The sequence below is a fragment of the Puma concolor genome, chromosome B2 (genome assembly GCF_028749965.1).
Source record: "Puma concolor isolate L17-30 chromosome B2, mPumCon1.1.hap2, whole genome shotgun sequence".
NCBI lineage: Eukaryota > Metazoa > Chordata > Mammalia > Carnivora > Felidae > Puma > Puma concolor.
The window spans coordinates 83,742,347-83,886,525 of record NC_141671.1 but is presented as its reverse complement, the minus strand read 5'-3'; the positions used below and the strand labels follow the sequence as shown (position 1 = coordinate 83,886,525).

The following is a 144,179-nucleotide window of genomic DNA, read 5'->3' as shown; positions in this document are numbered from 1 at the left end:
TGACAGTAAATTATATAAAATAAATAAAATAAAATAAAATAAAATAAAATAAGTTAAATGAGTTTATGTGTGCATTTGGCACAATCAAAAGTTAAAACTCTACAGACAACTGGAACTCTAACCTGAGAGGAAACTCTTGACCATCACTGCCAATATAACCTGTAGAGAACAATAATATCTAAACACTGTATGTTCTTGAGATTGACTATACATATTTAATATTATAACTCATCTTATATATCTGTGAACACAGTGACCTTGTGTTAAAATTTATAATGGTTTCTGTAGATTTATGTGGTTTCTACAATGATAGAATAAAATAGACAAGGATTGTTGGAAGGATAAAGCCCCACTGACCTAAGCAACGCAAAATGGCACTTTATTTTATTTATTTATTTACTTATTTGCATTTTTTCTTAATTGATAGCAATGTTTGGTTTCTGGACACACGCAAAATTATTCTTATCAAAAAAAGCTACGGATAAAATGTAGAATTCAGACAATATAACTTTAAAATATTTCTTTTTTTAAAATATAATTTATTATCGTATTAGCTAACATACAGTGTACACAGTGTGCTCTTGACTTCGGGAGCAGATTCCCGAGATTCATCACTTACATACAATACCCAGCACTCATCCCAACAAGTGCCCTCCTCAATGCCCATCACCCATTTTCCCCTCTCCCCCACCCCCCCATCAACACTCAGTTTGTTCTCTGTATTTAAGAGTCTCTTACAGTTAGCCTCCCTCTCTGTTTGAATCTAATTTTTACACTTCCCTTCCCCCTTGGTCTTCTGTTACATTTCTCAAATTCCACATATGAGTGAAAACATATGATATTTGTCTTTCTCTGACTGAGTTATTTCACTCAGAATAATACCATCCAGTTCCATTCATGTTGTTGAAAATTGCAGGATTTCATTCTTTCTCATTGCCAGGTAGTATTCCATCGTATATATAAACCACATCTTTTTTTATCCATTCATCAGTTGATGGACATTTGAGCTCTTTCCATAATTTGACTATTGTTGATAGTGCTGCTATAAACATTGGGCTACATGTGCCCCTATGAATCAGCACTCTTGTATCCTTTGGATAAATTCCTAGTAGTGCTATTCCTGGGGCATAGGGTAATTTTATTTTTAATTTTTTGAGGAATCTCCACAGTATTTTCCAGATTGCTTGTACCAGTTTGCATTCCCACCAACAGTGCAAAAGGGTTCCCGTTTCTCCGTATCCTTGCCAACATCTGTTGTTTCCTGTTATTAATTTTAGCCACTCTGACCTGTGTGAGGTGGTATCTCCATGTGGCATGTGGTTTTGATTTGTATTTCCCAGATGATAGACAATGTTGAGCATCTTTTCGTGTGTCCGATGGCCATCTGGATGTCTTCTTTTGAGAAGTGTCTATTCATGTCTTCTGCCCATTTCTTCACTGGATTTTTTTTGGGTGTTGAATTTGGTAAATTCTTTATAGATTTTGGATACCAACCCTTTATCCTATATGTCGTTTGCAAATATCTTCTCCCATTCCGTCGGTTGCCTTTTAGTTTTGTTGATTGTTTCCTTTGCTGTGAAGAAGCTTTTTATTTTGATGAGGTTCATTTTTGCTTTTATTTTTCTTGCCTTCAGAGATGTGTTGAGTAAGAAGTTGCTGCGGCTGAGGTCAAAGAGGTTGTTGCCTGTTTTCTCCTCTAGGGTTTTGATCGCTTCCTGTCTCACATTTAGGTCTTTCATCCATTTTGTGTTTATTTTTGTGTATGGTATAACAGAATGGCACTTTAGGTTTACAAAGGGCCACTGTGACTAGTGATGGGGATGAGATAAAAAAAAACAGATATTGTATAGAAAAAGAGAGTAGTACCCAAATAAGGAAACTTACCAGGAAAAAGTCAAATTCCTTGAAGACCATGAACAAAGTGATAGAACTTGATATGTTTCTGTGAATGTTTCCTAAAAATAAAGTGGGTTGAGGAGGGAAGGACTGAGTTGAGAGAAAGAAATCTGAGACTTAGTTTGAGAATTAAGCTGTGAATTTTAGCTTTCAATTTAAGCCTTTAATTTTATGCCTTTTCAGGCTCTCAGTGACTGTGAACCTGAAGGTAGGGTGCTAATCATCCCAGGAGTCTCACTGACTCACTTATTCACACGCAAATAGAATTGCCATTCTAGTGGTGAGAACCCACCATTTGTAGCTGCTGTCTAAACATGAAATACTTCTTGAATAACATTTTTACTTGAAATTACTTACTGGATAAGTATGTTTCCTACATCATGACATTGCCCTTCTCACAATATATGTCATTTCATTACACAATATATTTCATTTTTCAACATAAAATTGAAATGTGTTTTCATTGAATTTAAATGTAAAAGGTAATTTTTCCGCTTTGATTGCGTCTATGGTATTATTCACAGAAAGAAACATTTGAAAAAATACCTGCAAAATAGTTTAATCCATGGGATGGGAGTTGGATAAGGATCTGATTATCTACAAATGGTATTTTCTTTAGTACTGTTTCACCTGTTCTTCATGGGTAGTGCCTTTTGCCACAGTGAGGAAAATCTGACAAGTTAACAGGTGATTAATCAAGTTTTAATCAGTGAAATAGCTTGGCAGGTCTAATTCCTGGTGAGAGGTCAATAGTAAAACCTCAGTATCTCAGTCCAGGGTGCGACTATATTAACCACTGTGGTCAAATTCCTATTTATTACGGTGTTTGAGACAGGAAAATATTGCACTGCCAAATGATTATTTTTTTAAGAGAGAAAATAGCCATGCAGCACAACTTTGGAATACTTCTCTTTACTTTGTGTCAAAAAGATGCTATTAAATCCTGTAATGGAAGCACCACTTCTTCCACCTTTCCTCAGCAGTCCAAAATGTCATGCGATGAGAATTTAATTGGACTAAAGTGACTATTTGACATGCAGAACTGAGCTGTGTCATCAAGACTCCGCAGGTAGTGAACGCTTGGTAACTGATGGGTGGAAGAGAATGTACATCCTAATAAGGGGTCAAAGGACTTCAGGAGTTCTTCTATGTAATTACCTGAAGCCTCAGGTGAGATGGTGCATGTCAAATAAGAAAATTACAATTCTATCGCTGAAGAACAGGGGCATCATATACAAAAAATAAAAACAAAGAGCTGAAGCCAAAGTTATCTAAAACTGGGTTATTTTGTGATAGGCTTTTAAAAGGTTATCTTCAACTGAAGCACAGAGTGAAAACTTTTTCTAATACTAATTTTGTACGCCTAGATGAGTCACCACTTCATTGGCTAAACTATTCATAGCAGGTTTTGTTCCATAATTGTTTGTAGGGAGGTAGGTTTTACTTTAATAAAATTGATCACGTGTAATAATAGGCCATACACTTTATGAGATTACCGATATAAACTTCCAAAAGCCTTTGCCTATTCTATAATAATAAATATGGTTAGAATTTATTTATTTGTTCCGGTTATACGAATAGGAAATGGAAACTTTAAATTAATTTGCATTTTCCAATAAACTGAGCACTAGCCCACGTAAGATAGTCAAATATTAATGTAACACTGGAGTGGCACAGACCAATACTTTGTGCCTTGAAAAAGTCCCCTTTCCAGAACATGTGATTGCATTTGCTCATCTCTTACTTGCATGCTATTATTTTTAGAAAAGCTTTCCTTTATTAACCTCAACACTTTATTTTAATAACCAGATAATTAACCACAGTAGTAATTGAATTGCTTAAAACTTATAAATTAATTAGGTTCTAATAGTTCCTTTAAAGCCGGTTTTTCAGAAAAGAATGTATTTTTAATATAATCAACATCAATAGGTGTTAAATTTGGAAGCTGGCTCACACAAGTCTAATTAAGGAAGGGAAAAGTCCTGGAAGAAAGAAGCACGTGCTAGATATATGAAGGGTATTTATACCATGACTTTTATATTTATCTGTGTCCCTGTGCACAACCCATTTAGAGATTTGGGTTGCAATACCAAGAAACTGTTCCTCCTGCTGAGTTCTTTAGTGGGATCAGGTGGATACCAAATTCAGCATCAGGATAGTTTAACCTTTTCAAAAGGAAGAACTTCTAACAGTTTTCCTTTATCAGAATTGGTGAAAAACAGGAGGTAGGAAGAGCAGAGAAGAGGATCAGAGGAGATTTCAGAAGAAAGGAAGTTAGAGCTGGAGGCAAGAGGCATGAGGGGTTAGTAAAGTTCCAGTTGGAACTGGTCCAGTGGTGCTCTCGGCAAAAGACAGATTGGAAAGTGGCCGACTCTAGAGAAAAAGGAAGGAAAGGTTGAGGGGCTGACAGGTGGAGCTGGCTATGTGAAGAAACTCAAAGGGCAGCATCTGAGGGAGGAAACAGTAGGTATATTTATGTAGAGGCAGTTCAAGAAAAAAATTTCTCCTGGGGAATTATCAAAAATAACAGTGATCACACATAGAGGAAAAGATTACACGCTCATGGGAGTGTGACCTCACACAATTTTGAAGAGTCTATTCAAGGGAGTATATACTTCTGCAGTAATGAAGTATTGGAGTTCAGTGTTTGAATATGAATACTGAACATGAATAAAGAGTAAGCCTAGTAATAAGGGAGACTCAGAGTGAGCGGAGGCCCAAGGTGAAGTTGAACAATACACTAAGTGCCTTCCTGGACCCCAGCAACGAAGAACACTGAACTATGTTTCCTAAAAGTGTGTTATGTTTTTAATATTTATTTATTTTTGAGAAAGACAGAGAAACAGAGAAACAGAGCAGCAAGGCAGACAGGGAATGAGACACAGAACCTGAAGCAGGCTCTAAGCTCTCAGCTGTCAGCACACAGCCCAACGCGGGGCTCAAACTCATGAACCGTTGAGATCATGACCTGAGCCGAAGTCAGACGCTTAACCGACTGAACCACCTAGGCACACCATGTGTTGAATTTTTAATATGAATTTATTAACTTCTTGCCTCTGCCTAAAAACTCTATGATTTTATAGTAATTTAGTAATAGAGATAAAATAAAGACACATGATAAAAAAAAGTTTTGGGGGAGCAGTGACAAGATGGAGAAATGACTTCTTGCTAGTCTTTGTAATCACAACAGATAAAATCCCTGAAATACATAAGAATATATAATATAATATAAATTATTATATAAATAACTAAATAAATAAATTATAAAAATATATAAATTATAAATATACACACACACTCTGAAAGGTGTTGAGAAGACGGAAGACTGCTTAGACTTCAGGACTCAGTAGTAAGTTCCCTGGGCTTTCTTTCAGCTCCATATGTCCCAGACTGACTATTGGAGAAGCCAACAACCTAGAAAATTACAACATTGTTTGATATGGTTCTCATTGTATTTTGAGCTAATACTGAAGATGGTTATATTATAATGGGGAAGAGTAGAGGGACTAAAAGGAAAGTGAGTTTTCTAGACTTCACCGGAATTAGTAACACGATACATTGGTAAACTGTGATCATTTATGTATGTATAATACCATGCCTAGGGCAATCACTAAATGTCTATATAAAGAGATACACTAAAAAAAAAAAAAAAAAAAGAAAGAAAAAAACCCACTATAGATAAATCAAAATAATTCATTCTATAGGGAAATGTTAAGGGAATGATCTGCTATTGCATGTTCAGTGTAATGGCTTCCTTCCCATTGCTAAGAGGAAAGGCCAGGAGGGGAATCCTGAGTTACGTCATCTGTCTTCACCTGACACTTTTCCTATGCATTATGTACTTTCTGTGAATTGCTGAAATGTTCAGTAAACAGGAGTACATTTACCATCAACTGACTTGCAGGGTTATTGCCACAACTTTTATAAAGAGTTATTTTTATCATCCTTAATCTGCTTATATATTATATTGATATAAACACAGTCAACCTTCCTCCATGAGGAGCGGAGACAAAAGAGATTTTTATGTTCAGATGGTCATTACCGCCTCAAAAGTATAAATCAAGCTCCTTCTTATGTGAGTAAATCAGTGTTTTGCCCACCCCCACCTTAACATCTTTTTGAGGTATAATTAATACACAATTTACTGCACATAATTAAAGTATAAAAGAGTTGTTTGATTTCATCTATATAACACTCTACACATGAATACAAGTCTACATATGTTATCTACCAGATGTGATAAAATTGCCTAGAATTATTCACACATTGTGTCCATGTATATATCTAATTTTGACATTATACTTCAGTTACATAAAATGTCACCTTTGAGGAAGATAGGGTTCTGGGGAAATAGGACCTCTGTGTGCCATTTTTGTAACTTCCCATGAATCTGTAGTTATCTCAAAACAAAAAGCAAAAAAAAAAAAAAAAAGATAAAAAAGAAAAAAAAGAAAACCTGCATTGACAGAAACAAATGACTATATATTTCATGGTTCCATTCATATAAAGTTTTAGAAAAGCAAATCTGTAGAGACAGAGAACAGATCAATGATTGACCAGAGCTGGGAGTACTAGAATAGTAGAAAAGATTGATCATAAATGGACATGAGGGAATTTTGATAGGCGATGGAAAAGTTCTACAACCGAATTGTGGTGATAGCTACACAAATCCATAAATTCACTAAAACTCATTGAATTGTATACTGTCAGTGGGTGCATTTTATGCTATGTAAAGTATACTCCAATATACTGTTAAAAAATGCACGATCATTGTGACAGCGGAAAAATAAGGTTATGCTGAACTTTTATTAACTTTTCTTTGAGAATTTAGTATTATTTACATTTTGAATTACATAGTGTCTGTATAGGAGCCGGGGGAAGATGTCAACAGCTTATCTGTGCCTTAGGCCTCTGGAGGTCTTTTCTAAGCACTGGTGTGCACATGTCAAGGCAGATGGCATTGGAAGGAAGCCATGTGGGATGCACTGAAGGGAATCTTTTATCCCTGTAGCTGCACTGGTTAAGAGTTATTATCTTATCCTATTGAGAGAGGAAAAGACACTGATATCAGAATCTATTATATATCCTTTACAGTTTGCTGTCTGTGGATATATATTTCATACATATAGGAGGCTATAAAATAGCTGTCATTGCATTGTGCGCGCTCATTCATTGTCAACAAATCATTTTGTCATCTTTACAAAGCCCTAAGGAAAAAGACAAACGTTCACGCAAACAAACAAAAACCCTCTAACCTCTATAATCAGAGCTGACTTTGTCTGACTACTTAGTATCAGGATTCTAGCGCCCAGCATGAGAAAATCAGGCCAGGGTCACACTTCGCAAACTCTGCCCCGAAGAGATTTATTTCTGCCCAGATGTGTTTCACTTAATATAGCAACATTTTTATACTTCTATCATTTATTTATTACCCTGAACTGTAATAGTCTGTTTATGTGCTCCACCAGACTGTTAGTTCGGGGTGTAGTGGGAAGTGGGGGAGGTGGGGTTATCTTCTGTATCCTTAGAACCTGTGAGAGGATGCAGCACATAAAAGTTGCTGACTACATATTTGTATAATTGATTAGCAGTTAATGGAGAGGCTGCTGTAAGGGAAAATAGATACCTGGATAAAATCAGGAGGTCAGGCCTTCCCTGCAGATTTCAAATCTACAACATATTATTCGTAAAACACAAAGTTAAAGTAAATCCTTAGGGGTTTTAACATCTTAGATGAAACAAAACTGTGTCATATCACAGAGGCAGGAATCCAAACTTATTTAAGAGTGTGTGAGCTGGAATAAGTATTTGAAACATAAAATCAGATATAAAAGGCAGTTAAACCAGAGATGGTCCTAAAAAACAAACAAACAAACAAAAAACAAAAACCAAAAAAAAGCAAGAAAACAAAAACCAGTGCAGCAAGTAAAAAGTCTACGATAATTAGGTAGAACGTGGCAGTGATGATAACACAATTCTGAAGTAGGTTGTGTATCTTTCACATAAATAAATTGCTAATAAAGAAATAAACCTAGATTAAAGCACAAATTATTTTCCCCACTCAGATCAAAACTACCTGCTATTATCTGTATGTCTGTCCCCAGACATACAGATTTATATATGTATACATACATACATAAATTTATTGTATGTATTAATTGTACAATACAATTTATTGTAACCTTAACACCCAAGGGTGATGGTATTTGGAGATGGGGTCTTTGGGAGATATTAAGTCATGAGGGTGGGGCCCTTATGAATAGGACTAATGCCCTTGTAAAAGAGGCTCCAGAGAGATCCCTAGCCTCATCTACCATGTGAGGACATCGCAACAAGTTGCCAACTGTTAACCAGAGTGACAGCAGTCACTAGAGCAGGGTCATGATGGTGTCTTGATCCTGGATTTCCCAGCCTCCAGAACTATGAGAAATAAATTGCTGTTGTTTAGAAGCTACCCAGTGTGTGGTACTTTGTTATAGCCTCCTGAACAGACTAAGAAACTACCACATTTTATATGTCATATGTAGAGATTTAAAAGAGGGATGTCTTAGTCTGTTTGGACTGTCATAACCAAATACTATAGACTGGGGGACTTAAACAACAGACATTCATTTTCTTCCAGTTCTGGAAGCTGGAAGTCCAACATCAAGTTTCCAGCTGATTTGGTTTCTGGTGATAACTCTTTTCCTGGTTGGTAGATGGCCCCCTTTTTGTCCGTGTCCTCATATGGCAGAAAGATAACTCTGGTGTCTTTTCATCTTCTTACAAAGACACAAGCCCGTTAGGTTGAGGCTCCACCCTATGACCTCATTGAACCTTTATCACCTCCTCAAGGACACATCTCCTCATACAGTCATATTGGGGGTTAAAGCTTTAATATATGAACTTTAGAGTGATACATATCAGTCCATAGCAACAGTTGAGACCGAAATCCAGATAGTACATATTAAATCTTTACTGCGGGCCAACACCTTGAGATGGGCACTTTTGTTGAATTCTCTCCATAAAGCTGCAGAATAGCTTTATATGGACCTACGTGATTCATTAAGAAACAATGGTGAAGATGTCAATTATGTTTACCAGGGTTTCACAGCAACTAATAAAGAGGGTTAGGACTTGTGCCCAGGTCTTCTGACTTAAAAGTTAATTTTCCTACTTTATAAACTTTTAGAGAAATGATAGGTAAGTAAAGTAAATATTCTAGCATGTGATTATTTCATTCCCATACTTTTCCCCCAATTTTTTATACATAGGATATTTGATCTCATGAGTTTTTCCTATTAATATGCTCTGTGCCTCCTCAACTAAACTTCAAGTTCAGACAGAGCCCAAGTGAACAGTTCCTATAACGCTGACAACCTCCCACTAAAAGCTCCTACATCTCTGTTTTTCTTCTTGGGGGCTTTAACCAGTACCATGGAAATTGCTGAGTCCAAGATTGCTGAGCTCAGCTATACCAGGGATTTAACACACTCAGGTGCAAACACACAGACATAAAAACTCATAAGAACCTTGAACAATATTTTCAATAAAGGACAGTTCTGAGGATGGTTCTACAAAATTCCTCCAAGAGTCCCCAGATGGATTGAACCCCAGTGGCCCGTAGTAGTTACATATTTATTATTCTTCCCCCTACTTCTAGCTCTTGCTTCCTGAGATTACCTCCCAGACATACTCCCTGCACTCAAGTCCTTATCTCTGGATCTGCCTCAGGAGCTCAGATACATTCCCTGAATGATGACCTCTTCATCATTTCACCTCCAATCTAAAAAACCTACATTAATTCTAATACCTAAATACTCTTAGAATTTATATTCTAGAGTTTATATATTATATATATTTTATATACTTTATATGTTATTTATATTATAGAGTTTATATATTATATATATTTAGTATAATACCTAAATACTCTTAGAAAATACATCAATTTGTTTATAGCAATTAATTAAAATGGCATTGCATTACAGTACAGATTTGGAAAAAAAGATATATTATTTTAAGCAGTTATAATGTTTACAGAAAAGCCATTTTCTTCATCTTTATCATCATGATCATCATCTTTATCATCATCATCCCAAAAACATTAATGTCCAATGATTCTACAACTATTGTTTTTCATCCCATGAGCGACATTTCCAACTTCATCCATGGCAAACAAAGTTGTAGTAATCTGCATCTTTGTAATACTAGTTACATCTGTAAAGGGTATTAATAGAGTTCCCCATCGCTGTCATATGCATTCTCTCATTTGTACCTCATAGCTATGAGTTAAATAGGATAGATATTATACTTTTATACATGAAGAGATAAAAATTTTGGAGAAACTAAGTCAAATGCAGTTACTCTACTATATTTTTTCATATAAACAAAAATATAATGATTTGTAATCCGTAATTCATTGTTGCACAGCACTGCGTTGTCTTATTTGTAATAATTACATCTTAAAAAGCTACATGGACTTTTAGACTAATTGTTTATTTCCTGGTTACTCTAATTCATATACCAACTCCTTACCACTCAGAATACTAAAACAAACCCAGTTTCTTCAGTCTGGATCTCTTGCTTTCTCTAAGATTAACGTCAATATTACTTTTAATAGCAAGCAATTTTTTCTGAGATATTCAATGTCATATCTACTCAATCTAGTTTGATATCCAATAGAAAATGTGTCAATACATCATGACTTAATATATATTATATATCATATATTAATGATATTATTAAAATTTTACATATTAATATAATTTGTTAAATGCATATTTAATAATAATATTTAACATATATAAAGACTCCTACATCCCAGGACCATCCTGACTTCCATCATGCCTTGTACCGCACCAACCTCTTGCTATCCAACAACATTATCGGGAGCAGTAGCTGCTAGCCATAGCAGGGCATGGCCCTCTTCTCAAAAGGACAGTTATACACTCCAAGCTTTTTGAAAATAGGTTAGTGTAGAACCAGACTGTTTGGGGAAAATCCATCTTTCCACTTGGGTTTCTCTCTCTTACTTTCATACTGTTCCCACACCTACATGTCTGGCACCAGAGGTATGTTTTTTGTTGTTGTTGTTTTTTTGTTATTTTGTTTGTTTGTTTTGTTTGTTTGGGGGTCTTTTGGCCTGCACCAAGCAACTCGGTGGCACAAGCTGGGTGTGTTTAATAATAATTTAACTAAATTGTGATAATATCTCCCTAGAGATGGCATCAGACCCACTGGTTAAGGGCTCAGTTCCACAAAACTGCCTTCTTCCAGATGGCAAGATGGTAATTACGAGTAGTAGGTCCTCAGATTACCCACAACTTCTGCCTGACTTGGCTATGAATCAGAGGTTCCCGTGACTCCCTCCTCAGGTACAATTAATTTGCTAGAGAAGCTCACACAATTTAGGGAAACACTTATGTTTACCAGTTTGTTAAAGGCTATGCCAATGGATATGGGTCAACAGTCAGATGAGATCCATGGGGCAAAGTCTGAGAAGGTCCTCAGCACAGGAGCTTCTGTCCTCGTGGAGTTGGGATATATCACCATCCCAGTATGTGAATGGGCTCACCAGTCTAGACACTCTCTGAACCCCAGGATTTTTATGGAGGCTTCATTATGTAGGCATGATTGATTGTGAACTCCATTTCCAGCCCTTCTTTCTTTTTAAGAAAATGGGAGCAGGGCTGAAAATTTCAAGCTTCTAATCATGGCTTGGTCTTTACAATGAACGGACTTCATTCAGAAGCCAGGAGACCACGTAGTGCTGACTCATTAGAATAAAAGATATGCTTATCACTTAGAAAATTACATAACTTTTAGGAGTTCTATGCCAGAAACCAGGGACAGAGACCAATATATATTTTCTATTATCTTATATAGACATAATTGTGTTCTTAGTAAATGGTATTTGTGGTCAAGTTGATGTTATAAACAGGGAGATATATTCAAAGAGAGGATTTATGGAACATATAGAAACAGGGTGCCATCCTAGGATTCTGACACAAGACCTTCTTGCAACAAATTTCTTTTCCTAATTCTACAACCATATTCTGATAAATGGGATGAGAGATGAAACTCCATCTTGTATAATCCATATTTTTATTAATTATGCTGAATAGTATAAACAAGGTATTCAGAGTGAAAATCATTGAGCAGAATTCAGATCCCTCAGGAGTTAAATCATGTCCCTAGGTCTGATCCACTTAACTGATAAATATCTTTTAATGGCATTTAATATGTTGCCTTTGTTTCTATTACATTTGATTTATTTAAACAATAGATTGACACAGCTGTATAATTTAGGAAGAAATTACTTCATATATATATATATATATATATATATATATATACACACACACAACAGAAAAACTCTTTACCAGAAAGAAAAACTTCGTATTAAATAAATCATTCTGTCACCAGTCTGCTTGATAATACCAATGACATTGAGACTGTTAACTAATGAACCGGCATAACCTCAAAATTAGTATGACACACTATAGTTTTAAATAAGACTTTAATTTAAATGGTATCAAGTCCTCAGAAGAATTATTTTTGGTAAAACTTTTCAATGCAGCACAATTTCTCTATTTTACTTTTTAAAAGTTTTAGAACTATTTTTTTTCCTTACCAATTTGATCACTAAGCTTTAGTATCAAAGGTATCTGACAAGAAACAAGTGGGGTTGAAATTTGGACTTATTATTCCCTCGGTTCTCCTTATATGTGTCATAAAGAACAAAGACTCAAGACTTATCCAGCATCAGAGCTTCATTCCTTCCTAATGTCACTTAGGCTGTTGGGTTTCACTGAGGAACCCACTGAAGTGGAGATCTGATAAAGAAATAATAAGGTTAAAACAAGACATTCATACACAATGAAACCTTAGTGAATAGTCAAGTGGTAAAAATGAAGTGCTTACCTACTTTACACAAAAAGACTGAAATAAAATGATTGCCTGACTTGTTAAATAAAAAAAACTTATAATGTCAATAAACATTCCTCAATATGTGTTAGCATCTTGCACTGAGCAAAACTCTTACGGAGCAGATGTGACTAGAATATTTGTCATTGAAATGTCTTCACTTTAGAAGATGACTTACAACCTGTAAACCCTCGTATAAGTTATTATCATGCCTGCCTTTCTTATATCTGATACTTCACGGGGAATAACAATTTCCTTTGTTTGGTTTTTATTGATTCAGTCAGTGTTGTATGTTTGTTTATTTTCTTTTCTTGTGATTCTGGCACCAGGACCATTCAAAGCAGAAGATACTGAGATAATAGGCCGATTAAATCACTGGGAGCATTTGATTAATTCTTATGGAAACTTCCAAAAAGAAAAATATTTACTCATTTAATTATTAAATTCCTAAAAAGTACATAAGAGAAAGCCTCTTTATGGTTTGTTAGACTATCATAATACTTGTCCTTAAGCAAGTAAAACTCAGGGTAATCTTTGCAGGTACATTTATTCACCTACCAATGAGATTAAAAATCCTCTGTTAACTTTTTTAGTGGCACAGAATTAACAACTAAAATATGTTCATGTTTTATGTCTTAACTATTGTGGATTTTTTTTCTAATTACAAGGTATGTATCAATGTAGGAACTGGCAAAAATTCAATATAGAAGAAAAAATAGAAAAGCACCTACTATCTCACCACTAAAGACATATTGTTTCCTGCTGACCAGACATGTAAATTCCTTAAAAACAGGGTAACTGTTGACATTTTATTACATTTACTTGCATATGCATATACATATACATACATACCAACCCATAGTTGAGATAATTTATAAATATTTTGGAGATACTATGTAACTAGCTTATAATATTTTTGTATTAGAATTCATTATGCAAATATGTCATAATTTATTCAAATATTCTATAATTAAAATTACCTCCCACTTCTGTTTTTATATATAATCCTATGATAATTATTTTTATACTTAAAATTTGGTTTATATTTCTGACATTTCATCAAGGTAAATTATAATAGAATTCTTAGGACAAAGTAAAGTTTCAACCCTTGGAATCTTTATTGCCAAATTATTTTTGTAATATTTCTTACATGGGCTTTGAAATATACTGACTTCTGCTAAATATTTCATTATAGCATGCTAACCTCAAACTGTTTTTGCCTTTGAATTTCTCTATTCTTCCTCTATGTTGCAATGGAATTATGAAAAGTATGAGGACAATTTGCTACCATTAAAAATGTGACAAAAGTCTGTGTGCCACCATTTATCTCTAAGTAAATAATGAGACACTTGATTCTACTTGTATATTGGCCAGGAATACAGAGCTATAGTATTAAAATGTTGTTCAGTTGAATGCATTCAATTAAAAACATAACTAATCTTCATAACATTTTTAAATCAACTCAAAATGTTCCTGTTTACTAGCCACAACATGACAGCACTCTGGAAATTCACTGCAGAAGACAACAATAGATCTTGAAACTTTACAGAGTTGTCACATCCTTACTGTTTGACAATCAGGTTGAATAAGATTAGAGTCATATGTCAATTTGAATCAAAGACTTCTAGATAAAGCCAAAACCATTGCTGGAAACAATGAACCATAACATCATCAGCTAAATTTTGCTGCCTCAGAAGTATCGTGTCAAATGATGCACAAATAGACAAGGGACTAGGAAGCATACCAAGATACCCTGACCATCTGCTGGTAGATTATCAGAGTTTGGTGCCAATAAGGCAGTAAATGTAACATCAAGGTCAGCATCTAAAAGGTTATGGCACTATATTTTCAAGAACCATTATGTAGATTCAGACCTAAACATCCTCCCTGAGCTAAAATCAAAATTTTTAGCTGCATTTTGCATATTACATTCAGTGTCAAGTATGTGAACAATCTTCTCTACTAGTATTGCTCAGTTTATCGTTGTTGCCTCCCATGGAGCAAGGTTATGTCTTCTTTCTGACTTCTTATCCTTCCCTGAGGTTATGGTAACAGAACAGGGTACAGTAAAATGTTGAGACCCTCTCTCTAACTTATTACTATACTCCATACTATGACCATAAGGTAATGCTTGGACCTAACTTCTAGATTAACTCCAAAATAAACTCTATCCCCTCTAAAGCTGGTAGGACAGGCCTGATTTAGATGTACATCCATTCTTCCTCCACCTCCTCTTCCTCCTCCTCCTCTGCCTCCTCCTCCTCCCCTTCTCCTCTCGTTGTCCTCCTCCCCCTCTTCCTGTCCTCCTTCTCTCCTCCCCCTTCCCCTCCTCCTCCTACTCCATCTGCTTTCCTTCATCCTCTTCTCCTTCTCTCCTCCTCTTCCCCCTCCCCCTCCCCCTCTTCCTCCTCTTCCTTTCCCCCTCCTCCTCCTCCTCCTCTCCCTCCTCCTCCTCCTCCTTCTTCTTCTTCCTACTTGCTGCTGCTTCTTTTATTGAGATATCATTGACATATATCATTGTATTAGTTACAGGCATGTAAAGTAATAACTCAATACTTCTATATATTGTGAAATGATCACCACAATGAGTCTTGTTAACATCTGTCACCATACACAGTTAAAATTTTTCCTTATGATGAAAACTTTTAAGATCAACATTATTAGCAACTTTCAAATATGCAATACTGTATAGTCACCAGGCTAAACATTACATCCTCTGGCTTATTTTACATCTGGAAACTTGAACCTTTTGACTTCCTTCACTCATTTTGTCCATCCCCAACCCTGAGCCTCTGGCAGCTACCAGTCTGTTTTCTGTGTCTATGACTTGCTGCTCCTTCTCCTTCTCCTTCTCCTTCTCCTTCTCCTTCTCCTGATTCCACATATAAGTGAGATCATATGGGATTTGTTTTTCTCTGCTTGATTTTTTTCACCTAACATAATTCCCTCAAGGTCTGTCCATATTGCCTCAAATGGCAAGGTTGGCAAGATTTCATTCTTTTTCATTGTTAAATTATATATATTTTTTATCCATTTATTTCTTGGTGGATGCTTAGCCTGTTTCTATGCCTTGACTATTGTAAATAAAGCTGCAATGAGGATGGGGGTCCTTATATTTTTTAAATTAGTGTTTTTGTTTTCTTCATATAAATACCCACAAGTGAAATTGCTACATCCATATGGTAATTCTGTTTTTATTTTTTTGAGAAGTTCCCATACTGTTTTCTATAGTGGCTACACCAATTTACATTCCTACCACCAATGCGCTAGGATTATCTTTCCTCCACACTATTGTCAATACTTGTTATTTCTTGTCTTTTTGATAACAACAATTCTAACAGGTATGAGTTGATATCTCATTGTGGTTTTGATTTGCAATTCCTTGATGATTAGTGATGTTAGTCATCTGTATGTCTTTTTGGAAAAAAATGTCTATTCAGGTTCTCTGCCCATTTAATCAGATTGTTTTTTTTGCTATTGAGTTATATGAATTCTTTATATATTTTGGATATTAACCTCTTATCAGATACATGATTTGTAAATATTTCTTCTATTCAGTGGTTGCCTTTACATTTCATTGATGGTTTCCTTGCTGACTGCACATTCAGTCTTAAAGCTAGACTAGACAAAGCTTGGTGTGATGATAATTTAATGCGTAGATATTTGGCCAAACATTACTCTGGGTATGTCTGTGAGAATATTTCTAAATGAGATTAACATTTGAATTGGCAGACTGAGTAAAGCAGATTGCCCTTCCTCCTTGGGCATCATCCAATCAGTTGAAGTTCTGAACAGAACAAAAAGGCTGAGGGAGAAAGAACTCATTTCATAGCGAGAGGAGTATGCTAATAAGCCCATGCTAATGGAATTCACTGGTCTTATCATATTCCCCACCATCCTGAAGCAGCTGGCTTAATAGAATTGTTGAATGACTTTTTAAAGTACAATGCCAGCTAGCGTTTGAGGCAAGATTCTTTCTGGATATATGGTATTGTTTCTCTCATGGCTAGTTTCACGGGCCCAGTAATCATAGGTAGAAATGCAAGTGGAATTACTCACTGTTACCATTAGTAATCCACCAACAAAAATGATTTTTCCTGTTTCCATGACCTTAAGCTTTGTCTTAGCTCCAATGGAAGGAACTTCCACCAGGAGACAAAACAATGATTCCATTTAATTGGAAATTAAGATTGCTGCCCAGCCATTTTGGCAACTTGTGCCTCTGAATTAACAGGCAAATAAGGAGTTACTATCCTTGCTGGAATAATTAATTCTGGCTACCAAAGGTAGACTACCTAGGTTCCCTAGGGTGTCTCTAGTATTACCATCCCCTGTGATTATGGACAATGGGAAACTCAACCCAGGCAGAACTACTGATGGCCCAGACTCTTCAGCAATGAAGGTTTGGGTCACCCCACCAGGAAAAGAAGCACAACTAGCTGAAGTGCTTGCTGAAAGTGAAGGTAATACAGAATGGGTACTGGAGATGGGTAGTTATAAATATCAGCCCTGACCACGCAACCAGTTATACAAATGAGGACTACAATTGCCATGAGTATTTCTGTATCTTGCCGTAAATATGTGTGTGTGTGTGTGTGTGCATGTAAGTAAATATCTTTGTTTTATCCCCTTTGTATACTTTGATCATGTAACATAAGATGTATTGACTTTATATCACAGTATCGTGATCACAGTATCACAGTATTTAAGTATTGTTAATTAGTTATGGAATATCAGAGAGAAGAGTAAACATCACTCAAGGACTTTATTTTCTCTTCTGGTAAAGGGTTAGTATACTTTCAGTTGTATACAAGATAGTTGTATCATGTTAAGTAGAATTATGACTGTTATTATTTTTATTTGGAGATTAAGTATGTTTTAAGAAGATGCATATGGGTGCCATGTTGATGACAGTTGGACTTGTGATGGTTAATTTTATATGTCAGTTTGATTGTGCCACAGGATGCCCAGACATCTGGCCAAACATTATTCTGAATGTGCCTGTGAAGGTATTTCTAGATGAGATTAACATTTGAAGAGGCAGACTGAGTAAAGCAGATTGCTTTCCTTAAGGTAGATGGGACTCATCCAATCATTTGAAGATCTGAATAGAACAAAAAGGCTGAGAGAAAACCCCTGCCTGACTGTGTGACTTGGAACATCGGTCTTTTATGGCCTTTGTACTGAGACTGAAACATCTTCTTGGGTCTTGAGGCCACAGGCTTTCACGCTGGCAGGACACATCGGATCTCCTGGGTATCTAGCTTACCACCTGCAGATCTTGGAATTTCTGGTTTAGGGAGCTAATACAGTTTTGGCCTAGGTCACCACATACTCTTCTCTGAATTAGGCTCCTGCCCCTTAACATGGAAACTTTTATAGTATATCCAGAGACTGACCACTTCTAACCTCCCACACTGCCACATTCTTTCTCCGAGTTTGGAGTTGCCCTCATTTCTTGCTTAGATAAGCGAAAATGCCCCCTAATTTTCTTCCTGCTTTCACTCTATCTCTCTTAGCCTTGTTCTTATATCTCTATTCTTTCTCTCTCATAGCCTTATATCACAGCAGCCAGAGTGATCTTCTTAAAACATAAGTCAGACCATACCATTTCTCTGATAAAAACCTTCCAATGGCTCCTGTCTCACTCAGAATAAAAGCCATTTTTTACCTTAACATGCCTGGACCTAGCTGATGGATCACACACTATCTCTCTGATCTCATATCCTACTTTTCTTCCTCTTATTCTTTCTACTCACACACCTTCTGCCCCCACTGTCCCTCAAACTCATTGGACACACTCCCATCTCAAGGTCGTTGCATGTGCTTCTCTCGCTACTTAGAAGGTCTTCCTTTAGATGTCTTTATTGCTTACTCATTAGCCTCTTTTGGATCTTTATCCAAATATCACCTTTTCAATGGGACCAGATATGGCCATTTTATCTAAAATTGTAGCCACCTGCTGAAACCTCCTGTCCCCTTTCTCGGCTTCATGTTTCCTTTAGCATTGACCACAAACTAACATAGGATTTATTTTCCTCATTTATCTTATTTATTATCTGTCCTTCCATGAATTTTTTTAACATTTATTTATTTTTGAGAGACAGAGCAAAAGTGGGGAGAGGCAAAGAGAGAAGGAGACAGGATCCAAAGAAGGCTCCAGGCTCTGAGGTGTCAGCACAGAGCCCAACGTAGGGCTCAAACTCACAAACCATGAGATCATGACCTGAGCCAAAGTCAGATGCTTAACCAACTGAGCCACCCAGGTGCCCCTGTCCTTCCCCTGAATTTTAAGCTCTATGATGTCAGAGACTTTTACCTGTTTTATTGGCGGCTGTATCCTTACCCCCTAGAACAAAGCCTAGCAGATTTTGTGTTCAGTAAATACTAATTCTGTGAATGATTACAACTTAGAAATTTTATATTAATATTATTCTATGCTGAGTTGAATTCACAAGCCATACAGAAGAATTAAAGATTTAACCTCACAACATACCTTTTGATTTCTCACTTCCAGTGTGACTATGGTATAGGACACAATCCTTACCCTAAAAAATCCAGCTGAGAAGAAAAATTACCTAAAATTGTAATATTTGTTTTTCCGGGACAACAAGTCCATGATTATTCTAAGAGTACACGTCTAGTTGAACACTGATGTAGACTTAGTCATTTTTATTTCTTCCTTCTGAGTCCAAAGGTTAGAGAAGGAAAGTGTGTTGGAAAAGTGCTATCTTTATCTTCCTCCTCTTTTTTCTGAGAAGCTGTAACTCCTCTTGGTTAACCTTCCAAGAATTCCCCTACATACATTAGCCATCACTACTTCCAATTCTTTAATTTCCCCACAATGAGGTATCTCCACTTGCAGACATTCTGTACTGTGGGTCAGGAGCTGGGAAATCCTTGTGTCCCCAAACTAAGGAGGTTTCACACTACTGCTCTTCCCAATCTGTTGCTTTTCTTCCCCTTCTCTCCCAGCCGAGTAGTGGGCAAGTCCCATCGCTGTTACTCTTAATTACGCTCAGCTGCATCACTTCCTGTTGACCCTCCCCCCCCCCCCCCCCCATAGCTTCTCTCTTCATCAGCACCATCATTTCTTATCTAAAGTATGGTGACTCTTCTTCTGGGCTCCTGGCTGGTTTGGCTTCTATCCTCTTTATATTTTATTTGCTGAAAGATGAATTAAAAATTCAAACCTCTAAAAACCCTAAAGAGCTAAACATAAAATGTCACTGCTTAGAACCTTTCCTGGCTCACCAATGCCTTCAGGATAAAATTCAAATTCCAAAGTATGGCCAAAAGCGTTCATGATATGCTATCTGTCAAAGTCTGCAGACTCAACTTTTCTGACTGCTGAAGTTTTTTTTTTTTTTTTAATTTTTTTTTCAACGTTTTTATTTATTTTTGGGACAGAGAGAGACAGAGCATGAATGGGGGAGGGGCAGAGAGAGAGGGAGACACAGAATCGGAAACAGGCTCCAGGCTCTGAGCCATCGGGCCAGAGCCTGACGCGGGGCTCGAACTCACGGACCGCGAGATCGTGACCTGGCTGAAGTCCGACGCTTAACCGACTGCGCCACCCAGGCGCCCCCTGACTGCTGAAGTTTTACTATGCGGCCGTGATTCCCCAATTAAGTATCCTTGAAAGTGCTACATTGGGCTTTTTGTGCATCTCCTCTTTCACCCAGACCCCTGGCTGGCAAATTCGTTCTCATTGTTCAAAACTGAACTGAGATGTCACATCCATTCAGAAGCCTTCTTGATCATGCTTTGCCTTCTTCTTCCTCCTCAGCCCTCTTTCCTCCACTCCGGCTAGAATAGCAGTTCTCTATACACCCTGTACTTATATTTGTAGCATAGATTTTGTCACTATGATGTAATTACACAAACTCTTCATACTTCATTTCCTATTTAAGTTGCAAAACCTTCAGGATTTAACAAACTGTAACTCCTCACCATCCATCTACATCTAAGTTTCCAAAGCTGATCCTGGATGTGACTGAATCTCTGTCCCCATGATAACCCTTATAGGTCTTAGAACGGCCATAACCTTGGGTAGAATAGCTTAAGATGTTTCCAGAATTTTTTTATCAGGAAGAAAGTTAACTATTTTCACGTCAAAACACAAAGCCTTTTCTCATTTATTTCATCATTTATAGAATGCGTATATGTGGATTGTAAAGGGACAAAACTTAAGTGCTGTCTGTTAAGTGCCTGAGAAATGTATCCAGAACTTTGCGTAATTTTGTAGAGAAGTACATTGACTTCATAATTATTGCACTATTCAATTTTCATTGTAACATAACTACAGCATATAAGTAGAGTCCTCATATTTATTTCTCTGATTTCCCACTAGACTAGAGAGTCTCTTGCTTTTATAGGGACTACACTGGTTCTGATACCACTTCAGATTCCTGACTCTGATGTGTTTTTCTTCCTGCTACACAGTGTGAAAGGCTGGAATAGAGCTGCTGTCAGCCTGTTTGCTTCTCTCCCACTCATGCTAAGATTCACCCTCAGGAATTCCTGCCTTCGTTTCTGGTTGGTTCTCATCACAAAAAATCAGTGGCTTTAAATTACCTTTTGGGCAAGCTCTCTGACCAGGAACTTTGAGATGGTCCAGCCTGTAGTCTCCTCTCCATCAGTAGGCTTGTTTCCTGAGGGACAGGGGTAGAGGGAAACTTTGGCTGTCTTTAAAGAGCTAAGTATATTAGACTGGATATAGGTATTAAATGCATGAATATTGTAAGCTATAGGAATTCAAAAACTACCATTTTAAAAATATAAGACTATGCAAGGTAACCAAAATTAATCTTGCCAAAAATAATATAAAAACACAGAGTTTAAATTAAATATAAATTCGACATGGGACACCTGGGTGGCTCAGTCGGTTAAGTGTCTAACTTTGGCTCAGGTCATGATCTCACAATTTGTGAGTTCTGTGCTGAAAGCTCACAGCCTGGAGCCTGCTTCAGATTTTGTGTCTCCCTTTCTCTCTGCCTCTCCCTCACTTGCACTCTGTTTCACTCTCTCTCTCTCTCTCAAAAAATAAACATTAAATTTTTAATATATATATATATATATATATACACACACACATATATAAACATATATATGTGTGTATATATATTTGTATATATAAACATATATATGTGTATGTATATATATATAAATTCAACATGAAGCAGGTGCATTTGTAATAGGAAAGATAGCACTTTTCAAAAAATTGAAATATAATTAGCATATGGTGTTATATTAGTTTCAGGTGTACAATAAAGTGATTCAATAATTCTATACATTACTCAGTGCTCATCATGATAAGTGTATTCTTAACCCTTTTTATCTATTTCACCTACTCCTCATGCACCTCCCCTCAGATGACCACCAGCTTGTTCCCTGCATTTAAGAATCTGTTTATTTTGTTTCTCTTTTTCTTTATTTATTTTGTTTCTTCATTCTACATATGCATGATATCATATGATATTTGTTGTTTTCAGTCTGACTTATTTGAGTTAGCATTATCCCCTCCACATCAATCCATGTTGTTGCAAATGGCAAGATCTCATTCTTTTTTACGGCTGAGTAATATTTTACATATATAAAATATAATATATATGTATTTGTGTGTGTGTGTGTGTGTATATATATATATATATCCATATATATATATATATATATATATATATATATATATATATCTTATCCATTCATTGATTGATGGACACTTGAGTTGCTTCCATACCTTGGCTATTGTAAATAATGCTGTAATAAAGAGGGGTACATAGGGGTGCCTGGATGGCTCAGTTGGTTAAGCATCTAACTTTGGTTCAGGTCATGATCTTGCAGTGTGTGACTTTGAGCCCCATGTTGGGCTCTGTGCTGACAGCTTGGAGCCTGAAGCCTGCATCACATTCTGTGTCTCCCTCTGTCTCTGCCCCTCCCTCACTCGCACTCTGTCTCTCTCTCAAAAAAAAAAAAATAAATAAAAATAAATAAATAAATAAACATTAACAAATTAAAAAAATAGTGCACATATTTTTTTGAATTAGTTTTCATTTTGGGGGGGAAAATTTCCAGTAGTGGAATTATTGCATCATATGGTAATTCTATTTTTAAATTAAAAAAAGATAACACAGTCAAAAAATATTTATGAAAGGATATCAAGAAATACACATCAATTTATATTTTTAGACACACTATTGGAACTTCTGGGAAGATCACAAAAATATTTGAAAAGTACTCAGTGGTTGAAAGCAGGGTTTGAAGTCATGCAGGGGTTCAAATTCTAGCCCTTCTTCCTCCTAAATTTGGGAAGTTAATAATCTCTTTGTGAATCTATTTGCTCAGCTATAAAAATAGGGATAACAATAGTATGAATTACAAGGCATCATCAAGGCAAGTGGCATGTTACAAATTATGTAAGAACTAGTAACTATTTCTAATTTTATCATTATTATTATTACTGTTAACTTTCTCCTCAAATGTCTACCTAAAGTGTTTAGATACCGGAAACTTACTGCTCTCTGAATAATAATAAAGTAGAGAATTTTGAAAATATCTCAAAGATTACACTGTTCTTTTAAGGATCTGAAAAGCTGTGGTGGCTCAAGGGTCTATTATTTATAGAACTCATTTGGAGCAGTCCAAATCTGTCCTACTTTATATGCTCATATATGGTAGTCTCCTAATTACATATGTTGTTAAGAAAAAAAAAAAAAGCAACTCATGTTTCTTTAGTGTCATTTAATAAAATTAAACCAATCAATCAATAAATCTCATCTTCAGTTGTGTATTACTCTGCCAGCCAGCAGATTGCCACGGTGAAGTGCATCCTGGGACTAGAATAAGTACATGCTCCCTTCAGGTTACATCATCCACATCTTAAGCTGTTTAATCCATAAAGCCTAGAACATGGTGAAAGACTTTTATTAGCCATACTTTTGGTCAGGGAGAGAGAGAATAAAAGCTTTTCCTTTGTGGGTATGACTTGAGCGTTTTTGAATTACTATCTTATGAACACTGATAATGCAGTGGCTCATAAGCTCATGTTATTTGGTCCCTTGTTTAGGTTGCAACTCTGAGCTATTTAGTTGCTATGGTGACAGTAAGGATAAAGGCTGACTGGAAGAAGATAACATCTTATTTGGGAGTGTTTTTTGTTGAAAGGGGAGAACACATTCCATGTTGCCCTATTAGACAAGATATTGGGTTACATCCATTTTGATTAGCAAGCCTCACATTTTTCAGCCCAGATTGTTTCAGTGTGGTGCTTTATGACTAAAGTCTCTAAGACTAGACATGGGAGTTAGCAAGCTTGAGATAACCGAATCTCCATCTACGGGGATTTTTCTGAAAGTGGATGCTCGCTATATGAATTATTATAAAAGAAGAAATACTAAACTTAGTATCAAAGAACCAACTTCAGAAGTTCAAGCAATGCACAATATTGCTTTTCCATTGATAGAATTATTTAATACAAATCTATGAACAATCAGGAAACTATGGGAACTCCAGAAGTAAGTAAATTTTGAGAGCTTATTTCCTTTTAATTCTCTGATCCCAGCTGGAACAAGGTGTGATTGGAGAATGGTTTAATTGTTCATGGACATCTGTCTTTGGAGTCAATTGAAAAATAATATCCTGGGCATAATTTGGCCTACAGAAATTGTGACGTTTTTATATCTTTCACAATCAAGGCTTTGTCACAAAATCAGGTAGTGAAACTTCTAAAAACTTATGGATACATTTAGACTACTAAAAACCTGGTAATATATCAATATGCACAGCTGGAAAGCAGATGTTCAATTGAATGATCTCAGTACTTAGAGAAAGCTATTAAACCTGTTACTTACTTAAATGAGAAATCCGCATAATTTATTGTCCTCATATTTGACTTACTTCTTTTTGCCCCTTTAAATTAACTCTGGAATTATTATTTCTATTATTATTATTGTTCTTGAAGCCAATTACCATGGAAGTTTGACTCCACGCAATACAGTACAGGAGTGCTAAGAAATGCCCAAGGCTGCTGTCAATCAAAGTAACTGGTGAGTTACGAGTTGTTTACTGTACTAGGAGATGAAGTGATAAATGCCAACCGGTAAAATGCGACATTTAGCGTTAGATATACCAACTTTAAATAGTTTTTATTTACCTATCAGAGTGCCAAACCAGGGTTTTAACTGAGCCTTCATTATCAAAAAAGACGTATAACATTCAACTATTTAAAGTATCCGTAACTGTGCAGTTCCAGCCTTTCAAAGCCTGTGCCTGTGGGAGGGGAGCTGACGTGCTTCCATGGAGGCCCGTTTTCATCCTTTTCAGGATTCCTGGCCAATCTTATAAGCTGCCATGAGCTCCTTTGATTCAACCAAATTATTTGGATGAATCATTGCTTGCTCATAATATTACCAGTTTAGTGACCCTGAAAAAGGATACTTCACAGTGGTTTTTATCGTTCTTTAAAAAGAATTAAAGACCAGGTCTTGATAGCATTATTTAACGTATAACGTACATAGTTACCCTAGGTTCACATTGCCTGACTTCTTCGCCTGTGATTTACTAACAGGATTTCTTTAAGGGTCATATCTGAGGGCAAAACTGCCCTGTAGTACTAGAAACACTTAATGAGATGCCCAGAGGAGCTGGCAAGGAAGTTCCAATTCTGAAAGTACCATTTAAGCATGACTACTGCGTCCCCCCTCCAGAGGGAAAAAGATCCCTTTTCTCATAGCCTCTTATTAAAAACAAAAATTAAATGCTTGTGAATTGGTGCACTATGAGTCTAGCTATGCCATCTCCCAGAACACATAATTAGATAATTACATTTTAGACAAAAGAGTACTATAGTAATTCACAGCACAAATTCCAGCTAGGGAATAGAAATTGATACATGAAATATGTATCAATACAAATATAAATACATGCATATGTGTTCTATGCAGGCTTGAGCTATTAAGAGCCATTAAAAACACTGGAGCAAATAGCTCCTGGGGATTAAGCTCTAACAACCCTCTTTATAATCAGAAGGCAGCTAATCCCTGCTCACCTATTTGAGTGCTCTTCCTCCCCAATATAACATTAAACCATTATTTTTTTATTTGTGATGCTGCATGAGCATGCAAATATTGGCAAAACTGCCATCCCCCAGAGATCCCAGGATAATTTCAGATTGAAAAAAAAACAAAAAACAAAAAAAAAAAACCCGGAGGTAAAAAATGCAGCTTGGATTAGAGAATTTTTAAAAAGGTTAACTCTAGGTTAAATTCATTAACTCATTTATTCCAGCTACCCTGCCATTTTCCATGCCCATCCCTCACTTAACTCCTCCCTCAAACTTCTTTTCCCTCTCGGAACTACATTACGAGGTTCAGAGAATAGCTGATTTTTCATGCTCCCTGCCTGTTAATGCCCCACCTAGAGCCTGCAGCCTTTAGCCTTCTTCCACAGCAGGATTTATGCATCTTATTTGTCAGCTAAAATGCAATGGTCTAGTGTTACTTCCACAAGGATGCCACCCTCTGTCTGCTGTCACCAGGACCATTGATGATAACGTAAGAAGAGAGAGACTTTCACGGTTCCGCGGAGATGGGAGCTGAGACATTCTTGAGTTTTTCTCTTCAAGTATTTGCTATACACATACCTATACTATTGGCATAAAAGCACATGTAATGAACACCAAAAACATTATGTACCTCTGTTTTCCTGGTGGATTTCAAAGACAAAGTCCATGACCACCTTCCCTGTTGCCAATCATAGCTACTTCTTGAGTAACAACAACTGAGGAGGAAAACACGTATGTACAAATCTGCTCAAGAGGCAGACAAAGGAATATAAATTTAGTACACATTTGTATATTAAACATATAAGTATGTTCATGCATACACAGATATATATTCATATATATTTGATATAATACACATGACATTGCTTCAGTACACTATGCTTTTGCCTTTGCCCTAAGAAGCCATTTCAACTGTCACAGAATTACATACTAATGTACTACGACAGAGGCAAGGGACTCCCTTGCCATCCTGTGATTTAGAGGGCCTCATGGATCACAAACCCACAGAAAATAAATGTATTAAAGACTATAGATTCCCTTTTTACTCAAGATCCAGCGGCCAGCACTGACATATAGCACAGCCTGGGATCTACATACCCCCTTAGGTGAGTAACAGTTTTCAAATTTTGAGGATACACTGCTCCACCTCTCTCCCCTATTTCCTCCACACAAAAGGTAACCATGTTTGCCTATAGTAAAGGGCTGTGGTTTATGTCCCTGCCCGATTTAGAGATGGACAATATTTCAGAGGGCAGGAGAATTGAACTGCAGAGATGCTTAGGTAAGAAAAATTCAAATTTTTTTTTTTTTTTTTTTTTTTTTTTTTTTTTTTTTTTTTTTTAAATTTTTTTTTTTCAACGTTTATTTATTTTTGGGACAGAGAGAGACAGAGCATGAACGGGGGAGGGGCAGAGAGAGAGGGAGACACAGAATCGGAAACAGGCTCCAGGCTCCGAGCCATCAGCCCAGAGCCTGACGTGGGGCTCGAACTCACGGACCGCGAGATCGTGACCTGGCTGAAGTCGGACGCCTAACCGACTGCGCCACCCAGGCGCCCCAGAAAAATTCAAATTAATTAACTTGTCAAATCCTTCTCTCAGGTATGATTGCAAGAGATTCTTGCATGACAAAGTATTGTTTCCCAGTAGTGCTGAGTATCCATTTTCTTGCTTCTGTTCACATTCCAATTCATGGTTCCAGAACACTAAAAACTTAGCGCATCATGCACATGGCAGCTGAAAACCTTTTGCAATGTTAAACAATTCTTATTCCTCCTGAATTTGTATGTATGTTGGTCTCAATTTAGCATGCATGAAATATGACACTAACTCCTGACAATGCCAACTAGAGAGACATGCGGGACTATGAATGGTTTTATTCGTGTAAACGTATTATATGCAACTTAGTTGATTTTATAAAAATTACAGTTCTACATGTGTTTGTGCAATTGTTATTTAATAATCATACATTATATTTGCATAGATTTGAATACTTAAGAGAAAGTTTACTTCTGAAAATGTGAAAAATCATTTTTGATTTCTTACATTTAATTTACATTCTCTTTCATTTACATCCTCTTTCATTTACAATCTCAGAAGATTAAGAAGAAAATTTAATTGTAATCACAATGACACTATCATATTACTATCAATAGAATAAATATTCAGCAAAGTCTTTATTTTACCAAGAAGATTATTTTCCCAAAATAAGGGCAAGAAGGATACATTTTATGGGATAATATATAATAATTTATGAGATTATCCACATCTTTAACCATTCCCTATCTGAATGCTACCAACCCATTAATGGTACTTAGTCATGAACAATAACTCAGTTCAACTGTCTTTGTATTTGCTGCCATTCTATTATATAAATAACATAGCTGAATCAATTTTCTTCTGATATTATCAGTAGGAAGGTGTATCATTCAAGGCAGAAGGATAAAACACTCTATTGTGATTCATAATTTTAAAATATTTAGACATAGGATGTGTATTCCTCTAATTGTTCTCTTTCCAAACTAATATTCTACATACAGTATGATACTTAAAAATGTTTTTAGAGCCATTTTGAAAACAAAGGCTCAACTTTATTTGAAAATTCTGATTTATTAGATGACATAAAACTATTCACCATACTTCTGGCAAGCTGCCATTTGGAGAGGCACGAAACAGTTCTATGACATCTGATGAGTGTTCCCAGTTAACCCACCCCAAACTCCTAAGCCTTTAGATTCTTTCAAAACACATAGATGAAACTGTAATTGATTTGAAGAAATCCTTAATTGCGGAAATCATCAAACTTCGATTCATTTCCAAGTGTTCGGAAACACTAGGCTGTGGAATCTGGTAGAGAATAGAGGGTGGAGTGGTTGGGAAAATGTGGGCAGGTAAGGAAGAAGAAAGCAAGGACGCCGGCTGTCCTTTACTCCAAACTGGTAGGGTTGTTTTTATGATCGTCTGCCAAGAGTAATTTCCTATTTCATCTGATTCTTTTATTTGTTTAATTTTGTGCTTTTGGCTGCTTTTATTGGTCTGTCTGCTGTCATATTGTTGGCAGACCTCCACAGGGTGGGAAGATCATGGGCCAGCAGGTGACTTGTTAGTACTGAAAGAAGAAAGACTCCTTGGAACTTTTGTCTAAATGTTGTGAGACAGAGACCCTGTAGACTATTGTTTTATTCCATTTTACCAAATGTTCAAGAGGCTATACTAAATGTCTTGAGGAATAGGCCTATTCAGTTAAATTTATGGTTATTTTATATTGACATAGTTAGTTTGAAAAAATTCTTTCTAATCTTTATTTATTGTTGAGAGAGAGAGACAGCGTGTGAGCAGGGGAGGAGCAGAGAGAGAGACACAGAATCTGAGGCAGGCTCCAGGCTCTGAGCTGTCAGCGCAAAGCCTGATGCAGGGCTCGAACTCACGAACTGTGAGATCATGACCTGAGCTGAAGCCAGACGCTCAACCGACTGAGCCACCCAGGCTCCCCTGGCATAGTTAGTTTGCTTTTGAGGTATTTCACATATTCATCAGTTCAACATCAAATCATGTTAGGTTGAAACATCTAATAATGATCAGGTAATAAGAATAGTCAAATACACTATGATTTGTGTTTATTTAATGGAATAAATAACCTGGGGCCTTGCAATTTGCTTAGATTTTATTTTTTTGTCTTTAATGTGGAGAGCCATGTTTGAATAACAGTAACAGTATCTATGTAAGAAATCAACTACACTTCTGTATTACCTACAAGGTTTACTTTGTTTTTAAAAAGATGTGTTTAAATATCAGATTTGGGTAACATTCTACGAAATCCTGAATATTTTTAGTACATAAATAAGAATGAATAAACTTGCATATTATTTTCCTGCAGAAAAACCTTAAAATTAAAGATATATTAAGGCATTGATCTTTATCTGATTGTATGCAATTAATTAGAGTCATAGACAAAAATTCAAGAGCTCTCAATAGTTATCTATATTTTGACTTTTTTCCTTTCCTATCACTACAGTCATCTCTTTCTCTAAGAATAAGAGAACCTTATTCTCTTGGTGAAGCAAATATTGTGGTGCTTTACAAGGTTATTCTCAGAAGTGCAGTTTTCATTTAATATGATGTAAATTTATCTTCAAATTTATTTCTTCAAATAAAAAAAGGAATTACATTATCTTCAAGGTTAAGGAACTTAATTAGCAAGATGGGTGTGGCACAGTGAGCAGCAGAAAAAAAATAGGCAGATTAGGCAGAACTGTGAATTATATGATTCAGTGCTACCTAATCTATACCCTCCATAAAGATATTGTTAGGGGTCATATTGAGTAAGGCATACAGAAATAGGTTTCTGACTTTTCCATCCCTGGATGAATTTCAGCAATTTTCAAAACAAAAACAAAAACAAAAACAAAAACAAAAACAACCAGCAACAACAACAACAACCCCGTGTATTCTTTTATTATGAAGTCTTTCTTCCTGTAGGTCAACATTTATACTCTCAGATTAATATATATATATATATATATATATATATATATATATCCACTTCAAATATTTAAATTCCTTTCTTCTTTATAAAGAAAACAATGTCTTGAAATAGGCTGAAATACCCACCTCATTATGGACATATTATTTAAATAATCCTGCTGTTGATTCTACTAAGTACGATTTTTTACTAGGCTACATCTTATTTTAAAGTATCATTATGTATTTGGTCTTGTTACAGCTAGTTGTGCATTGTTTCCATAATCAATGTTGGATTCTTCTACTGATACTTTAGCATTCCTTATAAATCCAAGAGTTGAAAGAAAGGAGGGAGGGAAGAAAGGAATACAGAAGGAAGGGAGGAAGGAAGGAAGGAAGGAAGGAAGGAAGGAAGGAAGGAAGGAAAGAAAGAAGAGAGGGAAGGAGAGAGAGAGGAAGAAAAAGAGAGGAAGGGAGACAGGAAGAAAGGCAAGAAGGGAGGAATGGAGAAAACCTGTAGATACTGTTATGTAAATGGATGTGAACCAGGAGGACCACAGTAGTATTTACAGTTGAGATTCTGATACTCAGAGTAGCAGATGTCGAAAATAATGTTGTACACAAAACACTTCCTGAACTGTGTTCACTTCACTGTCCTATTTCCACATGACCTATATATATACATCTGTTTGACTATTTGACATTGGTCTAATTAGCACAACTACATAGGGTGGTATCTTGCTCAGCTTAAAATCTATCATAGTCCTTGTTCTTGAAAGCCAAAACATTACCTATTTTTCCAATTACCCTTACTTAGAAACAAGAAAACAAAAGCATCTCAGTTTAAAAACTGCACTTCCTGTTCTACTGTACTTTATTACTGTTATGCCAAAGGATAATATAACCCTGTAATTGAATACAACTTTAGTGTTTGCAAAGTAATCTTTTTAAATGTTTGGAGCATCACTTGAAATTTTTAAAATAAATCCATTGCATTTTCTAAAGTGTATAAAAACCAAATTAAATGGGAATTCACGTATCAGTTTTTCTAGTTATGATTCTTTTCTTTTTAAAATTTTTTAACATTTATTCATTTTTGAGGGACAGAGAGAGACAACACGAGCAGGTGAGGGGCAGAAAGAGAGGGAGACACAGGATCTGAAGTAGGCTCCAGACTCTGAGCTGTCAGCACAGAGCCCTACGTGGGGCTCAAACCCATGAACCACAAAATCATGACCTGAGCCGAAGTTGGATGCTTAACCGACTGAGCCACTCAGGTGCCCCCATCATGATTCTTTTCAGTCAAGTACATTACATTGTTTTTTGGTAGTTCATTCAACAATCCCAAGAATACTCAAGTGATCCAGGTTGGTATTATTAGAAATTATTTTTTATTTTTTTTTAATTTTTTTTTTTCAACGTTTATTTATTTTTGGGTCAGAGAGAGACAGAGCATGAACAGGGGAGGGGCAGAGAGAGAGGGAGACACAGAATTGGAAACAGGCTCCAGGCTCTGAGCCATCAGCCCAGAGCCCGACGCGGGGCTCGAACTCACGGACCGCGAGATCGTGACCTGGCTGAAGTTGGACGCTTAACCGACTGCGCCACCCAGGCGCCCCTAGAAATTATTAATTTCTTAATAAAGAAAAGCATCCTGTCCAAGGTGATGCCATCAGTTTGTCAGTATTGGCATTAGAAACGGAGGGAAATCTGTTACTATAACTATAGCAATAGAAGAATTTGCACAATTATTCTAATCATAACTTTGGATCAAATATAACAATATAATTCCAGCCTCTGTCAATCTCTCAGATTGGTGGGTGTAGACAGATGGAGGATATTGGATTTATTGAAAAGTTGAGAATCAAAAGGCGTGGGATGGTTTCTAACAATACATATAGATGTAATTTATATTTGTTAAACCACCATGCTGCTGAAATTGAAATTCACTATGATAATAGCATTTTTCACATATCTGACAATATAAATTACATCTGAAATTCAGTAACGATGTGTACTAACATGTTTTTATTTGCATTCGCACAATACTCTAAAATATGTCTAACTGTAACTTCTGAACATGCAGGAGTAATAGTTTGTAGTTGTTTCTTAGAAGTCTATCTTTGTGCTTAGCATAACATACTTTCTTAAGATCAGTTAGAAGTGTCTCACAAAACATGAACCACTTCTAGAGGAACAGTATCATTTCAGCAAATTTAACAACCACTTCAAATGTCATTTAAATCACAGTGGAAATATACTGTAATGACAATCCTTAGCATTTTATATGGTTTACAAACCAGTGTTAAGATCTTTGCAAAATCTTTAGTAAAGGAAAGGAGGCAAGGCTTCTCAAAAATTAAAAGAAGATGCATTTCTCTAAGCAATTCAAAGTGAATTTGTGTTTAATATTTGTCAACCCATAAAGTTTCAGAATATATTGAGTCTGATATCTAGTATGTTTAATAACTGAACTTTTTCTATCATTTATTTTTCAAAAAACATCTTTAGTGGAACTATGTTACCATATACTATTAGAGTTACTATGGTCCAAACATGTAGGAGCCACTGTATTAAACCGTGGAAACTTTGAGACATTAATGAGAATTGAAGCCTCCCAAAGGTATTATGTTATGCAGCATATTCCAAACATTTTGATCTTGAAATGCTTTTTTCCATAAAAGCCATTTAGAAACACTTTTTCCACAGAATATTCTTAAGAGGATATGTAGAAATCAATCTCAAGGAGTAATTATTGCTCAATTATTTATACACTCCCGTAAGTTACATTGTTGGTATTATTACATTTTAAAGTCATAGATTTTTCATCTTGATTTTATAACATCCACTGAGTAGCTTTATATTTTCAATAGAATATTAATATTTTTGACATTTCAATTTCCACAACAAAATTACTCTTAAAAAAGGTCGCTCAAATAGTAAATATACAAATAATAAAATAAAATCATGATTCAAATATAAGACTACATAACCTTGCCCAAATTAATCTGATTGATTTCCTGGGTTATTATTTATTTATTTATTTATTTATTTGTGTTGATTTATTTTTAGAGACAGAACTCTTTCTCATGCACATGCACACATGAGCAGGGGAAAAGAGAGAGGGAGGGAGAGAATCGCAAGCAGGCTCCACATGCTGTCAGCACAGAGCCCGGTGTGGTGCTCCCCACAAACCGTGAGATCATGACCTAGGCTGAAATCAAGAGTAGGACTTGTAACTGACTGAGCCACCCAGGTGCTCCTCCTGGGTTATTTAAAATCTACCAGATCAGTATGTATTTTCCAAGGCAGATTGATCGATAAGAAATACATCTGATGTGTTCTTAAACATGAGAACATTTAATATAAAATAATTAGTTGATATGCATATATGATACTATTTGTAATAAATGTAGTTTAATGTTAACATTTTTTAAACATTTTTTAGCACTCGCATTTTTTTTCTTTGGAAAACATTTGTTGATTACCTATTATATGTCAGGAAATGACAATATAGCAAACCTGAAAGAACAGCTATTTTCATAGCTTTTTGGCATCTAGTAGTCAAGACAATTAAAACAATAAATTCTGAATTAGAATAATGCAGAGTTAGAAGAATTGTACATAAGAAAACAACTTTTATATAAATTTGTCTTCTACCTTTTTTCAACTTTACCAAGCAAACCAGTTAATTATCATAAGTGTTAAAGTTAATTGTTTTGCATGTAAACATTAAAGTTTAATTATCTAATTGAGTTAAATATGTACTTTTTAGTGATTTTTTTTTCTACTCTGTTGAAGATGCCATTTCTGTCTAGATTAGGAGAAAATGCTTCAGGGACAAGTTTAAGGGAAATTTTTAGGGGATGTTTTCTTAAAGGGTAGCAAAATTTTTGATAAGCATAGAGAAAGTCAGGTGAAATGGCATCCAACTATTTCATTAAGCTGTTTAATATCTTTAACAGTATTCCACTTATTACATGAGTTTTTATGGAAATTTACATGAGACATTTTGCAAAACAAAGATTATTATGAAAGTAGCAGCTATTTTTAATTTTAGAGTTTCAACATATAAACATCTTGTTTGCGGGCACCTGGGTGGCTCAGTCGGTTGAGCGTCTGGCTTTGACTCAGGTCATGATCTCACGGTCCATGAGTTCGAGCCCCGCGTCGGGCTCTGTGCTGACAGCTCAGAGCCTGGAGCCTGTGTCAGATTCTGTGTCCCCCTCTCTCTGCCCCACCCCTGCTTGTGCTCTGTCTCTCTCTGTCTTTCAAAAATGAATAAATATAAAAAAAAATTTAAACATCTTGTTTGCAGGAATAAAGATGATGAAAAGGGCACGGTAAGAAGTTAGATATTAAGAATCTAATTTATAAATATTCATATGGCGAACCTTTAAATTCCCACACTCTCTTAGGTATACGGTAGGCTGCCAAATGACGCAATTCTTTGTAATTTCCTCTTATCAAGAGGTAGAGCCGAATCTCCCCTCCTTGGATCTGAGGCAGACTTACTGTATATCATTTTGGTGAGAATGAGGTACAGGTTCTGAACCTGGTCACCAAGAGGCTAGTATTCTATTTCGACCTAACCCCTCCATGAGGACAAGCCCGAATTAGGCTGCTGGATGAAGGGAGGCCACGTGGAGGAGGACTGAGGCATCCCAGCCCGTTCAGCCAGATCTCTGCTAATAGGGCAGCTACCCCAATACACTGAGGTATATGCTTATCAAGATCACCAGAACCACCCAGTTGAGTACAGCTCAGATTGCTAATGTATACAACCATGAACTAAAAATTGTTGTTTTTAAGTCACTAAGTATCAGTGTGGTAGTTGCCATTCAGCAAGTGTCAGCTGATACAGACATGTGTGTGCGTGCGCGCGCGCGCACACACACACACACACACACAATGTATTCATTTTACAAAACCTAGATGTTTCTACCCATAGCTCACTAGGAACCATCCCACTGGGAAAAAAAAGGCCTATGTCTTTTTTTCTGCAAGATTTATGAAAGTAAATCATGTGTAATTGGAAAGTTTTTAAGAGTGTTTATAAATAACTTAGACACTAATGAAGCATGGAACATAATATGTGCTTTTAAGTTTCTGACCGGTTGGAAACATCATCGTTAACACTCCGTCCCTTGCCTTATGGCCTAATAATGTCAGCATCCACAGTATAAAGGAGACATAGGTGGCATAAAGTGTATCAACAAGGGAGTGCAGAGAGAAGGCTTTAAGTGATGAAAGCTTATGCTCAGTAAGCTAGTCTAAGGGAAATGTAAATAATAAACTACCCGATACTTTTATTCTACTCGCTGGTCATCTGTTTGCTAAACAACCTTACAAATTGCCTTAGACACCATTCGAGATTTGATTATTTAACTTCATTGCCAAATCTCAAATATTTTTTTTCTTCCGACTCCCCGCGTTTATCAAAAGACACAAAAAGAGATTAACAGCAAATGTAATTGGTAGTTAATTAACCTGTATTTCCTCTACGTCAGAGGTGAAGTTTCAGCCTCAGTAAAGTCCGTTGACTTGGAGCTAAATGTATTAGCATGTCTGGGCCGAAGCCTCAGAAAATTGCACGGAAATAACTGGGTGAAGCAATAAGTATTTATGGTCACAAAGGTCATAATAGCTAAAACAACAAGGAATGTTTTGAAGAGTAGCTGTCATGCCTACGGATAAAATATATCAAGCAAGAGCTCCTTATTACAATTGAAGAAATATATTCATGTCTTGCCAACCCTTATTCAAGTGTCAGGACAGCTCTAAAAAGCTACGTGTAGACAAGAGTGTGGAGAGTGACTTCCCACCCATATTTTCTTGCTTTACACATCATAAAATGTTCACCTTCAGGACGACAGACATAGGTGATAAAAAATTAATGCAAAGGCTGAATGGTGAGATCAGGAAGTCAAAAGATGCAGGTTTTTGTGGATAAGATGCTTTCATCCTCAAATCAAGTCTCCCAGGCATGTCAAGAATTTCTGATATCAGCATCAAAATTTTGCATTTTTGAGTAAACTGACTTTGTAGCTATAATGCCCCTCACACATTTTCCGAAGAAGAAAACGAAGACCCTTCAAATGGCGCGATACTTCTTAAAAAGGCAAAATCCTATGATTACAACTGAGTGTTGAATAGCTATAGGTAATAAATGCTTGAGTACTTATTTACTTGTTCAGTAGTTTTCTATAGAAACGCACATGTCGACTGTATTATGGGGAAACCTCACAGGAAGGATCCCACGGGTCTTTTGATGTTAGCGTTCTTACACAGAAATTTAGATTCATATTTTTTTCTCTTGGTTAAAACTAATTTCCCACAGAATCTAAATCATATATATTTTCCCAAGTAAAATACTGACTGGCTTTTCAATTTTTTCCCTTATAATTTATATTTCAGCAGATGGAGCAATTGGTGTGGTAACTGTTCAATGCAGTCCCCTGCTGGGGTGAGGTTCATACGGAGATTGCTGAGCAGAGCACCAAACCCTCACTTCACCCACGATACCTCGTTAGAAAAATTATAACCACAAATCAATGAAAAACCGCAAGAGCTGCTGATGTGTGTTTTTTTTTTTCCAAAACAAGAAAACGAATCTCAAGAATGCAAGAGAGCTATTATAAGATAAGATTATTCCACTAATATGTGAGAGAATGAAAACACAAATAACATTTTAAAACCGCTTTAAAAATAGCCTACTCACGTAAAGCGTCGAATCCCTCGCCATAAATACAAAAACAAAACAAAAACAAAACACTTTTTGGTATAAGCTATAGAGTGAGAGAAGTTAATTTTTTTTTAAGTGAGGACAATGAGGAAAAAAGTAGGTACTCAGAATTATTCAATAGATTTTCCCCATGAAATAATTGTTAAAAATATATTTTTATAATAGGAAAATTAGAAAATCACACCTTAGCCAAATGTTCAAACTTAGCGTAACTAATAGTAGGACAACTTGAAATTATGCAGTTCATAAAGGAATACAATATGATGTATACACAATGATGTTTAATCTGAATCTAATTAAGTCTTAGACTTAACTTCTGGTTAACAAGACACATAAAAGATGAAGAAACAAACAACATAATGAGAAAATAATCAGACAAAGTTCAAACATGGAACATTCTACAAAACCACAGGCTTAAACTCTTCAAAAGATAGTATTATGGAAACAAAAGATAGTTGGGGAGAAGAAATTAAAAGGGATTTAGGGGACATGGTAATTAAATGCAATATGTAAACTTATCCACACTCAGGAAAAAAAATGCTATAAAAATATATGGGCCAAATGGAATATTTGTATATGATTTGGATGTTAGATGACATTGGGGAATCAACATTAATTTTTCTGAAAATGATAGTGGCATTTTGGTTATGTAGAAAAATGCCCTTTCTCTTAGGAGATGCAGCTGATATATACAGAAGTATCAGAATTCTACAGCATACATATGTACAGTATGGGGGGGTAGTGGGGTGATTATGCATATATATTTCCCCAAATGTTAACTATTGATACACCTAGTTGAAGAATCTATAGGTATCTGTTATGTTATTTTTTCCCATTTTGTTTTCTGTTTAAAGATTTTTTATAAGACATATTTAATGGGCACCTGGGTAGCTCAGTCAGTTAAATGTCTGACTCTTGATTTCAGCTCAAGTCATGATTTCATGGTTCGTGAGTTCAAGCCCCAGGTCGGGCTCCACACTGCCAGCCCAGAGTCTGCTTGGGATTCTCTCTGTCTCTCTGAACTTCCCACCTCTCTCTCTCTCTCTCTCTAACTAAATAAATAAACTTAAAAAAAAGACAAACTTAAAACAAGCATTTTGCATATATATATATATATATATATATACATGAAGTAAAAATTTATTTCAAAAACATCAGTAAATTAAACAAATAATATAGCTTCTATTTAAAAAAATAAAGAGATTGTACCACAAACTATGAGATTTTACCTTGAATATACAGCCATATTGTTAAGTATCCGAATTCCACTGGCTCTTTCTTACCTCTGGAATCGAATTGATGATCCTTATGCTGAGATGTTCTCACTCACTTTTGACATGACATGAGGGTAGGATAGTTAATCAATACTTCCTAGAGTGCCATGAAACAAATTATCTTTCAGAATCATTTGAGTCCATGTTTATCTCAAGAATCTTCTGATCTCTAAGTTTCTTTCTAAAAGGAAACGATGGCTTAAGGATTAAATACAGGTGCTCTATTAAATACTCTAAATAAATAGAGTTTGTTAATACTAACAAACTTTTTATAGGACTATTCATGAGTTTGAGTACCTTTAGTCCTTAGAACTCATTCAAGTCTGGATTACTTAATTTAATTGATTCTCTAGATTTTAATAATATGAATGCCTGCCTTACAACTCTGGTGGTAAACACCCTTCCTTTCCTCTTTTCTTTATGCTACAAGCATTTGTTGAGCTCCACAGGGTCCCAGGCATGGTACTAGGAGCTGGAGATAAAAACCAAAAGATTGATTGATTGATTATTTTCTCACGCTTCTCCTCCTTCTCTGCTTCATTCAACAGACCATACATACCTGGCCAGAGTAACATGTCTCTCCACATTTTAAACCTCCTTCTTCCTTTATCACTGTTTAGAAATGGAGTATTTTAAGAAAGTATAAATACTTTAAGAAAAAAAATCCCTGTGTTGTATTTAACAATACAGTTATTATAAGAAAGCAGGACACTTGCTGCTCCCATGGAGAATAGCAGCCTGTGCCCTACTCCGCAGGCTATGAACAAGGCCCAAAAGGGAAGGGTCAGTAGGGCAACATGGAGTGGTGTCAAACAATAGCCATGTGTCAAATAGAGCCAGCCCTGGAGTGCATGCACCGTGCCTGTGAGGCCGGACAGTAAGCAAGCAAAGCTCTAATTTCTGCTCTGTAATATGCATGGATAACAAATGTGGCCAATGGACTTGGCAGCCTATTCAACAGACACAACTCCCCTTCCTTCTGAATAACAAGTTTCATTCTTTATTGGACTTCTATGGGCTTTTGGAGAGGCTGGGCTCCTTCTTAGACACACCGACTAGATTATGATTGATCAAGACAATCATGGTACCATTTCCCTTACCCATATCAGACTTAGGCATGGTATAAGAAGCAATTCTAACCAATGACTCAATAATAGTAAGCTTCTGAGAGGCTGCTGGGAATGATTTTCCTTGTGAATGAAAATATAACCAATGGAATTAGCATTCATATCTTTCTGCCAGTGGTATCAGTAAGATACCTAAAACTGAGACTGGCAGTTCGTAATTGTGAAAGGAACCAACTCATGAAGACATGATATAGAAAGCAGAACAGAAAGAAGGAAAGTATGTGGGTTCTTGATGACATCACTGAACTACTGAATAAAACAAACCCCTGGCATGACCTTACCTCCAGACTCATATTCTGTGAAATAATACATTTTCCTTACTTAAGCCAGCTGAGTCAAGGTTGATTGTTTACTGAAGAAAGCATCCTAACTGATCCAACTGTAAGTGGAAGGAGTGATAAACATTTTGCAACTCAAAAGTCCATCAGAATTTGGGCATGGTAGCCTAAGAACAAGACACACAAATTCAGTCAAAGAGGGACTCAATGGACTGGTCAATTACTTAGCATTTCTACATGGGGAGGTAGAGCTGAGCAGCAAATCACAGTTTCAAGAAAGAACATCTCTGGACTATTCTTCTTGAAGTCTGTCAAACTTTGGCCCATGATTAGCACCAGGGATGTCAAGGTGAGATAATGAGATATCAAAAAGTAAGAAAATCACAAGAATATGCTTACGTGCAGGTAATAGTAGCAAGGGAGAGCTCAGCATCTCACCTGAGAAGTTCATCATCTGAGACCTTGCTTTGACAAGAAACAAGGTCTCAGGCAGTCCTTCCATCCACTAGAGAAGGAAACACTAGCGTTAGAGTAACCAGGTGAGACTTCTGGGTTGGAACCAAGACCTGTATACTCAATCGGCATGGAATTGCTGAAGGATATGAATTATGATTTGGAGAAAAACAAGTTGTTATGCATCTTTAAAAAGGAGTAAGAAAGATGAGCAGAAAATCATAAGTGTAATACAATAGTCCCCCCCCTCCCCGATCTGCAGTTTTACTTTCCATGGTTTCAGCTAGGGTGATCAAGCATAGTCCTCAAAAAAGATGATCCTCCTTCGGAGGAATCATCAGAAAGTCAAGGTAGCCTAAATTTATATGCCAATGCCTACATCATTCATCTCATTACCTAGGCATTCGATCATCTCACATCATCATAAGAAGTGTGAGTAGAGTGCAATAAGATATTTTGAGATAGAGGGAGAGACCACATTCACATAATGTTTATTACAGTATATGTTATAATTGTTCTATTTTATTATTAGTTATTGTTGCTAATCTTTTAGTGTGTTTAATTTATAAATTAAAGTTCATCAAAGTGTCTGCACAGGAAAAACATAGTATGTATAGGGTTGGGTACTATTGGCAGTTTTAGGCATCCACTTGGGCCATGGAATATACCCCACAAATGGGGGGAGGTATTATTGTATGTTAAAGATAAGTAATGCCTACTATCACACACATTTTAAAGGAGGGATTAGGATCAATACACAAGGTGAGTGAGAAGATACCATTTACCTGTGCTGTGACTGGGTGCCATGCTGTGCTGGAGATAAGAGATACAGTATCCCAAAAGTGAGGCCAGAAGGGTAGTGGGGCTTAATGTGGTCTGTCCCAACACACTGGAAGGTGGATGGAGGTGGGATGTATGAAGAGACTGAACGAAAGAAACTGGCCCAGGACTTGGGAGCCCATAACTGGCCGCAAATGAGTCCACATTTATTGCTACAACAAAGCAAAATCTTACTCGCGCCCCATCCATTATGCTCTTTCAGGTCCAGAGGCTGAGGCCAATTGCTGCTACAGGAGCCTCCACAGTGTCTCAAGCGCCCATATTCTTTACTGACAACAGTAGGTCTCACCTCTAGTTGACAAGAAAGAGGATAGAGGAAACAATGCGGGAGCCCCACAAACATCCCTGAGTCACTGAGTGACTCAATATTCAGCATCAGAGGCTGTGGGAAACATGAGGATGACGGTATGTGGAGGTAGAATAACCATCCCCCTTTATGTAAACTCAGAGCTCAGCGGGGAGGAGAGAAAAAGACCCTGTGGTTGGAGACCGGGAAGTGGCTCAGTCCCTGGAGGTAGGGGGAGGAGCTAGGAGAGACAAAGGCTGGGGGCAAGTGAGCTGGAGCCATGCCCTGTGCACTTTTCATTGTAAATTCCTGTGCAGATTGCCTGGCACACAGCAGGTGCTCAATAAATAATTGTTGGATGAATGATTCAATTAATCGAGGATGTTTGGTAGCACGTTATGATCTAAGGGTAACACTTCACAGTGAGATGTGTATGTTTATTGCTGCATTCCACAAGCTGACCTGAAGTTTCTTGGCCACTGTATCTGCAACATTTTAAACTGGCCATATTTCTTAGTTTATAAAATGAAATAAATGCTAATGTGCTAGCAAGGGAATGTAAACAAGTGTTGTTAGACAAATTCAATGTGACTAAAAAGAAACAGTAGCAGGTGGATGAAAGTGGGCCCAATTAAGATATATTTGCTTTTGTGCCACAGATTCTATGCTTTTCCAAATAGAACTGTTTGATGCTAAGGGAATGGAGACTATTTTTGACTCACAATTTTTTTTTGTTTTTTTTTTAACTGTGAGAAATATATTTTCTCATCGATATTTTATGCTGTTCTCTTTTCATACTTTGCTTTTGTGATGCTTCCTCTAAAGATGTTTTGTTCCTTTTTATTTTGTGCCATTGTTTATGCTGAATTTGTTGTTATTTTTGCATTTACATTCCACAGAGAAATGATACTTAGCATAAAATCCCAGAACCGCATCAGGATAAAAGAGGTGATTTATAAACACATAATAGTCGTTTTTGATACTTTTCATCATTAGTCAAGCTGAGAGAACAAATTGGAATTTGAGCTTCTGGTGGGCTTTCTGAAGGGATCCTCAGATAAATGTAGCCAAAGATAAAAGATAATTCCAATTAAAAGATAATGGATATTATACACAATTACGGCTGTGGCCAAGTCAAAGCACTTTGAAATTAAATGTCTTTGTGTGAGAAACCACAGTGTTAAATAAAATAATCAACAGGAATTTATTTCTACTCTCTTTGTTCAAATCTACTTACACACTCATTCCTTATGTTTGGTAGGAAGTTACAATTCTGTTTAAATAAAAAGAAGTGAAAACCTTCCAACCTGGATTAAAGGCTAGCATTTAAATTAGTATAGTATTAAGATTATTTAAAGCCTTTTTAAAATATAGCATCCAGTTGTATTTATGTCCACTCAATTTTGCTTATTTAGAGCCCCAAACTGGAAAGCTTCTGGATGGCACATAATATCTCACCCTGATGCTGGCTTCTCTGTAAATTTTCCATGTGCAATTACTTTAGCAGAATATCACATTTATGAGGAACTGTGACAAAATACACAATAGAAGAAATGATGCGATCATCGCTTTAAATAATATGGTTACTACATACCACTTAGAGGCTATACCTGAGACATACAGAATTACAGCAGAGAGAGGAGAGCAAAATTAGAACGACAAAATGAACGAAACAAGTGTACCACTTAATTCTAACAAAATCACTGGACTCTAATGACACTTATATGAATGTGTCAGGTGCAGATCTTAAAAAAAGTTTTTAAACTGTCTTTCTGCCTTGATAGCATGTTGACTCACAGATGATAAATTGGGGCTCCTCCAGTGTCATGTGAATTTTTTTATTTTTGTGTATAATTCACCAGTGGGGGGAACATAGCAAAGGCAGAGGTATGTAGATGAAATACAGAGTTGCGATCATCATGATTTATCACTTCATGCCTGATTCAGTTCAAAAATCCCGCAATCTTCTCCATCTCCAAAACCGCTTCCTCCTTTGTCCCATGGATCTTCTCTATGTGCCATGTAAAAGCTCACCCCTGAAGCTCTGTGGCCTGGTAGCTGTGGTTTATCAAAGTTGTCACCGCAGAAAAACAAAGCAGATCACTGGATTCATCTTATTTTGTTTTATTAGGGCTCTGATGGGTCAGAAATAATAGGAGCTGCTGCAGCTCTCCAAGAACTGGCTATGTGGAGATATGCTTATTAATTTAATTCTTTTTTTTTTTGTCCAGTTCCTCAATTTCAACACATGGAATAGGAGGGAGGATTTGAAATTATAACTGGCTATCAAGACACTCCCCAAATTGGGCTTGGGGGACATTTTGGGAAAGGGTACAATAGGGCCCCTAATGTTTATTGCTCCCACTGCAAAGAATACAATTAAGGCCCCTTAATGTTTATTACTCCAGCTCTGAAAGAATACCATTAAGTCAGAAACATCACCTGATGGCATCCTCATCAAGCTACACTCCGTGAGCACAGATGGGACATTATGTAACACAAAGAGAGAGGGGCTGCTCACCCGGCTGCATTTGGCGAACCGTGTCAGAAACCTTTCTTTAAACAAATCCAATAACATGATAATGTGGCAGCCCCCCTCCCCCTCCATCACCATCCTGGAAACTCTGTGGCAACCCGAACAGAACTGCATTAATATTCATCATTCATGGTCTTAAAAAAAAAAAAAAAAAACAGAAAGGGGAGAAAAATACCACCACTGTATGCTCTGCTGTATTAGTGTGTCTAATGAGAATAAATTAAAACCCAGCTGAGACATGACCCCTGAACCTTTTGCTTCCTCTTAACTGTCAATCTGACTTTCCTTAGCACTGTGATCAACTGCATTCTGAGTGGAGGTTGACACTGGCTCAACTTTCCGCGAATGCAGGTAAAATGGAATGGGAACTGCCTGAAACTCGATGCTGATGTAACCTGGTTCTGCACCATTACCCGTAATCTGTGTCTTCAGCTCTGTGTAGCTCCAATTTCATTTCTTTAATAGCATGGCTTTTGATAAGAATCTTCTCTTCTCTCCCCCTCCCATTGCCAAGTACCCTTTGTGGTGTCATTGCTAACTTCTTATACAATGCAACTTCATTTTTCTAAGAAATTCCCATCAGTGGCCTTTAATAGCAGGTTAATGGGCTGTTAAATCTCAAATTTTCCAGAATGATTTTGTTACTAGAAGTAGTCTTCCTCCTATTTCCATTGTGGTCAATAAGAGTCTTGTTTTAAGGCACTTAATGCTTTACACAGTATGGGGATTGTGCCTTGAATCAGACCAAACAAGAGATAGTTTTTATTCCCTTCTGATATCAACACCATTTTAGGAGAATGTCTGCCATGGGTCCTATTTGTTATTCCTACTTAAATCAATAAAGGCTCTGAAAAATACAGGAAGCTTTGCCAGCTATGTGCTTACAAATATTAGATGAGAGGTTCATAGACAGCAGATCATCCATAAGCTGGTTCTCAAACCTGTGTTGTCACATGCTTCATGACTTGTTTCATTATCTGCCACTGCTACTTTATGTTGGCTATTTCTTTCTGAAGCCCTCATAAACAAAACCCTTAATGATACATAGCCCAAGACAATTCATTTACCGAAAAAAAGAAATAGAATACAAGATTATATATAAACCAGAAACCCAGGTACCTTACTGCAGGATTTCTGTAAAGTAAAATAGCCTGCTAGAGTTTTCTCACAATTTCTAATTGGATCAGTGCTAGAGAGTCAGAAACCTAGCCGATGTGGGTAACAGATTCTTTCTAATGATTTTTAGAAATAGTAGGTAAGTAAGCTATTAAGGCCGTGATAATTAGAATAAGTAGCAAAGAGTAAAAAACACAATAAAACACTTTCCAGGTGTATGGTTCTTGGATCTGATACTTTCATGGATACTACCTTAGGCTAAAATAATCTTTCTTCTTTCTTTCCTTCTTCTTTCTTTCTTTCTTTCTTTCTTTCTTTCTTTCTTATAGAATAGTATAGATGTATCATCATTTATTAGGGGATGAAAAGGGTACAGTCCATGGAGTAAGTTTTTACCAAGAAACTTAAAATATAGTAGGAGAAAGTTTCACAAGTACACAAATTACTGAAGTATGAAATGAAAATTTAAAAAAGATTGAGACATTCTTTTATTTTTGTTGATGTGTCAGTGATAAATGCGGTATTATTTAGGGTATTGCTAGTAGTCAGAATATAGGCAGAAAAGTATTATAAAGGTAAAAAAACAAAAGATCATTTCTCATACACATAACAATTCAAAACAGGTGACTGTCTTACATGAAGAGGTTCAGGGATGCAGTATCTTCACATCTAATGGATCCACCATTCCTTAAGGCCTCACTGTCATTCGTATCTGTCTTCAGGAGGAGAAAGAAAATGTGTGGGGTCCATATGCATGTAGGGGAGGGAAAATAGTTTTCTCTCTACCTTTCAAGGTTCTTGGCTGGTCTGATAATTAAATTGACATAAGACAGATTAACAGCAAAGAAAAAACAGATCGAACTTTGTCCATATGAAAACTGCATAAAAATATGGGACTCAAAGACAACCATGTAATTGGGGCTGAGCTGAGGAAGGGGGCCAGAGCTTCAAAGAGAAACAAGACAATTCACAGGAAGATAAGAAAAGCAAATGTTTGATAAATAAATGTTTGCCTTGCCATGCAGATAAGTCTTTCAGATGAAAAATTTATCTCTGGTAATAGCAGTCTTCCTGGTACAGGATCCCTCTCTAAATTACTTTAGGCAATTAAGGGGGAGATTAAAAGCTTTTCCTGAGTCCTATGGGTCTTGATTGCCTTCAGATCCATGCCAAGGTGGCACACATGTTGGGGTGGCAGATTCTGTTCCCCTTCACCTGCTTCTTAAAAGCCTTGGAACAGAAATAGCACATGTTGCTTATGCTCATATTCATTGGCTAGAGCTCAATAACGAGGACAATTCTAACTGCAAAAGAAAGTAGGAAATAGATCCTAATTGTGGCCTGGAAAGAGAAGAAAATGAGTTTTAGTGAAGAGATAGCTAATGCTTCCATTTATGCTTGAAGTATTATGAAATTGAAAAATGCTACTGTTATCAAGTGTTATTATCCTCTGAATAGGAATCTTTGAAATAGGAATCTAAGAGTAATTTAAAAGTGAGAAGACAAGAGAGGTGCCTGGGTGACTCAGTAGATTAAGTGTCTGACTTCGGCTCCGATCATGAATCTCAGGGTTTGTGAGTTCAAGCCTCAGGGTCTGTGCTGACAGCTCAGAGCCTGGATTCTGCTTTGGATTCTGTGTCTCCCTCTCTCTATGCCTCTCTGACTCATGCTCTCATCTCTTTTTCTCTCCCCAAAATAAACATTTGTTTTTTTAAGTGGGAAGAGAAACTCCATAAAGAGCATACCTAAAGCTAAAATTAGAATTTTATAGTAATAAAAATAAAGTATGACACATAATTGTACTAAACACACTTGGAAAGTATTGGGAAACAAAAGGAAATGGATGGTGGGGGGAATACCCAAAGTTGGGCTGTCTGTCTTTGAGTGTCAAAGGATAAAAGAGTGATTCAGTCCTTCTTGGCCATTAGGAAATAACTAATATGAGTGAGAGATGGTTCAGACCAGAAAGGAAGGGGCATGAAATTAAGTTGGGTATGGATAAAGTAAGAAAGTGGTGAAAAAATGAAAGTCAAAGACCTTCTAAGCCAAAGATTCAGCCAATGGTAAGTAGCTGAAGAGTATAAAAAGAGAAATCCACAGAAAATTAATTTCAAGACAAGATATTGGAAAAGAAGTAATTTTTATCGATGAAGTTGTGAGATGTGATTTTGCCAATGTGTAAGTGAGTAGAGGTAGAGATCACTGGAAGAGATGACACTAAGAACTTGGGAAGGCAGGATGATGTTCAGAGGCATTGTTCTCAACATGGAGTATTCTAATGGTGATGGAAGGAATGGATCCACCAGGTGAAACTGGTACCCACAATCATGACTGAGGGGAGCAAAAAAAAATTCAACCCACTTTTGGATTTTTGAGTTGAAAAGAAATATACTGTAATGAAGATAGTCATGAGAAATGAAGATATGTTAGGGACAATGTTTTGCCACCTTACTGAAAATAGAGTTTAGAGATGGAATTTAGAACCTTTGACATTAGGTCTTTGGACTTGTGTCATATTTCTATTCAACAAGGTAGAAATTAGAGTGGGAAAAAAAATACACATTAAAAAATACCATCCATTAAAATGGAATCTTAATTGGATGGTATTACATTCACATGTGTTACATTTAGAATTAAGGATGGCAAGGAAGAATAAAATGTAAATATATAAACAGTGTTTTGTCTTTAAATCTATTCCAACTTCATAACCTTAGTTACTACTGCAAAGTAAAAAATGTTTATTGAATATAATTACTTACTGCCAAATAATGATGGGCAAAATATAAGCTTATTTTTTATTTACTAAAGGCATAATAAAAATAGCTGTTAGTTTTTTTTACCTGCCTTTAAGATTATGAATGTGTGGAACACTATAATAAATTATTTGGCTAATTAAACTTCATTTACATAAACTTTAGATGTATAATTATGGTCTATAGTGATAGCATATGGAAGGTTCAGAGAAGCTTTCTTAGATAAACATACACTCTGATGGGAGTAGAACAGTGGGTGTTAGAAGTTGGAAGATCTGGATCTACCATATTCTTTAAGTATTATGGGTATGATTTATATCTATGATTTTATTTATATTTATATGTGTATATATTTATGTGTATATATATATGTTTATATATTATATAAATGATTTATATTTATTTATATATATATTTACATATATATATATAAATATATATATGTAAAATTAGAGTTCAAATACGTACCACATAAGGAGAATAGAGAAACTGTTAATAAATATTTTCTGGTATCTACATGCAAGAAAGATCATTAAAGTTTCCAAGGAATAAAAGAGAAAGAGAGAGGGAGGGAGGGAACGAGAGAACAAAGAAAGGTATTAACTTTATAAGAAACATGAACTTTGTCTCATTTTAGAAAACATTACACACACACAATTGTATGTGAGAGCCTTTCTAAGTTGGGTGGATAGTAATTTGATTTTCTAAAAGAAGTTAAATTTTAGAGTGCACAACAGTTACTTTATGGCTTTTTGTAGTCTATAATAAATGTTTATTATAAATAACTTACAAATTACTCACACTTCACTCCTTATTGAATAGGCACTCAATAAATATTTATTGAAGGAATGAATGATAGGTGGGATGGATTTGATTTCAAAGAGGATAAATAAAATAGTAAGAAGACGATGAAATCCGTTTTACACGTTGTTAATAGTCATGTCCTTACTTATTTTTCAGAAAATATTTCTTTTTTTTTTTTTTTAATTTTTTTTTTCAACGTTTATTTATTTTTGGGTCAGAGAGAGACAGAGCATGAACGGGCGAGGGGCAGAGAGAGAGGGAGACACAGAATCGGAAACAGGCTCCAGGCTCTGAGCCATCAGCCCAGAGCCCGACGCGGGGCTCGAACTCACGGACCGTGAGATCGTGACCTGGCTGAAGTCGGACGCTTAACTGACTGCGCCACCCAGGCGCCCCAGAAAATATTTCACTAATCTTTCTATGGGGAAGCAGACATTAGATTATTTAGTTTTTTATTATTTTTGCAGTAAAAATTACTGTAAAAAAACTAAGAATAGGTATGGATTCCAAGTAATATCATGTCAGTTACTTAATAATAAAAGAAACTACCATATTCAACTGACATATGAAAACACAGGCTCAAGAATATGAAAGCAGCACATGGAATCCACAGAGACACAGTGAAAAGTTGAATGCACTTTCTTTCTGTCCGTGAAGTTAGGGAAAGGTGGACTTGAAGACAGCGTGGAGTTGGGTAGAAAGAAGAAAGCCATGTCACAAGCAGACAGGCAGTCCCAGGGCAATGCGTTGGTGTACGAAGGTCAACAGAAGCTAGACTGGACAATGGCACTTCAATAACATTTTCATGATGATTCTTGGGAGACCATACAGGAATTCATTTTCTTTCTCATGAAAGAGTGTAATTTGATATATTTTTATCGCTTTTTTATTATTTCTGCTTCCTTCTGTCTTTCTTTATCTGAGTTTATTTCTTTTTCCCCTTTCTATGTACGAACTGTCAATTGCTGGAAATGCCATAGCTGTCCCATTTCCACAATGCTGCATGCGGGGCTGTCTTGCTCATTACTTATTCATTTCTGAGGTCCTCAGGAGGCAAAGTAAGCAGACTTTCATATACCAGTGTTAAGGTTTTGCTGCATTCAAACATTTACTAATGTTACATTTGGAAATGTGTGTTTGTTAGCTGCTGGTAGTCCTTGGCGGTCTTATTACAAGTGTCATTAAAGCATCATAATATTTGGAGAAATAGCTCTGCTTCGAGATATTCAGGTTCATTAATGAACATTATCCATCTGACACATTTGGTAAACACCAGAGCTTCAGAGAAGAGCTCATCAGGGATAAGCTTGGCCCTCTAGGCTCGCTTGGAGAAGCTCATGAACTCACTACTGTTCACCCTCATTAGGCTGGAGATGCACAGGAAAAAAAACAAAAAAAGGAAAAAAAAAACCTCTGAAAACTGCCAATATTTGTACTTTAGAATTTAGAGTCTAATGTCTTCTTTCGTTGCTGTTGTTACAGGGATTGGTGGGCAAGAGAAAAAAGAAATGCTGTATGAAAGTTCTGTTTGTTTCTCTTTGGAAAACATCGGTGTTACCTTTAAATTATATGCAGAAAATAAAAGCAAGGTTGAAAAAAAATTTTTTTTTAAACAACTTTCTATCTAGTCCCAAGGTTTTGGAAAAAATCAGGAGCATCGTTCAGGTCACAAATATTGTTAAGAAAAAGCCCTAGAAAAAGATAGACATTATTTTTCTTCAAAATGCCATTTCCCCTGCTATGACTCACATACTATAACCCACAGAAATATTCAATAAAACTGAATTAAGACAAAGTTCCCCAAAGTAACACAATCCCAAGTATATACACCTTTGGACACTTCAAATAAAACAGCCTTTCCAGAAAGCACAAAATATGTTTTTCTTAACACCGTGTAATATAGAGACTAAAAATATTTGAGTAGATGTGTAATTTTTGTACATGAAGAATATGTAACCATATCTTACAATCGTTACCTAGGAATCAGAGGATTTTTCAAGTCCGATCATTGAAAATATCTTTCCCATTGTAATTACTCATATTTTATCATTTCAAAATTGTCATGCTTATTTGTTCCAGAACTTAACAAAGGCATTACTAATTTCTCCTTGAAATCATAAAACTTCTCTATTAAACAAGTAAATTCAGTAATTTCACTCATTTTAAACAGATAGGAAAAGTCAGCTTCCTGAATCCCCTGAAATCCTCCCATTCCAAAGGAGTCCACTAAGGCCATTCAGACTTAGTTCATACAGAAAAAATAAAAATCCATTTATATGTCTCAAAAGAATTTTTAACTAAAAATGGAAAAACAATGTAGTTACTGAAAAAAAAAAAAGAATCTATTTAGTATGCAGAACTATATCCAAGACAACTTTGATTCTTGTTTGGGTCAATAATCTTCATTTGTCAAATACTTACATTCTTTATCTTCTCTTATTTTTAATTTGGCATTTGTTTTTTTTTTAAATTTTTTAATGTTCATTTATTTTTGAGAGAGAAAGAGACAGACTGCAAGCGGGGGAGGGGCAGAAAGAGGGGGAGATGTAGAATCGGAAGCAGGCTCAAGGCTCCTAGCTGTCAGCACGGAGCCCTACACGGGGCTCAGACCCACAGACCAAGAGATCATGGCCTGAGCTGAAGTCAAACGCTGAGCCACCCAGGTGGTTGAGCCACCCAGGCGCCCCTAATTTGGCATTTGTAATAAAATCAAAGTAATTATAAATGGATGGGCAAAATAGGTTATTGAATTAAAAAACAAAGATAATTTGATCATTTTCCAAAAACTTAAAGGGAGGCACAGTTGATCATCATTTTTCATGGACTCTGTATTTGCAAATTTGCCTACTTGCTAAAATTTATTTGTGAGCCCAAAGTTAGTACTCATAGGGCCTTCACGGTCATTCTCATTCGTGCATAGAGCAACAGAATATTGAAGTTGCCTGACATGCGTGTTCCCAGCTGAGGTCGAACAAGGCGACACTCTGCCACGTTTCAGCTTTCACAGTGTAAACAAGTATCCTTCCCAAGGCCTATATTGTGCCCGTTTCTCACGTTTTTGTGGTTTTTGTTGGTGATTTTGTTGTTTCAAATGGTCTCCAAGCATAGTACTAGTGTGCTGCCTACTCTTCCTAGGCACGAGGTTGTGACGTGCCTTTCAGAGAAAATGTTATTATAGGTAAGCTTTGTTCAGACAAGTTCTAGTGCTATTGGCTCTGAGTTCATTGGTAATGAGTCAACAATACACATTAAGCAAGGAAGGTGTCTTCAAACAGAAATGCAGATAAACAAGGGTATGTATTGATTAGTTGATGAGAATATTGTGACCAGAGGCTCACAGGAACCTAACCCTGTATTTGCCCTAGAAGCAATGGTTCTATATTCACTAATTGAGTTTTGGTGGCAATGTATAAAACACAGTGACCATGAATAATAAGAATTGACTCTAGATGTTTTGATCAGGCCTCATAGGTGAGACTGGAACTGTTTGTATTACTCTTCCTTGGTTATGTACAAATTCTGTATTTATCAGAACCCCAGAGTCTTTGTATTCTACATTATGATGCATTTCTTGAAAGAAACAAATGCTATACTATAAACATTCCCTGAACTTTTCCTTGGTCATTTGAGCATTCCAAGAACATACAAGCAAATTAATGAGGGCTATCATCTTATAAGAATAATTCCCTTCCAAATACTTTGATTGGGTTTTGTTTTGGTATACCACATTAAAGTATTATTGTCATAGCATCTTAGCTTAGTAGGGGTTTTTCCACATTTTCATGTGCATAGTATAAGATCAATTATCTCTTATATATAACTATACAAATTAGCACTTTACATATGTATACATATTTGTGTTTTATGTTTGCCTTTGCAGAAACAAAATAATCATACATGTATATATACATAAGCATATGACTATTTTATATGTAGTGAAATAACCTCAGATAAATTTGATATTTTTGTTATAGAAGTAATCTAAAGAAAACAATTTCAGTGCTGTTAACTAGTACCCTGGACTGAGTTAAAAAAGGGAATGGATAAAAAACAATTTATTTATGCTATTTTATAAGAATCCAAAATTTACCAGTGCTCCTGACTAACATAACTTTGTTTACAAGAGGCAAATAAATTACTGTGTCAAAACTCTGAGACTAGTTGTAAGAGACTTCTGAAATTTTAAAAATCGAGCCAGCAGTTGTTTCAGAATTATTATGCACTTGGATTTGATAATGGCATCGATGGTCAGGAAGATAGATACAGCATCAACTGTTAAAAGAAACAAATACATATATAATAATAACGCTGCGTTTAATCTGAATATATTTGTAAACAAAAGCCCAGTGAAGGGCATAACAGGAAAGGCCTTGGGTTAGAAAAGTAGACTAGAAGATCTTCCTGGTGAGGCTTAGACTGGGCGACCCGCTTGGATGCTGAGAAGGATGGGTGCAGAGTGTGTTGGTAGGGTTGGTGACTTGAGCACTGCATTTTCATCTTGGCTAGCTGGAAATTTCATGCCTGTATGCATTGTTTTCCTTTGAGAGGGACCTTTGATTATCTCAGACACTCTTGTCTAGGACTCTTACTGTAATTTGTCATCCATAGTTGGCCACTCAGCAAGGAATGGAGCTTAAGAAGCAGCATTTGTTGTTCCAGAAAGGTTTCTGGGTAGTTACACCATCAGACCTGTCACAAAAACCAAGAGCACTGATTTAAATTCTTCGGTGTGTTACTTAATTACCTTTTTAATTAGGATAAAATGTCTTTTCACCCTCTCCTATTTGAATACCGCCATCCCTGCTTTCGGGGCCAAGTTATAAATACACTGCAATGAATAGCTCTCCCCCCTCCCCTTCCTCTCCCCACTGAGCCAGCTGCTCCTGTGTGTTCCACTGTCAGTATCCTTGCTGCAGAGACACGCCGAGTGCTCCCTAATAACTGGGGGAATCGGTGCCGCTCATCGCTGAGGCTGACAGCTGAACACAGCTCAGGGGAACTGAATGTGCAAGAGGAGCAGAAAGAAGAGGGTAGATTGATTCTTTGAGATGCAAGGATAAAATGCCTACGAAAATAGCGATGATCGTGCTGGGTGGGTGATGAGGGTGAGGGCCGGGAAATGTGGTAGTCACAGCTGGAAAGGGAAACTAAAACTCGAATTTGGAAGTCGAAGAAAACGTAATTTGCTAGTCACACCTTATTTCTTTTTGCTCAAGGAAAGCCGTAATCAGAGTGGGGAGAATTAGAAAAATTCTCTTTTATCTTCTGGGACCAGAACCGCGAGACATACACGACTGAAGTCGAGGACCATTTGCCCAGGCTTGCTATAGAACTAGGTTTTCTTTCCGGGAAGAGATTCTCTGACTGAGAAAGCATCTGCAAGTAACTCTTTGTATAGTCTCTGTGAGAGCTTCCAGAATTGTAAAACATTCTAACGAGAAGAATCCTGAGGTACAATTTTTAAAATTATTTTTAATTGTGGTAAAATACACACGGTACAGAATTTGTCACCTTAACCACATTTCAGTGGACAGTTCAATGGTGTTAAGTGCATTGACATTGTTGTGCAACCTCCATTACCATCCATCTCCACGATTCTTTTCACTTCCAAAAACTAAAATTCTGAACCTATTAAAAACAATTCCACATCCTCCCTTACCCCACCCCCCCACCAGGGACTGGCAAACACCATTCTACTTTCTGTCTCCATGAATTTGACTACTCTAGACACCTCATATAAGTAGAATCATACGGTATGTTTCTCTTTGTGTGACCAGCTTATTTCACTCAGGATAACGTCCACATTAGAATGTGCCAGAATTTCCTCCATTTTATTTTTTTTATTTTTTTTTAATTTTTTTTTAACGTTTATTCATTTTTGAGACAGAGAGAGACAGAGCATGAATGGGGGAGGGTCAGAGAGATAGAGGGAGACACAGAATCTGAAACAGGCTCCAGGCTCTGAGCGGTCAGTACAGAGCCCGACACAGGGCTTGAACTCACGGACTGCAAGATCATGACCTGAGCTGAAGTCGGATGCTTAACCGACTGAGCCACCCAGGTGCCCCGAATTTCCTCCATTTTAAAGGAAGAATTGGTTATCTATCCATCCATCCATATGGGCACTTGGGTGCTCCCACCTTTTGGCTATTGTGAGTAATGCTGCTATGAACATGGGTACACCAATACCTGAGTTCCATTCTCTTGAATATATAGTCCAAAGTAGAATTGTTGGATCATGTGATAATTCGATTTTTAATGTTTTGTGGGACCTCTACCCTGTTTTCCATAGTGGTTACATCACTTTACATTCTTATCAGCAGTACACAAATATTTCAATTTCTCTACATCCTTGCCACTATTTGTTATTTTCTGGTGTATTTGATAATAATCATCTTAATGGAAGTGGACTGTCTCAGATGCAATTTAACTTCTTTGTTTTGAATATGAAAAAATGCTGGACCAGAAAGGATGTTTTAATCTGCATAGTTGGTAGCAGCGTTGGAACAAAAACCCAGGCGTCTTGGTCAACAGCTTGTGTTCAGGTCTCCAAAAGTAGTCCAGGTTGTGTTTTGTTTTGTAAATGATAGTCAACAGTATGTCCAACAGACTACAACTATTCCTTAACTTATTCTAAGTAGAGTAAGCCACATATCATGACCATGGTTCTGGCTCCCTGAAGAATACCCACCTAATAGAGAAGTGCAAGCACTAGAAAAAGGCTCAGGGGAGCTACAGTTTATTTACTTTTTAACGTTTTTAATGTTTATTTATTTTTGAGAGGCAGAGAGACAGAGCGTGAGCAGGGAGGGGCAAAGAGAGATGGAGACACAGAATCTGAAGCGGGCTCCAGGCTCTGAGCTGTCAGCACAGAGCCCGATGCAGTGTTCGAACACACGAGCCCAGCCATGAGATTATGACCTGAGCCCAAGTCAGACAGTCAACCAACTGAGCCACCCAGGTGCCTCAGGAGAGCTACAGTTTAAACACGAGCCAATGGACAATGTTCACGGTGCATGTAAGTGCTGAAAACCTGTAGAGTGATGAGTGTAGAGAGCTATTAACATTTTCTGGGAATTCTATATGGCAGCTGCAACCCTGATATCGTAGATTATACAATGTAGAAGACTGTACAGTAACATTGGATAACAAATTGTAGTTGATAAATTGTGAGAAATCAAGTGCCAGAAAAATGTGCACTGTAAAAAAAATCATATTGTTATTGTTCTTGTTAACATTTCTAAGAAAAAAAAGAATGTGTAGACACTAAAGTGTTAGTTTTGGGTTTTGAGATTCATTTGTTCAACCAATTTTAATTGAATACCTGCAGCAAGCCAGGCACTGAACAAATAGCACAGAACAAGACAAATAAGGCCTCTGTTCTCTTGAACATCTTTTCCAACGGGAGATAATTTTAAAGAAGAAGCAAATAACCAAGATAGGTATAGCTGCAAGTTACCAGTGGGCCAAGTATGGCTAGCATTTGGGTAATTTTGTTTGGTCTGCAAGTATTTGTTTTTAAGTGTACATTAGATGATATTAGGTAACATTTAAAGAGGGAATCTTCCCATAAATACCAAATTGCTGGCTTTCCTTGAGAAATTTGTGAAAACATCAAATAGTATAGTCAAATAAGATAGAAAAGCCATGCTAAGGAAATAACTTTATAACTAAAATTTTAAATACGAGAATTAATCAGGATTATGCAGTTCTGGGGAAAGAACATTCAAAGCAGAAGGAGCAGGAGGCCCCAAGTCCTGGACAATGGAAAAAGTTATGACCAGGTGAGCTAAAACGGTGGCAGGTCATGTGAAAGGAGTGCCCCAAGACTTGACAAAAAATTCAATTTGACTATAAGAGTGAAAGATATTGAGCCAAAGAGAGACATAGGGTAATTTCTATATTTTCCCCTGTATTTCCAAATATGTCAATATAAAGATTCATCTCACCTGTGTAAGGATGAGAAATATTTTTTAATACCAAAAAAATCTTCTTAGTAAATTTGTGTTTTGAATAAAATACAGAATGAGGGGGAAAGCAAATCATTGAAAAACAAGATTACGATACTGTCTATATTTGAGTGTAATTTTACACCTAACTTGAAAGTCATTTTCCATCTGTAGATGAGCCCCTTGCAGAGGAGATGAAGGAAATGAGACTGGATGAGTCACCGGGGTTATGAAGGAAATGAGATTGGATGAGTCACCGGGGTTATGTAGGTAGGAAAGTAGCAGGAGTCAGTCACATACTAGAGGTCATTGTCTCCAGGTATGACCAACTTATCTGGTCCATAAAGGTAAAACCATGTACTGACCTCAACCACAAAATGTGAATGCCCTGACTAGTTTTTTTGGAGGTATGAACTTTTGATTTAAAAAAAAATTGAGTTTTTTATTCACCAAAGAAGAAAAATTTTTGAGTCAGTGTAAAGAATAAAAAAAAGGAAGGAAAACATAATATAAATGATAGGACTTTAAAGGAGTCATGGTAATAAGCTCATTCGATATTCAGATAAGACCAGCTGCTGTTCAGGTCCAAGTTGTTCAACCAGAGTCCGTGTAACTGATGGCTGGTTGAACTCAAACAAAGCCCCCAGGCTTGCATCTACAATCTTTTGTTGTAGAACGATTCTGCAATGATCTAGAAGAACTACACTTCCCTGCCTCCAAGACACAACTATGAAGGCAGCCTGCAGTTATCTCTAAAACAAAACCTGTGAACCAAGAAGGGGGGCATGACAACTAGGTTTGTGTTGCTTTTTAAATCTGGGATTTTCTCTCATAAATTTTTGGTTTATTTGTTTTGTGTTTGATTATTTTGCTTCTGTGTTTTCTTATAGTTTTGGGAAAGGAGTAATTAGATAAAGGGTTAAAATGTGAGCAATAAGTATCATAAAATTTGTAAAATATTTCTGATATAGTAGATTCCATTGTATGTAGAGCATTCTGTAGACATTGACCTTGGTAATGAATTATTGAAATAGTTCTTCCTTAAAGGGAAATAATAGAGTATTAAATTAATGCAAAGTTATAAATATGAACTGTGTCCCATGCTCAGTTTGTGGGATTGTTTGTAATGATATTGTGATATTAGAGCAATTTGTAAATGCACACACACACCACATATATGTGTGTAATATACATATATGTATGAATATATATGTGAATATTTACTTTTAAAATCAGCTTAAAGCTGGCATTCAATAAAATATGAAAAGCTTATATCTGTATGAGTGAAGAAATATGACTATCTTTTTAAAGATATGACCCATCACTAGAGCTTAATTTTTAAATCAATTATGGGAATAAATAGCACTCTATAAATAACCAACAATTCAGGATCAAAAATTATTTTCCAATAGCCTCTTATCTCCTTATTCGAAGACATTGCCAAGTCCTATCAAGTCTTCATTTTTTTAAATGTCTAGTTCCATTACATCTGCTTTATCTACCTTACCACTACCCCATCCAAGCATAAGTCACATACCTGAGATACTATATAAATCTGACTGTGCTATTCATCTGTTCAAAGTCCATCAACTTCTATTCCTTTTAGAAAAAGAAAGAGGAAGGTACATCTTTGGCCTGGTATGTAGAATAAAACCTGCTATGACCTAGTTCTTGTTTGTGCTTAGTCTTATCTTTTGCCATTCCCTCTCATATTTACTCACATTCCAGGTGTCTGTAGTTAATCAATAACTATTCTGTTGAGTGCCTGCTATGTGCTACGCTGGGGATGTGGTGGTTCTTGCTCTCAGATGCACTGTTCTAGAGAATGTAGGAAAGTAAATAAATTATATTCTCAGAGTAACTATACAGCAAAAATAAATGACAATATCATATATAAAACATAACCATAACCCTTGAATAGAAGGTCATGGAAGTTCTCCTAGAATGAGTGGTATTTGAGCCAAGGACAATTTGGGAAGGACCAGCCATTAGAAGCAGAGAACAGAGGACAGATCATTTTCCACTTACAGGAAACAGGCAGAACCAAGGTCCTAAGAGAAGGAAAGAGGTGGCTACAAGTGGGATGGTCAAGGTGTCCCATGTTGGAGATGCTCTTTGAGACATAGGTAATTGCCAGGCCATGTAAAGGATATTAGGTCATGATACAGAATTGGGATTTTAGAGTAAGTGGAGACAGATTTAAGCAAGGTACTGATATTAGCTAACTTTTAAAACAATCTCACTGTAGCCACATGGTGGAGAATATGATGGCTCCTGAATGGTAGCAACAACACCAGCCTCTGATCCATGTACTTTCTTGCCAGGGCAATACAAAGAATATTTACAACCAAGAGACTTCAGTTCTGTTTTTTAAGTCCCAAATTATTCATTTATCCAAGTGGATGATTCAGGACCTGCAAATTTGGAGGAGAGAGAAGAACCCCAAGAGATGAGTTCTGGCATATCTCACAGATGGGCTCCGTAACTTAGAACCTCCTGGGGTGTAATGATGACCTGACCTGCTCCGTCCAGATTGGCACCATGGCTTGTGGCTTTGCGTTTCATAAAACTCTAATCCAGCAGCCTTCTTATTGGGTCCATGTAGAAAATGACAAGAGTAGTAATAGGTAAGTAATAGTAGCCATAATTAACTAAATCAGTGCTGTCCATGGCTAGGTATTTGTGATCGAGGCCTTATAATCTCTCAAGCTTTTATCAACTCTGCAAGGTAAATAGCTTCCCCCATTTTAGAAATAATAAGCTTTGGGGTCTAAGATATTGACTCTTGAGTGGCAGAGGCACCATTCAAACCTCAGTCTTGCCTGACTTTCAAGCCCACATTCTTTCCATTTCATTGAGTCAAAAAGCAAAGGTTAGAGTTTGTGTTTGATTATTTTTTAGAAGAGAAAATAATATAATATTTTTTCATCTCTTTAACCTCTATAGCACTTTAAAAACAAAACCTCGTCAAAAATGTCCAAGTCAGAAAAAAAAAAGGAAATAAAGTTATGGAAAGAAATATGGAAAAAAAAATAAGAAACCTTAAAAAAAGATGTTAACTAAGTAGAATTGAAATAAAAATTTGAGGGGCGCCTGGGTGGCTCAGTGGGTTAAGCGTCTGACTTCAGCTCAGGTCATGATCTCACGGTCCATGAGTTCGAGCCCGGCGATGGCTCTGTGCTGGCAGCTCTGTGCCTGGAACCTGCTTTAATTCTGTGTCTAGCTCTCTCTCTGCCCCTCCCTTGTTCACACTCTGTCTCTCTCTCTCTCAAAAATAACCACATACACACACAAAAAAAAAAAGAAATAAAATTTTGAAAAAAAAAAAAAAAGAAGCTTGGAAAAGAAAAGAAAAATCTTCTCTTACATTAAAAAAAAAAGAAAGAAAGAAAGAAAGGAGATCAAGAAGTGGTTTGGCCTAATTCGGCTCTCCCTGGGTGGGCAGCTCTGGCTGGCAAGAAAATGCCTGTTAAAGTAGGTGAGGGTCATGCTTCTCTCCCTGAAGTTAGGAAGGGCCCTGTCAGGGCCATCACACGAATGGCTGCCAAATGGGCCTCAAGGGCAACATGAAGAGCAAAGACCAAATCCCTTACTGTGCGAAGCCAAAGGCCAATTTGTGCTCTCAAACCGGTCATGGCATTTCTGGTCTTGAGCGTGGTCCCGGCAAGGATGAAGGCTGTGCGTTGTGATGAGACGTGCTGATAGCTTCCGTGACCTCTAATTTCATTCAGCACCCAGTGTGGGCGGTGTAACTCTAGTGCTGGAGAAGGCAGCCTTTAGATGAAGCACCAGTCCCACAAAGAGTCCATTGACATTTGTAATCTCTCCAATTCTATCCCTAGCTTCCACCTTTTATATTTCATTATCACAGAGTCAGAGCAGGAGAGTCAAATATCACAGCAGCTATTTCTTTTGCCGAATGTTGATGGCTGCCCCAGGAGAAGAAAGGAAAGAATAACTTATTAACATATATAAGTGACTGGTGATGAAGGTTGTTGGGTTTTTTTTTTTTTTTTTTTTTTTTTGGCAAGAGAAAATTTGAATCAATGGAATAGGCATGGACTTTGGAGTCAGACATCACTAGATTTTAATGTGGAGTTCCCAGCTATCCCGTGACCTTAGGCAAGCACATTGAATTACACTGAATCACAGCATCAATGCTTATCAAATGAGATTAATAGCAGCTTATAAACTATATGAAAATATGCTGAACATATAGTTGGCACACAATAAGTATTTGTGGATTTCCTCCCTTGTTTGAATAGTTTCTTAGAGCAAAAAAGGGTTTGTCATGAAAGACTACTTATTTAAAAGTAGCATGTGGAAAAAAAAAAACCACTAAGGAACTGTGTCTTACCAATTCATTTAGCATCTCTGAGCCTTAGTTTCGACATCTTTCAGAGAAAATTATATCCCCCAAAAGCAATTATGGAACAAAGATAAGAATAATTATGATTCTCATAATCTTTATTCAGAGATCTTTACTCATAGAGTTTGAGGGAAAAAAGTTGAAATAGCCAGGTACTTTGATTATTATAGTCGTATTTCTTATTGGTGTTAATAAATATGAAAAATAAACACTAAAGATAAGAGCTATTTTAAAAGCATTGTTATTCATTTAGAAATTGTTCCTTTCCAAAATTTAAGATAATTTTGATATTCTCTTAAACTGATTTTTGTTAGAATTGTTTTTATATAGATATGTATCTATCCAATCCTCAGCTATTAATACTAAAATGTATCTTCTGTCTGAGATATAAATGATGTTCAAAGGCCAATCACTCTGTACAAATGTCACCATCCTCATGATTGATTTAGCATTTCTCCACTTTCAACAGATTCTTGAATCAGTAATACTCGGAGACACCATGCACATCAAATGTACTAGTGTAATGCTTACAAAATCAATAAATGGTGGTCTTGTGAGTCTTGTTATGTCTACTTTATTGATTGAGTTTTTATTATATCTGTAATTATGGTTCAAAAATACAATTTGATGGTCCTAAAAAAAAGTGTTAACTCTTACATCTCATATCCATAGGGCCTTGACTTTTTCTTTTTTTCTTTTTTTCCCATCATTCTAGAGTTTAGCCTATCCCGCATCCAAATAAAGTCTCATTACGACAGCTTTCTCTGAGGTACAGGGGCTGACATGGAGACCCTTGGCTGTAGTAGTCAGATAGTTCATCCCATCTACACAGAGAAGTAATAAGAAGGGCTTCTTTAACTCAGACGTGTATGGAGATAATCAAAGAATTTGTTGAGATTTATTCATCCTATAGTATCTAATAAGAATCGTACTTACAATAACCCTAGATAATGGGTGATGATTTTTGATGATCTTCATTTTTTTTTTCTCATCAACAAAACGATGATAGCTATTAGTGGCATGACCAGGTAAATGCTTGTGATTTGGTTTAGCTCTTCTGGCTCTTTCACTTCCCATTTCTCTTACAAAAACAAACAAAACTTTCTCTGTGTTCCAGTGTCCTTATTACCACTTCATATAAGTGATAATCACTTTCATATCACTTCATATGATGAGTAGGATTCATTTGAAAATGACTCAGCTTAGTTCATGTATGTGAGCACTATTTTAGAGTTAGTCAGGTGCCCTAATGATAAATGTACTCCAAAGGGCAGTGAATGTCTAATTGGAAAGGACAGGACCAGATGCATTTTTGTTGATCGAATGTAGTTGAATATTGTCAGTTTCCTATGATTCAAGTTAATGTAATCGCTTCATCAGTTCTTAGTAATTTTGATCAACTTAGATGTTTAGCTGTTTAGTTTGATACGTTTCTTGAAGATGGGTTTTACTGGTAAAATTAGTGATGTATATTAATATATTTCATCAATCATTTTTCTCTAGTAAAAGCAATGCTCTTTGGATATGTGGATTGACTTAATTATTTCACAATCTCTACTTTCTCATTTACAGGGGATAAAACTCTAGCAAGCCCTCTAGAGATGGTGCCTGACACTTTGTCTCTCTCTAGATGCTGTTGCATCCCGGCATTGGTCTCTAGAATATTGTCATACCTGCTTCAAGTAACCCTCACATGCAAAGCATGATTGTAGGACCTGCAAATACGGATGACTGAGGTTTCATTCATCTTATAAGAGTAAGTTGTTTGCAATATTCTATGCCAGCTTGCTAGCAAACCATTGCTTAATATTTACCTGTGCAGGAGGTAGAATTTGATCTGACACTTGCTTTCATTATTGTTTGGTTGGGAAGAAGGGGAAGTGGCAGCCACGTTGCTTCCTAAAACATCATAAAAGATGTGCATAACTAGGTTTTCTTAGCTCACTTTGTGATACACACTCTTAATTTCCTAAACAGTGTCCTTCATCAGGGTACAGTCTTTGTGAGGTAATTACTCATTGGTCTCTGTGGAAGACTTTCCTTCCTCCCGTAAGCACTGCCCTGTGCTGAATAACCCTGTGGTGCTATGGTTCACTGACTCTAGACCAAGTGCTCTGTGTTAAAATAATGTGATTTTTGTCCGTGTGCACTGGGATCAGCATGCTCTCTGAGAGGATTTAAACCCTTTTCAGCTGGAAGAGTCACTTCTTGCTTAGGGCTAGAACTTCAAACAGACATCTTATCAATTTGAACAGTGATGAAATGGTAGCGCTCAGTGTTGACACTATTTTACTTCTTGACCTGAAGTATGGGGCATTACTGCTTTCTGGTTTCCTGTCCAATGCCTCGGAGGAAAGGCAGTATGTCTGTTCATTCTCCACATTCTATTATGCAAATTATGTGGAGATGATGCATCACATGTTGTTATATATTAACATAACATATTATCCCATATTAATTTTGGAACATACATCCAGAGTTGAGGCTCCCTGGACATAAGATTCTGAGACACTGAGCTTTGCATCAACTGGTCATTGAATATGACCTGCTCCCATAAAAGAACCATAATAATGAGCAAGGCAGCTTCTTTCTGCCAAGGACAGTTCCTGGAGAGGGACCTGACTGTAAGCTGTCAGCAGCCAATACCTCTCAAAAACGTGAAGAATAAGATCACAATCCTAAAGGGAAGTAAAGTTGGTACATCACAGCATCATTTTTAATTCAGTCCCAGGTTTGGACCATTCCAGTGAGTATGAGGTTCCTTTCTGTTCCTGAGAGTGTGTTCCTTGTCTGGCCTTGATTCAATTGCAATTTTGTTCTTGATTTCTCCAGTGCTTACTTGCTTATCAGAGCTCCCCGACCTCTTCTGATAAATATCATTAACACCAGGGAACAATATTCATCAAGAGAATAGCAGAGTCTACCTTTCCTGTTCAATATCAACCCAACCTGCTTCCAGTACTTGCTAATAAGGGTAATTTAGAGACAAAGCATCACTGAAGAGAAAGTTGGTAAAAAAAATTTTTGGCTCATAGTCATCTCTGCCCACCCCGGCAAGGTGAAGAGAATTCCAACATGGAGCCAAGTGCCCTTGAGGGGCAGGAGAGTCTAAACAAGAGAGAACAAGGGTAAGTTAGTATATTACATGACTTGGTGAGTTCAAGGATGGCGTAATGACTGAGAAGAGTGGTCAAAGATGAGTTAACAACTGGAAAATTAGAATTGTACCAAAGTGAAGAAAGGAAACTATGATGAGAAAAAGAAGTTCAAGAAAATGTTAAGTAATTTTAAAAGGACGTTTCTGAGCAACCAGACAGAGTGAGAAAGAGAGAACTAGCCTTAGACTGATCAAAGGGTAGGTGCAGGGACTTCTGTTACACTTAGGACTCATAAGTGTTCTCAGATAGGATTCACCTTGGAGACTGGCCTCAGGCCTCCTAACTTTTACAGAATTCCACATTAATGCAACTCATACTCAGAGATAGCAAGAGTGTGATTAAGTACAGTACTAATGCCTACAGTAAAAATGTAATGCTTTTTCCAAAATTCCTTGAGAACATTTCTAATTTTGACCTTTTACTTAAATCACTGGCAGAGTATCTTTCCAACTTTCAACTCATCAATTTTCCTTTTATTCAAATTGTTATTGAAATGCAACTTCTACCATGAAGTCTTCCCTCGTAAGAATTTTTCTTTGCAGTTCTCTCTAATCTGAATATGCAGATTCAACAGCACTCTTACTTATCCCTGCCCTGATTTCATATACCCTGAATATGTGACCTATCGAATTATGCAGCCATGCTTACGTAGAAATCTATTCCCTGGTTCTCCTCATCCAGCTTACCAGTGCCAGAACTTTGCAGGCAGCTTCCATGCCAGTGAACGATTGCAGAATAAGGAAATGGTAATAACGACACAGTTTATTACTCAAAATAGTAATAAATAGTAATCTATTTTAAGTGTCATTATGGCCATATCCCATGCAAAAGAGGACACACTTCACAAGAGTCAGAAATCTCTGTGAGGGGCCACTATACATCTCTCAGACTTTTCCACTGAATTTATTCATAGCTGGATCTGTATCAATCAGTAAGAACTATCTCCAGCTCTATACTGTGTCCACCTATATGTACACATAGAGAAATGAAGATATAAAAGGATCAGGGGCTACCCCAAAATTTTAAATACGAAAGAGCAGTGAGCTTCACAGACTGTCTCAGTGCACAAGAAAGTCCCCTTGGAGAGGTCTATAAACATGACAGAGCAGTCCTGATATTTGATTCAGAGATATCAGTGTTTATTTTTAAACAGGAAGGAAAGCTCCCAAGACCCATTACTTTTCTCTTAAACACAGACCTCTTTAGCCACCCCCTCTGGAAGCTGTGATGATTTTCATAGGACTACAGATCATTTCAAAAAGAATAAAATATAATGAAGGGCTGCTCCTACAAACGCAAATTTTGTAGAATCCTTTGGACTGGCAGCTTTGGAAATTCTTCTCTCGGGGGAGGTAAATTTAAGTGGAGCTGCACTTGAGTTCAGTTTGTATTCCCCTCTCAATTACCATCAATGCAGCTGAATCAGGAGCTACACCAAAATTCCTGAGATAGCTTTTTAAAAATCTAAAACAAAAGAAGAGAGTGTTATTGCAGACAGAGGTGAAAGAAACCTTGATACTAGAGGGACAAAATCCCCGGAGGGAGGGAGCTGAGGGCATGGAATAATGAAACAAAAACTTGAAACACCCAAAGCAGAATACACACATTGTGATCCTTGTTCTTTCTTTAATTTTTCAGGCCTGCAAATATTTGATGTATTTTTGCCAGACTTAGGATGCAGAGTATTTTATTAGCAGATAGATAATAAGCCACACAGATAATTATCATATTGTGGGAAAGGAACAGCCAGTCAGTGTCATACGTTTGGGAGTCGCTCCTTCCTGCGTGATCAGAAAACTCCCCGAAAGTGTACCCCAGGCAGCGTGCAGTTAGGAGAGTCCCTGTCATGGCTTATTGCTTAAGCATGCTCTAGGCGACTACTGTATCAGCATCTAATAGCTCAAAACAATAAGGTATGTTTATAAGACACAGAACATTATTCAGCAGTGCTTCTCTACCACCAATAGATAGATCATTGCTTGGGCTTCAAGTTTTCAAGAAGTCAAAGGCATTTTTACTAATTAAAATGTGAAAGTAAGCTTCAGAGCTAGTTTCATGATTCAAGCAATTGTAGGAAAACAGCTCTCTTGAAGATAATAGTACAATCTGATATTTATAAAATGCTACTGGAATTCAAGAATCAACATGGAGTAATTAGAAGCGGAGCGATTTTTCTCTTATTTACCTTCAAGCCTTCACAGAGGCCCACAATTGCAGCCATATCAAACATTAAAACTATATTCTGAAAACTATTAAGTGCTATCGTGAAGGAATTTTAACGTAGCACCAAGAACACCCGTGGGAGCATCATTAAAGTTGCCGAGAACATGCATCTTGGTGCATGATGTCTAGGGTGACAGCTCCACTCTGCAGAACACGTTCCGGTTCATACAGGCATGTCAGTACCACCGCACACTTTCCTCTATTGACTCACGGTGCCATTGGGCAGATCTAAACTGTGTCTACACAGCAAGGATCTGAGTCGGTGAGATAATACAACCAGGTTTGTCTGATTACAGGCAGATTTTTGAGGGTGCTTCAACAACAAAGAATTTCGTCCGCATTTTATAAGTTGACCGAATAGGTGTAAGATTTGTGATGATAAATGTAAAATTTGCGTTTTGATTCTCCATCATTCTATCACAATATAGATGTACTAGTTTTACTTGTTTCCATAGTGGGCAATGCACTAAATACTGTGAATATAGGGATGGGATAGATCAGGGTTCCGAGAACTGCATTAACCTATAAAGACGCCCCAAATTTGTAAAGTTAAGAATTGGATGGAGTTAAGATTTCAGTGGATTTAGGACTTTGGTGTGAGTCACATTGGAGGTTGAGACCTGCTTCTGTCTGTTACTAGTTCTATTACCCAGGCAGACTACATTACCACCATAAACCTCCGTCTCTTCGTCTGTCAAATGGAATTAACACCAAAACCTGCCTCACTGGGATGTTTTGAGATGAGGTGAAGTAATTATGTACCTCTTTTAACATAGTGCCTTGCTGATAAGTGCTCAAGTAGTGTTAGCTAAAAGGTATTTGAACCAATGATTACAAAAAAAAAAAAAAAAAAAAAAAAAGACTCTGGGCTTGAACTTCCGAATAGGCAACAATCATAGAGGTCCTAGTGCAAGTGAGAGATACGGAGAGAAGTGATGGTTAATGTGCGTTCCTCTGCAAGCTGGTCCCTTTAAGTTCCACATCATAGGGCTGTTCAAGAACATAATAACGGGCCACAAACACAACCGCCCTTCAATAACATGAAGGTGAGCCGTACGCAGAAGGTGGGCGGAAGGACTACAAAAGGTGCAGTGAAGCACAATGGGAGGAAACATAAAATAGCTGTTGATCACTGGGAAGTAGTAACAGCAAACAGGCAGTGCTGGCGGGGACCAGTCAGAGAAGAGGTGGCTCAGAGGAAGGGAGACAACTGAGCTTCCCATGAGGCACATTCGCCGAGCTCCAAACAGTGGGCGGCCGGGCAAGTCAACCAAAGGATTTCCCCTTGTGCTCTGGCCTGGGCTACTGCGCAGGTCAGCCGGCCTTCTCTCTCCCCGCAGGTTGGTATAGAGATCCAGACAACAACTCCTAGACACAGCCTGGGAGAGTAAAAAGAGCAGAGCCTGTGTGTTTTTCTCAGGGTTCCGCCACCTACCAGCTCGGTGAACTTGGGCAAGTCACTGGACCTCTGTAGAGTTCAGTAGCGCAGCGTACAAAGTGCGATGATAATGTCAACCCGGCAAGCAATCGGTGCGTGTTCATAACCTCCTCTGATTTCCTTCTCACACCCACGCAATCTAACATGTGGCTCCTTTCTACATGGTTTTATTTTACTACAGGAGCCAGTGCTTAAAGCGCCTGGGAATTACCGAGGTAAATCCGTGGCTTCTTTGGCGTGGGGACCGAGCAGATTTCCTTTCTCCGTAACAATGGGGAAATCATCGGCACCGATCATCCCTCTGCAATCATTTTAGCTGCAGCAGAAATCGTTCCCATTCTTTATCTCGGGATTACTTTTGCTCTGTGTAGCTCTCCAGAGCTTCACAATTCTTGGTGCATTTGACGAATTTTGCTTTCAATCCAGATCTCAGATGCAGACCTTTAAAAAAGAAAACAACTTTATTTATTTTTTAAGTCCCTGGCAACCAAACTTCACATCTTTTAAAACCTCAAGGAAAGCCTGCTGTCATTGGTTTTGCCCTTATCCAAATCTGCATGTACTTCCTGACCACAAATTAGGTCACAGATAAGTTTGGAGCTGCCAATCAGCCTTGGATTCATCAAACATTTGAAACGGCTGGTGCTGCAGTACAAGCGCCAGTGTGTGCCACAGATAACGGTATCATTTGCATAGTTACAATCAGTTAGTGATAGAATGCCTGAGAGGCAGAGGGGATGCGTGGCAAATGCAAAGTCACTTTCAGATTTGCATTCATTTCGGTTTTAAATGGGAAACAGAGGACCTGACGGGAAGGGGCATCGCCTCCTGTTCAGCTTGATTCTGTGGACCCTGTGCCTATGGAGCGTTTCAACTCTTTGAAAGTGCTTTGTGATCTTCCTGTGAGCTATTCTTCTCAACAATGTATGACATACCTAGTAGGCATTATTATCCATAATTTAGTGAAAGGGAAGTGAATCAAAAACAGGTTGAATGACTTGTTCAACACCGCAGGAAGTCACAGCACAGGCAGAGGAAGAACCCACAGCTTTGTACCGGCTCCCCATCTGTTGCTAAGCCCCATTAGCCGTGTTTCCTACCTGTACCCAGTAATTAGCCAAACCGAATGCTGCCAAATAAAGACATGGCGTTGATTTTTTTTTTCAGCATCTGCCGCTTTTGAACTGACTCATTTGACTTGCAAAGCATTGCAAAAACACCACCACCAACCCCCCCCCCCCCAAAGAAGGCAGGAACAATAAAAAGGACAGCAAGCTAGAGTTCCTTTATTCTGAGGTTTGAGAGCGCAAGGAGTTAATGTTTCTAAATGCTGTGGCTGGTGCTCAGAGAGGCTGGTAAACCTTGAGAGAATTGTGCTCTACTTAAATGACAAGTACCAGGATCTGATTGATATTCTCTGTAAAGTTTTCCCCAGTTACATGGTTTTTCCTTGGCACCTATGATTTATGGAATATCCCTGTATTAATTAGGCATATGCTAGTATTTTGGAGGGAGAGGTAATAAGACAATTCTCTAGCATTTCATTGCATAATATATACAATTTATTGAAAAGACATGATTTTTAGAAACTGGGAGAAAAGGTTAAACACCTTCTTCAGGTACCATAATGGAAAATGCTGTCATGAATAGATAGCAATCCCCTAAATATAAAAAAACAAAAAGTAAGTAACTTCTTTAGTAGGAAAAAAAAGTTAAAAACCATAGCAATCCCTGACTCAGCAAACAAAAGCGGTTGATAAATGCACCTGCTACCCTGTCTGAAGCTGATCTAGCCTTTTCAGGGTGGCCTTATCAAGTTAAGATCTTGTTGGAGAGTAATGAACACGAGGAAAGACGCTGCTTCTCAATTGCTCATCATTAGAGCTCCGTACACGGCTTGAGGGGGAGCGGGAACTGGGATAAATCAGTGCTTTGAACCTCCTGATAATTGGTGCTCAAATCTCAGAATCTGGGTATTATTCTTGGTTAAACTATCTGCCACATGGCTAGATTGCTATATACATTAATATGTTGAAGACAAAGTGGGGCAGGCATTCATCCTTGCAAAGGGAATTAACAGAATCGGACTGCGTATGAGCCTGACCTAGCATGTCACACTGAGCAGTCTCTTTGTACCTCAGTTTCTCCCACATGGAATAAGAATGACAGTCACTTCTGGAGAGGGCAAGTGAGAGCATACAAGAGGGGAGTTTACTTTTAATTAAAGTGCCACATAAATGTGAAAGCAAACCTACGTTTTGCAGAATTTAGCAAAGCAAATGAAACATTTGTTGAATACCTACTTGCGTGTAAACTCTAGGCACTTTTCAGAGGATATTACTAAACATCACAAAAACAGAACAGGTGGCTCACAATGGCCTGCGTGCGTAACTCCAGATGAGAGCAGAGATATCTCTAGGTCTGGAGTCAGATGACATTGTTTCAGAAGCCCTGTTTGAAGTCTTTGGGAAGTTCACAGGAAATCCAAAAATGAGCTCCTCTATCTGTTATCTGTCATCTCTTAGTCTTGCTCTGTCCTCAATCGATTTTTATTTATTATTTTTATTTGTTGAAAGTTATTTAGTTACTCATTTGATCCCGGTATAATTAATACACAGTGTTATCTCAACCAATTTTTATTAACACAGCTGCCTCCAGGGATCCTGAATCTTCCTTGTGTGTGTTATTTTTCTGTCAGACTCAAGGGTTGCATCATTGGGCAACCTCAGCCATCTGACCACAGGTTGACGGGCACCTTAAGTGGGAGCATATTCTCCCCTCCATCCCTTCTCCACTCCATCAGCTAGGTTCCTTTTCTTACTGTAGGGGTAAGAATGGAATTCTAAGAGTCTGGAGCCATGGGCTTAATGTTTATTTCATGTTCATATCGGATAGATCCTAAGAATTCTGCCATTTTAGAGTGAATCACTTAATGGTTTGTGGTAGTCACAGAAGTGCAGGTTCAGAATTTTCTAGTGTCTAAGGTGGTACAAAAATGTTAGTGGTAATGATTACTATCTGACTTAGTAAGTAGTCTGCCGCCCCCTCCGGGGGCAGGGTAAGAGGTGGTGGCTCAAATCATCCTCTAGGCTGTGAGTGGCAGAGGAATGAGTATATCAAAGTGGTCACTTTGTCCATCATAGATTTATTTTTATCTAGTTTGCTTAAGACAAACCCTTGAAATTTCTTTGTTCCCATCTTATATATATTCCTCCTGCATAAGATGGATAGAATACTCTGCAAAATAGACAACCAGTTTCTTATTAAATCTGTTCAGGACATAGACATATGTAAAATATATTATTCAACAAAAATAGCAAATCTGGGCTGCAGTATGACTAGGTGATTAAGAGTATAGGCTCTGGAGTCAGTTGCCAGGATTCTTGGCTGTAAGGTTTGGGGAAACTTCCTTCATTTCTACAAGTCTTTGGCTTCCTTCTGTGTAAAACAAAATAAAAATAGAACCTACATTATAGGATTGTTTTGAGGATTGAATGTAATAATATACGTAAAGTACATGGCACAGCTCCCAACACATACTAAATACTTGGTAATTGTTTTTGTAATTATGTCTGTAGATATGCATACAAAATGCACACACAAGGCAAGCAGTGTGTCTCATCAGTAGGATGGACATTTCCTATGATGACTTTCCTGTTATGGTAGATATTACTGTTTTCCCATGAGGGGAAAGCACAGATAGATTAAGATGGTTGTCCTAAGCTCACACGGCTGGTTATTGATCAAGTCAGAAATAATTCAGGATTCCCATCCCAGTGTATATCTTCACGTTGGCTCTTTAAACCTCCATGCTCTGCCCCTAAAACAGAGCTTTCTCTGCTATAGGAAAATCAGCATGAACACAAAGCAAAGAAATAAAGCAAAGAAATAAAAGAAATAAAAAAACAAAGAAAGAAATAAAAATACAATTTGTGAAAACTGCTTTCAACTCCATCCCACTTCCTCCTTCCACAATTCCTCCTAACTATTCATCCCCTGATTATTCTGGAGAATGATACTCAAGGCTAGTTCCTTCCACCTGGTTTTTACTCCAGGGAAGTTCCTGTTCCCATAGTTCTAAATGGATAAGGTGTTCAGAGAGTGCCACACCCCATGGGAACTGGTCATTTTAAAGAAGATTCTTAAAGACCTAAATGTATAATATCCAAATGAATGAGTCCATAATGGCAGAATTTAAGCATCAGAACAAGGAGGCAAGGAAAACCAGATATGAGAAAGGGAATAATCAGTTATAGCTAAGGATAGTTCTAAGATGCTCAAATCCCTTTCAAGAAACCACTCCACGTAATGCTTCCTTTTTCAAAATTTATTATACTTTGTTTAAAAATATATAGTCAAGTAGTTCAAGTCTTATAATCATATACGAAGAAATCAGTCACCCCCATGACTGGTCTTTTAAAATATGAACTAGATAAATAATTTGGCTTTTTAAAACAATAAGCATGCATGATTCTAGCATGCTCTCATGAAACTGTGATATTCAATGAAAATATTCCACCATATAAATCAAAATCAGCATAAGGTAACCCTTAGAAAGATTCTTTTATGAGTAAAATTAAATAAATATAAAGTGATACTTGATAAATATAATTTAATAATATGCAACATGGTTCATATAAAACTATCAATCAACAATAGAGCCTTTAACAATGTCATAGACTTACAAATTCTGCTACTGAGTAAAAAAGTTAACAATACAGCAACTGATATCCATGTTCTAATGGATGAGATGCCCTGTTAAACATCAGTGTATGTTTTCAAGTCTCAGTTCTACCACTTGTATCTATTTGAATTTCGGCATGTTTATATCTCTCTGTGCCTCATTGGCTCATTTGAATGCAAAGTTAAGGATAATTTCTACTTCCTGGAGTTGAAGTAAGGTTTAAATGAGAGAGTTCATGCAACATGCTTAAAAAATATCTGTCATACGGCACCTGGCTGGCTTGGTCAATAGAGCATGGGACTCTTGATCTCAGGGTCATGAGTTCGAGCCATATGTTGGGCATAGAGTTTGCTTAATAAAAATATACTTTAAAAAATTTGTCATAGTAAACGTTTGATATAGTTTGCACTACTATTACTAGTACTACTATGAATAGGCATATGGTAGTCATGCACTGATCTCAGGGTAACCAAATCTGTGAAAAGAAGTGGCCATTTTTAATGGTGTTTTCTGTAACAAGGTTTTTATTTTTTAAATTTTTTTAAATTTTTTAAAAAATTTATTCTTGAGAGAGAGAGAGACAGAGTGTGAGTGGGGGAGAGGCAGAAAGAGGGAGACACAGAATCCAAAGCAGGCTCCAAGCTCTGAGCTGTCAGTACAGAGCCCAACGTGGGGCTCGAACTCATGAACCGTGAGATCATGACCCGAGCTGAAGTCGGATGCTTTACCAACTGAACCACTCAGATGCCCCTGTAACAAGGTTTTTAGAGCAGTTACCATAAAATGATGTGTGTGTTAGCTAGGTGAGTGTTTAATATGTACTTTACTGAAAATTCTTATTTGCAATGAACAACTTACTCAAAGAAGCTTAAATAAGGGGTATTATTATGTTTCACACAGGTATCTAAGCTCAAGATCCACAATCTAGGTGGACTTTCAGCTTACCAAATACCAGTCCTTCAGCACCCAACAGTCTTCATTATTTTGGTTTCCTCTTATGTCTGCTTCATTCCATTCCATATGCCAACCAACCTCCCTCTCCTTCCTGACCTTGCACATGGCCCAACATCTCCACCGCATATGATTCTTTACTCAAAATTTCAAATCCAAAATGCCACCTCATATCTCAATATTCTTATTATCCAAAGACTCTGTTGGTTTGGGGTCATCCAATGGACTGAGGTCCATCTGGGTCTAATCAGCCCAGATAAAGCAAGGGTGTAAGCATACTGCTTCTAGAGGCTGTGGAAAAAAACAAGTAATAGAACTTTCTAAAGAGAAATGAATAAAATGAGAAATGCTTTAACGTTGAAGATATTTTTTAAAGTTCTATTTATATCTAGCCATTTTGATGAGCTAGTTTCACATAAATCTTGTTTATATGTATTGTAAGTTTCACTAGAATGTGCAGCAGCTCTTATTTTCCCTTTTTATATAGATCTGTATCATCTTTATTGACTTTACTTAATGAAAAATTGGCTTCCTAGTATCATCAGTATTGATCTTGATGAGGGTGAAAGTGACTGTTAACTGTCAAAATCATCTGTAAATATTTAGTCATTCCCATTGATACTATGAGAAATAGATCAAGTGCTCATTTCCTTTCCTATAGTAATAACACTTGACTCTGTAAATGGAGGAAATATGTATCCTCACTGTTAAAACAAGACCAAACTGGACTTAGAGAAGACACTTCTTAGATTTCAATAAAAGAATGAGGGCATAAGCATCTAAAATAAATCTTTGTCTTAAGGTATTATTTTGCCTCACTGCTAACAATAGACATCCAAAAATACCTGTGAGAAACTGTGGTCAACATTATGGCTGCTTGCCAATATTTCTAGGACTCCTTTCCTTCTGGACACACACTAGATTGCTCTGCAAGGCCCCTTGTAATCAGGGGTGGCTAAGGACTTTCTTTGGTTACTGAAATGGTAGCATAAGTGAAGTATTTCAATCTGAAGTATCTAATTACCAGTGTTGAATCTCTAGCTCTCTATTGCCCTGTGAGGTTGATTGTGGTAGTGACCTTGTGTTAAGATGTTAAGGGCACCCCGGGTGGCACAGTCAGTTAAGCATCCGACTTTGGCTCAGGTCATGATCTCACACTTTGTGAGTTTGAGCCCCGTATCAGGCTCTGTGCTGACAGCTCGGAACTTGGAGCCTGCTTCTGATTCTGTGTTTACCTGTCTCTCTCTGCCCCTCCCCCACTCATGCCCTGTCTCTCTCTGCCTCTCTCTCTCTTAAAATAAATAAACATTAAAAGAAAAAAAAAAAAGATGTTAAAGGAACCCAAGTCACCCATTGGGGGTGGCTTCACTGGAGTCACAGAGGGCTTCCAATAATTGAAATTTACACTTTTAATTTGTTAATCCACAGAGATTTCAGAGGTTGTTTCTTATCACAAGTTAACCAAGCCCATCCCAGCTTATTGGTATAGCTATAAAATATTGATGTCTGTTCTCTCTTGTACTAAATGCAAAGGTTTTAAAAAAAACATACTGAAACACCTTCTCTGTGTCAAAATGTGGCCCACAGTTTTGTCCATACATGTGATTAAAAATGACGGACAGGGGCGCCTGGGTGGCGCAGTCAGTTGAGCATCCGACTTCAGCCAGGTCGCGATCTCGCGGTCCGTAAGTTCGAGCCCCGCGTCAGGCTCTGGGCTGATGGCTCGGAGCCTGGAGCCTGTTTCCGATTCTGTGTCTCCCTCTCTCTCTGCCCCTCCCCCGTTCATGCTCTGTCTCTCTCTGTCCCAAAAATAAATAAAAAACGTTGAAAAAAAAATTAAAAAAAAAAATGACGGACAAGAAGAATTAATGAGAAACCACAAGAGACTCTTAACTATACAGAACAAACTAAGGGTTCGTGGAGGTGGGGGGGTGGGGTTGAGGGATGGGTCAGATGGGTGATGGGTGTTAAGGGAGGCACTTGTTGTGATGAGCACTGGGTGTTGTATATAAGTGATGAATCACTGAATTCTACTCCTGAAACCATTATTGCACTGTATGTTAACTAAAATTTAAATTAAAAAAAGAATTAATGACATAAAATTTAGACAATAATTTTACCTCCACTCTAAATTAACCTGTTTTCAAGGTTAAGGGTCAGTGGAATGGACAATTACTGTTAAGCCTTCTCAACCCATACCTTTAATAGTTTCTAGTGAACAAAAGAAAATGGCTGATAAGAAAATCAATAATGTAAATTTATTCAATATTGTGCTTAAATAATTTTTAAAGGATATTTAAGAAAAAGAGGATTGAAAAGAAATATAGAAGTCTCAAAAACGAAATTCTATTAGAGCAGAAGAATGGACAACTATTTTTGTCATTATTCTACTTAATGTATATTTTTATAATTTGGTCACATTAGTTTTTTTTTCTTTTCTTTTTCGGCTTAAAACAACACACATTCATTAATTCACAGTTTTTGTGTGTTAGAAGTCTGGATCCAGCCTAGCTGGATCCTCTGCTTCAGGATCTCACAATGGTTTAATCGTGATGTCAGCAAGGAATACCTTTTCACTTGAGGCTTGATTGGGAAAGAATCTGCTTCTAAGCTCGTGTGGTTGTTGGCACATTTAATTTCTTGTGGGCTGTTAGAACGAGGGCCTCCACTTCTTGCTGGCTATTGGTCAGAGGCCACCCTCAGTTCTTAGAAGCCGCTCTCAATCCTTCCCTGATATGTCTCGTTAGTCCCTAGAGATCCAATTTCCACCAGCTCTGTGCCTGAGGGGACTGACTTTTATGGAATACATCAGTTGAGCTCCTGTGCCTTCCAACTTCTGGTGAAGTTTGACCAATGAGAGGTCTACAACAGAAAATGTAGAGAAAGAAAAGTGTGAGTATTTTTCTATTCCCCTGACTCCTTTCCTGACGGGCCTTCATTTAGCTATTTTTTTTTTTTTTTTCCTAAACAGATCACGGCATTTTTAATCCAGGTGACTGGTTTCAACTATTGTCTCTGGATCCTGGTAACGCCTTCCTCTCCTTGCCACTCAAAGGATGATAATGGCTTTCCCAGTTTATTGGTCCTGGGTGGCTACATCATTTCTGTCAATTTCCCCTAACCTATTCACACCTTGGAAGACGTTCTCCTTATTAACATTCTCTATATCCCTCATTTGAGTGTGCCATCTGTCCAGGACCTTGATAGAATGTCTTTGGCACTGTTCAGCATCGATCACTTTCTTCTCCAAACTAATAGTTTACCCCATTTTTTATTGTAGTAATACATATATATATATAACATAAATATAATATAATAAATAATTATATAAATATATATAACATAAAGGTTACTAACTTAACTATTTTTAAGTGTAAAATTCAGTGGTATTAACTACTTTTATATCATTTTGTAACTATCACCACCATCTGTCCTCAATTTTGCAGCATCCCCTCAGTCTGACACCAGAGTGAGGTAGCCATTAGAAAGGGTGTTATGGTGGATAATTTTTACTCTTTATGATGTAGCTGGATACTCTTTCATGTTTGAGAAATTTCATACCTCATGTGTTGTGAAAGAGGCTGAAGTAATCGGAATCTCACTTCTTCAGCTTCCCTTGTAGCTAAGATACATGCAAGTGACTTGGGGACAAATCCTACGAGGGCCTAGACAGAGTTTTGGTGGAATCAGAGGAGCAAGGAGTAGGGTTTGAATCCAGCAACAGTAGAGTTTTCACAGGATTGTGAGGTGAGAGTTATTAAACAAATTCCTGTTTCTCTAGTCCATGCCTTCCCCCTCTGAGAGATTCTGAATCATCCAACATGCTGTAGGCATTTTTTTCCTACTTAAATTAGCCCAGGGGCACCTGGGTGGCTCAGTTGGTTAAGCGTCAGACTCTTGATCTCAGCTCAGGTCATGATCTCACAGTTTATGAGTTTGAGCCCCACTTTGGGTTCTTTGCTGACAGTATGGAGTCTGTTCGGTATTCTCTCTCTCCCTCTCTCTCTCTGGTCGTCCTTTGCTCTCTTGCTCTCTCTCAAAATAAATAAACTTAAAAAAATAAATTATCCCAGATCTAGTTTCTCTGCTTGAAGTTAAGGGCTCAGTCTCAAGTTATAAAAATCCATCTGAAAGACAGGGCACCAGGGTGGCTCAGTCAGTTAAGCATCTGACTCGATCTCAGCTCAGGTCATATCTCACAGTTTATGAGTTTGAGCCCCACATTGGGCTCTGTACTGGCAGCATGGAGTCTACTTGGAATTCTCTCTCTCCCTCTCTTTCTCTGCCCCTCCCTCACTCTCTTCCTCTCTTTCTCAAAATAAATAAACTTAAAAAAAAGAAATAAAATCCATCTGAAAGACAAATTTCAGTATTCTCATAGTAAAAACTAAGTAATAAATTGTGACCCAATACTGCAGAGGGCTCCAGAGAATGTAACATGAACTAATAGGAATAGCCTAATGGATAAATGGTGATTAATGGTGGGACTTTCAGAGCAGATATATAAGCATCCAGGCCTGCAACTTTAATAACAACAGCTATTAAGTGATAAGAACTGCATTGATGTATGTACCTCGGTTCTGTGTTTCACCAGCTGTCTCAGGCCATTTCCTAAAACTACAAATGCCCAGGCTTCAATTCAGACCCTATGTATCAGAATTTGAAAGATGTTATTGAAATGTATGTGCTTTTTATGATCATCCTAGGTAATTTCAATATTCAGGAAGGTTTTAGGAATAGTTTATTATTTATTTGATATTACAAAGCTGCAAATATTATCAAAGCTCCATTTTATTTTAAAATCTTTTAAAATCTTTATTTATTTTTGAGAGAGAGAGAGAGAGAGAGAGAGAGAGCAGGGGAGGAGCAGATAGAAAGGGAAACACAGAATCCGAAGCAGGCTCCAGGCTCTGAGCTGTCAGCACAGAGCCGGATGCGGGGCTCAAACCCACGAACCGTGAGATCATGACCTGAGCCGAAGTGGGACGCTCAACTGACTAAGCCACCCAGGAGCCCCCAAAGCTCCATTTTAGAGTTGAGGACACAGCTTGAGAGGTTACTAATTCAGAAACACAAGCAAATGAGTGGCAAAAGCACATTCATTATAGATTCACATGGACTTGTCTGAATCTGATCTCTGATCCTCATTATGTTATAAAAAAAAAAAAACTCACTAAAGACTTCTGGTACGTTGTTGAGAAACAGACACATTTGAGTTCAGCCTGAGCTCTGACAAGTACTACCTATATAAAGTTTAACCTATATAGTTTTCTAGACTATAGTCTTACCATTTGGGGAGTGAGGGATTATATCTACCTTAACACATGTCTCTTCCTTCTTTCTTCCATTCTATAGTTATCTGGGCATTCCATAATTTCAAGAGAAAATGTGTTAGTCATTTACTACACCAATATCCCTTTCTCTTTTGCAACTAATAGACAACATTGCTTAGCTTCCATGTGCTATAGACAGAAATATGAAATATCCTTTTCCCCAATGTCATATTTGGGCTCTGGTTCCAACCACCAGCTGACATCTGACTGATTTCTGTCCTGGACCAATGGTACTGATCCCTTCTTCTTGGTCCCCACCCAGTCTTGCTTGAATGTAGAGAAAAGTGAAGGCAAATCTGGAAATAGCCAGGTCGCTGGATGTGGCTGCATGGAGTCATGGTTGAATAAGATATAAGACACTATTTTGCTTAACTGTGGAGGCTTATGCATTTTCACAGCCCAGCAGCTGATAACCATGATTAATACAGAGGGAAAAATGAAAGCACACATAAGCTTTGTAAAGTTTTAAAATTTTTCTTGGTTAAATGTGGTTCAGATTGCAATTTGATCAACCACGAAGAGATTATGGTCATAAGTGACTCGGTATCCCTCCAGGATGGCCAAAGCCATTATCTTATAGCTTCAGTTCTACCCATGATGACGGCTCACCCCAACCTGAGACTCAGGTAACTTGAGAAGCTATAGATTAGTCTGCATGGACTTAGAATCAGGCTCATTTTTATTCCTGTAATGACCTACCACTCCACTTTTTGGGTCTTAGTTCTCCTCTCCTCTTCTCATTACATTACTGAGCCCTTGACTACTTTCTGTCAGTTTCTTCTAGGGTTGAAATATTTGTTCATCACAACCCAAGCTTTTAAATTGATCTTTGCTAGCTACTGTAGGACCTCTTTATCACAATCTTTCCCTGGACCCCAGAACTGTGACTGACTTTGCCCTAAGATATCAGAGCTAGCCTGCTGTTTACCAAGGTTAATGAAATCCAGATACAGCTTGCTTTTTGTTGTTGTTGTTGTTTATTTATTTGAGAAAGAGACAGGGAGAGAGCACACAGAGGAGGGACAGAGAAAGAGGGAGAGAGAGAATCCCAAGCAGGCTCCATACTGTCAGTGTGGAGCCCACCAGGGGGCTGGATCCCACACACTGTGAGATCATGACTTGAGCCAAAATCAAGAGTCAGATGCTTAACCAACTGAGACACTCAGGTGCCCCCAGACAGAGCTTTTTAATATATTGTTAATTATTCACATGTCCTATAAACCTCTTTTTTCTTTTCTTCTTTTTCTTTCTTTCTTCTTTCTTTTTTTCTTTCTTCTTTCTTTCTTTCTTTCTTTCTTTCTTTCTTTCTTTCTTCCTTTCCTTTCCTTTCCTTTCCTTTCCTTTCCTTTCCTTTCCTTTCCTTTCCTTTCTTTCTTTTTTTGAATATCCCTTTGTCCAGAAACATGACCTCTGGAATCAGGGCTCTGATTCCATCCATCTGCTTCAAATGCCTGAAGTTCCAAAAAAGACACTAAGCTCCCTTTCTATAAGCATGAGCCAATGGAATAAGTTGCTTATCTGATGACCTGACAAACTGAGGAATGTGTCCCTGGTCCCAAGATCCACGTTCCTGTGGTAACTTAGGGTCTCCAATTCCCGTGTGTGGGACTTTGTATCACTCTGTGCTCTAGATTTTTTAGAAACTAAAGTCATGCTCCTGACCTTCAGTCTTGGAGGCTGGATTTATTTATTTATCTTCATTGATTTCCCTGATCATTAGGCCTCCTTTTTTGCTTGCCTGAACATATTTTGAGAGCTGGTAATGACTTTCTGGGCCCAGGTGGGAACTTTGAGGATCGAAAAGTAGAAGATTCTGACTCTGTCCTCTTGAATACTCTAGTTGAGGAGGGGGGGAGGGTATAAAAGTATTATAAATACACAAACCAACTGGAGATGGGTAGTGATATGAAGTTAATCATAAAGTGTTTGACAAGATAGAGCAAACCTTCTGGATGGGTCTAATAAGCAATGGGTAGTCATTGAAAGTACATTCTGCCGGGGCCAAGGAATATGTGAGACAATGTCATTTATGTATGCTGAATGAAACTGGCCCTGAATGATTTGTTTTGTAAACTATGCCTGATTTTCAGCGGATTACACGAATTACATGATACAAATGCTGAAGACCATCTAAACGATCTGGTCAGAATATTTCCCTACTTGCTGGCACTGCTCCTTTCCACCTCTTAACCTGCTCACGGCTGAGTTCCTAAGAGGTGGGAAGTAGGGCTTCTTTCCAAACCTCAAGGCCCTAGCACACACAGATTCTCCACCATCACTACTGATTTTCACCTTACCTGTGTTCCTAAGGTCACTCTATCTGCTTGAGAAGCAGAAGATTGTGAATAGTTTTAGACACTCAGACTTTCATGGGAACATTTCTAGATAAACAGAAGGGGAACATAAGGTATCTGGAATATCAGCTTGGCTATCAGAAGGAATTAGAAAAGCTGGTCTAGCAGGAAGGCCTGTTTTAAAAACCTGCTGAAGCTCAGGTAGAGACTAAATATCTGAAGGCAACACAGCAAGCCTTCCTATTATAGCAGGTACCGGCGTCAGCTATTTATGAATCTTGATCTTCTCCACTTGACAGAAGACTGTTTTCCTTTTTATCTAGTATCCTAATCCTCATTGTTGTGCATGCAAGTTGATCTGTTTTGCATTATTTAAAAACCATACATTAGATGCACATTAACACATCGCACGGTGCAGACTCTGCCCCATCAGGTAAGTCATGTTTCCTATCTGCAACACCCATATGGGATCCAATTATACTGGTCCACGGGGTTGTCTTTCAAAGAGCTCTTATTAACTCTCCTTTCATTCAGTGGCCTCTTCCCTATCTCAGACTCTTGGAATAATGGTACATGCTCGATGATTCACCGTGCATCACAGGCAGACCCTGGGAATGAAGAGTCAAAAGAAACCCCAGACTTCAGCTCGAACTGTCTTAACCTCTGTCACTGAAACCACTCTTAGTGACAACTTCTGTGATCTGCCCCTCATAATCTCAAACCATTCCTCTCTCTCCTGATAGGAGCTTCGGATTTTCTACCTTCAGCTCCGTCAGAATTTGTTCTATCTTTCTCACTCTGCCCTCTATGAAAATCACTTACCATCAGGGATCAAATTCTTGGGCCATCCTCAGCCACATGAAATTCAAATCACCATGGAGCTCTTGTTTCTTCTGACATAAACCCTAGCATAAGCACCCTTTGCTCAACAATTTAATTAGAGATCAAAACCTATTTCCTGATGTAAATGATCTTTGAAAGACTTTTTTTTTTTGGTCGTAGTCTTGTTCTATTTATTAAGTGTTGAAATCCACAGCACCCCCCAATACCCTCAAAAATTAAAGTTAAATATCACCGCAGTTATGTAAGATTTGCAAGTAATAGAAGTCATCTTTCTGCTTAATACTATGCAAATCTGCCTCAGATAAGTCTGGAATGTCCCCAGAATACAGGAGATATAACAAGAATTGAGGAGAACTCTGTAACCTTAACTTTAGTGGTGGGGAAAAGTACTTAAATGTTCAGATGTGTAAAACCGCCCCAAAATAACCTTTTATGTTCCCACTCTCTGCAGAAATATTTCCTAAAGCTTAGTAGAGCTAGGTAGAAATGGGCTCTGGATTAATTTTGACCTTCTGTGGCAATGCATTTTCAAGACCAAGAATTTATGTGTGCAGAATATTAAATGTCAAATGCAAATATGAAAATGGAGCTACATGGTTGCAGATAGTCCCTAATTGATATTGAGCAGACTATTCCCTTTAAATGTTAATGAAACTGTTGTAATTACTAAATGACCAAAACAGCTCAGAAGCCAGGGTTCACAGCTGTAAACCATTACTTGTAAATTACTGGCACAGCCCCGCATTAGCAGATGGCTCAGCCCATGGAAGAAAACTTCCTCAAGATGCTTTTCTTCCAGGCCTGGGCTCAGGAGCAAATTAGATGAGCATATTAGAGAAGGCCAGAGTGCCTGTTTGGACATGTCGCTGGCGATAAGCACCTTCTTTGATCTTCTTATTTTTTTCATTACATTCTTTGCAGAAAGTGCTGAATATCACAGAACACAAAGAAAAGAGAAGGCGAAACTGACAGAGCTTATAAAAATAGCAGGAAAGTTCAGATATGCACATTTCTGCTGGAGTTTTAAGGAGCAGTGTGTTTCCTGCATCCTGAAGCAGATGAACTTGATGGGATGGAGGTAAATACTGTAGTGGGGGAAGGGAGTGTGTGTGTATGTGCATGTGCGTGTGTGTGTGTGTGTGTGTGTGATGGTGAGACTTGCTAACAAGCCAGTGGCAGAAAAGCAATTAGAAGAAAAATAGGGCATTTGAATGGGCTTAGTACCCTCAAGACAGAGAGAACGTCTATAAAGCTGTGTAAGCAAAACCATACAGTAGAAACAAGCGATGTCTTTATTAGAGAAGGCCTGTGGCTCTTCACAGCTTTGTTCTGTAAATTCCATAGTAGCTTTGCAAACTCTCTAAGGTTATTAACTTTACTGAAGATTTTTTTTTAAGAGTTGGGGAAGTCCTGCAGTTGAGGCTTTCATTAATATGAAAGAAAGATTAATTAAGACATCTGCCAATAACAGGAGGAAGGAGGAATTTGCCTTGTGATGTATACTACCAATTATGCTAAGAATGAAATGATGGATTTTTTCTCACCATGAACTACTCTGAAAGAAAAATGTTTACAGGATAAGGTGTTTACAGTCAAATCCGAGAGTACAGGCAAATCCTACCTTTGGAACAGTTTGAATCTCCAAGCAATATAGAAAGCGATAGGATTTCAAAATGCATCATCACAGAAAAGGGATGTTAAAACTATCTTTATGTTTAGTTTAAATACCAAATTAATCAAAATAATCTGACCTTATGATGGCCGAAGGGACAAAGCATGGAAGTGTTTGGTCTGGACCAGGACATGGGTGACAGTTGCCATGAAATAATCTCATATGAAAAATTGAGATATAATTTGACAATTTTGTCAAGCTAATACATAATACGGAAATTTTCAGGATATTTATGTTTTATGTCTAGAACCTATGAGGCCGGAATAATCAGAGTTAGAATTGACCCATAAAATCTGGAATGAAAGATTAATGTGCTTGTAAAGTGTCTTGAGTCCGGATCCGGGAGGGACTGTATTGCAAGGATATGATGAAAAGACTTGAATTCTTCTTGGATTCAGAACGTGTTTGGGGCAGTACTTTGAGATATCTGATGTTATCCTTCAGTTTCCTACCACTTTTCTGTCTTCCTAGGTGAACCTTACATATAGGTGCCTTGGAAACAACCTGCCTCCCTTTCTTTCCTTTGCTTTTCCCTCCTGGCCTTCCACCCACTGGGGTGTGGTAAAACATAATCTTCCTTTTTTTCTTTCTTTCCTGATTTTCCTCTCTTACTCAAGCGACATAGATCTTAGATCTGTTTTAGAAGAATGCAAGCAAGCGTATAGGCAGTTTAATCTAATTCATAATGAGAGATGGTCAATTAATCTTTAACTCTTCCAAAGACAGAAAGCGTTTTTGGAAGCAGATCATCATTCATGTGTGGTGCTTTAGTCCCGCAGGCTTTGAAGTCAGGCAGAACTACATTCCTAAGCCTGGCCCTCATACTCACTGCCTGTGTGACCTTAACACGTTGCTCAACCTCTCTGTGCTTTAGTTTCATCAGATATCTATATACTGGGGAATATTAATATCTACTCCATGGGATTCATTTTCGGAATTTGAAATACTTAATATAGTCTCTGATACATGTGAAAATGCTCAATAAATACAATGCAAATGATTACTGAATTAATAAAATTTTAGATAGTTTCACATAGTAAAAATAAGAGATTCAGTTATGAAACAGAATATTTTCTATTGAGAAAATTAATAAACAGTAACTCATCTTGGTTTTGATAATACAGTATAGTTATGTGAAATGTTACCACTGGGAGAAGCTGGGTGATGAGCAAATGGAACCTCTCTGTACTATTTTTGCAACTTCTTGTGAGTCTATTGCAAAAAATAAATCAAACAAACAAAAAGTTTAAAACCCAAGTAAACCAACCCAATCTTGATTTTGTCCCTGAACCAAATCCACTGAACTATTTTTGATTTTCATGACTTTTTTTCCTCTTGTGCTTTTGAACCATAGTTTCTTGAAAGCCTTCGAAGTTTTCATGGCAATTCCCTTGTTCATTGCTACAAAAGGTATTTCCAAAAAGTGTATTGTGTGTTTGTGTGTGTGTCCATCCATGTGTGCATGTCCATGTGTGTTAAGGAAGTGATATTTGTATATTTTTCAGTATTGAAGTAAAGGAATAATGATCTGTGGTTATTTGAATTGGCCATTTGTACAGATATATGGAGGAAAGGTTATTTTTATATACTCTGTTAGAATTTTGAAAGGCTGTATCTTACGATGTTATAACAGTTAGCATACTGCAGGCATGCAAGGATGCTTTTTTTTTTTTTAACATTTAATTATTTTTTGGGAGACAGATACAGAGCATGGGCAGGGGAGGAGCAGAGAGAGAGGGAGACACGGAAGCCAAAGCAGGCTCCAAGCTCTGAGCTGTCAGCAGCACAGAGCCCCACGCAGGGTTCGAACCCACACACTGTGAGATCATGACCTGGACCAAAGTCAGCACTTAACCAGTTGAGCCACCCAGTCACCTCATCATTGTTTTGAAGCCATGGACTTTTCTGAGAAGTTAATAAAAGCTATCAACTCTTCCCAAGAAAGTGTGTTAAAACAAACTCAAGCAAAAGGATGTGCACAATTTATTCCTATTTATTGTCATTGTTGAACTTCTACTATGTGCTACTAATAGACGTGGGGGTAGCAGAGTATAGAGCATACAGAATAGGTAAGATAAACTTTGTCTCCTCCAGTGACAGGAGGAACAGTAAAGAGATATTATAATGCAATATGACTGGCGCTATTTACTGTGAAGGCAGCACACTCTTTCACATAGGAGGAGCATCGAGCCCAGGCTTGAAAGAATTAAGAATGATTTTTGTGGAATCTGCCTCTAAGTTGAAACCTGAAGAAGTAGTCATTAGCCACTTGATGAGGAGGAGGAGTTTGCTTTTAGCATAGGAAAGAGATCATTGGAAGTTGTATTTTAAGAGAGAGCAGTTGCAGAACTCCAAGAGGCTCACGTAGCTAGAACATGACATATGAAGAATGCAGGAACAAGAGATAACATTGGAAAAGTGATCAAGGGCCAGGTTACGCAGGACCTTGTAAGCCCTACTAAGAAAGCTTGACTCTGTTCAAGAACTTTGGAGAGTCTTTGCACAATTTTGAGTTCGATTTGCCTTGTGGAAATCTTACTTTAAGCACTGTGGAGAATGAACTAGAGAGGGACAAGACTGTAATGAGGGAAAGCGGTAAGAGGTCAGTTGTAGCAACACAAGGAAGATATAATAGTGTTCTATATTCTTGACAAGGGATGTACAGAGAACTGGTTTGTTTTATGAGACTTTTGGAAGTAGATATAATTTTACTATTTGTATGTGAGTGGTATGAGAAAGAGAAAAGTTGAAGGTTAATCTAAGATTTCTATCCTAAGCCACTGGGTTCCTGATGGCACCCCCCATTCAGAAGGACTACAGTGAAGAAAGAAAACTTTGAGTTAAAAGAGATCAATTAAGGTTTGGGCTTATTGAATTTTAATTTCTATGGCTTATCCAAGTATCCAATGGGGCATTTAGATATGCAGCTCTGGGCTGTGGAGATTGATACCAGAATTGGTAACATTTGAAAATAAGCGAAGCCACTGCAATACATGAGATCATACCGAAAGTGACAGAACCTTAGTGAATTAATTAGAGTAAAAGCTAAATTACTGTAACAAAAGAACCCTATAATATCATGACTTGAAGGAAAAAGAAATTTAGTTTTCTCTCCCATATCAGTCCCAATTTGAAGAGATCACACTGGTAGGATAACTCAACTCTACCCAGGCTCTTAGGAACACTGATATCTGGATGATCTGCCATCTCGTAAGTGTTATCATTAGCTTGGTCGAAGTTAGAGCACTGCCCCCTCTGGATTCCAGCCATTTGTACCAAAAGTCACAATAAATGCAGAGAAAGGAGGAAGAGTAGATTTACAGATGCATATTAGTTTACAGGTTTGGTGATAGGAGTTGAAGAAACTTCTCTGTGAAGAAATCAACGTCATCCACCGAGAGGAAAAGGGCATGACAGGGTTGTAAATCCAATGTGTGAAGAAGTTCAGATTGCCTCCCTGGAGACCTAGAAACAAAGCTTTCTGGAGAAAGTGAGTGGTCCAGGTTGCTGTTCATTTGCCTACTTAAGTTTGGGAACTGTAACTTAGTAACTGTTATATGTGACTATTCAATCACAAAATTGTAGAGACAAAACATGAAAGTAATCTTCAAAGATTTCTGTCTTTCTTGGTTCCATGTGTTTATAAATATAATTAATGGACACTTACTAAAAATTTTAAGTCATCCAAAATTTAAGATCCAAATTTTGCAAATATAACAAATAAATTCTAGGGGCATCTGGGTGGCTCAGTCAGTTAAGTGTCCACCTTTGTCTTAGGTCATGATCTCACGACTTGTGAGTTCAAGCCCCATGTTGGGCTGTGTACTGACAGTTCAGAGCCTGGAGCCTGTTTCAGATGCTGCCTCCCTCTCTCTCTGCCCCTCCCTTGCTCGTACTCCTAGTCTCTCTCTCTCTCTCTCTCTCTCTCTGTCTCTGACTCTCTCTTTCAAAAACAAATAAACATTAAAAAAAATTAAAAGTAAAAAATTCTGCCCCAAGGAAAATGTCAACAAGACTATATCATTCAGCTTTAAAAAATATGGAATTGTCCTTAATTGGGAGGCATTCATGTTGTCCTTGGCATCTAAGTTTGATATTTTCAGTAGTTTGTTTAAGTGACTCCATATGCTAATAACCTCATTTACAAAGACATATGAGTAGAATCAATGTTTTCATATATGGCTTTTGCAGGCGAGGGTGTATTGTCAAGTAACAACTGAATTCTCTGGGACTTCCTGATTTGAAATCCTGGCATAGCACATTCTTTGTCCTGAAGTCATAGAGGTCAAAGTCTGCCACAGCAATGCTCTTTGTCGACAAGAAGAGGATTATTGATGCAGATTTCAATATTTGAGTTTGTTTGAGAAAAGTAACCTTGGGAGGTCTCTCTAATTTTTCCAGGGATCTGTTGATCTCTTTACATGGAGAATTTGCCAGGACTCTACCACACTCAGTACAGACTAAAAACATGATTTTCTCAGCATTTATAAATTTAGGCTAGTTGCCTAATTCTAGTCTTTGGTTCAGGATGGGTGGCCTGGATGCAATAGTTTGTATTTGTTGCAGTGGTGGTTTGAAGGAGGGATGGGGATTGTATATTTGTTTTGTTTTGTGTTGTTGTTAGCAGCATCCATAGGTCAAGGCTCTGTCTGGAATGAATTACCTCATTCATATTGTCACATATATCTTTTCCTTAGCCAAGATATGGATCAACTCCTCCTTGTCAAGTAGTTCTGAGTAGGTTTTCCTTTATAGCACTTTATCTTTTGTCTGTCCCCCTCCATAAAATATGATAAATAAATCAATAAAAGAGAAGTAGAGAAAACAAAACAAACAAGCAAAAAGGATAAAACTCTTTCCCAAAGTACAATCAAGCACTTAAAAGTTTTGCTTTTGGAACATGTAGCAAAGACACGCACATTCTTCTTTCATCCCTTGACAGAACATGCTGAAATGAGTGATTTTGAATTCTGGGCTCTGATAAAGTTGATCTTTCTGTGGCAGTGGGCGAAGTTTCTTCCAGAATTGCTGGCAGAGGCTCTTAGACATCGCATGCCGGTATAGAAGGCAGTGAGTCATTATGACATGTGGAGCCCCTTTCTTCAAGGAAGCAGCCAAGCCAGATGTGTTGCCAAGCATCACAGGTGCTCCACCTGTGCCTATAACACCAAGATTTGTCTTCCAGTGGAAGCTTTCCCTGGCAAAAAAGCTTTTTCCATTTTGAAGACACTGACATTCTCTCCAGGTTCCAAAAGGGGGCTCATACAATGCAAATTCTTTTTTGATGGCAACAATGTGCACACAAATAGATGAAAGCTAGGAGCTGGCGTCACTGAGGGACACCTACATTTTTGTCCAGTTTCATGCAGAATGCAAGTGACATAGCTGCCAATTCCTTCAAGATTTGCTTTAAAATAATGGAAAATATATCAGTACTTCAAAAGTGAATGAAATATATTGACAGAAGTAATTTTCTTTGACAGCTCAAAGATAAAAAATACCTAAGCATGGTTCCACTAAAGTCCCTCTAATGTGGTGACTTATTTTGTTTGGGAATGAAATAAGTAACCTTATGTGATGCTCCAATATATGACTTCTCTGTTGGGAAATCTAAATTCTTGTAAATACCCAATCTTAAAAACTAAGGCGTTTTCTCATAGAATAGATCCATAGCATCTGATGTTTTTGCATGATGGCCAGGTATGAGATTTTCAAAATGACAGCAAAGTGATTAAAGAAAGAATGTTTTGCTTTCTTTGTTAATTATTTTATTATTTTTGTAGCTAGTTCCCAACTTGCAGAAACCTCCATCTGTATCCCTGGGGCCTCATAGATCTAGCTCACAAAATACAGGCACAAAAGGAAAATGCTAATTGTTGAACAGTAAACAGCCACCATATATTCAAACTAGGAGAGAAAAAGATCTGTGTATTTAAAGGATTGAAAGATAATATTTTCTGAACCTTTCCTCAGTGTAATATAGTTACTTATATTACTATACTTATTTTTGTTACATTGTATCATAGAATTTCTCTTTAAGCTACTATATTTTTTTAACATTTTTTAGCATACAAAAAAACTCCTGACAGTAAAATTTTCATATTATTTTTCCATGATATCAGTTTAGTTATCATCTGTCTCAGTCAGCTTGGGTTGCTATCACAAAATACTGTAAACTAGGTGGCTTATCAACAACGGAAACATTTGCTCACACCTCTCAAGGTGGGAAATAGGAGATTCTGGTGCCAGCATGGTCAGATTATATGGTGAGAGCCCTCTCCTGGGTTGCAGACCGCTGACTTCAGTGTCCTTACAAGATGGAAAAAAAAAAAAATCAAGATAGCTCTCTGGTCTCTTCTTTAAAAGGGCACTAATCTCAGGCATAAGGGCTCCACCCTCATGACATAATTACCTTCCAAGGGCCCTACCTCTAAATACCATCACTTTGGGCGTTACACTTCAACATATGAATTTGGGGTCGGGGAGGGCCACAGACATTCAGCCTATGACATCACCACAAAGTTAGTTGTCTCGGAAGTATTTTTAAGTCCCTTAAGGAGATTCAAGTGAACAGTGTTCCTTTGAAATTAACCTGAGATTTCCTCTCTGTGTAACTTTGACAATATCTATGAGTTAAACTATTCTGTTTGCTGCCTTAAAATTGTGGAAGCCCTTTTATTGTGCTGGAAAAAAAAAAAGAAAGAAAGAAAAACAAAAAAAAAGAAGAAAGAAAAAGAAAAAAGAAAGATAAGTGCAATTATGCTTCTAGGACAATGGTCGCCAATTAGAAAGTAGGAAGACAAAACAAACAGTTGTTAAAAACCATCTGTTGTTTTGTCTGCCTGTGCAGCAATTCGCCACATGTGCACCACATTCCCACCAACTCATTCTAGCCATTTTCTTGCCCCAGTATTAACTAGATGATTCCAAAGGAAGTTGCCATCTTCTTACAGATTTTGATACTCTGTTCATGGTGATTATTGTTATTGGAGTCAGCATCTGACTCAGACGAGACCAGTAAGGATCTTTCCCTTGAGATTTGTGAACGTGGGACAATAGGGAAGAACTCTTATCTCCCCTTTAGCTTCAGATGTGAGGTACTTTAACGGTGGAGACTACCACTAATTCTGTGTCTAGCAATTATGGGAGAAGTCAACATTAAGAGAGGAGCAGACTAAAAAGGATACTACTTTTACTCCTGAGCTCTCATGACAACTCTGTCCTTACCTTGGTTACGTTAGCCAATAAATTACTCTTGTTTGCTAGAGGTAGTTCAAGGTGCATTTATGCCACATGCAGTAAAATTATCCTGATCATATAATGGTTCATTAATTTTTCAGTTTGTAAAGTTGATTAGTTACCTCATCACTAATAGATTAATTATATCAATGAAATAAGTCTATTTCATCATTTACATGGTACTTTTATCTCTAATAGATGATAAATCTATTTTAGAAGATTAAATGCCACTATCTTTTAAAATGTCACTTTACATTATTTATATTGGTAATAATAATAATTAATGTCTTAATGAATTATGTGGAATTAGAAAAAAAAGGACATTTAAACAAAAATCATCAAAGAAATTTGATGGTGGAGAGAAGGAAATACAATTTTTTAAATACAAAAAATGGATTCTTCTCCTAAGAATAGAAATGACACAATTGGGGTTTAAATCCTTTTTTTTATATGTAATTATAATTATATGTATTTTCTCAATTAGATTATAAAGTAGTGAAATCCCTAGGGCCTGCACACCTAAAGAGTTTCAATGTCCTTTTTAAACACATCAATGTCAAAAGAATATTGATCTTACAGATACATTTCATGACATGAACCATTCATCATCATCTTGAGACTGTACAAGCTGAGAAAATAATTTCTATACATTATTCAGAAAATTATGAAACTTTAAATTGGTACATCTGTTTTTCCTCCATGTATAGTCGAGGAAAAGTCATTACTTTCAAGACTGACCACAGAATTCCTTTTGGGAGAATAGTGATGATAGGATACAACTTAATGGGTAGTTTTAGTCACCAGATGAAATCCTCTGAGCAGTGCCTATTAATCTGGGGTGAGAATAGTATCACTTTAAGTGTATCCAAGTCATAGTGCATTGCTAATTGTATTCAACTACATTCAATGAAATAACAGAAAGAAACCGCAGACTACAGTGTCTGGACTAAGAAGTTCATACACGTGAGTTTGCTTTTCTTTATTGAACGTATTAATTTACTTTCATTGTTGGTGTTGCTGAAGTCGAATTTGTCAAAGTGCCCCTTGTTGGTATATCACTAAACCAGTTCAAGTGTCCTTTCTATTAGGAGAGTATCCTGTCTGCCTTGACCCACGTATCAGTTTTAGAAGCCCTGTTTCTGTGCTCCCCTTGGATGACATCTTCCCCTTTGCCATGATCTTTATATGTGCACTCCTCTTCTAGGAGGAATAAAGATTCCTGCCAAAGGACAATGGTCTCATTTCTTCATCTCCCCACCAAAAACCAGAGAGCCCAGCTCACAGGTGCAAGATATACTTTGAATGAGTATATGTGAATGGAATTTGAATCCAAGATGAGAGCGTTTCATGGTTCATTCTTCTTACAGTTAAGAGGTAAAGTTTCATTCATTTTATTTAATGCTAATCATTGTTGCTAAAATATCATTTGTGCTTTACCTGTTTGAATATCTGGAATGTTTTGTCTTGTTTTGGTTTATTGTCTGTGTCTGCTGCAAAGGTCTCCTTTCAAGCTTTTCCCAGGCCTGGGCCTATCCTGTGGTCCATTTCAGTGCCACTCTGCTACTCTACATCAGCTCTTTCATTTTGTTTTATTTCAGTATGAGGACCTGCCACCAGCTCCTGCTTAATTTCTTCCTCTCAACCTTTCCTATTGAAAAGTCTCAAGCATCTTGACCCCACACAGCGCATTCTTCACAACAGTTGTTTTCATACTCTGCCCCTTTCGACTTAGGAATTCTCAGAGTTGCCCCACAGGTCAGTATCAAGGGAAACCATCAAATATAGGAGCACCTCTTATAACTATTTTATGTATTGGGAATGTAAGACATTTTTCTTTTAAGAAAGAGCAATGGTAAGAGAACATTTGAAAACTATTTCTTCACTGTTTTTTCAATGCTACATAATATATACTCATGCTTTCAGGACATTTATTATTAAAGTTTAAATATGTGAGATACTGATATTAAAACACAGATAGGGGGCGCCTGGGTGGCGCAGTCGGTTAAGCGTCCGACTTCAGCCAGGTCACGATCTCGCGGTCCGTGAGTTCGAGCCCCGCGTCAGGCTCTGGGCTGATGGCTCAGAGCCTGGAGCCTGTTTCCGATTCTGTGTCTCCCTCTCTCTCTGCCCCTCCCCCGTTCATGCTCTGTCTCTGTCTGTCCCATAAATAAATAAAAACATTGAAAAAAAAATAAAAAAATAAATAAAAAAAAATAAAACACAGATAATATGTCCCGCTTCCCATCTGCATTACTTCTTAAAACTACATAATTTCCAAGCAATGGCATCATGGGTCTTTATAATTTAAACACAACTTTGAGCTATTTAGCAGGGTGTTTATATATTTTGCTTTTATCCGTCACTATTTCTTTTGTATTTTTTTATTTATGTTTTTTGAGAGCTCAGCTTTAGTTTTATTTTTGTTAGGGAAGCATTTTTTTTCAAATTCTTATTTAAATTCTAGTTAGTTAACATATAATGTAATATTGGTTTCAGGAATAGAATTTAGTGATTTTCACTTACATGTAACACCCAGTGATCATCATAACATGTGCCTTCCTTAATGTCCATCACCTATTTAGCCCATCCCCCCCACTCAGCTCCTCTCCAGCAATCCTCTGTTCTCTATAGCTAAGACTCTGTTTTATGGTTTCCCTATCACTTCCTCCCACCATATTTATCTGTTTCATTTCTTAAATTCCACGTATGAGTGAAATCATATGGTATTTGTCTTTCTCACTTATATCACTTAGCATAATACACTCTAGCTCCATTCATGTCATTGCAAATGGCAAGATTTCAGTTTTTTGATGGATGAGTAATATTCCATTATATATATACACATATATACATATATACATGTATACATACATATACATACATACAAATATATACATGTATACATATACACATACATATATACATACGTATACATATACACATATATACATATACATATATACATGTATATACATACATATTCATATATATACATACATACACACACACACACACACACACAACACATCTTCATTATCCATTCATCAGTTGAACATTTGGGTTCTTTCCATAATTTGGCTATTGTTGACAGTGTTGCATTGTGCACGTGTTCCTCCAAATCAAAGTTTTTGTATCCTTTGGGTAAATACCTAGTAGTGTAATTGCTGGATCATAGGGTAGTTCTATTTTTAACTTTTGAGGCCCCTCCACACTGTTTTCCAGAGAGGCTGCACCAGTTTGCATTCCCACCAACAGCATAGTTGGTCAGTGATGATGGGCAGGGGTAAGATGGCATCACCCCCCTCTGCCATCCCCAAATGGGGAGTTCGTGCTTGCAGCTGTTCAGGAAATCCTCACAGAAGAGCAAACAATCTCCCCTCTTGTGTCCCCAGCTTCTGTGAGATCCCTGTCTTCACCCTGTCTGTGTCTAAGCCATCTGCCTTCCTGGCAGCACGGTGTTCCTGTATTTTATCTCAGGCATGCAACTAGGTTTCAAAATTCCAAATTATAGGGACCCCATGGAGCATAGACCCACACTGATCCTCTGAGGAACAGTCTCACCACTCTGTGGCTTGTGCTGGTTTGTTCCACAAAAGCAGTCGCACGATTGCACAGGAGCTTAGAGTTTATGGTAAAGCCCAGCAAAAAGCCAGCACCAAGATTTGCTGCCTTCAGCCGGGTGTTTCTGTTCCTATGCTAATGAACAGGGCAGCACATTGGTGCCTTCCAACTCTTTTGTCCCCCGAGAGGCAGTGCCACCTCTCCCAAATGCACTCCAAGAAGGAGAATTGTCTCTCTCAGTGCGACCCAGGGGATCCTCAGACCATGCTGTCCACTTCCAGGCCTCTGACCTTCTTCTTCGTAGGAACACCACTATGCCTGCAAGGCTCAACCTTGGCAATGGTGTGAACTTCTAAAATTTGGGACTCTGAGCTCTGCTGCTTATAAAAACTTGTGATAGTAAGCCACTCTAGTTTTCCCAGTCATGGTTTTGGGGAAATGTTTTTCTTGTCTAATCCCCTGTGTACTTCTTTCTCTTTCTTTATCTCTCTCCTCTATCCAAGATCAAGGCTCCCTCCTTTCTCAGCACTCACTAGTCTTTTCTCCCCAGAATCATGTCTCTATACCTCCTACCTTCTACAACATGGCCTCTGTTCTCCCTCTAGTCCTGCAGTTTGTTCTCCCAGTCTTCAGATCAATTTCTTGGGTGTTCAGAATGATTTGATATTTATCTGTGTTCAAGGTACAAGGCAAGCATAGGGTCCCCCTGTTGCTCCGCCGACTTAACTCCTCTTATCACTATTTTAAATATAATTAAACATCATATATATGTATTTGTATATATACATGCATATATGAAAAACATATGCATAAATAATTTATATGTATTCCGAATCCACATAAGAGCTGCTATCTGACTGGGGAAGGTATTTAATACAGAAATTATAAACATAACAGGTAAGTTGAATTAGAAGGGGCTTTTATTTATTTTTTATTTTTTTAAGACGACATCACACAAAACTTATCTGGAAAAGTAACTGTAGATGTAGATTTAAAGTTTTTGTTAAAGCTAATTTAAAGTCTCATCAATTAAGTTCTATAGAAAACTTTACCATCTTAAGTTTTAAAACACGTTGAGACATCATAAGTCGAGGCAATTTATTGCTCTAGATACAGTCATAGTCCCCTTCCTGTATGTCACTCAACCATCTAAAAGATGTGAGGAATTCATACTAAAGTAAAGTTTCAGAATGTGGTCAGTGGTTTCCATGTCACTTACCTACCCTAAAGTTTATAATGGCTGTGACCACTCCCTCTGCTAAAATTCTTTCCTCCCTTGATATCTTTGACATTCTCTCTCCTAGTCTTCCTCCTACTTATCCGGCCATTGATGTTCAGTTCATTTTTCATGGTCTTTTCCTATGTATCTGTAAAACGCTGATGTTTTCTTGAGGTTTTTATTTTTTTCAATATACTTGATCATACTTGCAGATTCCACTCACTTCCATGATTTAAAATGGTTTAAACTACCACTGTTTTATGTTCAAGACTCATAAATATATTAATAGACTTCAAACCTAGCTATCTACTTTTATTTCTACTTGCAGACTGAAACGTGGTCACCAAAATCGTTTTCCTTTCCCTACAAGGCATCCATGCTGACTAAATCCCCCAGTCTCCCATAGAGTCAGGTATGACGTGTGACTTACTGACTTATAACCAATGAAATGTATGCTGATATGATACATGTTCCTTTCAGGTCTGGCCTATAAAATAATTTTACCTAGATCTTCCCACTCTTTTTTCTCATCCATAAGCTCCATGGAGATGATTCTAAGGATCTAGAAAAGGGTGGACAAAAGAATGGAAAGAGTCTTGGTACTTGACTGGCTGCTTTGAGCATAGACTCTTGCCATACCCCCATAATTGTGACATTGATGAAATAGAAACTTTTATTAGGTTAAGCTACTTAAATCATTATTTGTTACTGTAGTTACCCTACTAACACATATCTCTAACTCAGTGTGTTGGATGTTGAACTGATAGCCCATTCTTCAAACTATCTCTTCTTCCTATTTTTCTCTTATTCCAATTCCTCACCATGACATTGAGACATATTGTCCCTACCTGAATAGTCATCATCATGGTTCATTATTCTCTCTTCTCTCCCCCTTCCATCATTTAACCATTTTGCCAATGTTATTCAAAGATCTCCTAGAGTCCAATCCCTGCTCACACAGCATCATTCTCATGTCCTCGATACCACCAGCTGTATACTACCCCTGCTCAACAAACGTAATTAACTCCTATCCAACATCAACATTTGGCTTCTATGTCATCACCTATGAGAAGATGACAGTTGGGTGATACATCCCTCTTTTGTGATTCCATATCATCCTGTGCTTACTTGTATCATAGTGACTGTTATCTTACATATATTCCTGTCTTTGTCTAGATTCAACATTTTGAATATGAAAATATTATTTTTAAATCTTTTTTACCCTAGTAAAAGTCACAGGGTCTGGCCCATAGCATACATTCAGTAAATGTATGCTGAAAAAGATGTATGATATAATGAAAGTTGCAGCATGGATATGTCAGTTCAGTTCAGTAAACATGTATTGGCCATATGCATACTACAAGGTGCATTGGATACTAAAAATGGATAACATGTGCTTTGACCTACAGTTTACATTTAATAGCCTAATACAGAAAAAAAATTCTATAAAACTCAATTTTAATTGCAGTTCTATTTAAAGGTTAGAAATTGTACCTGCAGAATTACATACCTTTAACAGCTCTGGATCTGGTGCTTAGTGAGAGCAATGAATTTTTCTAATGTTAAATCAACTTGGCACTAGTCTTACTGAATCTAACTTCAATGTGTATTTTAATTCTGTCCCATTTTCACCATCCTCTCTGCTACTGCCTTTGCTCATACCCTTTTCATTTCTCGTTTGCATTGTTACCCAGTATTTCTACTCTAGACTTCTCTCTATTATATCATCAAACTGACTTGTTACTTGAACATCTGTACCTGAGTTTTCCATTTGTACTGTAAACTTAACATGGCTTTGAACTCATTCTTTACCCTCTCCCCCATTCCCTTATGTCTGTTCTTTCTTCCCTTTGAAGCCCTAATGTTGGTAAGTATCTATTACTGCTGATCTTTCCAGCCAGAAACATAGGAGTCTTTGTTACTCTTTCCCTAAATGGCCCTCAAATCTGTTTCTTGCTCTCTAGTCTCTCCATCACATCCCTGTACCAACACACCATCTACACTTTCTTAGAGTGACCATATTTAAAGCTGACTGTACTGTCTCAGCATAAATTATTTCCCCATAGGATAAAGCCCCAGTTCTTCAGCTCCACATCACCCAGATCCCTAGCATCTCATCATGCCATCTTCTCACTTTCCTAAATGAATATGAATTGCATTTTTGTGTTTGCACACCCTCTTCTGATTATAATAACCTCCCTTTTCTTCTTTGGATTCTAACTTATCTTTCCAAAAGCTTAAAATATGCACAGTCCAAAATGGAAAAGACTGTGACCAAAAACAATATGTTCTCTTTCACTTGAACTATTTTAGTAGTTGGTGGAAGATCAAGCTACATAAGATACATCCTTGATTTTACCAATTGGCAGAATTTATTAAGCTCTCAATACACACTAACTGTAACAATAATAATTATTAAATTATGAATATTTACTAAGAATCTTGTCTGAGTCCAGAATTCAGTTTTATCATTTAGCTGAGATTCATTTCAGTCAATAAATAGGGTAGTTGGTATTTGAGGGCTATATAAACTGATAAAAAGAATGATGACTAAAATATGTACATATCTATATATGACCTTAATCTCCATCAGCCTGAACAGATATAGGTAAAAAAAAAATTTTCCCAGTGTAGCCAATAAACATTGATTCTGCTCAAAGCCCCCAAATAGATTTATTCTAGATCAAAAACAAGACAAGAAGATGAAAAAGACAAAATATTTTAAAAGATAAACACTAGTAGAATGAAGTGATCAGTCTTCTTCAATTATCCCAAGATCTTATATACATGTATAAAATCAGTTGAACTCAATAAACATGTACTGGCCACTAGCAAGATAAAATATGTAAAAATATCCAGAGTCAAAAGTTGGTAAATTTGTCAGGTAGATAAAATTGTATATTCTTTGAGAATAATGTCATTGGTTGTCCTGTCTCAGAATGCCTGGGGTAAGTTGGGCAAAGGGTTATTTAATCCCTACACATAGGAGGGTAACCAGCCCACTTGCTTATGCAAAGAAAAGAATGGTGCCCAAAGTATACTGAATATATAACATTAAATGTCAATCAAAGCAATTTTATACTGCTTATACTTTATTCTTTTTTTTTAAATTTTTTTTTCAACGTTTTTTATTTATTTTTGGGACAGAGAGAGACAGAGCATGAACGGGGGAGGGGCAGAGAGAGAGGGAGACACAGAATCGGAAACAGGCTCCAGGCTCTGAGCCATCAGCCCAGAGCCCGACGCGGGGCTCGAACCCACGGACCGCGAGATCGTGACCTGGCTGAAGTCGGACGCTTAACCGACTGCGCCACCCAGGCGCCCCTATACTTTATTCTTAATATCTATGCACCAAGGTATTCAGTATTTATACGAATATTTTTACTTTTTTTTTTCCTGATATTTTTAAACATTATAACTCAGCATATACAATGACTATATTTCTGGCAAATCAACATATATAAATCAAGCCACATTTTCACTTAGATTTCCACCATAAGTATATGACGCTTGATACTGATTTCTAATAGATTTTAGTATGAAGTGACTCAATGCATGTCACTTCTGTTTCTCTGTTAACTTTCTTCTAACCATGACTTTTATTATTTAAAAAAATGAATCGTTTACAACTATCATTTTATATTGCAAATAATTGGTGGCATTGACATCAAAACTCAAACCATGCCAGGGACGCCTGGGAAGCTCAGTCAGTTAAGCATCCAACTCTTGGTTTCAGCTCAGGTCATGATCTCACAGTTTGTCAGTTAGAGCCCTGTATCAGGCTCTGCGCTGTCAGTGCAGAGCCTGCTTGGAATTCTTTCTCTCCCAATCTCTCTGCCCCTCCCCTCCCTGCTTGCTCTGTCTCTCTCTCAAAATAAATAAACTAAAAAAATGTTTTTAATCCCAAGCCATGCCAAAGAAATAAAATAACATTCCTTGTAAAGGAGAATCTATATTTTCTCAATATTATACAAATATCAATATCACTAAAAGCATCTTTACTTTACTTTTTATCTGTTAAATACAATCTAAGTAGTAGTAGTATTCAAACACAGCTTCAAATTACCCTTTCCAGATTGTTGTGCTTTAAGTCCCTCCGATATAGAAATTTCAGCAATATCAGAGCAATTTTAATTGTCACTAATATCACACATATGTTTAGAAACACCATCTAGTTTGCATGTTCAGGTTTCCTAAGCAACGTTTGCCATTCCATCATGAACTGTCATCTACTCTAAAGCTCTGCAGTTGCTTCCTACCAAGCAACAGGCTGACAGATTTCCTGTTGTTTTTTTAAAAAAATTTTTTAATGTTTATTTTTGAGAGAGAGAAAGACAGAGTGTGAGTGGGGAAGGGCAGAGACAGAGAGGGAGACACAAAATCTGAAGCAGGCTCCAGGCTCTGAGCTCTCAGCTCTCAGCACAGAGCCCAATGCAGGGCATGAACCCACAAACTGTGAGATCATGACCTGAGCTGAAGTCGGATGCTCAATAGACTGAGCCACCCAGGGGCCCCAAAGATTTCTTGTTCTGATGCTAGATCTCTCCTCTCTGTTACTGTATCCCTCAGAAAACACAGTATCCAAATGTCAGAAAAATGAAGAATTTCCTTTCCTATCTCCTTTGGCACAATAAGTAATTCCTGGGAAAATTCTGTCAAAGAAGTTATAGCATTCCAAGACTGGAAATTTTTTGTTTTCTCTCTCAGCGGACTCCATGTTTTGAGTAGTCAGATGGCACTTCACCAGCCAAGTCAACTTCAACCTCAAGTCAAAACTCTCTAGATAGTCCTTCCTCTTTGTCAAGGCCCATTCCCCACTCCAAGTCTACCATCCCTGATGTACCTTGTACCACCCGAGGTTGCTACAAATGGCTAAGAGCCTCCTCAGAGTGCTCTGCCTCCTTTCTTTACTTATTTTTTTCTTTTCTCCTTCCTTCCTTTCTTCCTTCCTTTCTTCCTTCCTCTCTTCCTTCCTTCCTTCACTTCTCTTTACCTCCCTCGCTTCATTTCTTCCTCCCTCCCTCCCCATTTCCTTCCTTCTTTTCTTTTTTTTCTTTCTTAATTTGTAGAAAGATGTAGAAAGTTACAGAAAAGATGTCTATTATTTTTCTGCCTTAGAGTGTGATAAGCTGTTATGTATGGACCATTTGTCTCTGAGCTTTTTCTCAGAGATCTTGCCAGCTGAGAAGGCAGCTGGCTTAGAGAGGAAGAAGACTTAGCAATTTAGTTTATTTCCTTTTTTTCCCTTCTCTGAGCAATGGGAAGGGCATTTGGTTTGATTTTCTTTCGATCAATGAACAACAAATATTTCTTGAACAATTGCTGTATGTGTTGAGCAAAAATTGTTCTGGGGGTAGAGCAGTAAACAAAAGAGACCAAGTCCTTGACCTCATAAATCTTACAGTCTCAAAGCAAGTGAAGGAGCAAATCTGCTTCTTCATCACTCCTGAGACCTTACCTTTCCTCCATATCCAGTTCTGGCCAAGGAGGGCCAGAGGAGATGTAGGATACAAATGTTCCTTTGTATAATTATAGTGCCTTGGTCTTTATAGACCAATATACTTATGTATATTTCTTATATCAGAACACCTGTCCAGATGCCCCTAAAAAAATTCCAAGCCACTTCTGTTTTCTGTAACTAAATGCAAATCATATTGAAAATATCAGGTCATGATCTGACTTCCAATTCACTCCTGTCAGTGAAGAGGCTTTATAAAATGCAGGAACACACACACACACACACACACACACACACACACAGTGACACAAAAATACAAAGCTAAATATATTCAGTAAAAAAAAAAAAAAAAAACAAATTATTTTAACTACCATATTATTTTCCAGTAGGAGATCTTAGCTAAAATTTTATGAGGCATCACAGCACCCATAAAGTATGCAAAATAAATAAGTGAATTCCTGAACAACGTGGTATAAATTTGATGTTACCTTCAAATGTGAAAAAAGAAGTCTGTGATATATATATATCCATTAGGATCTTGGATTTATTTAACTGGTTATCATTAATGCCCCCATTGAAATACAATTGAAAATTAATATATCTGGCAGTAAAAAATATGACCATTAATGAAAGTTCACACATTATATTTTTATAGAGTTGCCAAGTCTCTTGAATTCAGAATGTGGGACAGATGGTCACATGGTGAATTGTTCTCACTTGCTAATGCTTTCTGCTGCTTCACTGATTTTTGATCTTCAGAAAACTTCAGTCTCATTCAGAATGTGTGGGAAATGAGAGATTCCCAATTGTCTTCAGAATAGATAAAAAATCTCATTACATCTATGACAGAAAATTATATAAATTATGTAGACCTAAGCCAAATCAAAGCCTTCCTAAATTTTTAGGTTCTTCACAACATGCTAAACTCCTTATTTTTATTAAACTCCTTTCATTTATTCATTTATTAATTAAATTCATATTCAACAAATATATTTATTCAGTTATTCATTTAGTCATAACTCAGGGTAAATTTGTCTGTTTAGGCTATTATAACAAAATACCACCAACCTCATAGCTTAAACAACAGACATTTATTTTTCACAGTTCTGGAGACTAGAAGCCCCAGAACTGGATTCTAGCAGATTCTGTTTCTAGTAAGAGCTCTCTTTCTGACTTTCGTATGGCTGCCTTTCTGCTGAAACCTCACATGTCCTTTCCTCTGTGGCATGTGGAAGGAAAGAACACGCTGGTCTCTTCCTCTTCTTCTAAGGACATTAGTTCTATTAGATTGCAATACTACCTTTATGACCTCCTTTAACCTTTATTATCTCTTTATATGGCCATATCTCCAAATACAGCCACATTGGAGGGTTAGGGCCTCCACATATGAATTTTAAGGTGACACAGTTCAGTCCATAACACAATATTCATTTTTCATCATTATAAAATAAAATGCATGTTACTTTTGACATTTCATGATAAGACATAAGCTTTTCTTTTCCCCTCTTTGCATTAGATCATTAGAAGGTATATATTATGACTACTGACTGGCAAGAGGATTATTGGCCCTGAATTAGCTGAAATTTGAACCTCAGTGGCAAACACATATATTGTAAATATCACTTACACGGACTTCAGATTCAAATGGTTGATAGGGTGTCTCTGAAGCAAAAGTATAGGTTTCCTCATGTGGTCTATGAAATGGAACTACTCCTTACTGTCAATCTTAAATTTAGCCACTGTTCATCCTGGCTCCTTCATACATGACACCAACAAATCAGGTATTTCATGTCAGGCATAACTTTTATCATGCAAACGACAGCATTTAAGACACTTACTTATGAGGGTTGCATTGGTTAAGTACAAACTATCCACTGCTCTTGGCCACCCACCGCTGATGGGATCGGAGCTGTTATCTGATCTAAGAACAGCTAAACTGAAGATTAGTTGGGTTAGTCAGGAGCCCACAAAGGGGTCATTAACAAATCTTCACATCAACACAGTTTATGGTGATAACCAGGCCAATTCTTTGTTTTAGAAATTTGAGCAGGAGTTTCTGAACAAGTTTACCAGTTGGCAGAGACACCAAAAGGCAAAGACACAAGGAGAAGCAGTGAATGAGTGTGTAGGTGGTGGGTGGTGGGTGGAAGGTAGGAGAGCAGAGCTCTGTCAATAGAGAGTCCTGAAGTAGGATTTCAGGCATGTCTCCTATAGAGATATACAATAAAGAATTTAACTTTGCCCAGGGAGAAGTTGACCCTTTGCCTTCTGTTCCTGCAAAGTAATTTCTAAACCTATGAATGCCCTGCCTCACAAAAGTGCCTTTGTGTATCTGGAGGTCTTGGGCCTTTCCAGATAGTCTAAAGATATGGTTTACGGTAGGAGACCTTGGGTCACATGGTATCAACTAGACTTCTAGAGCACCTAGAGACTGAGGTCAGCCACATGGTCAGTGGCTAAATGGAAATATGAACTTTGGATTCAAGGCTCAGGATTCACTCTTGGTTGGCAGTACTCTGTATATTGTCACACTTTGTTTCTGAGAGAGTTAATGCTGTCCTTGACTCCACAAGGAGAAGGCAACCAGAAGCCCGTGTTTAGAACATTCCTGATTCCAAAATTTCCTGATATACCTCTGGGGCATCTAAAACAAGGCTATAGTTTATACAGAGCTTTTATTCTTCCTGTAAAACCCGGTTGCATGACCTTTCCTTGGTGCCTGTGAAGCTTATCCACATGGATAATTTCCTTCTATATTTCCATAGAAATGGATGTCCCTACAGTGAACCCTTCTACGTGAACATATATAAGGAAGTATATGAGAGAATAATAAACCTGGCATTGTAGTCAAAGGAATAGTATATATTTCAAATTTCTTTAGTTATCTTTAATTCACATTTGCAAATATGTTACAGTAAAATTCAAACACTTGTAGGAAAAACTTGTTATGGTCTATAACCTCTGCTAAGGAGTGAGGACCAGAAATCCAATATGGATGATTCTAGAACAATAACAATATTTTAAAAATGCTGCTGAAATTTCACCCTTTAGGTTTAGAGAAGCATTATTCTAAGGTAGCTAATAAACTTTATTAAATGAGAAATGGCTTTTTGGGTATCCTTGTGTTTACCCTGCTGCTGCTGTGGTGCTCCCCCCTCCCCCCCACCCCCACAATGCTTTGGATGCTTCCTTTTACACTGTCACACACACACACACACACACACACACACACACCTGTCTGATGACTCATTTCTGTGGGAAACTTTTCTTTGTTTTCCAAGGAAATAGGTTGCTAATATGATAAATTAATCCATACCAAGTTATTTGGTGTTGTTGGCTTAATATATAACCACACAGATATAATATTTATATTTTTAGCAAGGTCTTTTGTAATGTCTATCCACAAATCAAAGAAACATCTCTAAGGGTAAGCCTTTCGGTAGACCAGTAGTGGGAGTCTTTGGCTGCAGTGGTTTTGAAAAAGCCCTAGGAGACCATGTTCTATTCTGCCACTAGTGAACTGTGAGACTTCAAACAAAAGATTTAATTCTCTTCTGTACCCTCAACTGTAAAATGAGAGAACTGGTCCTGCAGACTCTGCCAATGACTAAAAGTATTTTCTTTTTGAAGAGTGACCATATACCCAGGTCTGCCAGGGACAATGAAAATTTATTCATATTGCTTCAGCATAACTATTAATTAATTAATTATTAAGTTTATAGAAACTGCCCACTTTATAGAAAACTTTCTTTGTATCAAGGTCCTGATAACCTCAAAATAGTAAGCACAGGTAAGACTTACTTGCCAAACTTTCCAGTGCCTGACTGAGGCAATGTCTTTTTAAAACTGTTATAATGACTGAGCCATTTTATACTTAAATGGTATTAATTAAAAAAGTTCTATGTCAAAAAATAGAGATTGTTTTTTAGGAAATCAGTATTATATTTTTCCTTCATTCTTTATTCTTTTCCACCCCCTATCCTTCACCCCTGCCAGTACCATAAATCAAAAGGGAGCAAAAGTTACCTAACTCTATCTAGATTTACATTTTACTCAATTCATTGAAATCCTCCCTTTCTGAAAGTCCCCTCCATCCAGGAGACTCCAGTGAGCATATTCATGTTTCAAACAAATCTGCCTTTGTTAATCATCAAAAGGTATTTTCTTTAATAAGTGAGGCTCGGCAGGCCCTGCAGCTGTGTTGTTTACTTTATAGCAAGCACAAAGACAATTTATTTTTTTAAATACTATAATTAGATTAGTGTTCTCTTTACTGAAGCATCTGTAGGAAAATGAGAGTGTGTTTCTTTGAATGAATGAGCAGTCACATTTATTTTTATTAAATCTGAACTTGTCCTCCGAGATAGCTGAATTTAATTTTATGTTCTAATACAACATGTAATATTCCAACTTTTTTTTAGATAAAGTCATGGTTCCCCCAAAAAGGAGGCTGGACTAAATTGAATCTTCTGATTCCAATTTTATGAACTGCATTAAAATCTCTCTAGGGTGCAGGATTATGTTTGTGTTGAAGAATGACTACATTAAGGTATGTATTTGCATACATAAACAAATATATCCGGATGGTTATCTATGACCTGTTGTTGACACAGAGGGTATCAGAGAATAACATTATACCTTTGTTACGGCTCTTTAGGCCTTTACTAAAAAGTTTTAGAAGTGCTATTTATAAATCAAAAAGATTAAATAGAGACATTTTTAAGGTTTTGGAGACTGGTTTATCAACATTGCATCTATAAACTGGTTCCTTAGAACCATCTAGGCTGCAATTAAATCACCCAGGGAGAAGACATTACTTCTTGACCAGTTACCTTTCCTTTTCACCTTGGCATAGCCAGTAAGGAAAATATTTTCTATTCTCTATGCCCTTTAACTCTTAGTTGATGAAAGAAATTTAATATCAGTGTCATATCTTTAACAAGAGAAAAATATTCTAGTTCTCTATTATTGTGTAACAACAAAACTACAGACTGAATAGCTTAAAATAACAATTTATTATTACCTTTCATGGTCCGTGAGTTAACTGGATTCATCTGGATGGTCCTGCCTGATCCTTTTCAAGCAATTAGAATAAAATGGTAGCTAGGGCTAGAGTTTTTTGAAGGCTCAATCTTGCTAGGCATCTAAGTGGCTTCTTATCACACATAACTGATTTTTTTTAGCTGAGATGGCTTGCACAGCAGCAGGAAACTGGCGAGTTCCCTCCTTTTCTACATGATCTATTCTTGTAGCTAGATTTGGCTTCCCCACAGAATGTCTGTCTCAGAGTAATTAAATTTCTTATATGGGAACTAGCTTCTCCCAAAGCCCAAGGTGAAAGCTGCACGGCTTTTCATAACCTAAACCATGGAAGTCATGCATCATTGTTTTCATCGCTTTCTGCTTGCTACACAGGATAATCTCAGATTCAATATGGGAGGGGACACCCAGATACATGAGTACCACAAGGCATGGTTCATTGATATGTGGTGGGGCAGAGGGCAAAATTTTTGTACATAAGGTACCACAAAAATAAAATAAACATGATTTTAAAATAAATAAATTTAAAATAATAAATACCATCTATTCTTCAAGTCTATAAATTTCTTTTTATAGAAAAGTTTCTTTTATAATTTTAATAAGTCTACTTTTATCTCCTTAAATAACTATAGCCACTTTGATATATATTTTTAGTTTTATTATTATTCTCTTTTAAGTATAGTATTATAATTATTTTCTGCTTATTCCTTTATAAAACATTTTTTTTATTTTAATAATGTTATGAGTTAAATAGGCATTTATGGCTTGCCCTAAGGATGTAACACAGCTCCTGAGAGAATTGTTAGCCAGCCTTTGGGACATAATTTATTTCAGTCATGAATAATTCTCATAATCAAACAGCCAAGCAGTAATACAAATTGCTGCAAAGAAAATAATGTTTGAGAAAATATCTCTATGATTGTGTTACAATCTAACAAAGGAACTGTTGGGGAGGAAAAAATTTTTTTTACCATTTATGTTTCTTTTGGCTAGTCTAAGGATTAAATTGACATGAAACAGATTCACAAGAGAAAATCAAATCTAAATTACATACATACAGGGCTCCATAAGAATATGAGGCCCACAGGCAGTTAGGCAATTGAGGTGTATATGCCATTCTGAGGTAAGGAGAAGGCGATAGGGATCTGGGACTTCAAAGAGAAGAAAGACAATTCACAGGAAGATAAAAAAGAGTAAATGTTTGGTAAACAAACATTTGCTGGGCCACATAGAAACAATGGGACACAAAGAGGAATTTTAGCAAATAGACTGCTAGTTTCCTCCCTCCCTATGATACTTAATTCACATTGGACTGTAGTCTCCATGTTGATAGCTGCCTTCCTGGAAGAGATCCTCTGTCTAAATTCTTTTAGGCAGCTGGGATGGGGGGGAATGTGGGGGGACATAAAAAGAGAAAAACTTCTTGTGTCTCTTGTTTCTCAAACATGATACAAAAAATAATAAATCTAAAATAATCCACATGCCAAAGAGACCCATTTTGAGGTGGCAAATTTTGCTTCCTTATAGAACGTATAATTTTCTCAGTGATAACAATATGTACTAGTATTATACACTAATTCTGAGCTATAATTTTTAATATTCATGAAAATAAAATAGAAATTAAATTATTTTCAAGCTATATATTAGATATTAAAATATCAAACTTTTATTTACTAGATAAATTCTATTCAATCTCTGCCTCTTTATAGTTAAGAGCTTTATAAAAGAGGTAAAGAAATATGTTTTTATTATAATTTCCAAAGAATACCCCAAAAATCTTCATACTTATACGAAAAAAATATAGATTCTGTTGAATAGAAAGTTATTATTCTCAGAAAAAGGACATGAAAACCTTACAAACTACACAAAATACTCAGTAATGTTTTTCAAAAGTGGTTTGATCTTGTTTTCTCTCTTCTGAAACATTTCCCTTCTTATTTAAATCAATATATTTAAAATGAATGCAATCACTATTTCATTGTAACTTCCTCCCCAAACCATTTGAATTGTAAACACTAAAGATTTCCATTTAAATAAAAGGTTAGAGAAAGTACCAAAAGCAACTGTAAGAGCAATACAAAATGTTAGAATCTGATTTTTTCAACAGCTAAATTGATCATAAAACTATTCTGATTGAGATTCATTGTTTTGAAATAGATGTTACGCTCAAGTGAAAGTTCACTTAAGGTATTTGGAATTTAGGAATAGAAAATTTATTGGAAACTTTGGATATGGGACATAAATTTAAAAATAGACTCTGTAGTGAAACACTAGACACAAGGGGAAATAAAAAGAGGTAGGACATTAAGTAGGAAAAAAAACATAAAATATTTAAAAAATAAAAAGAAGTAAAAAAGGTAGAATAACACTTAAAAAGAGAGAAAAATAGAGGCAGTCAAAATAGAGTATTTTTATGAACTAAGTGAAGTAGAAATATTTTTTTCAGTAAAGAACTTATTTTTAAGAAGTTCTGATAAAAGAGGGGGAAAATGAAATTCTTACAAACCAGTGTAACATCTAGAAAATGTTGCAGAAAATAGCAATCACATTTTATAATTCAATTTTAACCTTAAAGTAAGTCACAGTATTCCAGATTAGTTCTATCAAGCAAAGTTGGATATTATTCCTTTGTTTATAGTCTAATCTTCTACAACTATATTGTAATATTTTGTTGCCTGCTTTGATAACTAGTTATTATTGACTGAAGTCCTTAAAGACCAATCTTTCTCTAAAACAAACCCCAATGTATTTGTGGGTAGACATGTGAGAAGATAGTATCATTTAATTAGACATTTTTTCTCTTTGTTTTCCATTCATAGATGTATTTGTCCTGAAATTTGCCCTGAAGTTGCTTTGCAATGAATAGCATTGTCTTCTATCTTTAGAAGACATAATTTTCTTAATTTCTTACCCGAGTGATTAATATTTAGCAGACTTTTTTTCAGGTCAGATTTCTATGGCAAGATGCTGTGGTAAGAATGGGTGGGATAAAGATGATGATGGTGGTGATGGTGGGGATATTATAGGCTGATTAGATGTAAAGTAAACAAAACAAAAACATTAAAGTGACAATTCAGAGAAGAAATTTCAAATAAAGGGAATGGGTGTTAAAAATGAGACAAAACTCGGGGCGCCTGGGTGGCGCAGTCGGTTAAGCGTCCGACTTCAGCCAGGTCATGATCTCACGGTCCGTGAGTTCGAGCCCGCGTCGGGCTCTGGGCTGATGGCTCAGAGCCTGGAGCCTGTTTCCGATTCTGTGTCTCCCTCTCTCTCTGCCCCTCCCCCGTTCATGCTCTGTCTCTCTCTGTCCCAAAAATAAATAAACGTTGAAAAAAAAAAAAAAAAGAGACAAAACTGTTCCAAGTCCAAAATGGAGTTGCTTATGCTAAGCTCCATGTCACCAAACTGAGATTTAACTTAATTACAGTTTCAGGTCTCCCAAAAATGGAATCTTAAAACAGTCAGAAATTACCTGGTCAGCACTAGTTAGGTATGCTGATGGATTCCTGCTGTCCCCTAAAAGAAAGTAACTTTAGGGGCGCCTGGGTGGCGCAGTCGGTTAAGCGTCCGACTTCAGCCAGGTCACGATCTTGCGGTCCGTGAGTTCGAGCCCCGCGTCAGGCTCTGGGCTGATGGCTCAGAGCCTGGAGCCTGTTTCCGATTCTGTGTCTCCCTCTCTCTCTGCCCCTCCCCCGTTCATGCTCTGTCTCTCTCTGTCCCCAAAATAAATAAAAACGTTGAAAAAAAAAAATAGTTAAAAAAAAAGAAAGTAACTTTATAATAACCAATTCAAACTTTTTGCCTAGTTTAATTTCCTAGTTCCCTCTCCCTACCATCTATAAAAGTATTTCATTTTGTACAGCTCTTCAAAGCTCCTTTCTGTCTGCTAGATTGGATGCCTGATTCAAACAGATTTTTGTTCAAATAAACTCAAAATTTTTAATATATCTCAGTTTATTTTTTTAACAAAGATATTTTTAGTGCTATGCTACATAATTCCGAAATGAAATTGAGTGCCCTGTTTTCTGGCTCAAATGGAGAAGCGTATGTGGGAAACCATGTTTTCTAATTAGCAAATACCTACGCATGTTTTTTACCTCGGCCTATAGTTGCTTTATATTGAGCCTGGCACTATTCTTTCTGTTAAAGAGAGTGATCCACCTCTCCTAGTGGACTTACTATTGTTTCTTAGCCCTCTGTCTGAAGCTCTACCTCAGGGCATCCTTGAGATGTGTTTTTCTCCAATTGTTCCACTACAACTCAGGATACAAGAGCTGCCTAGTGTTCCTGATCTTCTTTCTATTCATAACCTCTCCCTGTGGGATGTTTTATTACCATGAGCATTGATTTAAGTTGATAGCTTCTCATTCTCAATCTTGTTGGCTATGATCTTGTCTTGTCTGAATAAACCACTCAGGAAATTCATTATATCCATTCTGATATTCTCCTTATCTTTCTAGTAAGGTGGATAATCGATGAGGAAAATATACAATAATCATTTGTAAAGAAAAACAAACTATTTTTTCCCTTTTAGTTATCCCCTTATCTGGAGACCCACTGAATAGTGTCTATCTGATTAATTATACTGCAATAAAATACTGATAGCTATAAAATATTAATTTTCATCTATTTCATCAGAGTATGAAATAATTATCCAGTTAGCTTAGCTCCTGGCTGATAAATTCCTTGCAAATAGTAAATACTAAATAAATGTCGAACAAATCATTATCTTTAGATAACTTTATCTTATATAAACTTATTTTTACTTCTTTTGATGCATTTAAGCCATATATCTAACTGACCACTGCAAAGTTATTTTTGTCATCATTCATCTTCATGTATGTTTGTATTAAATTGTCATTGCTATTAGTCATTGAAAAAAATTTATATTATCAAATTATATAGGAGGAAAAGAAAACTAAAACCACCACAGTTCTAAACTTAGTACCCAGATAGAACTATCTTGTGTATTCTAATATTTTTTCAGGGCTATGTTTGTATGTGTGTCTATATATCTGTATTCATATTGGTATTGAATTCCAACTGTATCTCCCCCCCCCCTTTTTTTTCCTATTGGAGCTTTAGGGATTTTGAAAAAAAATATTGGTAATAGCTTTTATATTTTTCTTTTTCCTTGATATTTCACAAAGCATAATTTCCATACTGTTAAATATTCTTCATAAATAAAGTTTTATTACTGCCTAATATTCTATATCATGGATTGCCTTAATTCCCTTACCTATCCATGGGTTTTTGACCACTGCTGCTTCCAAGGTTTTGTTCTAAAAAATAATGCTGTGGTAAAACTCTTTTGCTGACATTCTGATTATTTCTTTAGGAAAGATTCCTAAAAATGGAATTAGAGAATGAGTCCCTCTTCAGACTTTTGTCACATTTTGTTAAAGGGCTTTCCAGAAAGTTTGATCCAGTTGTATTGTCCCCAACTGCAATGTATAAGAATGCTGATCTCCCTGAATCTCAACATTGCTGACATCCATAGGTATTAATTCCATCAAGGACAGCGCTATGTCTGTATTGTTTTCTATGACCCAGCAAGATTAGACACCCACAGCTGCTCAATAATTATTTGAGGAGAAAATTAACAAGTATTTAAATCTTTGTAAGTTTAAGAGGTAAGATGTTCATTCTTTTGAAAAATACCTACTGATGCTGATATGTGCCAAACAGAGGTGAATACGTGTGGTTGCTGCTGTTATGGAGCTTGCAATTTCATGTTGAAATCGTTACAGTTTTAATTTGAATTTTTGCATTACCAGTAAGTTTTTTTTTTCCATTCCGTATTGACTTTTTCTGCATCATTTATTTTGTGAACTTTCTATTCATGAGTTTTGCTCATTTCTCTGTTGGCATTTTTGAATGAATTTCTAAATATCCAATGAGAGCTCTTTGTATATTATTAGCTGTGTGCCAGATCTGTTGCATATAGAATTGTGCTATATTTTAATACTTGGGTTGATATACAAGCTAGCTATGCCATATTGGGAAAGTTAATTACTTTAAAATCTCTGTTGAGATTAAAATAAAACCTACCTCAAAAGATTGTTGTGATCAGCAAATGGTATAATTCATACAAACCTTTAAGCACAGGCTCTTAAATAGTAGGCACTCCATACATAAATATTAGTTTTACTATTAATGTTATTACTGCTATTTCTATTGCTCAGATAAGCCTTTCTTATACAAAGATTAAAAATTAATCCATATATTTTTCTGTTTAGAAGTTATACAAACTTTCTCAGGCCACAGCTCCCTTAGTGTCTAATTTTTTCAGTGTACTCCTAGATCAAAGGAAATACCTACTACCACTGAGTTATTAGGTCCAAACAATTTAAGAAGTATTTATGTCTTACCAAGAACTTGGCGGTTGGAAAAAATTCACATAAATGAAAAAACTTAAAATTCTTATATAACCACGATTACTAATGGGATGTTTATGCCCTAATGAATACTGCACAACTTCTCAGATCTCAGAATCAGATTGAAAACCACCATGCTCCCTTCCTTACGCATTGAATTTTACACTACATTTGCTTCTAATCTCAGCAATTATTATGATACAAAGATAGGATGTCAATGAAACAAATGTCGCTCCATCTAATGAGGAAACTATGTGCTGGGAGTCAGTAACTTGAGCCATGTTCAACAGATGTCAAATATTGTTTCCCTTGAAAATTTAAACTATCCCATGGTGCCCCTGAATTGACCTTCTACAGTATCCTTGGGTAATTTGGTACAAAATTTAGGAACCATGGGCTATATGTCTTACATTAGTTTTTGTTTTTTCCTTTGTATATAATTATTTAATTTATTTATATTTTACTTTCAGTAATTTAACAATATAATTTTCTCTTCCATAGCAATGTTTATCAACATAATTGAAAAATGTTTTCTTTCTTAGGGTTTAACATCGCTTTATCATAAATCAAAATAATACGTAGCCCAGAATCACCTTGGGTGCTTATAAATTATGCCAGACTTAGAATACTTTTGGATAGGATATTTTAAGCAACATTGATAAGTGACCCATGGGGACCCTACACTTGAGAATAATTTTTCTGGGATCTATTTCCGGATTACCTATTCTAGTCCACTAATCTTTTTTAAGTTTAGGGTGATTTTAATTTATTTAGCTATATAACATGTGTCTTTATCAGAAAGAAAAAGCCTATTCCCGTTACTTTTGTTAAAAAAGTTATCTGCATTTATTTATACTAAAAGTAACTGTATATTTTTAAATAAATTATTTGTTTCATCAGTACTTTCTCTTTTGCCAGCTTAGAATTTGTTAGCTTAGAATAATATTTATGTATATTAAGTATTTTCTGTATTGACTATCTTATACCAATGTATTCAGTGTTTCCTTTCCATTTCTGTAAGAGAAGAGAAGAGGGTGCTGCCCCTCTACTTCAAGCCACAGGAAGTCACTTCAAGAGGAACTTCAAGGACACCACTCAGAAAGCATGATAGCCCCCAGGAGTCTGGGAGACATGTTAGCCTGATGTCTGGCTCATGCCCAGGAAACCTACAGGGTGAGGAACTGATCCAAAGGCAGGAAACAGTCTATGAAGAAAGAGAATACATTGGGAAAGAGTGGATGTTGTATTCCTCATGGCCATAGGTGAGCCACACGGGAGAGAATCAACCAGGTTCATCTTAAAAGGGACTCTTCCCAGAGGACTTCTTGACAAGGGTGAGGCAATTCAGTAGACAGTGGCGTACACAGGATACCTGACTGAGGGTGGATTGTAAGAAGTGGTATGTGTGCCTGATAAATGTGTAACAACTTTCTGGAGCGCTGATGAGGGATACTTCCTACACCAACATACACCTGCTTAGATGAAATCTCCGCCTCAACTCTTCTTTCTCTCTGTCTCCAGCTCCTGAAGAGTTAAATCCAAAAGAGGAAATGATCCAGAGCCCTGCTGAGATCTCTCCACTGTTCAAGGTACTAAGGAGGGAAGAGTGAGAAAGTGTAGATCTCAATCCTTGCCCAATTCCAAACATGTTCAGCCTGTGCTGGAAGGAAAATTTCTATCAACATGAGATTAGAATTTAATATAGATTCATCTAAGTTTAATAATAGAAAGTTTAGGAAGTTTTGGAATCTTCCAAATAAATACTGAAAGTATTATAAAAGGAAAATCTACATAGCATAGTTAAATATAACCTTTGAGAAAAAATGAAATTAAATAATCAAAAAAATATGAGATTCCTCAATAGTCAGTCATACACAGATTTGTAAAGCTCATATGTTTTATTTTGACTAACAAAATTATTTTTCAAATATTTTCTTTGTATTACTGATCTGTTCTTCATATCTAATATACAATTGTATTTTAGACACATATATAGTTTTATATATAGTCATATATATATATATCACTACTCCCACACATATTTTAGAAAGTCTTCTATAGATTCTTCCTAATATGTACAAGCTCAAGTTGTTGTTTTTTTTTCTAAAAGTAAGGGTTATTTCCTTCTTTCAAAATAGATGAAAGGAGGCAAAGCAACTGGCATAAAATTATATATCAGAAGGAGGGTACAGGTTTATGAATACAGAGAAAAGGTCACTGACTGGGTGAAATATTTGTGAGAATGAGACGTGGCACTGTAACATTTTCAAAGCAAGTACAATGGATAGACCAAGAAAGTGTTTGAACACAAAAGTAAAAAAACAAAATAAAACTTTAGTATCAGAACAATAGATCTTGGAGTGCACGCAAAAGTCTACCAAGGAAAATGAATAATCTTTTCCCTTTGTGAATCATCATTTGTCAGTCATCTACTCTGTGTTGAGTATATACTTCTGGCCTCAGAGTCCCCTTCCCACACTCTCCTTCCTTGTGGGGAGTAATGCAGCAGACCTAGGCCAGAGCAGAGCCCACTCTGCAGGCTTGGGGCAGTCCTGCCTGGGGGCTGGTCCTCACTGCCGTCCAAACAAGAGCCAGGTTGGGTGTAAAGAAAGTGCACTATGTTACCATTCAGAGCAAGGGTTATAGACTAGGCAACTTTAGTCAAAGAAGGTATTAGGGATAGAGGTACTGATATGAAAATATCAAGTCCATAATTTTTATCAACTTAATCCTTTTAGATAGTGAGATCAAAAATGGAATGATAGTCCAGGAAAATTTTTCCCTCATCAACCTGTGGCTACCTCCTTGACCTATTTGGTATTCAATCTCTGGGTGATTGAGGACAAATGATGCTGGCCTGTAATATCATTTTCAGTAATTTCTGAAGGAGAGTAGAACACAGTAAGTAGAGTAGGTATAATAAATCCTTCTTTTTCTTTGTTTAGGTTTTTACAAAAATCTCTTTTTTTCCATGAAGAATTTTGAAGCCTGACGTATTCCAAGAGTCTTAGTGCAGTTTTACACTTTAATAATTTCAAATATTTAATGCTGCAAATTTATTTTAAAAACAACAGTTGAAAGTTGAATTAGCTGTCATTATTATTTGATTTTATAATTTGGAATAAAATATTTTTTATTTAAAAGTTTGCTTCAGTTAATGTTAATGTTTGTCACCTTCTATTAGACTAAAACCAAATGTTAATATGTAAAATTTTATTAAAATTATAAAAAACAATAAGATTATTAAATGTAAATAATGATATTTAATAATATTTTATTATTTAATGGTTTCAATAGTTATTATTTAATAACCAATAAATAATTTCAAGTGAACTTTTATAGAAGTTTTGGCATTTATACATCTGAACTTACTGAAGCTATACCTACCTGTACTAAGGCTTTTGGGACACTGTGTTTAAAACCTAAGAAGCTGGGGTGCCTGGGTGGCGCAGTCGGTTGGGCGTCCAACTTCAGCTCAGGTCATGATCTCGCGGTCTGTGAGTTCGAGCCCCGTGTCGGGCTCTGGGCTGATGGCTCAGATCCTGGAACCTGCTTCCGATTCTGTGTCTCCTTCTCTCTCTGCCCCTCCCCCCTTCATGCTCTGTCTCCCTCTGTCTCAAAAATAAATAAATGTAGCATTTTTAGGTTCTTCTAATGGAGTCAGAACTTTGCAGCCTTCTTTGAAACACTTCTTGATTTAATGTATTTATAACTTCTTTTGTAACCTTTATGGCAGAAGCTCTCAGTTTTTGTGAATTTTAAAAATGTGGTTTTGGGGAGTGACAAAAATTAAGTCAGACTGAAGGTAAAAGGTGAACCTGGTACAGATGGATGTTAGGAGAGCAGACCTGGGCACGAGTGGTGGATAAGGTTCCTGTGAGAGATAAGGAGGGAGGATCGAGGCTGGTAGGCACCAGGCAGCGGGCTGAGGTGATGAGGCAAAATCACTAATGAACAAAAGACAGGAAAGAAATACAGAGCAACCTGACAGTCCTCTGGGCCATGTCAGAAAATGTGGTTTTAAATAATATACACTTCCCTGGTGATGTGATTTGTGTTTTTAAATTTCTCTACACTGGGTGGGAGGGAGGGAAGGGTGGGTGATGGGTATTGAGGAGGGCACCTTTTGGGATGAGCACTGGGTGTGGTATGGAAACCAATTTGACAATAAATTTCAAATAAATAAATAAATAAATAAATAAATACATTTCTCTACACTTATTTCTCAGAAGAGAGCATAAACTCTTATCTTTTTCTCATAATGTCATCTTAAGTGTTGATTGGATTGTTAAAAAAAACAAATAAGATTATTATATCTGGTTCCCTATGGAGATAGCACCCTCCAAAATTTTATGTATATCATGATATATATATATAGATAGATAGATAGATAGATACGTGTCTTACATTATTTTTCTCTAGAAGCAAACTTTCAGAAGATCTAATATGTAAATATACAAAATTTAAACCATGTTATGTGTAATTAACTAAAGCAATTATACAATATCTGAGACAGAAAGCCAGCAGATCTTAAACAATTGTATAGTATTATTAAGAATCTTATATTAAAATTAACAACCAATTGCTAAGAAAGTAATTTCCTCCTCTAAAGTATTTTAAGCCTCCAATGATACATTTCCTGAAAAATTATGATTTTTTTTTATTTGAAACACATTTACCTATTCCTCCTTTATAGATAAAACTACCTACTTTTATTTTTTTTTTAATTTTTTTTTCAACATTTATTTATTTTTGGGACAGAGAGAGACAGAGCATGAACGGGGGAGGGGCAGAGAGAGAGGGAGACACAGAATCGGAAACAGGCTCCAGGCTCTGAGCCATCAGCCCAGAGCCCGACGCGGGGCTCGAACTCACGGACCGCGAGATCGTGACCTGGCTGAAGTCGGACGCTTAACCGACTGCGCCACCCAGGCGCCCCAAAACTACCTACTTTTAAACGTAACATGCACATAGGGATTTTGGAGAATGTGTTAGATTCAGAAGATGAGATTTCTCTGAATTCTCCTACAGAATAAAAAAAAATGCTATGCACAAGGCAATCCAAACTTTTGATGAATGATCACACTGTACAGTTTGACTGTCATTTCCTTGTCCTGTTCTCTATCACACACCTGATACTGACATTTCCAGGGCAGTTTCTCTGACTCAACAGATTCTAGGTTTTCTTCATTTTTTAAGGGGAAAATGACATAGCCCTGATTCTGTTTTGATGGGTAGCTTTTAAAATCAACAACCTATAGATTTCTAGGTATAGCCCATCACAGTAGACACAAGCATCAATTAGTAAAGTGCTGAAGCAAAGTAAATTATTGAGAAGCAGTTCATCACTCTCATTTTTGAAACGAGTCAGCCAGAAAGTATTTATGAAAGATCATTTCATGTTTAGAACTCTGCTAGATGCTATGGGGAAGTAAAAAAGAGTTTCAGAACACAAGGAACTTGGAATCTACTGAGTAGGAACTTAGGGCTTTGCAAGAAAAGTATTGGCCCACTTGTTTTCAGCTAGTCAGCTCTGATGTGGTTACTATGATTGAAACTGTTTGAAAGAAAATGCTGTTTGATTCTGTTTGAAAGAAGAAATGACAGAAAAAAAAAAAAAAACTTAAAAAAGCTAACTTCTGGGCAAAATTGCATAAAAATAATCAGATAAGTTTAGTGTTTTCTCCTTAATTCTTAATACAATTCTTAGAGGTAGTCATTCCCAAATATTTAGTGTTTCACAACTAAGACAGTCTGGCATTTTTTATTTTATTTATTTCCTATATATTTTAAATTATACAAACTATATATGTTTATGTTAAAAAATAGAAAATACAGGAAAAAAATCTATAGATTATTATTCTGCAAATTTGAGTCATATCTACCTTCCTAAAGCTGCCATAACAAGGCACCACAGATAGGGGGGCTTCAACAACAGAAATGTATCTTCTCACAGTTCTGGAGGCCTAAGTCCAAGATCAAGGTGTCAGCAGGTTTGGTTTCTTCTAAGGTCTCTCTCCTTGGCTTAGAAGCCCCCTTCTCTGTCTTCACATGGTCTTCACTCATTACTGTGTGTCCCAATCTCCTCTTCTTATAAGAACACCGTCTATATTGGATTAGAACCCACTTCACATTCTGAGGTACTGGAGGTTAGGATCTCAACATAAGCATTTTGGGGGACACAATTCAGCCCATATAATCATCTATATAAGTAGACGGTTGATAGCCTGAGAGAGCGAAACACACATATATCTTCTGCTCACTTAATGCATTGTTTTTACATACATATAAATGCAAATCTATAAAATATATTTTAATGACTAAATATTATACAATTACATGGGTTTAACACAATGAGTTTAACTAGTTTCCCACTGTTAACCTTTTAAGTTGTTCTTAGTATTTTTTCTATTTAAATCTTGCTGTATGAACATCCTTACATATGCACCTTGACAAAATTTCCTATTAATTCTCTTTTGATAAATGTCTAGTAGTGGATTCTCTTAGTCAAAGAGCAGGTTCTTTTTTTTCCCTTAGGGATTTTTATACTTACTGCAATATTTGTGTCAATTTTTCACTCCAACAAGTATGAAATACAAATGCCTGTTGACCATTACCATGTCAGCTTGTTGTTTTTATTATTTCTTTCTTGTCTCGGAAAAAATGACAACTTACTGTATTTACATTTATAGTTACTAAAATTAAATTGACCCCGGGGTGGGAGGGTAAGCATTTCTTTTTTTCTTTTCATGCTTTATGCCCATCTATACTCTCTCTTTTGTGAATGCAAGCCCCATCTGAACCCTCCCCCACCTACCATTACTGTTTACGATTAAAGCTCATTATTTTCTTCAGTGAGCCACTGAGCAGAACACGAATCATTTCAGTCACAACCAGGGAAAGTTGGGTAAAGTTAAATAACCCAGCCACTTTTCCCTGCAATATATGTCCTCCTAGTGACGACTGTAAATTCCGTCTTGCTTGAGATGTGCTCTGAGCAGACACAGTGCCCTGACAGAAACCCTACCAGGGCTGTGGTTTAGCAAACATTGTGTTCCCCCATATTTTCCAAATATTAATTGTAGCTATTGTTTTTAGATGGTAGCCTTCTCCTTGTGGTTCTCTGCATCTAGACATCTGAACTATTTCAACTATAATACTTTTCCGCACCATTGGTTGCATACTGTGAGGCAATATTTGACGTTACATAGTTTCAGGTTAATGTGGCAAATAAAGCCAAGTTTTACATATTTTACTGTCAGTTCTCTTTTTCTGCCCTGCGCATTTTCCTGCAATCCTCCATTTGTATTTTAAAGGGAGATTTGTTCCTTGGAGACCTGGAAAAATGGTTTAAAAATGACATCATAGATCCTTGGTAAGTCTCTCGGTGGTGGTTTCTCAGAAATAAAAGAAAAATAGTAGATTTCCTCAGAGATACCGACACTTCAGTTCACAGGCTGTTCTTGGTTTGTTTCTATTCCACCTTGAATTCATCTAGGTGTTCTGTGTGATCAATTTAAGTGTTCCAGACTGCTGACACCATATGCCTTATGAGAGTCTTTTTTTTTCCATACTATTTTTCATAGATTCTGAATGAGATGAATTATACAGCACATTAAACAAAGTGCAAGACAGAAAAAAAGAAAAAAGAAAAAAAGAAAAGAGAGCGAACGCAAGATGATTCCTTTGCTTTTGAAAAAAAAATTGACTTTACTTACGATACTGTCCAGCTATCTTTTCAAGAACACCAGTGCCCTCCTGACCATCATTGTCATGCTCCACATTGATCACAGTTCAGCGCTGCAGGATAATTCAACATCTCTGTATGTTTCTGGCCAAGGTCTTTGAAACGGTAAAAATCTCCCTTACGAAAAGGAGATAGTTTTGAAAAAAGTATCTAAACATTTTCTAGGAGAATAAGGGAATAATTTAGTCGTCACTCTTTCCTTTTTTTTTTTCCCCTTGTTTCCTTTTTATTTTTTTCTTTGTTCTCTTTTTTTCTTTTTTCTTTTCGGTTCTATCTCATGCTACTCCTGGACACATATAAGTTTAAATTTCACTTTCCTAACTTTGAGTCTACATGTAAATATCAACTGGTAGACGTAAAATATAGAGTGTTCCCCTGACTATAATGACAACAAAGATACTTATTTCTGCTCAAGATGAAGAAAGCATTCTTCAAATACTTGCTGAATATGTCTTTGATTCAACAGATAATTAGCTTCAGTTAGTTAAGCTGAGTAACTATTTGCTTCAAAGAAGATATTATATTTGCTTAATTGCATTTAAGTGCTAAACACTGTAAAGGGTAACATTTCCTGAAAATGGGATCTTTTCCTCTTAACTGGTTACAGGATAGCTATGAAACCACCAGAGTCAGGAGCAATTTACCAGTTTGAAAATGATAGATGTTTTCTGATTGTTCCACTGACATTAAATATTATTCCCCTAACATTCAATAGTCCATATCCACTTAATCAAATTGGATCTTTATATGGACTCAAAAAAAAAAAAAAAAGAAAAGAAAAAGAAAAAGACGTACATGGTTAATTTCTCAGTCCAAAGTGGATCTTGGTAAGCAAAATGACAATATCACAAAAAGAATCAAACAAAACTATTCTCTATGGACATATGGATGGAGTCATTGTATCACTCTAGAGTGTTTGGGTTTTAATTACGATGCAGATACAGCAAATCATCTGTAGAAAAACTGATACAGTTTCATTAGGCCAGAATAAGTTACCAAGTAGTAAATACATTTTTCAAAAATAAAATAAAACAAAACCAGTTATTTTTGCTTCAATTTTCAGCTAAACAAATACATAAGCCAACAGTGGAAGCAACTGATGGCTAGAACATGATAGTCTCAATCCATCACCCCCTAAAAGCTGCTTCCCTTTGGTATAGGAAGCTTTATCTCTGACTCCAAATGAAGTGACGGCAAGATACCAAGTTTAAAATTCTCTAACTGTCAAGGGCTGTTTTACTAATTATCCAGATTCCAAGGCAATCATACAACCGTAATCATTCACCTCACGCCTGGAAACATAAGTCTTGTTCTTTTGATGAATATTTATAAGACAGTGTAAAGCAGTCTACTTTCTTTTCCCTTCAGGCAAGACAATTTGGAGTTCATCAATATGTATTACCAAGGACTTTTATAAAAGGCACTTCAAAGAAAATTCATCAGGCATTCCTTTTGTCTTGATTTCTGTTAGACTGATACTTCCTTTTGACAAGTATCAATAAATTATCCTCTGATGGCTAGAAACTTGATGTCTTATTCAGAAACTTCCTCACACAGCAAAATCTGGGCTTTGAGTTTCAAGTGAAATTATTAAGATCCTGCATCTAATTTAAGGACAGACAGAAGATATGCAAATTAAAAACAATAAAACAAACATGTACATAGTCACCCTACAGCACATAGGATGGAGGTTTACCACAGTTGAGCATTTTCTTGCTATATACAACTTGCAACTTTTCTATTTGTCATGCAAACATATTTAGACATCCCTCACAAGTTAAAAAAAAAAAAATTGCAAGCCTCAGTTCCTGGATAAATGGAAGAATCACACCAAATGAAAACCAAATTAATATAGATATGGAAAGTGAAGAATGACAAGCTGTCTCTCTCCATAAGGCTGATTAGTTTTCTCTCTTGAATATTATTGGTTAGACTCACATTTCTATAAGAGAAGTGTGAATAAATGCAATTGTCTAAAATAAGAATGAAAAAAAAAATCACTGCTCTATTTAATGAGCTTTGAAAACAACATAAAAATCCTTTTATTTGCATCCTTTTTAAAAAAACAGCTTAGTTATTTTATTATTCTGGCAAAAAGTATTGGGAATAGAAAAACACAATTGATATATATTTCTATAAATAAACACATAGCATGCTTACTAAAGAGTCTATTTTATGACTTTACTCACTCTTTACAAAGTTATTGTGCTAATTATAAAAATATTTCCATATTCTAAGAAACTGTTTTGTCATTACCTGATAAAATATAAAATAAAACTTAATATCTAAATTAAACTCAATCTTAAAAAAGAGAAGAGTGGCATCTGAGCTTAAATGCTTGCAAACCAATTATAATATTAATCAAACAGCCATTCTATAAAGTTCATACACACCACCAAAACATGTATCTCATTTTTTAAAATATAATTCACAATGAATAAATAAATTTGAAACAGAGAGTTTATTTTGTAAAAATAAGGGAAATAAAGAAGGAAAAGATGGCAAGCCGAATAGTGTAGCATATGCTATATTCTCTAAATTCCGGAGAGCTGAGATACGTTATTCAATGGCTTTATAAAAGTAATTGAATACAAGAGTGCTATTTGAAAATAGTTTATTTTTAATATTATTTGGTAAGAATGATAATGATGGTGTAAGTCTGAACTGTATTTTCTACTCTTCATTGAATAAATTTGATTTATAACATTGTTTAAGGGGTACAATGTATTACTTTGATACATTTCTATATTGTACTATGACTCTGTAGCAATATTTATCACATTACATAATTATAGTACACTATTATTGTCTGTATTTATTATACTGTGCGTTAGATCTCTATGGCTTATTTACTACTCATTACAAGTTCATACCCTTAAACACCAGCACTCTTTTCCCTGCACCATCCCCTGGTAACCACCATTTTACTCTTTTATCTCATTTTATTTTTTATTTCAGGTTTCACTTTTTAAAATTCCACATAAAAGTGATATCATACAGCACTTGTCTCTGTCTGACTTACCTCATTTAGCAAAATGTGCTCAAGGTCCACGTTGTCACAAATGGAAGGATATTCTCCTTTATCATGGTTGAATAAAATTCCACTGTGTATATGTACCACCTCTTTTTTATCCATTCAACTATTGAAGGCCACATAGCTTGCTTCCATATCTTGGCTATTGGGAATAATGCTGTAATAAACATGGAGTGCAGATATCTCATCAAAATCGTGTTTTCATTTCCTTTTAGAACACACCCAGAAGTAGAATTGTTGGGTTGTATGGTAAACCTATTTTTAATATTTTTGTTGTTTTTCTTGATTTCTATTTTCACACCATTGTGATCCAAGATGATAATTGGTATGATTCCAGTGTTCTTAAATTTGCTAAGATTTGTTTTGTGGCCAATCATAGGATCTGTTCTAGAAAATTTTCCTTATGCACTTGAGAAGAATGTGTGTTCTGCTGTTGGATGGAATGTTCTATATAGGTCTATTAAGCCCATTTGTTCTACAGTGTGCCTCAACTGCAACATTTTTTCACTGATTTTCTGTCTAGATGACCTATCTTTCACTAATAGTGGATTATGGAAGTCATTCCCTACAATTATTGTATTGTTGTCCGTTTCTCCCTGAAGATCTGTTATTATTTGCTTAATATATTTGGTGCTTGGATGTTGGGAGCATATATTTATTATTGTTATCTCTTCTTGATGTATTGACCCCTTTATTGTTATAAAATGACTTTTTTTTTTTTAAATCTCTTGTTACCTTCTTTGGCTTGAAGTCTATTTTGTCTGATATAATAAAGACTAACTCTGCCTCCTATTTTTTTTAGATTCCCTGTGCTCAGAGTATCATCTTCCGAGGTTTCACTTTGACCTATCTGTGTCTTAAGAACTGAGATGAGTCTCCTGTGGGCATGTCTTGTTTTTTTTATCCATCCAGCCACTCTTTGCCTTTTGATTGGTGAGTTCAATCCATTTAGGGTAATTATTGATACGTAGGGATTTACTACTGTCATTTTATCTTTTGCCTTCTAGTTACTTTCTCCCTCATTGTCTCTTTTTTACTTCAATTTCTGTCTGACTTTGTAAATTGATGGTTTTCCATGATGAATTGTTCAGTTTCCCCTGTACGTTTTGTATCTCTGCTCTAGATTTTTGCTTTCTACTTGCCATTAGATTTACATAAAACATCTCACAGATAAAATAGTCCTTTTCTGTTGGTAGCAATTTATCTTCATTTGCTTAAAAAGTTTGGATTCTTTTACTCTACCCCTTTTATATTTTTGATATCATAAATTATCTCTTTTTATGCTCTAATTTTAATACCACATTATTTTTAATGCTCTTTTCCTTTAACCTCAATGTTATAGGTGATAGCTTAATATACTATTCTAATAAATAGTGGCAGTATTCTAATTCTGACTATTTATTACCTTCTTCAGAGTTTTGTGTACTTTCATCTTTTTGTTTCAGGGAAAGAAGAACTCCTTTCAACATGTCTTGTAAGGCAGGTCTAGTGATGGTGAACTCCTTCAGCTTTTGTTTGTCTGGAAAAGCATTTATTTCTCCTTAACATTTGAAGGGTACCTTTGCCAGATGGAATATTCTTGGCTGGCAGTTTTTAATCTTTCAATGTTTTAAATATGCCACTTCACTCTCTCCTGGCCTGTAGAGTTTCTCCTAAGAAATCTGCTGATAGCTTAATGGGGGTACCTTTGTAGGCTACTGTCTTTTGTTCCCCTGGCTGCCTTTAACGTTTTTCTCTTTCATTATGGAATTTTGACGGTTTTAATATAAAGTGTCTTGGAGAAGGTTTTTTTTTTATGTTGAAATAATAAGGTTTTCCATTATCTTCATGGACTTGTATATCCAGTTCCCTCTCAGGTTTGGGAAGTTCTTGGATATTATTTCTTTAAATACTCTCTGGGCTCCCTTCTCCCTCTCTTATTCTTCCAGGATACCTTTTATTCTTACATTAGCTTTTCTAATGTAGCCAAATAGTTCTCATAGAGTTTCTTCAATTTTTGAAATCTTAGTTCTTTCTCTTCCATATGACCTACTTCATTTCCAATGCACTCTTCATTATTCATCACATTTATTGCATTATTCAATATGCAATAATTCAATATTTGCATTATTCAATATGCAAATAATATGTTTGGCTCTTTTTTTTTAGTAATTTCAATATTTTTAATAAAGTATTCATTCTAATCATTAATTTTATTCCTGAGATTATTGTGTTGCCTTTCTGAGTTTTCTTATAGTTCATTGAATTTCTTAATAAGAGTTAGTTTGAATTCTTTATCATATTGTAATATCCCACATCTTTGTTTTCAGTTGCTGACAAATTGTTATTTCTTTTTGTGATACTGTATTACCATGATACGTGGTGTTGGTTGAAGTAGTAAACACCGTTCTTATTTAAGCAAGGCTTTGTTTAGTTTGATTTTAGCAGTTCAACAGATTGGTAGTTACGAACCTTCCTTTTGTTTTCCAGAAGGTTGTACCAAAACACAAGTTTTGGTTTCTCTTACCTGACTCAGTGCTCGTTGCGAGCTGAGGCATTTGGGGGGGGGGGGGGGAAATGGTGGTAGGAGGTGGTGTGTGTTTAAAACTTGGGACTTTGGATATGCCCACAGCCTGGTAGAGAGATCCTCAAGTTGGGAGTGAGGGATTCCAGGAGCCAGTGGGCAGTACTCCTGTCTCACAAGGCAAACAGCAGGAGACACTTTCCTTCAGTTCTCTTAGCTTACTTGTTTTTCCTTTTCCTCACCCAAAGAGAACTGGCCTTTCCATCTGCAACAGCTGGCCAGTCAGATCTCCACTCACACCCTTCACCTTCCACACCTACTGCCAGAAAAGTTGTGCAGGCTTGCTGCCTGAGCAGCTGCCACCTTCTCTGCCATCATTGCCTCTGCCCCCTGCTCAACCACCCCTTCCCTCACTCGGGCACCTCCTCAGTAGTCCAGTCCAGCCACTCTCAGATGCACAAAGGGATCTCTGGCATGTCCTGGTACACTGTGCAGAGGTGTTTTTTCCCCCATTATAGATGTCTGATTAGTTGTAAATCAAAGGGGACAGAAAAGGGAACTACTCATGATGCAATGATGTTGACGTCACCTCTCCTCTGCACCCTGAGCTGTATTTTCTTAAATTGCAACCCAAATACACCATGGTAAGTGCTGCTATGTTCTTGACATATGGCTATTAATATCTTCACGTGGAATAATAATAATAAAAAGAGGGGTACAAGATCCATTATTTTTTACTATATTCCTTATATCCCCATACATATTCATTTCAAATAAAATCTGCCCCACTATTGTATTAGTTATTTATTACTGTATAACAAATCACTAGAAAATGGAACAAACAAACATTTATTTTCTCATTACTTCCATGGGTTAGAAAAAGAGGAGCAGCTTTTAGCTGGATGGTTCTGGGTTAGGATCTTTCATGAAACTGCAGTGAAGGCGTTGGCTGGGATTGTAGTCAATGAAAGGATGGAAAACCTCTTTTCAAGTTCACTCACAGGGACACTGTCAGGTGGCCCCAATTCCTCACAGGCTGTTGCCTGGAGATCTCAATTCCCTACCTCATGGTCCTCTCCATTGGGGTGTTTGAGTGTTCTTGTAACATGGCACTGACTTTTTCCAGAGTGAGTGAGCCTATTCCTCAAAGAGAGATACCTATTCTTCAAAGTCACCCACTGTCACTTTCACCATATTCCATTCATAAGAACTGAACTAAATCATTAAATCCAATCCACTCGTAAAGGGTGGTGGTTAGGCTCCATCTTTAAAAGGCATTGTTACAAAAGATTTGTGGACATAGTTTAAAATCTCCACAAGTGTGCTCAACACCGTGTTCATACATCATTAAAATAATTCACCCACTAGGAAGATTTGAATTGATTCCCTCATATTGGTCATAATAGTATTTGAAAAATATAAAAGGTCAATTAAATATTACATGCACTTGATATGTAATGTTTCCACTATATAAGATGCTTTATTCACTCATTTATTTATTCATTTGTTCCTTTTAAAATATATGTGCAAGAATAGGCATGGGAATTCTTCTGTGTTTTGTCAGTTTGGATAGAAAAATAAATGTTAAATGCCCTTTATCCCCCAGGAAAAGATAACAAGGACTCATGCAAATTTGGGCAGAGTGGGTGTCATGATAAATTGTTTAAAAAGTTTTGGCTGGTGTCATGCATACAAAATACTGAAAGAAGACTAAAGACAGAAGACCAATTAAGAGGTAGTGAAATAATTTACATACTAGACAAGAATTAAGACTTACAGTGGTGGTTGTGGAAAAGACAAAAAGGAAATGGATTTAAGAAATATGATGAAGAAAGACAGCAAAATTATCCCTCCCTTAAGGAAGATTTACACTATTTTTCCTAACTGGTGCTTGAGAAGAATTTATATATCCATTTCAGAACTAAAACACCTTCTTTTACAAATAACGAAAGGAAAGCAGTCTTGGTCTCAAATCTATGTTTGAAGAGTCAGTTGCCTTATAGCCGCTAATGGGAAATGCACAGCCATTCTAATGTTTATACAAGCAGAGGGAGTGTAAAATAATAAGAATAAATGAGAAATTATAATTAGAACATTCCTATTTTTTGTTATCTTATATGGTTAAATAAAATATAATTTTTGAATAAACTTTTCTAGAGAGACAAGATGGTACATAACCATTAGCCAGAGTTTGGTTGGAGTTGTTGTTATGATAGTAGCCATATTGTTATATATTTTCTAACCTATTCCCTATATATTTTGGAATAAATTGAATGATAATATGGAAATATATAGACAGTAATATCAAAAGAAAGGCTTTGGAGCTTGACATACAGATTCCTATCTTGGACCCATTACTGTCTAGATTTGTGATCTTGGACATGTTACTCAAAGTTTCTAAACCACAATTTCTTAAAGGCAAACATTGAAATTCACTTGAAGACTAAGGAGTATTAAATTTTAAAAAAAATATGTAATATTAAGGACAGTGTCAGATACATAGTAAACTCTAATAAATATTTATGAGTTTTATCCTATAGATAATATTATTAGGAATAATTGAATAATATGAAACTGAGTTGAACTGGGGAAGGCAGTTGTGAGAATATTCCTTGAAGCTAAGATGTTAGTAGTCCTGGTTTGGTGGCAGAAAAACCATCTTCTAATTGTCTTTTGGGAATCACATTATGCATTCACTGAGATTGGAGACACGTGACACGGTAAAAGGATATTCCAGTGTATTGGTGTTCTGGAGTCCTCACCGAATTGCTAAGAGAAACAGCACTATTCCAGTCTTGACAGAGTGGTCTCATATAGAAAAACCTTATTATTCATCCCAGTCCTATCCCTACAACCTGGCCCTCCTAAAAGCACCTGGGGGAATGATCAGACATTTAGATTATTTATTTATTATTATTTTTTTGGTTGGGGTGGCGGGGGGGGGGTTGGTGATGGGAGGGGGCAGTCTGCCATTAATCAGGCATCTTAATAACCAGGCATCTTAATCCTTTGGGAGTCTTGAGTTTTGGAAAAAAGATCCCAGATCAGAATGCTTTAATTTTAGTAAGAATTTTGGACAAAGTCTTGTAGATATTAGAATCCTCATTGAAATGCTTTTAAACTGAGAAGTCATAAAGTCAGCAGTGGCCTGATGCAGAAGGACTGGTATGATTGACTGAATATGGGTGTCCTCAAAGTGATTGAAACAGCTCAGTGATGGCACTAACAAGAGACAGAAAGGAACACAAAGGAGAAGAACACCGTATTTTGAGACTGTATTTCTGAAATACAGTTAATATTAACAGAAATAAATGAGTTCAAATGAGGAGGAGCTATGGAAACAGTTCAAAAGTGATGAGTTTGGTTATTACAACACTGACCTTTTGGATAAATGGTGGGCAGTCAACCTCAAAGTAACCCTGAGTGTATCAGAAAGTCTTTTAGTAATTGATTCTAATACAGAAAAGCTTTAACTAAGAAATATTTCTTTTTTAAAATTTTTGTAATGTTTAGTTTTTGAGAGAGAGACACAGAGAGAGAGAGACTGTGAGCAGGGAAGGGGCAGAAAGAGAGGGAGACAGAATCTGAGGAAGGCTCCTGGCCCTGAGCTGTCAGCACAGAGCCTGACATGGGGCTTAAACTCATGGACCGTGAGATCATGACCTGAGCCGAAGTCATATGCTCAACCAACTGAGCCATCCAGGTGCCCCAAGAAATATTTCTTCATATAAAATGTTTTTTTTCATAGAAAGTATCACACATATTTCCTATTTAAATGACAGTAGATCATACTGTAACAATTTTCAAGAATTAGCACTCTTTCTTAGTTTTATAGACAGGGGAAGATGAGATGGTTTTACCTTTGGATTACTTATACTACTTTTAATTTTTTAAATGTCTTGTTGACAGCTGAATCAGCCTCAAGCACACAATGCATTAGGTCAGAGTGTTAAACATGATTTTGAAAGGAGTTAGATAATATTCCTTTTTGACATGTCAAACAAATTAAAATAACCAAATACACACTTTCTATAGTGTCTAAAAAAACACAGAAAACTTCACAGGATAAAACTCATTATATATTTTTAATGAAAAACATTTCCAATTACTTTTTTTATCAGTTTTCATGTTAACAAATAATTCTATTGGCACTTTCTGATGTGTTATATTTATAGAAAGTCAGTATGCTATAATCATTGAATTATTATTATAGATTTCAAGCACCAAATTATTCTATTTTTTATTCCTGATGAATACTAAATTATTATAATAGGACCCACTATTCCATTAATGTATTATTTTGAACATGATTATCCTGAATCGTTATTAAAGAATCATTCTCACTGGGCAAATCAGACTTCAGACTTACTCATTTAACACGTTCTTCACAACTTTAAGCCATTCCCAGGTATTCAAATTGCTCCACATACAAATGTATGATTTATAATCTCATAGTTATTTTAAGTCAAAAATTTCACTATTTCATAAAATAGCTTTAAAATATGATTTTCAAAAATTTGTATTACTGAGAACATATAAAAATTTAACATTAGCTACTAAGTCATTTGCCATTTAGATAAATTTAACTATTGTTGTTTTGTTATTCCAGATGAGAAAGAGAGATCTCTGACCATCTACAGAATATGGTAGCTCTGAACAATTTATTGGCACTGTATCTGAAGAGTAGCAGCTACTGCATACACATTAAGCCTTTTTTTCAACCAAAACAATGAGCATATCCATCACCTAGAAGTTTCCACAAACCCCTTTGTAATCTCTCACCCTTTGCCCTTTAATGTGTCCTATCCTACCTCAGGCAAACACCAATGTGCATTCTGACACGATAGATTCATTTTCATTTTCTAAAACTCCATATAAATGAAACCCTGCAGTATGTATTGTCTATCTTCTTTAACTCCATATGATAATGTGGTCATATGTCAAGAGCTCCTTTATTTATGTTGTTGAGTATTTTTCTTATGTATATACCTAGTTTCTTTAATATTAACCTGCTAAAGGATTTTTTTTCCAGTTTTGGATTATTATGAATATAGTTGCTATTCACATTTTGTATGAAGTCTTTGTATGGATATATGTTTTCATTTATCTTAGGTAAATACCTATTAGTGGAATATCTGAATCATATGATAAGTGTATGTGTAGCATTTTAAGAAATTGTGCCAAGCTGTTTTCCAAAGTGACTCTGCTGTTTTAAACATCAATCAAGAGTAGAAGAATTCCATGTCCTCACCAACCATTCTTATGCTCAATGTTTCTAATTTTAGCCATTCTGTTTTGTTATAGTAGTGTCTTAGTTAATTTGGATTAATAAAACCAAAAACAGAGACTGGGTGCCTTAAACAACACATTTATTTCCTCACAGTTTTGGAGGCTGGGAAATCCAATTTCATTGTGTGGAACAATTTGGTTCCTGGTGAAAATTCTCCCTTCTTGCTGTATCTTCACAGAGCCACCTTATAAGGGCACTAATCCTATCATGAGGGCTCCACCCTTATGACCTAATTACCTCCCAAATGCCACACCTCCAAATATCATCACTTTAGGATTAAGGCTTCAACATATGAATTTGGAGAGTATATGAACATTCAGTCCACAACAAGTAGTATCTCAATCTGGTTGTAATTGGTTACTTCCCCAATGATTAATTATTTTTCTTTTAATTTCTATAATAATTTGTATAGAATGGGTATTATTTCTTCCTTACATGTTTAGTAGAATACACCAATAAAGCCAGCTAGGCCTAGAGTTGTCTTCGTGGGAAGGCTTGAAACCTTAGATTCAACGTATTTAATAGATGAAAGGGTGATGTAGCTTATCTATTTCTTGTTGAAAAAGATTTGTTAGTATCATCTTCCAAGGAATTTGTCCATTTCTTTGAAGTCACTTGAATTATTGCCAAAAAAATATTTATAATAATCTTTTATTATCCTTTTAAAAATCTGTTGATTCTGTCATGATTCCATCTCTCATGTTTCTTTGGTAATTTGTTTTTCTTCCATCTTTATCTTAATCAGCCTAGACAGATGTTATCAATTTTAATTACTTTCTCAAAGATTCAGCTTTTGGTTTTATTGATTTTTATCTTCTTTTTCTGTCCTCTGTTTCACAGATTTTCACTGATTTTTAATGTTTTCTTTCATCTATATTGGGTTTAATTTGCTCTTTTATTGTCCCTTAGTTTTTTTAAAATTGTATTTAACTCATAAAATATAAATATGACCAATCAATGGGTTTTCTGAATGTTTTTCAAAATTTCAGTCATTAATCAATATTCTTTTTTTTTTTTTTTTTTTGCTGTACTATTTTCAGCCACTCTGCTTTTTTTAAAGTTTTTATTTAAATTCTAGTTATTTAATATATAGTGTAATATTGGATTCAGGAGTCGAATTTAGTGATTCATTACTTACATATAACACCCAGTGCTCATCCCAGAAGTGCCCTGCTTAATGCCCATCATCCATTTAACCCACCCCCCACCTACCTCCCCTCTAACAACCCTCAGTTTGGTCTCTGAATGAGTCTCTTATGGTTTGCCTCTTTCCCTTTTTTTTTTTTCCTCCCCCTATGTTCATCTACATATGAAATGTGAAATCGTACGGTATTTGTTGTTCTCTAACTTATTTCACTTAGCATAATACACGCTAGTTCCATACACATCATTGTAAATGGAAAGATTTTATTCTTTTTTGTAATGTTTATTTCTTTTTGAGAGAGAGAGACAGAGAGCAAGTGGGGGAGGAGCAGAGAGAGAAAGAGAAAGAGAGAATCCCAAGCAGGCTCTGCACTGTCAGCACAGAGCCCGAAGCAGGGCTGGATCTCATGAATCTCAAGATCGTGACCTGAGCCCAAACCAAGAGTTGGACGTTTAACCAATTGAGCCACCCAGGTGCTCCTGTATGTAGATTCCTTCGATGACTTTCAATAAGCTTTTATTTTCTCAATAAAAATAACTTCTCAATAATAATTTTCTTGCATAAAATTGGCTATAATTATTTCTAAATATTACTAAATATTACAACTGCTGCTGCAAATCACATCTTCCAAATTCCAAATAGTTGTAACAAAACACCTTTCTTCATCATTGTTTAGATATATAGAATAACAAAACACTTAGTTTTCATAACATGAGAATCCTCTTGATCTTGACACCTGAGACATTTTTTCCTAAATTCTAGAAAGCAATAGTTACCCACAGAATTTCAAGTCCCTTTAATCCATCATTTTCTTTCCCATCTACTATTCAATCAAATTTTTATAGTTATGTATCACTGAATAATAAATTACCTCAAAAATTAGTGGCTTAAAATAACAATAAACGTGTCATATCACACAGTTACTGTGGGTCGGGAACCCAGCAGTAGCTTGGCTAGATGGTTCCAGTTTAAGGTCTCTGATGAGGTTACAGTCAAGACGTTGGTCAAGACTGCAATCACCTGAAAACTAGGCTCTTGCTGAGAAAGGCATTCATGTGCATGCAGTGTTTTTCAAGCCCCACTCAGCTGCATAAAGAAGGGACCTTGGTCTTGGAACATCTAAGAGATAAAGAGACCACACACCCTGTGCTGTACTTATCACTTTGTGTGGGAAAATCTTTCTTGATTTCACAGTTGATGAGTACTATTTTGTCTCTACACAAAGCATGTGTATCTTATGGCACCTGGCTGACTCCGCTGTCTTCCTTAGAAAGGGAACAGGGTCCTTCCACTGCAGCATGAAGTTGATTTTGCTCTATCTTTTCTGTATGTAAATAAGGTGTTGTTCCATCCAGTACTTGACTCAATTGTGTTTTCCTTGATGATTCCAATACCAAGATTCAGTGGACACATATGTTTAGGGCCCTCCCCTGTGATTGTAACTAGTGCATGGTATTCTGCTTGACAGCTTGTCTTGAAGAACACCATTGTATGTTGGCTCAGTCTCATGCTTGTGAAGTTAGTGCTTGTTTTGGTAGAAGATCCCAGTAACTTTTCATATCTGTCTCCCCACAGGGCTGCCTGAGTATCCTCACAAGAAGACAGCTTCCTTCACAACAGTGAGTTAAGAGAGAGAAAGAGGGAAGAATCTTTATGCTCTAGTCTCAGAAGTCACATTCTCAGAATCTTTTGGACCTCAAACTCTCTGCACTTCCTATCCAAGAATTTGGTCCTCTGTCCTGTCAACCTCATGAGAGATTTGGATATAATTTATGTCATTTCCACAATATTGTAGTGACTAAACACATTTACTCTATTAAATGTGGAAGTGGACCATGCAAAGGAAGCCTAAAGGAATCCCAGGACTAAGAATCACTGGGCCCATCTTTGAGGCTGCTTACCATGCAATTAAATCATTAATGTGGTTGGACACACTGAAAAGCTATGCCAAAGGCAATTTTGAAGTCAGTGTAAATAAGCTATCCAACAAAGTCCATCAGTCAGTTCCTTTATCTGTTCATAACTAATGACTTTTCTTCCATTTCAGTAATTCCCTGCTAGGGCCACATTCTTGATATTATCATTGTTAGAAATGTTCTATCTCTGAATGTTTACATTTCAAGCATTCCATTATCTGTGCTTCCTATTCTGGTAGCTTAATACTTCATTATTTTCTACAAATGTATGTCATTCAATCTTGATAATTTTTGTTTCTTTAGCTCACTTTCGCATTCTCCAAAAAAACTCTTTCAAGCCTTCTATGATAGCTTCAAATCTCTGAAGACCATCTCCTTCTTCTTACACTCAGAAAATTATCTTGCTTACTCTTCAGCAAAGAAAACTGAGACTTATAAGATGAATGCTCTGAACACTCTTTAAAAAACTTACAAACTTACAGATTTTGTTCCTTTTTTCCCCCTTTTACTTCCATTTTCCTTCCTGTTACAATAGGAGAGAAGTCTTTTCCCTTTCCTGGGCCCTGGATCCATCTAGGTCCTTCTGCCTTTGAAGGTATTTTGCTCTATTAATTATTATCGCTCTTTCATATATTATCAGCCCCTTCTTCTTATCTGTTGTCTTTCTAGATAAATGTGGTCAAGTACCTTTCATATTAAAAAAAAGGGGGGGGTGGAGAGTAGGTTGAATTCTAGTAAGGTATTAAAAAACATTTAGCCATTCAGTAAAAATGGTAGAGTCATAGACAGAAGGACACTGAATTATGTGGACCTCAAAGCTGCCTCATTTACCGCTAAGCTTCATAGTCCTCTTTACTGATAGGCCTCTTAAAAGACTTGTACATTCTCTCTACCTCCAGTTTTTCATATTCTATTCACTCTAAAATTCTCCAATCCAGCTTATAGACCCTCATACTACTTTAAAAAGGGCTTCAGAGGAGCTCTGCAAATAGAGGACCAACAAAAGAGCTGGTGGGAGAAAAGTGTGTGGAATAGAAATATCATCACTATCATGGTCATTCGAAAATCTAAACTTGGCACACTACTATCCTATTTTCTTTTAAGGAAAACAGACATAACCTCATACACATGTAGTTTTACCTACCTCTCTGTGCTCTAAAAACCTCCCAACAAGAAGGGAACCTTTCAACAGCAAAGAAAGAAATCTTCCAACAAAAAATCTGGATAGGAAATGGACGCCATTTTCTCCGTGGGTGCCAACATCTGAGTGGAGATTCACTGTGGGTTTTTCTGTAGTATAGACATAAACAAACAGAAAGACTCAAACATAACACTAATTTCTCAGTAGAAGATACCCTTAAAAACAAAATATCACAAAACTGTTGGAGGACCATAGAAAAGGACAAAAAGTAAAAAATAAATAAAAACTGGATGACAACAGGGTAGACATTTATTTCTTACATGTCAAAATTTTACTGTGAATGTACTATGCCAGAGGTGCTGCGTTCATTCCAGTATGAGTTGGAAATTGGAGAGATCTTGTGAACAGTTATTCATGGTTATGTTCTCTTACTGAAAAACACTTCACAGAGAGACAAGAGATCTTTTTCTTGCTCTTCAGGGAGGATCTGAATACTTAATAGCTTTAATATACCAACTGGTGCCAACTCAATGATTGAGGCAGTGGAAACTCCTTTGCATCAATTTTGTATCCATTTAAAAATCTTGGAAATATGTACATTCCTGCCCTTAGAATGTAAAAATTATATGCATAAGAAATTTGTCATCTGCCTTTCGAAGACATTGTTCAAGGAATGAAAGTGTATCTTCAAAGACTGAGAAGCAATCAGCTTGTGTTGTACCAAGACTGGGGACATTTCCATTTTCCTTATATTCACCAGAATTCTTACATTTAAATTTTTTCTTCCGTTGAACCAGCTTCCATCTGGCTAATGCCAAATCTTCAAAGGTAAAGCATTTGAAGAGCCAAAATGTTATGGTACAAATCTACAGAATCTGCGTGAACAATTTCTAAAGCTATAATTTCCTAGAGGAGTTAATCAAGAAGGAATTGTGTAGTGAAGAAAGGTGTACTAACAATAAAGTACATCTAGATTTCACAATCTGATGATTTAATCATTGAGGAGTCTTTACTATTGTTTTCTTTTCCTTATTGAAAATCCATAACTACATAGAGTTATAAACAACTTTGATTACCCATTTAAAAGAGGACAAAGTTAGTATGGATAAATTGTATCTACAAGTAAGACTAGAGTATAATATTCTCTGGGAGTCATCTCTCCAGACAAACATTTCTTTAGAAATTTCTCATGATAATAGAGTGATTTGACCTTTACAGTATCCTACATTTTTCTGCTCATGCTCTACTGAACATTATTCAAAGAAGAGGGGGCATAAATATACGGGAAACATAAATGGGGAACAAGAAACATATTGATTGTCAAGTAAAACAATAAGATCTTGATGTTAGCTGTATTATTGTCTTTTAATTTGTCCTAGTTCAGTCATATTACTAACTCTGGTCCCAACATCTTATCCAAGCGCACCTCTAACAATAATTTTGGCCAGTAATAAACCAGACTTCAATGCCATTATTTTCTACAGATAACAGAATTTGTTATCTTTCAAATAAATTCCTTACTCTCGACTATTAACTTGATTCATGCTTTCCTGGTAAAAACAGAAACAAGTGAAAAATAAGTTAATTATCTCCCCATCAACAAATCTACCAATCTATCTCAATTTATGTCCATGCATTATTTTCCTTCCTCTGTAAGTGGGTGAATGGTCCCAATAACCAAACCAACAACTAAGCTGATCCTTCCACTTGTGGCTGATGTCTCCCTTCTGGTCCATGCAAGCACTGTAAAATTGCATAATCAAGTTAGTCTTCTCCATAAAAGAATGCCCATTAGCATGTAAGCCTGGTATACTATCTCTTGTACTTGAAAAAAAAAAAAAAAGACACTTGTTTGACCTCAGAGCCTTTTTAAACTACATCTCCCACTTTTATACTCTCATTTAAAGACAAAAGTTATCAAAAAAACCAAAAGGTTTTTTACATCTGTTCTCTCCAATTCATTAACTCCCACTCTTTCATAATCTTCACTATGCAATATCTTACCCCCAACAAGCCACTGAAATTTTCTCACTGAATTTTTAAGCTTGAATGATTCTTTCTCAGTCTTCTTTTTTTTGTGTTCTTGGCAGCATTTAAAACAGAAGACACTCCCTGCTGCTTGAATCACAGTCTGCTTGGCCACTGGGACAACACACCCTCAAAGTTTCCTCCTAATACAAAGATGACTTTTCTTCAGTCTCCTTTTGGGGATCTTACTTATCTTTCAAAACTCTAAATATGGATTCTGCAACCCTCAGTTGTGAATACCTTCCTTTCTAATCGCATTACCTCATTCAGGTCCCCATTTATTTCTAGATACAAACACTTTCCTCACCTCCACACTTATATTATCACACTGTCTGCTCAACAGCTGCACTTGATTGTTTATGAAACAGAGCATTAACCTGGGCCAGAGTGGAGATGCCCACCCCCCTTTTCAAACAGCTCTTGTCTCAGTGTTCCACATCTAGGCTGATACCTGCAAGGCATCCTAACTCATCCCTTTCTCTACACTCTAGATTAGCAAGTGATTTAAACTTTGCCACCTTCAGGATAGATTCTGAACACAAACACTTCCCACCATTCCTACCACAAGCTTCCTAAGTCGTTCCACCATCATCCTTACCTGGACTCCTGCAATAGAAAGTTAATTGATCTCCATCCTTCTTCTTTCTACCCCTAGACTTTCTTTCAGGTAAGAACCGGTAAATTCTTTTGTAAATGTAAATCAAATCATGGTATTCTTCTGCTCAAAAACCTTTCAGCAACCTTCCATCACACCTAGAATAAACTCTACTGCCTAAATTCCATAGTCTGTAGGTCCCTTTATCTGTGCCTATCATTCTACAAGTATCTCTAACCATGCTCGAGCAATACTGGCCTTCTTGTCATTTCTTACCCATTTCAAACTTACCTCACTTGTTATTCTTAATACCTGAAAAATCCACCCCTCCTCAATTTTGAATTTCTTCTTAGTTTTTAAAATTAAGTATCAGAGGCTTCTGGGAAGATGGCGGCGTAGGAGGACACTGAGCTCAACGGGTCCTGCGGGTCACTTGGATTCCACCCACACCTGCCTAAATAACCCAGAAAATCGCCAGAAGACTAGCAGAACGGATTCTCCAGAGCCAAGCGTAGACGAGAGGTCCACGGAAGAGGGTAGGAAGGGCAGAGAGGCAGTGCGCACTACACAGAATGGCGGGAGGGAGCAGGGGCGGAGGGGCAAAGCAGAGCCCCGAGTCTGGCTTGCAAAAGCAGAGGGGCCGGATGGAGTGTGTTCAGACAGCAAGCGGGGCTTAACATCTGGAAGGTTATAAGTTAACAGCTCTGCTCAGAGAGTGGGAGGGCTGGAGGACAACAGGAGGGAGAGTTGTTGAGCCCCGGAGGACAGAGCTCAGCTTGGCTGGGAACAAAGGCACTCGCCAGCGCCATCTTCCTCGCCCATCCCCCAGCCAAAATCCCAAAGGGAACAGCTTCCTGCCAGGGAACTGGCTTGCACCGCGCAAACACCGAATGCTGTGTTTCCGCGGATCCATCCCTCCAGCGGGTCTGACTCCCTCCCGGTGCCACAGGGCCCCTCCTGAAGGGGATCACCAAAGGATAAGCGAGTTGAGCCTGCCCCTCCCGCCCCCGTGCACCTTGCCGATCCACCCCAGCTTTACGCCAGATCCCCAGCACCACAAGCCTGGCAGTGTGCAAGTAGCCCAGATGGGCCACCCCACCCCACAGTGAATCCCGCCTGTAGGAGAGGGGAAGAGAAAGTACACACCAGTCTGACTGTGGCCTGAGCGGTGGGCTGGGGGCAGACATCAGGTCTCACTGCGGCCCCGCCCACCAATACAAGTTATTCAAGACAGCACAGGGGAAGTGCCCCGCAGTGCCGCACCACTCCAGGGACTATCCAAAATGATGAAATGGACGAATTCCCCTCAAAAAAACCTCCAGGAAATAACGACAGCTAACAAACTGATCAAAAACGATTTAAACAATATAATAGAAAGTGAATTTAGAATAATAGTCATAAAATTAATCACTGGGCTTGAAGACAGTATAAAGGACAGCAGAGAATCTATTGCTACAGAGATCAAGGGACTAAGGAACAGCCAGGAGGAGCTAAAAAATGCTATTAACGAGCTGCAAAATAAAATGGAGACAACTACGGCTCGGATTGAAGAGGTAGAGGAGAGAATAGGTGAACTAGAAGATAAAATTATGGAAAAAGAAGAAGCTGAGAAAAAGAGAGATAAAAAAATCCTGGAGTATGAGGGGAAAATTAGAGAACTAAGTGATGCACTAAAGAGAAATAATCTACACATAATTGGTATTCCAGAGGAGGAAGAGAGAGGGAAAGGTGCTGAAGGTGTACTTTAAGAAATAATAGCTGAGAACCTCCCTGATCTGGGGAAGGAAAAAGGCATTAAAATCCAAGAGGCACAGAAAACTGCCTTCAGACGTAACTTGAATCGATCTTCTGCATGACATATCATAGTGAAACTGGCAACATAAAAGGATAAAGAGAAAATTCTGAAAGCAGCGAGGGATAAACGTGCTCTAACATATAAAGGGAGACCTATAAGACTCATGACCGATCTCTCTACTGAAACTTTGCAGGCCAGAAAGGAATGGCAGGAGATCTTCAATGTGATGAACAGAAAAAATATGCAACTGAGAATCCTTTATCCAGCAAGTCTGTCATTTAGAATAGAAGGAGAGATAAAGGTCTTCCCAAACAAAAACTGAAGGAATTCGTCACCACTAAACCAGCCCTACGAGAAATCCTAAGGGGGATCCTGTGAGACAAAGTACCAGAGACATCGCTACAAGCATGAAACCTATGGACATCACAATGACTCTAAACCCATATCTTTCTATAATAACACAGAATGTAAATGGACTAAATGTGCCAACCAAAAGACATAGGGTATGAGAATGGATAAAAAAACAAGACCCATCTATTTCTGTCTACAAGAGACTCATTTTAGACTTGAGGACACCTTCAGATTAAAAGTGAGGGGTGGAGAACTATTTATCATGCCACTGGAAGTCAAAAGAAAGCTGAGGTAGCCATATTTATATCAGACAAACTAGACTTTAAATTAAAGGCTGTAACAAGAGATGAAGAAGGGCATTATATAATAATCACATGGTCTATCCATCAGGAAGAGCTAAGAATTATAAATGTCTATGCGCCAAATACAGGAACCCCCAAATATATAAAACAATTACTCACAAACATAAGCAACCTTATCGATAAGAATGTGGTAATTGCAGGGGACTTTAACACTCCACTTACAGAAATGGATAGATCATCTAGACACACAGTCAATAAAGAAACAAGGGCCCTGAATGATACATTGGATCAGATGGACTTGACGGATATGTTTAGAGCTCTGCATCCCAAAGCAACAGAATATACTTTCTTCTCGAGTGCTCATGGAACATTCTCCAAGATAGATCACATACTGGGTCACAAAACAGCCCTTCAGAAGTATACAAGAATTGAAATCATACCATGCATACTTTCAGACCACAATGCTATGAAGCTTGAAATCAACCACAGGAAAAAGTCTGGAAAACCTCCAAAAGCATGGAGGTTAAAGAACACCCTAGTAAAGAATGAATGGGTCAACCAGGTAATTAGAGAAGAAATTAAAATATATATCGAAACAAACGAAAATGAAAATAAAACAATCCAAATGCTTTGGGATGCAGCAAAGGCAGTCCTGAGATGAAAATATATTGCAATCCAGGCCTATCTCAAGAAACAAGAAAAATCCCAAATACAAAATCTAACAGCACACCTAAAGGAAATAGAAGCAGAGCAGCAAAGACACCCCAAACCAGCAGAAGAAGAGAAATAATAAAGATCAGAGCAGAAATAAACAATATAGAATCTAAAACAACTGTAGAGCAGATCAATGAAACCAAGAGTTGGTTTTTTGAAAAAATAAACAAAATTGATAAACCTCTAGCCAGGCTCCTCAAAAAGAAAAGGGAGATGACCCAAATAGATAAAATCATGAATGAAAATGGAATTATTACAACCAATCCCTCAGAGATACAAACAATTATCAGGGAATACTATGAAAAATTATATGCCAACAAATTGGACAACCTGGAAGAAATGGACAAATTCTAAACACCCACACACTTCCAAAACTCAAACAGGAGGAAACAGAAAGCTTGAACAGACCCATAACCAGCGAAGAAGTTGAATCGGTTATCAAAAATCTCCCAACAAATAAGAGTCCAGGACCAGATGGCTTCCTAGGGGAGTTCTACCAGACATTTAAAGCAGAGATAATACCTATCCTTATCAAGCTATTCCAAGAAATAGAAAGAGAATGAAAACTTCCAGACTCATTCTATGAAGCCAGTATTACTTTGATTCCTAAACCAGACAGAGACCCAATAAAAAAAGAGAACTACAGGCCAATATCCCTGATGAATATGGATGCAAAAATTCTCAATAAGATACTAGCAAATCGAATTCAACAGCATATAAAAATAATCATTCACCATGATCAAGTGGGATTCATTCCTGGGATGCAGGGCTGATTCAACATTCGCAAATCAATCAACGTGATACATCACATTAATAAAAGAAAAGATAAGAACCATATGATCCTGTCAATCGATGCAGAAAAGGCCTTTGACAAAATTCAGCATCCTTTCTTAATAAAAACCCTGAGAAAGTTGGCGTAGAAAGAACATACTTAAACATCATAAAAGCCATTTATGAAAAGCCCACAGCTAATATCATCCTCAATGGGGAAAAACTGAGAGCTTTCCCCCTGAGATCAGGAACACGACAGGGAAGTCCACTCTCACCGCTGGTGTTTAACATAGTGTTGGAAGTGCTAGAACCAGTAATCAGACAACAAAAGGAAATCAAAGACATCAAAATTGGCAAAGATGAAGTCAAGCTTTCACTTTTTGCAGATGACATGATATTATACATGGAAAATCCAACAGACTCCACCAAAAGTCTGCTAGAACTCATACATGAATTCAGCAAAGTTGCAGGATACAAAATCAATGTACAGAAATCAGTTGCAGTCTTATACACTAATAATGAAGCAACAGAAAGACAAATAAAGAAACTGATCCCATTCACAATAGCACCCAGAAGCAAAAAATACCTAGGAATAAATCTAACCAAAGATGTACAAGATCTGTATACTGAAAACTATAGAAAGCTTATGAAGGAAACTGAAGAAGATATAAAGAAATGGAAAAACATTCCATGCTCATGGATTGGAAGAATAAATATTGTTAAAATGTCAATACTACCCAAAGCTATCTACACATTCAATGCAATCCCAATCAAAATTGCACCAGCAATCTTCTCGAAGCTAGAACAAGCAATCCTAAAATTCATATGGAACCACAAAAGGCCCCGAATAGCCAAAGTAATTTTGAAGAAGACCAAAGCAGGAGGCATCACAATCCCAGACTTTAGCCTCTACTACAAAGCTCTAATCATCAAGACAGCATGGTATTGGCATAAAAACAGACACATAAACCAATGGAATAGAATAGAAATCCCAGAACTAGACCCACAAAAGTATGGACAACTAATCTTTGACAAAGCAGGAAAGAATATCCAATGGAAAAAAGTCTCTTTAACAAATGGTGCTAGGAGAATTGGACAGCAACATGCAGAAGACTGAAACTAGACCACTTTCTTACACCATTCACAAAAATAAACTCAAAATGGATAAAGGACTTGAATGTAAGACGGGAAACCATCAAAACACTAGAGGAGAAAGCAGGAAAAGACCTCTCTGACCTCAGCCGCAGCAATTTCTTACTTGACACATCCCCAAAGGCAAGGGAATTAAAAGCAAAAATGAACTATTGGGACCTTATGAAGACAAAAAGCTTCTGCACAGCAAAGGAAACACCCAACAAAACTAAAAGGCAACCAACGGAATGGGAAAAGATATTTGCAAATGACATATTGGACAAAGGGCTAGTATCCAAAATCTATAAAGAGCTCACCAAACTCCACACCCAAAAAACAAATAATCCAGTGAAGAAATGGGCAGAAAACATGAATAGACACTTCTCTAAAGAAGACATCCGGATGGCCAACAGGCACATGAAAAGATGTTCAACGTCGCTCCTTATCAGGGAAATACAAATCAAAACCACACTCAGATATCACCTCACGCCAGTCAGAGTGGCCAAAATGAACAAATCAGGAGACTATAGATGCTGGCGAGGATGTAGAGAAATGGGAACCCTCTTGCACTGTTGGTGGGAATGCAAATTGGTACAGCCACTCTGGAAAGCAGTGTGGAGGTTCCTCAGAAAATTAAAAATAGACTTACCCTATGACCCAGCAATAGCACTGCTAGGAATTTACCCAAGGGATACAGGAGTACTGATGCATAGGGGCACTTGTACCCCAATGTTTATAGCAGCACTCTCAACAATAGCCAAATTGTGGAAAAAGCCTAAATGTCCATCAACTGATGAATGGATAAAGAAATTGTGGTTTATATACACAATGGAGTACTACGTGGCAATGAGAAAAAATGAAATATGGCCCTTTGTAGCAACTGAATGAACTGGAAAGTGTTATGCTAAGTGAAATAAGCCATACAGAGAATGACAGATACCATATGTTTTCGCTCTTATGTGGATCCCGAGAAACTTAGCAGAAACCCATGGTGGGGGGGGGAAGGAAAAAAAAGAAAAAGAAAGAGGTTAGAGTGGGAGAGACAGCCAAAGCATAAGAGACTCTTAAAAGCTGAGAACAAACTGAGGGTTGATGGGGGGTGGGACGGAGGGGAGGGTAGGTGATGGGCATTGAAGAGGGCATCTTTTGGGATGAGCACTAGGTGTTGTATGGAAACTAATTTGACATAAATTTCATATAATAAAAAATAAATAGGGGCGCCTGGGTGGCTCAGTCGGTTGAGCGTCCAACTTCAGCTCAGGTCACGATCTCATGGTTCACGAGTTCGAGCCCCACGTCAGGCTCAGAGCCTGGAGCCTGCTTCAGATTGTATGTCTCCCTCTCTCTCTGCCCCCCCCCCCCCCGCTCATGCT

At 36.9% G+C, this 144,179-nt stretch overlaps 2 long non-coding RNA genes across 2 annotated transcripts; one reads left to right on the top strand and one right to left on the bottom strand.

The window, feature by feature from the left end:
- Positions 1-65,618: 65,618 nt before the first annotated feature.
- Positions 65,619-123,277, bottom strand: LOC147581086 (uncharacterized). Its single transcript, XR_015250837.1, has 2 exons — positions 123,114-123,277; positions 65,619-68,114 (listed from the first exon to the last, which is right to left on the bottom strand). It is a non-coding gene; the product is annotated as an uncharacterized LOC147581086 (long non-coding RNA).
- On the top strand, positions 84,809-92,605 carry LOC147581087 (uncharacterized). The gene is made up of 4 exons (XR_015250835.1): positions 84,809-84,860; positions 86,785-86,953; positions 91,894-92,063; positions 92,288-92,605. It is a non-coding gene; the product is annotated as an uncharacterized LOC147581087 (long non-coding RNA).
- Positions 123,278-144,179: the final 20,902 nt, after the last annotated feature.